At 44.3% G+C, this 121,913-nt stretch overlaps 6 protein-coding genes across 13 annotated transcripts in view; 3 read left to right on the top strand and 3 right to left on the bottom strand.

Moving 5' to 3' along the window:
- The first annotated feature begins 1,729 nt into the window (after positions 1-1,729).
- Positions 1,730-6,911, top strand: prdm1b (PR domain containing 1b, with ZNF domain). The gene is made up of 5 exons (XM_035428521.1): positions 1,730-1,931; positions 2,153-2,408; positions 4,688-5,595; positions 5,712-5,840; positions 6,258-6,911. The coding sequence occupies exons 1-5, from the start codon at positions 1,923-1,925 to the stop codon at positions 6,780-6,782; spliced, it is 1,827 nt and encodes a 608-aa protein (XP_035284412.1). The 5' UTR covers positions 1,730-1,922; the 3' UTR covers positions 6,783-6,911.
- Positions 6,912-32,538: 25,627 nt separating this feature from the next.
- LOC118234632 (uncharacterized PE-PGRS family protein PE_PGRS24-like) lies at positions 32,539-35,097 on the bottom strand. 5 transcript variants are annotated; one of them, XM_035431311.1, is made up of 4 exons: positions 33,765-35,097; positions 33,471-33,725; positions 32,908-33,431; positions 32,816-32,877 (listed from the first exon to the last, which is right to left on the bottom strand). In XM_035431311.1, the coding sequence occupies exons 1-3, from the start codon at positions 34,138-34,140 to the stop codon at positions 33,112-33,114; spliced, it is 951 nt and encodes a 316-aa protein (XP_035287202.1). In that variant the 5' UTR covers positions 34,141-35,097; the 3' UTR covers positions 32,816-32,877; positions 32,908-33,111. The 5 variants fall into 5 exon arrangements, with proteins under 5 accessions (XP_035287201.1, XP_035287202.1, XP_035287198.1 ...); XM_035431310.1 differs by lacking the exon at positions 32,816-32,877 and adding an exon at positions 32,539-32,588 and having other exon boundaries at positions 32,910-33,725; XM_035431307.1 differs by having other exon boundaries at positions 32,908-33,725.
- Positions 35,098-35,225: 128 nt separating this feature from the next.
- Positions 35,226-67,275, top strand: crybg2 (crystallin beta-gamma domain containing 2). Its single transcript, XM_035429361.1, has 20 exons — positions 35,226-35,363; positions 44,237-45,953; positions 51,245-51,292; positions 52,653-52,771; positions 55,613-55,793; positions 58,466-58,605; positions 59,063-59,189; positions 59,713-59,748; positions 60,149-60,288; positions 60,650-60,776; positions 60,870-61,024; positions 61,705-61,831; positions 62,412-62,444; positions 62,718-62,830; positions 63,260-63,389; positions 63,732-63,871; positions 64,080-64,203; positions 64,354-64,512; positions 65,386-65,545; positions 66,104-67,275. Exons 1-20 carry the CDS (start codon positions 35,245-35,247, stop codon positions 66,190-66,192), a joined length of 3,984 nt encoding a protein of 1,327 aa, XP_035285252.1. The 5' UTR covers positions 35,226-35,244; the 3' UTR covers positions 66,193-67,275.
- Positions 67,276-82,796: 15,521 nt separating this feature from the next.
- LOC118234433 (leucine-rich repeat extensin-like protein 5) lies at positions 82,797-87,674 on the bottom strand. Its single transcript, XM_035430955.1, has 2 exons — positions 87,562-87,674; positions 82,797-85,120 (listed from the first exon to the last, which is right to left on the bottom strand). The coding sequence occupies exons 1-2, from the start codon at positions 87,616-87,618 to the stop codon at positions 84,581-84,583; spliced, it is 597 nt and encodes a 198-aa protein (XP_035286846.1). The 5' UTR covers positions 87,619-87,674; the 3' UTR covers positions 82,797-84,580.
- A 16,970-nt stretch (positions 87,675-104,644) lies between these two features.
- zgc:114119 (uncharacterized protein LOC619273 homolog) lies at positions 104,645-109,764 on the top strand. The gene is made up of 5 exons (XM_035428420.1): positions 104,645-104,757; positions 105,670-105,897; positions 106,377-106,535; positions 107,761-107,850; positions 108,801-109,764. The coding sequence occupies exons 2-5, from the start codon at positions 105,676-105,678 to the stop codon at positions 108,894-108,896; spliced, it is 567 nt and encodes a 188-aa protein (XP_035284311.1). The 5' UTR covers positions 104,645-104,757; positions 105,670-105,675; the 3' UTR covers positions 108,897-109,764.
- A 703-nt stretch (positions 109,765-110,467) lies between these two features.
- Positions 110,468-121,913, bottom strand: part of ext1c (exostoses (multiple) 1c) — a 47,855-nt gene continuing 36,409 nt past the window's right edge. For all 4 annotated transcript variants that reach the window (XM_035428738.1, XM_035428737.1, XM_035428736.1 and 1 more), the window contains exons 3-12: positions 117,481-117,574; positions 116,002-116,109; positions 115,601-115,720; positions 115,052-115,184; positions 114,535-114,653; positions 114,266-114,361; positions 113,226-113,312; positions 112,545-112,705; positions 112,016-112,187; positions 110,468-111,396 (exon numbers count right to left, since the gene is read on the bottom strand). In XM_035428738.1, the coding sequence (XP_035284629.1) occupies positions 111,211-111,396; positions 112,016-112,187; positions 112,545-112,705; positions 113,226-113,312; positions 114,266-114,361; positions 114,535-114,653; positions 115,052-115,184; positions 115,601-115,720; positions 116,002-116,109; positions 117,481-117,574 (1,276 nt within the window). In that variant the 3' untranslated portion in view covers positions 110,468-111,210. The remainder of the gene's footprint in view (positions 111,397-112,015; positions 112,188-112,544; positions 112,706-113,225; positions 113,313-114,265; positions 114,362-114,534; positions 114,654-115,051; positions 115,185-115,600; positions 115,721-116,001; positions 116,110-117,480; positions 117,575-121,913) is intronic.

Genomic DNA, 121,913 nt, shown 5'->3' with positions numbered 1-121,913 from the left:
CTCTTTCATTCATTCCCTCTGTATGTTTTCACTTTTCTGTCATTTTATTTAGGATCTGCTCAGTACAGCCACAAAACAAATACCCACCTTGACAAAAATTTCTACAGGTTTTCCTTAAAATATTATTAGGATATGGCTATAGTTACTATGAATACCTTCATTGTGTTTTGTATAATGAAATGGTTAAGTTTCATGATCATAAAACATTTCTCTTGTTTAGTTGACACGTGTGTGTGTGTGTATGCAGGGTGAGGGTGTGAGATTCTTAAGCATATCATTTTGTTTGAAATACGCTCTCTTTCTCTCTCTCGCTCTCTCTCTCTCTCTCTCTTTCTTAGTGGCTCCCTCTAGAGTATTTTTATTGAACCAGTTGAACCAGGAAAAGTCCATCCATTTTCCCTCTCTGCAGTTCTGTCCATGCAACAAGTCAAATAAGGAACTGCCGTAAAATCCGCTGATGTCATACGCACACGCACACGCACGCACACAGGCACACACACACACACACACACACACACACAATACGGGAATTCTCTCATCTGGACTTTGATCAGGGGTAGGGATGTGGTTCACTGAGGTTCCCAGAGAGAAGCAAAACTTGCTTCTGTGCAGAAACAAAAGTTAATCTATTAATTCCTTCCAGTGAACGTTTTAATGGACTTTCTGCACGTCCTCATTCAAGTGTTTGGGATGATTTATCCTTCGAAACTTGTGCACACAACACCGAAAATACATTAGCCTTCTTTTCACACTTTAATTAATATTCTTCACTGGAATTTAAATATGATAGCTACACCTATCATTTTTTATATGTGGATGTCCACAGTAGTGTTTTAAACAAAAATGATAAAGAAGTGTAATTTAGTGGCAGTGTATAAGATGAGGATGGGGAGGAGTATTACACACTCACTCTACATTGTAGGCATGTGGGCTACTGAGCTACAGCACTGAAGTAACCCCCTCAGATGAGCATTGGGTCACCAGGTCATCTTGAGCTTGTTAGAAAAAAATATTCATAGTCTTGATCTCGCTGACATTTCTTCTGATATGTGACGCATACCACAGACTGCTCTTCCGTCCCCAGTATCTCTTCTGTGCTATGCTCATTCATGGTTTCATCCTCTCGTCTTCTTTTTCTTTCTGCGTTTCCTGTAAATCTCATGGCCTCTGAGCTTGTGCTGTTTGGCAACAGCAGATAGGAGTGGCTAGCCGCTGACTCATTAGGATCATATGCTCTTGGTTGTGTCACTCTCCTCCACTGGACAGGTGTTTGCGTGTGTTTTTCCACATACTGATAAAGCACCTGCCCATGTTTTCACAGTATCCGAAAACACCTATACCAACAATTTTTAAGAAAGTACAAAAAAATGTAAAAATGTTAAAAAAAAAAACCAAATGACTCCTATATACTTGGAGGAGGTAGAGTGTGAGGACAGGTTTGTGTGAACCTGTGCGGGTGCGCGTGTGTGTGCGTGTGTCTGTGCGTGTGTGTGTCTGTGTGTGTGTGTGCGCGTACATGCCCAGACTTGACACAGCTGAGTGAAATCCCCTATCATTAGCCCTGAGCAATGAGAGACAGAAAGAGAAAGAGCGAAAATGACTTCCTGTTGTGGCAGCCTGTGAATGAGTACTCATGTTCCGCCCTCCCACCGTGCAGCGCTGGGTGTCATTGTTGATAAAAGAGAGGGAGTGCGGCAATTTCATTTTAGTTACAGACAGACAGGAGCGCTCACAACAGAGACACAGAGCACCGAGACTCACTGAACCGCACGGGAGAGCACAGCACACACACACACACACACACACACACACACACAGCACAGCGAGGACCACAGTGTCTCACGGGACCGCGCAGGTGTGTGGACGGGAACGTGGCGGAACGCACTACGACCCTAAGGGACCCCGGAGAGGAGCGCACGTACATGGCAGAGGTGAAGGCTCATTTCTGTCCTCGCCGCTGCGGCCGCTCGGGACCCCGGGGGAGACCCGTCACACCGGGGCGGCCGGACGCTAACGCCGTAACCGCCTTTCTGTCCGTGCCCCGTCAGCGGCCCCAGGCCCCCTCCGCTCCGCCGGGACCTGACAGGGCCGGCGGCTGCCCTGCAGCTGCTCTCTGCGCTGTCGGCTGACTCACGCTGCTCTCTCTCTCCAGATCTACTGCGGAGGAGAGCTGCACCACTTCGTCGACTGCTATGACGCGCACCGCAGCAACTGGATGCGCTACGTCAGCCCGGCCCGGTCCCCGTCGGACCAGAACCTGGTGGCGTGCCAGAACGGCAACGACGTCTTCTTCTACACGCTGCGGCCCGTGGAGCCGCAGCAGGAGCTGCTGGTGTGGTACAGCGAGGAATACTGTGAGAGGATGCACAGGTCTCCCGGCAACGGCCCACAGCAGCAGCACGTGCCCAGTGAGTCCTCAGCTCCCTCTCTTTCCCACACTCTCTTCACCTGTCCCCCCTCCTGGGCTCTCTCCTCCCATTCTACCTCCTCCCCGTCGCCTTCTTTTACACGTCCTCTCCTCTCAGCTCATCACCCTTATTGCTTCTTCACGATCTCATTTGTCCGGAGTCTAAAAACATCTCCACATGCTTTTGTTCCCGCTATTTCCGCTATTACTCTTTTTCCTCCTCTGTTTCCCTCTCTTCTCTCGGGTCTGGTGACAGTGTAACCTACGATGGATAGACAGCTGCTCTCCTGTGTTGCATTATCTGGTTGTGCCAAGTCTACCAAGCATAGAATACCAAAGCTAAACAATACCAGGGATGCTTCATTTATGAAGAAAGAGAGAAGGGGGAGAAAAGTGATTGATAGTCCAGCCACATCTGCCGAGATTTTGAGGTTGAAGTACTGAAAGTCGGGTGAAACCTGGTTGCCATGGTGAGGACAGTGTGGGGACCTCAGAAGTTGGGGGGGGGGGGGGGGGGGGGTGCATGTTAGGGAACAGAATTGTATTAGAAAATGATACACAAATCATATTTGTTGATACTTAACCTCTTTCTTTCTCTCTCCACTCTCGTTCTCTCTGTCTCTCTCTGTCCTGTACTTTCTTTCACGACTTGCACTTAGTTTCCTGTATGTGTCATTTAGAAATTCACAAAAAAAACCAAACTCATTCTGCTTTGTCACCAAATTCAACAGAGAAAAATATGTTGGTCTATTCTGAGGTCAATGGAAGAGGTGTTCAGAGCTTGTTTTCTCTTTCATTTTAACTGTTCTTGTTTTTTTGTGTATTTAAAATGTAAATCATTATAAAATATATATTAATTGTAACATTTATTCAGACAGTTTTAGGATAGAACTATAGTGATCATAAAATCCTTCATTAGATTATTATAGATTAAATATTTGTGTTTCTCTGGTCCACTGATTATGCATAAACATATAGGCAACGTCATCTATTGGATTCATTGCTGAATATTACTGTAGATTTGGAATAACTCATTACAGTTACTGACCAATTCAAGAAGCAGGAAGGATTCTGATAAAGCAAAATAACGATGAAGTCTGAGTCAGTAAACATTCACTTTTTCGAATGATAATGAATAAATGTGATTCCTTTTGAAATCTTGAGACCGCTACATTTTCCCCATATACATGATCACATATAAGCCTTTCTGTGAAATTTGAATTCCTTATTTTATGCAAACAACAGTCATATTTCTAAAAATAATATACATTAGAAGTCTTTCCGTTGTCGTGATATCTTTAATTTATCCGAACAGTTTTTTATTTGCTGACATGACTTGCGCTTGTGATGTTTGGGGGATCTGTTCCACTGAACCTGCTCGAGCCGCAGCTGTGGTTAGCTTGCCACTTTCCCCTTGTAAGCGCCTGCCATGTGAATCAGCGCGATGTTGTGGTAATTAGCACGCGCTAAAGCGCAGGCTTAGGCTGTAACCCCGAGAGAAGAATTCGGGAAGATGAAAAACACCCTATCATTTCAGTGTGATAGGGCGTGAGTGTGTCAGACGAAGCTCATGCTCGACAGAGAGCATTGGTTTGGTCTTCCTTTTTTCACTTTTCACATCTATACTACCACATCCTGCCAGTACCGATCATGACTTGGCAATGTGTCATCCTGAACACGTCACTATGTGTCACTGCATGGCTGGAGAATCCCTTGAATTTTATTGCACACTTAAACTGCACCTTAAACACAAACATTCACCCAGATCCTATCAGCATTCACTGTGAGAGTCATAGTTCTGACAAGTAAAATAGAAACTGTCCTTTATTTAAAAACTGAAGTCTTTGAGATTATCATAAAGATACAGGCAAACGTGTATGCACCCACATGCACGTATGGATAGGTTTCTGTCTCTCACAAGTCATTAATCTATCACACACATCTGCTGTCATCTCCTCTGGTGAACTTTCTTTGTCAGGGCAGATTAAATCACAGACATTAAAGGCTTCATTGTTATCTGTGTGTGTGTGTGCATGTGTTTGCCTGCGTGTGTGTGTGTGTGTGTGTGTGTTTGCCTGTGTGTGTGTATTTGTGTGTGCGTGTGTCTGTATGCGTATGTATGTATGTGTGTGTGTGTGTGTGTGTGTGTATGTGTGTGCGCATGTATGTGCATGTGTATGAGAAAGAGATTTAATTAACATATAATGCAAACACACACGTTTACATTGATCTGATTGAACTGGTTTTAAAGAACAGGGGTGGTTCTCCTTCTCTCAACAGAACATGTGAGCTCAGACTCTGCAGAGCCCAGCCACAGACAGTACCTACCTCACCAGGCCTGGCACCTGGACCAAGACCAAAGGAGCAAGGAGAAGGGGCGGAGGAAGGAGAAAGTGATGGAGAAGGAGGAGGAGGAGGAGACGATAGATGTGGAGGTTCTAGAGAGGGATACTCCGCCTGACACCCCCGATGATCAAATAATGGACTTTAGCACTAGGCTACACAAAGACCCCCGCTCCACCCCATCGCCCAGCTTGGACTCCAGAGAGCTTACTCCCCAGAAAGACCTCTACAGTCGCCCAGGGGGGCTCCCAGATACCCCCTCGCCCAACAGGGACATTCCCCTACACCTTCAGGGCCTGTATGGCCATGGGGAAGGCATGCTGTCCTACCCCCTTTGCCCCCCCTCCGGACCTCTGCACCCCTCATACCAGTTCCTCCCCGCCTACAGCCACCACTACCATCGCCTGTTCTTGCCCCAGTATTCCCCACCTTTCCAGGGTATGCTGCCCCCTAGAGCCCCCCCAGGATACAGCAGCTACCCGAGCAGAGAGAGTTTGCCCTTCCCTATGGCAGCCCAGCCAGGCTTACTCCCCGCGTCCCTGCCATACACAGCCCTGTCCCAGGGAGGGCTGAAGGAGAGGCCCCAAAACACCTCCCCACCCCAGGGGGCCCCCGCCACCCCCGAACTCTCCCCTCAGCAATCCCCTCAACAGTCTCCCCTCCAGGCCACCTTCGAGTGCGAGGAAGCCATCAACCTCAGCCTGGCCACACCAAAGAAGAGCCCCACACCGCCGCCTGTCCCAGGGCACAAGGCCCTGCCCTACCCCCTGAAGAAACAGAATGGCAAGATCAAGTACGAGTGCAACATCTGTCTTAAAACCTTCGGACAGCTGTCCAACCTCAAGGTGAGTCTGTTTAATATGACACAAATGGATGTGTGTGTGTGTGTATCCTGTGTATGTGTGTGTGTGTGTTGTGTAGGCTATGTGTGTTAAAACTCACGGCTGTTTGCGTGCTGCAGGTACACCTGCGAGTTCACAGTGGAGAGAGACCCTTCCAGTGTGACCTCTGTAAGAAGAGCTTCACCCAGCTGGCCCACCTCCAGAAGCATCACCTGGTCCACACAGGAGAGAAACCGCACGAGTGCCAGGTGAGACCTGAATGTCCATCTGTCTGTCTGTCATGGCCTACTCATGCGTACATACAGCAAACACACACACACGCACACACACACACACACACAAGCATGTGTCATTCATCTATCATCTGCCTTACCCAAGAGTCTCACCCTCTCTCTCACTGTTGGAGGGATTGAGAGCATTTAGTATCAGGTATTTTGTAACATACTGTATCAGGTGTCTGAGGGTTTGACAGTGCAGTCATCTTTATTTTCACAATCAGACCATCACTCAGTGAAATGTAAGAACAGGGGCCTTTCAGACAGGTCCAGCTTATACACAGTCACCCCTGAACCAAGGGCTTGGCTCTGACAAAACTGAAGCTAATGCCAGAAGAGGGACTTGTCAAGTGAGATGAATTGGTAATCTAATCTCTCTCTCTCTCTCAGGTGTGTCATAAGCGTTTCAGCAGCACCAGTAACCTGAAGACTCACCTGCGGCTGCACTCAGGGGAGAGGCCGTATGAGTGCAAGCAGTGCGGCACCCGGTTCACGCAGTACATCCACCTGAAGCTGCACCGGCGCCTGCACATGGAGCGCGAGCGGCCCTACGCCTGCCCGCAGTGCGCCGCCGCCTTCGCCCACCGCTTCTCGCTCAACCTCCACCAGCGCACCTGCTGCCCCGCCTCGCCCCCGCCGGCCGCCGCCGCCCCCGCCGACCTGCGGAGGGCCGCCGGCCTCGTCCAGCGCTTCGACGCCAGCGCCGAGGCCGACGGCCTGCCCGAGAGCGCCGGCCCCGCCCTGGTGGACATGGTCATGCAGCGCTGGGTGGAGGAGGGGGAAGAGGGGGAGGAAGGGGAGGGCATGCCCCTGAAGATGGAGGCTCAAGCCCCAAGCCAGCCCCCCGTCCAGCAGCAACGGGCCAGCGTGTTGCACCTGCACAACCGGCCGCTGGTCAAGACAGAGGAGCGGTAGGGCAGGAGGGGGGCAAGAGAGAGGGAGGTAGACCTGAAACTGCTCTCTGGGTTGCAAAGACTACAGAGGTCAGTCAACAAGAAAGCAATTGCTAAATGAGCTTTTTCACCCATCTTTGTGAAAAAGAAGAAAAAAAAGAAAAGGCAAGAAGAGTGAAACCAAAAAAACCCCTTCCACGGTACCACCCCTCCATTCTCTGAGCTGTTTCCGTGGGCAACAGAGAAAGGGAGAGGCCTGTTGCCTGAACTCTTTTCCACATAGGTTTACAAATGCGTAGTTCAGCCTGTTTTAGTTCACTGATACATTATTTTTGGTGGTGTGAATTTTGCTTTTGCTTCATGTGTGTGTTTGTGTGTGTGCTATTGCCTTCTCAGCACAAGGGAAGAGGTATCAATTCCTCAGTTCCTCTTCCAGGTGTCTGCTGATCGGACAACAGCCTGTCTTTTTTCTCTCTCAGGTGTATCACAGCATTTCCTCAAAACCTCCACTCCCTAGACACAGAGGAGGTTTTATCCCATGTGCTGTGTGTGAGAGAGGGAATGAACTGTGTGAATCTCCGAGTGTGTTTTCTAAAAGGAGAAGGCCTCAGGCATGTTTACATGGGACTGCACAAAGGGATTTTTTGGGGAAACTTCACATTTCTCTCTGTGATGTTCCTATTTCACAAACAGGTAGTTGCTTGGTCATTGATTACTGTATTCATTTTCCTTGGACATTTTAATGTTAAAAGTTTGAAAGAAGACCAAATAAATCAGGGTTGTAGAAACCATGAATTTTAAATTTGAAAAGCACAAGCCAAAAAACGCGAACAAAGTAACAAAGAAACAAGCAAAGGTTTCCACAGCTGAACAGATTCCAGGAGGTACCCTGACATTCCTCAGTCTGACGAGATGACCAAAGCCTCGCTGAGCTCCACTTGTGTGGCCAATACTAGCATCAGTTCATATGGACTATGTCAATGTAATTGTAATGAGTTATGTAGCAGCTAGTGAATGAGTCCTCATCAACAGATAGAAATCAAGGGACTCAGTTTTTTCAGTTGATTTTTGTGCTTTTGTATTTCCTTGTATGTGTGTGTGTCTGTGTGTGTGTGTGTTAGTGGGTATGTAGGTGGTCCTCCAAGATAAAGCTTTGAATCATTTAACCTTTTATGACACATTACTGCATACTGAATCTATGCAAAAACATGAAGTTTAAAGGGATGGGTCTGGACGCACACTCCCCCCATCCCGTCTTTCTCTCGGTAATCTCAGGTAAATTACTCAAATCCAGTTCTTACCAATACCCCACAGCATGAGTTCTTCCCCAGTACCTCATCTTTTGGCTAGAACATCACTTGTATGAATTGATTGATTGCTTTAATATGCGTTGTTGTTGTTGTTAAATTACTTTATTAGCACTGGAAAAGGCAGGAACTATATCCATGTGCACCAAATGTGCTGTTACCAAGCAAAAGCAGAGTTTATTGTCAAACTGTCCAAATTATGGTTGCTGACTACATTGTAATTATTGTGAGTTCATTGGTAGTCTTTGTAAATAATGTGTACAGAATCTTTGTCTGTTTAGTTTATTTTTGTTTCAGGTGATACATGCTGTCAATACTTTATACATGAGAGAATATTTTGATTAAAAAATGGAAGCATAGGTAGCATTATTAAACATATTTCTCTTCTACAAATAGTGTGGGTTTCTGTGTCCAAATCCTAGCAGAATTACACACAAGCAAGGAAACTCCTCCCATATAAATAATATTCTCCAATATAATTAATCCCTTCATACCATACTATGCTATGATAATTTTCCATCAATATGATCCAATTGATTTAATACTGCCAGACTTATTGTGCAACAATGACACCTTTTTATAGGACATTATTTGATCATGAAAAACAGCCTGGGGATCAGTATGAAGGTAAGCTCTCTGCCTTCAAGACTGTGACCATATCTGGTGGTTGCAGAGTGAGTGTTATGTTTTCTGGGTGAGATTTATGGCTTAGTTAGTGTTCTACACAATTAAATATTACATGTTAAATCAATTCTTTCAGAGTACATATGGTCCGTGTTGGAGTTGAAATAAGAGTTGAAAAAACACTGAATTCTACTGAACACATCATTGAAACTGATCTCAGCAGTCTTCCTCCTCATATTTCTTGATAAATTCTCACTAAAAACATAAACATGCCTTCAACTTAATTTCTTAGAAACCTGAGGAACTGAGATTAACCTCAACGAATAAAATGGACTGCAGTAGCCTACGGTTTTATAGTAACATAGGAAATGAAAGCTTTCTCCGTTCCACTTCCGTATTTATACTGTTTAAATATAGAGATAAGGCTGTGTACATCTAAATGTGTTCATTATTCTTTTTAAATTTACTGAATTGCATTATTTGCAGATTTAAGTTGGCCTACCAAATACGTGGTGAAATCGCTACGTTGCCCGTGCGATGTACAGCCGATTAAACTTACCTTTATTCTAATGTTTAACCAATGCTGTTGTTTTGTCAATACATTAAAACTAAAACTATTCTTGTTAGTCTAAACACTTGTAAATATATAGTAAATGTCCAATTTAGCGTCGAGTCCTTTGCAATTGCGAGTTCTGAGCGAATCTGTGCGAGCAGAATTAACGTTCATTATTTAGCAAGTGATACGATTTCGGTTCCTCGTTTTGTCCGAGCAACACAGGTAGGCCTATCAGTGATTTTCACAACTGAGGTAAACTAAAGTATCAGCCAATCTTTCATAGATACATTATATAATCCCTTTGTTTTGCATCTGTCAGGTTGGTAATGGACTGATAAGCGCGTGTCGATGCTACTATGTTTATGATGATCATGTTTTGTCCGCAATAGAAGTGCAAAGGAGTAGCCTATGCATATAAGACACAGGATCAATTAGTAATACGCGAGTAAATGAGTAAATGAAGGAAGATACGTTGCTTCAATTGGATTTCAATGCCGAACCGTGTGCCAAACTATCAACGTACAAGTTCGGAGATGACGTCGACACAGTCTTTCGAATAACGAAACTAAATTACAGCAACCGGAAATGACGGTAGTTACAGTAAGTTTATGCACCATTTCCCTTTCCTTTCAGATTATAGGCGTCTGTTTCCAAGCCTTTACTGTCTATACTGCTGCTTGCTTCCCACAACAGGGCTGAGCAGGCATGGCAGGGAAATCCCGCTCGCCTTCTTCACCAGAACCATAGAGTAAGAGAGGACAGGATGTGCTTCGTCACATAAAGCCACAATAAGTGACAAAATGTATGAGAGGTTAGTCACAGTAACAAAAAGGCTGATGTAGTCACACCTGGATTGATAGACCAACACAGATTGGCTGGCTGACACTCACCAAGTTATACTTCTGTTGATTTAGAATGTGCAATGATGTGAGTTGATGTGAAGTTTAAACTGGAGCCAGCAGTGCGAGTGAGCAGTTGATTGTGTTTGTAGGAGACTGGTTGGGTGTGTGTGTGCATTATGTGTGTCTCTTGGGGCTGGGGGGTGGGTGGCGGACGATGACGAGTGAGTTGGTGTGTGGCTCACAGAGCCTTGTTTCCTGTTTCCTCTCGGACTGCTCTGCTCTTCAGAAGGTGTGTACCCTTCTGTGAAACCCTGCAACAGAGGGGGGCAGACGGGGTGTGTGTGAAAGGGTGCACATACAACCCTACGATCAATACTGTATGTTAAAAAACTCTACACACTAACCACAAAACTTTACACTAAACCAGCAAAAGCAAACAATTCTTGAAAAACTCTTTTAAAAAATTGTGTTTTTGCGTCAATACAGTACACAAACCATCATTTGAATAAGCACACGAAGCACCAACTACGCATTGATAGTATAAATGAAATACACTTGTGGCTTTTGCTTTTTTGTGTAGTAAACACACATACACACAGGTATCCAAATGTGTAAAGTATGGATGTGTATTCCGAACATAACACACTATCAATACAAATAAGGGGAAAAAATTATATATTTTTCCTCAATATGTTCTAACACTCCTCAAACAACAAAAGCGCAGGTGAAGAAAACAAAAACATTTGTGTTAGAAAAAAAGAACAGAAATTTTTTTTGGGTCTGGTCCTCCTCTAGTTCTCACCCCTCTGACTTTCTGTCCAGTATTGGCCTCCATTGTTCTCCAAACCGAATGTTTACCTGTGGCCTATTTTTAGTGCTCAAGCTCTGATTTCTAAGTGAACTCATTATCTAAAAGTGTTTTCACATGTGTCAATTGGCAAAATAGTGTAGCAATGTAGAGACCAATGTTTACAGTTTTGCTAGAAGTGTGTTAATACATTGAAAACTGAGTGTAAAGCAGAGAACGTGCATTCAGTTTGGCACACTTGATAAATGCATTGGCTACAAGTGTTAATGGTTTCAGAGATAGTGCTTCAAGAATCACTGTTAGTGTTTAAGCATTCAGAAAAAACTGTAAATACAGAGCAATAATTGCAGTTTATAAATTTCATAGCATGAATAACACGAGTTTCCTCAGTTTGCCATTGAGTTTGACATAATAATAAAAAAAATAAACTTGTTAGTTTCCTAAAAAGTTTAAGGTCCTGCATGATGTTACATTAAGTATGGTAATATTCATGCTGTTCCTGTGAACATGAATCAACACTGAACTTAATTCCACTTGGTGGAATGGAGCCAACAGTCTGACTCCAATCCATAAACCAGCACGCCAAGCTATCTACCGCGGTGCTGTTCAAGGTATGGACTTCCATGGAATGAAAATGAAAAATAAAACTGCCCTGCGGCTTTTCCGCAGAAAAACGGACACCAGCCATGCAAGATTTACTTGATTGTTTGTCATCTCTCACGTCAAGCATGAGCTATCACTTGTATGCTCCAAACTGAAAAAAATGCAAGATTATAGATCGTTCAGGTGGACATACTTTCTGATCTTGTCTTTGTTGTCTCACTTCCTCCCGGTGGTAGAACGAGCTACCTGCAACTCCTAAACTGACTTTTAGAGATTCTCACAGGTAGAAGATTGTTGCACATGTTGTACCCAAACAATATGTGGGAACCGGCTGGGGGGCATGAGAGGGGTTGAGGTGAGTGCAAGATGCACATAGACCATAAACAAACAAACAAACAAACAGAACATTTTGTACATAATAAAGATGACACTCGTGGCTATCAAATGGAAGCTGTTGCACACTGCAATGTGGCAGGACAAGAAACTGGGCTTGCATCTCAGGGGCTGGAGTTGAGATTCCCAGGTGGCCCACTGTTGCTGTACTCTTGAGTAACGCTCTTAACCTGATTTTCAGGATCAAACCATGCAACTGATTCATTCACCGATCAATTATAATATTTTTAAATGTTTGAATGTTTTAACCTCATCTTTTAATATGATGCAAATCTTTCCTGAGCATGGTCAATAATAGTGAAATGCTACTACTTAAGATGTATTGTTGTGATAATCTCAAGAAACATACAGTATCTGTTTTAATAGCATAGTGCCTGTTTGGAAACTTAAGCCGCGTTTCCACCGCAGGAACTATACCCCGGAACTAGGAACCTTTTGAGGAACTCAGTGCGTTTCCACCGCAGGAACTAGGGTCTAAATTTAGTTCTGGGGGCTTTGTTTTACCCCCCAAAACGTTCCTGCTCGGGGGGTAGTACTTTCCGAAAGTACAGGAACCTTTTGGGTGGAGCTTGCAGCGCTGAACATTTCTGATTGGTCGAGTACTCGTAGCATTTGTGTTGTATTTATTTTCCGCCATTACCCGCCATGTTTGAAAATATGCAGCGGCAAACCAATTTATTTTCATAATAACTTCAAATCAAACTTGTATGTTATGCGGCGCAGTAGCCTACTTTTGGTTATAGCCTGTCAACGTCTTGGAATTATAACGTGTGCTCTTCTGTTCTTTTCTTGCTTTAGTATTCGTTTTATAAAATGCTAAGCATTCGTGCTGGGACAGCATATTACGTAGGCTACCAAAACATTCAAACGGATTAATTCGGTTGCTGAATATTTTCTTCCGGATTTTCTTTGTTAGCCCGTTGTAATTGACTCAAAACGTTTGATACAGTTATGTGAGGTATGCGGTAGTTCTGCATAATTAACATTGGTGATACAGTACAAGCAAACTGGAAATCACCTTCCGCACTTTTTATCCGGGTAAAATAACAGGTTAATTCTAGTAATCTTCCCTTTAGCTTTTTCAGACTGCCGTAATTTTACTCAATTTTACTGCCATTTTTCAATTCCACGAAAAGACCAGGAAGACTATGGACTCATTTATGGTGCATGGTTCGCATCTGGAGGGCACACTTCGCTGCTCGGCTAGCAGTAACTTCGAAGGAAAGCAAACGGTGGCTGTACCACTACTAATTTACATTTTCACGCAAGTCCGAGTTTTCGTTCTATTCTTGTCATTTTGCGATTAGCCTATATGGAATTGACGACGAGAAAGTAATAAAACAGCAAATTGTTTACAACGTGTGCATGTTTTCTGCTGTTAATGAATGTGTTTGAGAGGATATATGAAAATCAATAAATACAAAAGTAACCATATATAGTCATTGTTGGTAACCCGTTGTATATAAGTGGAATAAACCCCTCCGGGCTGTCCCGGTTATTAGAAAATAATGTAGGCTACTTCGGTGGTAGTATGGGGTTACAGAAGAAATCATATGACAGATGGACCGACGACAACGTCAGTGGGCTAATTTGCCTAATCTTCGCGGTACTTTAGACCCCGGTGGAAACGCAGACAACCATTGGCTGAAGGAACCTTTTAGTTCCTGGTAAAGTAGTTCCTGGGACTGAAAGTTCCGGGTAATTTTGGTGGAAACGCGGCTTTAGTGGCAAATGAATCCGGGCTAAACCACAATGAACTTGTGGCAAAAAGATATTTTCAATCACCTCAATACATTAGATAATTTAAAAATATTTGGTCATATTAATACTTATAAAATAGTTTTATCAACTGTGTACGAGCCTGATATAATAGGCAGCATCCAAAAGTTCCAGGTATCCATTCACATGATTCCAGTATGGGTTGTTCCTCTTTAAGCTGGTTTCTAAAGTTACATTAAGTATGGTTTCTAAAGTAAGAGAGGGATTGCCTTTCTCATTGTAAAAAAGTGAATTATTTCAGTGAAATTTTGTTATTTGCTATCACAAAACACATTGTGCAAATTAATTAATTAATTTCACTTTCACACACATATTTCTTGCATTGTCCTGAGAAGCAACATTTCTATCAGAGGGAGACAGTAGTGTACACACACACACACACACACACACACACACACACGCGCACATGCAATGTACACACACGCACACACACACGCACTAGGTCAATGGTAACATGGTGATTCCTAACATTCCACGAATGTCTATGATTCCATTTTAAATGACTATTTTGACATGTATAAGTTTGTGTTCTGAGGTTAGCACCCCCAGAGGCCTCGCAGGGTACAGCAGTGGTGATTTGCCTGTCCTCATGATGGCTCAGCTGGGCTTACTCTCAGGGTTAAGTCAGATGCAGAGTTTCCCTTCCCTTCCCTTCCCTTCCCTTACTTCAAGGTGTGAATCCCCAAAACGCCTGCATGAAATATAGCAGCTGCATTTAGTGATGTCCAGTTCCAATTCACGAAAGGAGAGCGAGCACCAGTCACCCTGCCCTTCGTAGCTTAGTCCCAGGGGGAGAAGAAGAAGGTCCCCAGAACACCTCCCTGTACCTCCTCAATAAGGTGAGTCTTAAAACCTTCAGACAGCTGTCCAGTAAAATTCTCTCTCTCTCTCTATCGCTCTCTCTCTCTCTCTATATGAGTGTGTGTGTGTGTTAAGAAACATTTTAAAAAATGTTCTCTTTACACTCTAAATAATCTCCTACTTTTAAACTTACTAACATATAGAGACAGAGGGATCACTCACACCCTTGACCCACCCAAAATCTGCTTGTTTTCCTGTAGCCTACCCAGTATAACTATGGCTGGAACAATGTGGCATGTATGTGAACTAACAGGTTTACACTACATTTATTGTAAATCGCCCTTTACGGCAACAAATAGCAACACCATGAAGGGGAAATTATTATCACTGAGTCTAGTGTGCCACCTAGTGTCCACATTGCTCAAATACTATATTCCCAGGTATGATTATAACTTTCCCCCTGGACCCTTTAGGATATCCCATTCCACAAACTCACTATACAATTTATGAGCATTATTAGCTGATGCATTACTCAATCGTACATAAAAAAATATTACAAACAGAAAGCTGTGCCCATTGTAGATGTAGTCTCTCAACTGACTATAAATTACTACTAGAAAAGTGTAAGATATGGTCACCAGTGCAGTTAACAGTTCAAAATCAACGGGGGACTGTCACTGTGGCTCTAGGAAAGGTATTTACCAGTTATCTTATTACATCTTATTACATCTAACCTGGGCTATGTGGACATTTCCACTCAACAGTATGCACACAATTTTGCCGCCCTCTGAAAAAAGAAACAAAACAAAGAAAGCCCTACAAAAGCGTGTTGTACAGGTACTATACCTGTTTAAAAACTGAGTAATTGAGTTGAGTGAGAGCACACATTTTTGAACAGCTTTCTCTGCAAAAGAATTCCTCACATTAACTTGAGACATCCTTCAAGTGCTCCAAGACTTCCTATTCAAAATAACAATAATATTAATGATCGTCAGGGACAAGGGGTAAACATTTAAACACCTTTAAACTTACATTGCAAGGGCACAGTGTGAGCTGAAAAGGTTTAGTTGTCCACATAGCCCAGTCTGAGTTTAAAGGACACTTACTTGTTCAAGGTTTTAATGTCAAGATACTAATACTAACGTAGCTTGAGTCAAAGAAGCATTTTTTCCCAGAATCACCATACTTAAGGAAATCTAGATTCTACGGCTAGCTGTTGAATAAGGGCACACACGGTTCCCATAATAATATCCAGAAATGCTGGGATCCTGCAAATGCATATGTGAGCTTTTTGGATCTATGTATGAAGTATTTAAGTGTTAAATTGGTAAGAATAAATGGACTAATGATACCCTTGCTGCACTTTAAGCTAAAACTTGAATTTGAAAAGAAACTACTTGATAGCAGGTCTTGTGCATATTTTACAATAGCAGATTTATTCCAGTCCATTTGTATCTTCCACTGCGCTAAACAGCTACCGCATTGAAGCCTGAACTATGTATTGAATGAAGGCAGAAATGTTAACGATTGAGCTGAAGGGCCTCATCTGTTCATTTTAGAGCTCCTTCAGATGAAATGATTTGAGGACTGCTGCTAGGTTGACATCACCTTTTGAAGAATTAATGAGCTTTTTTAACAAGACTCCACAGGATTCAAATTAATCTTAGTCATAAGCTGTTTTTACATCACAAGCCTCTCTTTCTAGGAAAAAAATAGGAAAAGTCAAAGTAAACCAATTAGCCAAAGCAGCGAACATCCTAACAAAAAAGCATGGTCAAGAAAAATGTACAAACGGATAGAGATACGAAAAATTTCTTTAAAAAATAGGGCACAGATAGGTTTTAATATTGGGGGGCGGGGGGGGGGGGGGGGGGGTACAAAAATGTTGTGGTCTGGTTAGACAGAGTAATTTGATCAAACTGACATTGAATAGATTGGGGCTTAGATGAAAAGACCTGTTTAGGACTTTTCACTTTTAAAACATTTTCATTTCTTTGCATGTAAAAACATCTGGATTTACTACATTTTTGCCATGAATCGGATTCTGAAAGCAGAGGGAAAGGTGTCTCACAGCCATCTGCCTGGAGCTGCCTGCCCAGCGGACTCTGCTGCCTATCAGGTGGCAGTTCCAAAACAGCATTTAACAGGTGACAGGTGACAGGTGACAGATAAGAGTACAAAGCAATAAAGCATTGATCAGTCAGAGATAGGATGATGAAAGAAGCAAAGCTGACACATTTAATCTGACTGTTAATTTGTACTTTTCTCCACTCACTGGAGTTACTAATAATATGTTTACCACATCTCTGGTGTAAAAGAATGTTTCTATACGATCTGTTCATTCATAATACATCTTACCATACAAAGTGACAATGCTTAAGAGACACATCAACAAATCAGTTCATTCAAGTGTGTATTTTGGAATAGAAATACTTCAGTTGACAATGTATATCAGTGCATATTATCATGTAGAAATGTAAAAAAAAACAAAAAAAAACAAAAAAAAAACAATAATTATTCAAATGAAAAAATAAGCCTGGTACATTCAACACAACGCCCATTATATGAGTTAATAAAACATATACCCCTCTTTCAATATATTAGTTAAAAATCACTTATCACTTGTCAGTTATTGCATCTCACTATAGCAAAATATAAGAAATTGTAGGCAAGCCATGTAAGTGATAAATCAAAATGTAATCGGCATCAGGTGTCCGGCGATATAACACCCATTCCATAGTGAACGTAAACTGTTCGCTATTTTGTTTTCAAGATGGAGTGGCTCGCGCAAAGTGCGATGGGCGTGGCTGTCTCACCTGTGCAAGGCTGCACGAGAGAGTGATTCAGGAGTTAACAGCTGTCAGCTCGCTAGCACCCTCACCACGCAGACGTGTCCCATCTTCCTCGAAAGGATCCTGCAAGGAAAGAAAGAAACTCGTATTCAGAATTTGCGAAATATCGATTCAGATTCATTTCATAACTGTCGTTCATCAACCAGCACTGTTGGTGTATTTTTTTTTTTTTTTTGGATTTGTTTTGTTTTGTCTTTTTTTTGGAAAAGGAAGAGGTGTCTCAGGGGCTCTCGATTTTATTGTAAACATGGCGAAAAAGAGTTTTTCTACCAAAAAGAATCTGAAGAGCCTGTTCTCTAAAAGCGAGGCGAACCTCGAAGAGTCTGCAGGAAATGATGCCAGTGGAGGCGACGGAGGGAAAACTTTAAAACTCTTCAAGTGGAAGAAAAAGAAAAAGACGGAACCCGAGGCTGATAAAACCGAGGAGAAAATTGTCAGGTAAATGCCCGAGAAACTACCTGTATGGCAACTGCTGGTAATTTATCGTATTGTCTGACTATTTTGTGCGCGTAAGACTGACTTGAACAGGTGTATATCCAGCTTCTAGCCTTGAAGCATGGCATGGTGCATCTCAATAATAAACCTTTATTAAAGTTATCTCTACAATTCATTCGTTAACATTAGCTGACAGCAGCATATAATTACTCGTATAGTTGTCATTGTGTACCAAATTGCAGTAAGTGGTCCCTCCAAATCTTGAACAGCGGACAGCTCGATACCACACTGACGACCGTTTTTAATGGAGAAATAGTAATGTTGCAACAACAACTTGTAATGTTACATTCATTTATTTCTTTTTTAAAAGAAAAAAATTTGGTGGTGGTGATGAATGGTAGGGGCTATAGTAACTTGCTTGCTGACGTTTATTGCTAGGAATGTATGCATGAGTGATGCCCTAGAAAAACGCGATAACCCGCATTCTCTTTTTTGTCGTCATTCCCATTTTTACAAAACGGGATACCCAGAGGGATAGAGGAATAGTTTTCTTTACAGGAATGACTGGCAGGGGATTTAAAAGAACGAGGAAATAAACTATTATTTGGGGATCAATTAGTCTTTCACTCACAATAGAAAACAAACGCTACTTCATGATCCAAAATCAATAGTATATTTTAAAAAGTACAACATACATACAAAATTTTACAACATACCTAAAATAGTATGCACGCATTTTCAGCACAGTAAACTGTACATGCAAGGTTCAGTTACGAGTGGGCAGTTCTGGTCCTGGAGGGCCTGTTTGTATGCAGGTTTTTGCTTCCAGCAGTTAACCTGGCTGAATGAGCTAATTGGCTGTACACACCAACACAGGTTCACCTGTAGATTAGATCACTGCAAACCATTTCATATAGGGACAGAAGAACAGTCTTTGGCTGTCATTCATGCGCTTTTTGAGAAATGTCAGGTGCCATGAACGTTAGGGCTAATTGGGTAATTAAGGCTGGAGGTTGGCATGAAAACCAGAAACGGATACGGCCCTTGTTGCCCACCTCTGGTGTGGATGTTTTAGTCAGCTGGTCTGCATCACTGCACACAGCAGTATCAGCACAGGATCCTTTGATCCTGTTTTCAGACTCGTACGAAGGACGTAAAGGGCATGCAGTTTGGAGAATTTCCCCATCAGCCAAAGGCCTTTTCCTGTCCTTGAGAACTGAACTGACCGATTTGGTGGAGCTGGTGTTTGGAGGAACAAACTCCTAATTTGAGGGCAGTCCATTCTCATCTTCCACAGCAGGGCTGTCAAACACAGTTCATAAAGTGCTACGGTATGCTGGTTCTGTAATTGCTCTTAATTCCTTAACTAATTAAAAGGTGGTTACATTGAAAAGACGTTACATACGCCATGCATAAATACTAATTTAATGACAGTGTATCATGGGATGTAAATCTGCACTAATTGGAACTTCATGCATGCAACTGATTTGAACAAAAGTTAGCATGCACACCCTGTTGCATGGCCATATTTTACAGTACATCCTGAAAATAAATGTACACCTCTGATTCCAAGAGTTTGGTCTGCAGTGTTTGAGTTTCCTACTCAACTCGTAGGCACACCCCTGCCAGCTAAACGGTATCCTTGTCTCTGCTACATTGCTTTACTCAGCTTTGTTTATTTTATCATTACATCCTTTCCTCATTGCTTTCCCTCGTGCGCACCTGTCCAGTGCTCTCCCACATACTGTGCAGTGGGGTGTTTGCTCAAGCCACGAGGGTGTAGAGTGCAGCTCCTTGTCTATAGGGCCCACCCACAATGTCCCACCAGGACTTTGTACCCATGACCCAAGAGCATTTTACCACCACAGCAACACAGATGCGTGTTTTGGCTTTATTTTATAATTTGCTGAGTAATGTTGGAGGATATGAAGCCCTCTCTCTGGCAGTTGAAGGTGGGGATGCAATCCAACATGCTGAGTGGGAGTAAGTTTGTGTAAAATCTGGGTAAGCAGGAAAATTTGTATTCTGATTGCATCGCTGTGCTTCATGCGGATTTAGCCTAATCTAAACATCGCCTCGGATGCAAATTTCTGCACTTCTACTGGACTCCTCCCACGGTTCTTTTTAGTCTGCAACGGAGTGTGAATCTGTCGCCCATGGCAACGGCATCACCAAAACGGTCTGGTCTGCCATGGTATCTGGGTGGCACCCGAGGATGTGACTTGGATGTGACGTGTCCAAGGGCTAGACCAAGTGAGCGCAGAGGTTATCCTGAAATCAGTCTAGGTGTCTGCTGGATGTGTGTAGTCAAAGACAAAACCAAAGACATGGAACAAGACTTTGGTCAAAATGGCAAGCCTGCAAATGGATCTGCAGCATTTCCCCTGCTACTCCATGTGTAGCCCGTCTCCATACATCTATGTCCAGTCCCCATGCCTTGTCTGAGCACAACAGACATACTGCAGTGTGGGTTGCATGAAGATTCTTACTGAAATAACGTTATACCCTCTACAGTACAAATAATTTGTTCTGCATCTTAGTGTGTGCAGTTTGGAGTTATTTTTCTCTGATATGAAATGAACAGCGCAGAGGTACCATGTGGCCTCTCTCTTTTTGAAAGACTTTGTGTTTGCTCCTGTGAGCACCATGTATCCATCCCATGCTTTCCAAGGTCAGTTACCATGAACACATGCAGCACTGGCATGGCTTTGACTTGCATCATGTGGCCTGTCATTTTTAGACTGCAGCGTTTGTCATCTGTGTTTTTATTGGATCCATAAAGGCAGCTTGTGTAAACCTTGATAAGTATGTTCCTGTGCGTTCTTGGGTAAACAGGCAGAAAAATGACAAAAAAAAAAAAAAACACACGTCAATCATCGATTCTTTGAACACACACACGCAATGTGGGCTGGTGGGACCTTGGCTAGTAATGAACTGGTGTGGATAGATAACAGCCAGTTCAGCACAAGTCTGGGAATGTTAGCGAAACACATTGCAGCCAAATGCCTTTCTCATTGTACTAATATACTAATTAGAACTTAATTCTACAGGTCTTGTAACTGCCACTCTATAGAGGATTATTGCATGCTTGTGTTCGTAAGGACGCAGTGACAGTCTGACACATTTCAGAAGCTGAAAGTCAGACCTCCCCCCTTTCTCTGTCATTATGTATGAGCATTTCATCAACAGGCTTTAATCAGGGGTAAAAACATTGCTTTTCCGGAGTCTGTTGTGTAATGCATCGAGGCTGTGTGTTCACAGAGTCTGTGCCAAACTGCCTCTCAGCTCCCAGATTCTGTTTTTCATTGAATCAGGTCTTGCATAGTCTGTACTTGACTTGGCTGACAGCTGTTTGCTAGGCTGTGTCAGTTCTAGCAGAGCCTGTTCTGTATGGTGTCCAGTCATGCACAGTCATATGTTTAACTCAAGTTTCAGGGGTTTTTTTTCATGTTTTTTGTTTTGTGAGGCTAAAAAAGGCCTCTTACCCTTGCTCCGTTCTGCTCCTCCTGAGAGCAAGCACTGTGAAGGTGCAGCGCCTGTGTAATGACATGCAGTGCTCGTAAAACAGCAGTTGGCACTGGTAGCATCCATGAAGGCGATCGTAAAACAATGACGCCTGTGTGTTTCTGTTCCACCCTCTGGCTTGGTCTTAATCCGTGCTCTGACAGCGAGCACATAGCATATCGGTCTCTTTGGTTTTCAGCAGAACCTGTACAGTCAGTGTTCAGCAGGGCTGCATAGTCAGTGTTCAGTTAATCAATCAATTGGACTTGTTGTATTTGACATACTATTTTTTTTTATTGTAATTCCCAGCACTTAACGTTCCACAGCACTTCATATTACTTGGAAGTCCAAGTTAGTTTTTTGTGGTCATCCAGTACCTGCAGATGTGTTTAGTCCTGCATAACTGTACATGTTGTGGATTGCAACAGCAGTGACAGAAAATCCTCTTTTGTACAAATCTCTTCCCCAGGATTTTGCATCTATTAAAATTCATCCAAGTCAAGTACAGACCACACATGTCAGTAACGGTACTAACACTGTAGTCAAAAAATGGCATGAAGTTGAACCAAGGAACTCATGTCAAGATGTTAATCCAACGGACGATCTTCGGCTAGCTGTCGAGCAAGCGGATATAACCCTGGGCCAGAGCCCACTGTCTCTATACTATTGTATTTACTTATGCCAGAAATACAATGCCGAAGGAGGGCTATAATGGGGAACTTGGCAAGAATTGTTCTAATGTAGCTGTACTAAATTAATACCCAGCTAGATAATTAGCCCTGGACGTTTATCAGACAACCGACAAGGCTGTGAGGAGATGATAATGCTGTAATGCACATGCTATTTTACCATAATTACACGTGATTTATTTCAATGAGAAAGGCTGAAGGTGTAGTGTGCCTGTAGTGTGAACAAAAACCAGAACCTGGGCAGTTTTAACTAGAAAGTACCGGCATCCATTACTGACATGGTATATTAGAATACAAAGCAACTCATCAAACTAGTTTGCAATGCTAGTAGTTTGGGACTGTGATTAAAATTACATTTATTTTGTCTTTTTTGTAATGGAATTCCTCATGGCATTTAAATTAACCAGGTAGACACTGTACATTTTACCATGGTTTGATAGAATCATAAATAAACTGCCATACTTTTATAAAAATAAAATATATGAAAATGCATATACGCTTTCAAAACATATAAATATGGGGAGGAAGAGGCGGAAAAAAGTGTAACAGTGGATAGCCTATGGAACAAATTCATTACAATCTAGCAGTCAAATTTCAATCAACTGAACAAATAGGTCCGGTCCCAAACCCAGCACGTGGCAGCCCGAGCTCCTCAGCTCATCAGAGGTCAGCTCCAGCAGAACACGGCCCACACACATTACTCAAATGTTCTGCATATGTAAGGAACGAGCTCTGTGCGCAGAAGCATGTGTGTTATTCCAGTCTGTATTTCCCTTCCAGGCTACTGAAGTCCCAGTGCTTGTTAATTCCTTTTTACTTATGTGAAGAGTAGGATCTCGCATGCCCTCCAAGGCACCTGTGACCCAACGGCTGCTTATTTGCAGAATAAGGTGCAGCAGCAGCGCCTCGGTCACGTGCAGGTTTATGCTGCAGTCTGACTGGCCGGCGTGGTGAGCTTTCTCATTCAGCGTCCCCACAGACCTGGCTCAGAGCGAGCCCTGAGGTGGGTGTGGAAGCCCAGTGTGACAGCTCTAATTACCGCCAATGAATTGGCCCACGTAAGCTTGAGAGACCTGAGAGATCCACGCGTGACTGAGATTTTCTATCTGTGCACCCGATGGCCTACTGCTTGAGGGGGGAAGCCAGGTGCACTGGATTGAGAGACCCATGCAACCCATCTCCATCTTCCCTGCCCTCTGAGCACCCTTACCCCAGGGGGTAAGAGTTCACTCTCAGAGATTCAAACCTCACAAACAGACCCACCCTTTCACAAACGGTAAATTAGCGCTATGCTAGCACACGCGCAGGTGGAAGCTGCTGGAAGCTCTGAATGACACGCTGCACGAGTGCCCTGCGGTTTGGAGGAGAAGGCACGACAAAGACGCAGTTTAAGTGACACATTGTTGCGGAGGGAGAACCGCTCGACTGGCATTCCTCTCGCGCTTGGCTGTCAGTCAGCGGCCTGCGAGAGGAGGGCGATGTGGTTTCGACAGGCGGGTGCATGGCAGGGCTGAAGGACTCGCGCGCATTTGGATATGGAAAACGTGGTGAGGCGTAGCGGCGGGGTCTGCCAGATCGGGCCCCGCCTGCCCGCCCGCCTGCACGCAAATGCGGCTGCCGCGACGCGTGCGGTGTGACCTCACAGCCGCGGCCCTCCGCTTCGCCCCTCTTATCCCCGCGGGCGGATGGGAGCGGGGCGGCCCGGGACCTGAGGCTCTGACAGGAAGCCGCCCCCCCCGCTCCGGGCCTTTTACGGCTCGCACAGAGAGGCATTGTGCCATTGTTTACATAGATGCAAAGAAACCCATCCACCTTGCAGTCACACACACAACCTCTCCTTGTTTAGCTGGGGTGCTGACAGTACGCTGCAGTGATTGATGGGGCAGAAATTGGGTGTGCCTGGGGGGGAGGGGGTGAGGTGTTGGGGAGAGCGGATGAAGAAAGTTGTTGAACCTGTCTTCTTTCACATCAGTACTCAGCAGCGTTCCTCAGAATGCACAGTAGCTGCTGAGTGACCCCGCTGTATCCATTAGCACAGCCAAGGTTCAGTCCTCGATGGAACGCCGCTGCTCTGGCGTTTATCACGTTTCTGATTTGAGTGGTATTCTAATTTGTCTTAGCAAAGAACAATAAAAGCCCTTATGCTATGCAAGTTTCCCCAAATAAGGGTATTTGCTAAGCAAATAGATAGGTTAATGTGGTCCTATCCGGTGTGATGGAGGGTAAGATGTGAAATTATTTGTAAAGTGTTTGGAGAGTGAGCGCGTGTTGGAGAGGGAATGAGAAGGACTCCACAATGTGACACGCTGTCAGATCTAATGGGAGTCTGTGGAGAACTATTCATTCTCATTTGTGAGTGTCTGTTTGAGATGTGGCCGAAAAATCTGAAAACTGTACCATAGGAGCATAGCAGTATGCAGCCTAATGATGTCTAAGCATGTACTCAGTTTTACATGATGTGAACATCACAGTAATTGTGTACCTGCATATTACTGTGATGTCAAGCATCCTTAAACATGATCTGTCCACAGGAAATGAGCTATCTGCAAAGGTATTCTGAAAATGTTAACCCTTGTGTTCTGTTTACTTACTAGCACCTGTGAAACTGAAAAAAACTATTCCTAACAATAGAAACTATGTTTGGTTAATGCAGCAGATTATTGATATGCATTGTTTGGAACTGACATTCTCAGTTATTCTTAATCTTTGTCTTATTAAATCCAAAAAACCATATAGGCAAAAAATACATAAAGCAAATACAAATGATGAACAACAAATAGAAACACTAAACAAGAACCATATTTATACAGGTGGTTTATGAAATGCATCTCTCAAAAGAGGGTGTTCCTTTTTTCTAAAAGTTTAAACTGGATCAATTCGACCAAACACCCAAACCAAACACGAGGCTTAAATGCGATAGTGTATGATAAATTAATGCGCTGTCTACAGGACCTTTGTGCAGAGGTGATCTGAAAATGTTATGCTGAGGGAGAGGCTTGCTAGCAGCTGCAAAGGAGTGAAGAACCGGTGTCTCTGCGCTCTTCTAGATGAGGTCTCTGTAGTTTCACAAGGATTACCATCAACGGGTCAGGAGTTACCATAACGAGTCACCCATGTGTTACATGGATAAGCTTAAACGCTCCACAGTCTCATACCGTACAAAAGTCAGTGCTCACCTTTGATTCTTTTGGTTTTCTACTGGTCAATTACTGAATGAAATACAGCAAGTAGGTGTACACACCTGAACTACATTTAGGTATGCCTAGCCATGAAAGCCTATGCCGGAACAAGTTAGATAGTTGTCCGTTGGGTTCCTTCGTTGTGCTCAATTTTGGTGTTTTCTTCTCCAGCCAGACTGAATTGGATGGTTCTGGAACTGGTCTGGACAGGGATGGTGTCAGTTCGCCCAAAGGTGGAGGCCGCAAGAAGAAGCTGACCCTTTATGGCACTACTCCAAGGTCAAAGGTCAGTCCATATCCTCCCTATTGCTGTGATGATTAGGCTTGGTGTATTTCAGTATTACTATTATTGAAAAAGGCTTAACACTCACTATACCATGCTGCTACACCATACTTTACACACTATTTATTTTTTATTACGTATTTGTAACTTAATTCTTAATTTTATTCCATTTAGTTTATTTATTGTGTACTTACTGTTCTGTTTTTATACTGTCCTGCATTGTATTGTATTGAGTTGCGCTCGTCATGTCTATTACACTTGCACTGTCTTGTCCATGCACTATGCCTAGTCCTCGGCATACAGCCCCATCCTTGTCTGTATGTCTTGTATATATATTGTATATATTGCACCAAGGACCAGGAGAAACGCAATTTTGTTCCACTGTAAACTGCATTGTATATGGCTGGAATGACAATAAAGCAGACTTGACTTAACTTCTATGAAATATATTTGTTTAGTTGAACCCTGTTAGATCTGTGTTAGACAGTAATGTCCTGTCCCTCTGATAATTGATGATGACGAAGTGACATATTTTTGTTTCAATTTCGTACTCCCATTTCAGAGGTTTTCATGCATAAGATGAGTCTGATGCGCAATTTGAGCTAACTTGAGTTATAGAGAACTGTTTTTGTGAAGTGAGAAAGAGCCAATTCAGAGCCTTCCCTACATACAGCATCAGGAATCACATTTGCTACCTGTAGTTTAAGGAAGGAAACCTGCAGACATATCTGTGGAGTCCCCAAACCTTGCCACAGTAGATTCTTGGAATGGACATCACAGAAGAACTGGCATCAGTGCTGGAAGGTTCTGAGCAGCACCTTTGATTGACAGGTTTTGCAGGTCAGCCAACGTACAAGGTGTCTGTGAGCATTTTGTTCTCACCGGCTGTCTGTGCTGCAGCAGAGGCCTCAGACTCACCTGGTCAAACAGGTGTGTCTCCTCCCTGCCAAAAAGACTCACAGACCATGGTACGATATCTGACCTGAGTATAACACCTGCTGTGCCTCCCCCTTAGGCACAAGTGAAGCTAGCAACCGGGAGCCAGTAGCTAAAATACCATCTGTGTAGCAGAAAACCTGTCTGGGCACTGCTAAACGGGGCTGTCGTTTATGAAAGGAGGGTATGCTTACTAAAATGGTGCAGGATGAGCAGCATGACATGACTCAAAATGTGCTGCGTGCAATATACTGTATGTCAAGGGAATATATTAAAATTTTTAAATGCACCGAGGCTTTAAACCTCTTCTAATGATATCTGCTGGATCATTACAGATTTTATTTATTTATTTATTTCAGATTTTGTGCTTCATATGTGGTGCTTTCATCTGCCATGAGAGCATATAATAGCATTCAGCATCATATAATCTATGTCTGTGGGTGTGTATTTGTGTGTTTGTGTGTGTATGTGTATGTGTGGTATACTGTATACGTCTTTATGTATAATGTGTTTATGTGTGTTTATTGACATTAGCTTAGCTGTCTGGTGTTGCCGCTGTGCATTGTCATTACAATGCGGTGTTTGTTTTGAACAACTCAATCAACTTTATGCATTAATTGGTGTGTCTGTTCCAGTCTAATTGTGTCGAGTGCAAATGTGGATGCATCTCGGATCTTCAGAGCTTAGCGGCTCATCGAGCTGTCCAGCTCGGGTGATTAATTAAGGTCTGCAGAATCGGACCCTGGCCCGGCTTCATGGCCGTGCCAGTGCAGCAGGTTGAGCGGATCCATGAGTGCAGACTACCCCGTCACCCTTAACCAGCCTTTAATCAGCACTCGCTGCCAGTGCTGCTCTAGCAGTGCAGACGCACTGGGACCTTTAGGTAAAAGGAGCCCCATCATTGTTAGGCTTGAAGCGATTGCAATTTTCTTTAGGAAAGGAACTGTAATAAAGAGTACTCTTACTATTTGCATTTCCTGTGTGGTACAATGCATGTGATAGTATGCCTAGGACAGAAGCCCCTTTACAGAATTTTGCCAAAAGCCCTACAAATCATAGCAAAAGACATGACCTGCCTTTACACCTGTCATTAGTGATGCAGTGGAACTCAGCGAACACTGATTACTCATAGGGCTGCTGGGTGAAATTTCTAGGCCCAGGATAAAATAATAGAATTATTTTATTTCCGGGCCCAGGACAATTAATATTTACCACAAGTTGACAGACCACAGAGCCCACCCTCCTCCAGGGCCCTGGCCACCATACCTGGTTGCCCCCCCCCCCCCCATGGTGGGTATGCTCATGAAATCAGCAGCTCTGTACACCTTCCTTCTGTCTGTCTGGCTCTTTCTCCTCCAGGTGCAGCCTCTCCCTCTTCTGCACCCACAGGGCACCGTCCGGATACTCATTCCGGGCCCTGCCCTTGTTCTCACCCGCTCTAGCTGAGTTTTGCTTGGTTCTTTTTGTCATAGGTGTTAAAGTCGCTTGCCCACAGGAGGTGCCGAACGTCTTTTTGGCAGCGTAAACGGACTCGAGTAATCCACCCATTTAGTACATTGCTATGACTAATCACCTCTACTGTCACATTTTATGTCGGAAAGTTAAGTGTGGAAAATTTGCATGAGCACTTTTTCCACACTTTCCCCCAGTCTTTGGAATTTGGTGAGTGGAACGCAGACAGAGACGCGGGAGGGGGTGCAGCGTGCTGCTTGCATATTTCAGAGTGTTTTGGCAGTACGTTACAACAGCAGAGCAATACCAATGATATGAACGCACATGATTTCCTACCTTAGCGTGACTTAGAATATACAGGCCAAAAGTATTAGGCCACCTGTGATTTTAAAAAAAACTTTAGGTAGAGAAAAATTCAGTCAATGTTTTTTTGCGCATTTGTTGAATAACAAACCAAAGTGCAAACTTAAAAAAAAAAAAAAAAAATTCTTCCTACAATAATACAAACGTTTTACTTATAAATTTGTACATTTTATTTGGGAGGTGGGGGTAAGAGGGAGGTGAAGGGGTAGTTGAATTGACTGAAATCTTATCTACCTTATGTTTTTGGCTGGACCGCAACAGCGGGGCCAGCCCTACAAATGCGAATGTCTGTGACTGAGTGAGTGACTGAGTGATGAAGTTACACCATTGGTCGGCCGAGTTATGACGTTACACCATTGGTCGGCCGGTCCAGCCATATACTAGGTTTTAACCTGGTCTTGTTTTTTAAAACCACAGGTAGCCTAATACCATAGGCCCATAATGTAAGTAAAATAGGCAAAAATGTTCCAAGAAATATGACAAAGAAGGAGGAATTAGGTGTAGATGTGTGTTGACAGCTGGACATCTTAAACTGCATTGTATTGCCTCACTGGGAATAGTCTTCTTGCCACAATGTTTACTTGCCCTTGCAGATCTAAACCTAACTCCACCCCTCCACTTCCCTCCAACTCCTCCACCTGCCACTTTGCAAAAAGATTGGAAAGGACTCCCAATAGTTTTTTAAATTGTAATTAAAGCCAAAGGAGGCTATTTAGAGGAAAGTCATGTCTAAGATTATTTTTGTATTTTTTTTTTTTTTTTTTTTACTGTAGATAGAAACAAAAAATGTTTGGTTTGTAACTTTGGTTTGTTATTCAATAAATGTGCTTATATTAACAGAATTCTTCTCTACCTTTTTTTTTTTGATTTATTTTTTATTACCCAGGTGGCCTAATACATTTGGCCTGCACTGTATTACATAAGACACTTACATGCTAGAAACTAATGATAACCACCAAAGGTCTCGACACCTGGAGGAAAACTATTCATCTTGCGTGTGTTGTGTTCCTCCAGTAGCACTTGTGTGCGGCAAAGAGATACTGGCCACTTAGGAAACTAAGAAAAAGCAGAAAAGCAGCCATTGTTTTGCTGTTTTTGTTTCACCTGGTTTTTCTCTTTTTGAGAAAGTGCTCTGCTCCACTCATTGAAGCATGTCTAGACTTGACTTTTTTAGAGACTGAATCTTATCTCTGTGACTGAAGACAGATTACTTTATTAAATCCAGCGTGAAAGATGTGCCTCTGGCTGTTTTGTGCATGTTTCATTAGAATGCATACTTTCACCCTAAAATTCCCTTTGCAAACCCCCTCTTATACGCTTGCTAATTCTGAACCTCCTGTTGAAGCTGGAAATCTTAAACACACCATGCTCAGCTCAGCATGGAGGCCAGTGCCGCATTTGTACACTAGAGGGCACTGCAGGGCAATATTTGCTGAAGAAAGGGGAAATTTAAAACAGGATTTGAATCCCACAGGGAGTTGAATGAAATTTCTCACCATCTGTACTTTCACTGCTCATTTCACCAGTGTCCACAAGAGGGTGCTACACTGCTAGCTGCAAGAGTGAGCATGAAACCTGCCATTCAAAAAAGCACAGGTTTTGTAATCACCGGCATATATGTGCAGTGAATACATAAAATATTAATATTTTTGATTATTATGTGACCCTTTCCACATTTATACTCATTGAAAATATGTTAAATATGTTCCCCTTCAGCTGAATTTGTGTATTTATGTAATGCACAACATGTCAGGCCAATAAAGCAAACTGAAATGAAGAGGTGAGAAATGTGCACAGTCACACCTCAAACACCTCACATTCTTAATTCTTTATCTTCATTTTTCTGGCGCTTTGAAATTGAAAAGGAAATCATTGTTACAATAATATCAGACACGCTGGTTTGTCTGTGTTTTTTTCACCTCTAAAATGGCTGTTTTATTATGTTATGTAGCACCATTGAAACGAAGCAGAATATTGGGAGTGTGACAGAACAGGACAGTTTAACCCCGTCTCATTTTTTTTCTGCACATCCAGCATGAATTAAGTACAAAGAGCAGGGCAGTTCTTGTTTCCTTTATTTCTCAATTAGTTCCATCCTCTGAGTAATTCCAGGGTGCCCCTCCTTGAGTTAGAATCCTGCTAGACTGACTGACGGCCTCCTTTGTGTTCTTAACACATTCCTGACCGAGCAGCTTTCCTTCGAATAGGAAAGATTTACTGAAAAGGAGATCTCTAGTCTACTGGTGGCATGCAATTCATAGAGCAGTTCCTGATAAAAATGTCTGACACACCTTATTCAGTAGATGTGGAAATTATTGCGTGATGTCAAAGACATTTTTTTTTTGGCGTGGGTGATCGTGATGTGTTTACTTGTTTTAATGAAGAATGATGGGAATTTTTGGGAGTGGTCATGTCGTACACGGTGTTCATCTTTGTTTCATAAATAATTTTGAATACAACAGAACTGGCTGATTTATTGGTAAATCAATATATTTGTTAATGGTACATAAACAGGAAAATATTTTCAATGAATTTCCCTTTGGCTACCTTAAAAATGTATGATCTTCTATAGTCTGATGAGTGATTTGAAAACTTCAGTAATGGAGAAATGTTTTGGTGAAGTGAAAATATAGTTGTTGGAACTTGCATTTTAATCATGGTAAGTGAGTGTCTGTTTCTGTTAGTTTATATCAGTTGATGATTGGCGAGAGGGAATTCTACATCTCTTACATTCTCTCTCTTTCACTCTCTCTCTCTCTCTCCCTCTCTCTCTTAGAAAGGGCTTCTCAGCTCCTCTGAGACTGACCTGCGTAAGCCCAAGAAATTTGGCACATTTTCCTTCAGCTGGAAAAAGAAGAGCAAGCAGCATGCTGACAACCCTTCCCACAATGCAACAGTGCCAGATGCCCCACGGGGCCTGGAGGAGGAGGAGGACCTGGAGGGGAGCGTGGAGCACACCATCGACCTGACCGATGACCCAGAGAATGCCACCGAAAGGCGGGTCAGATTTGAGCTCTCCGAACCCAAGCAGCCCGGGCCACAGGTTACCCTCTCTCCACCTTCTGGGCCTCCTGACCAATCAAAGCCGGATGAAGTGGTTACGGTCAGCCCTGATGTCCCGGACGGGGGCGTGACCCAGGATTGGGCCCCCAGTGCCCCAGATGCTGTGTCGCAGACGTCTGGGGTGGCACCGCTGCGTGTGGATGGAGAGGAGGGCCAGGAAGTCCAGGTCAATGGCGCAGACGACCCTGCCCTACTGCCCAGTGCGCATGAGGGAGCGCTGGTCCCTGCTGCCTCCGCTGCCTACGCGGCCCTCACCCGCGCTGTGACCCTGCGTGGCGGTCTGCCCGCGACACCACCAGCTAGCCCCTCTCGCTCTCTCCCCTCAGTGGGTGTGACCCCCGACACCAATTTCCCTCTCCCCGGTACAGATCTCCCTCATGCCGACACCTCCCATCTCAAAAATGAAATCTCAGAAAAGGCCACCCCAATGTCTGCCCTCTCCGAGCCTGGCACTTCTGACACTGACCTGTCCATCCCAAAAACGCAGCTTTCTGACATCCCCATTCCCAACTCTGACCTCTCGGTGGCCGTTGTTAAGGAAACCGACACCTCCCTCCCTAACAGCGACCTCCCAGAAACTATTGGTGCACTCTCCAAAACCTCCCTCCTCAATACTGACCTGTCTGATGCCGTTGCCCTCCCTAATGCTGACACATTTGTCCCCAAAACTGAGGTCTGTGACACCGTCAGTCCTGATGCTGACACCTCCCTCCCTAACACTGACCTCTCTGACTCTACTGCCTCCAACGCTGACACCTCCTCTGCAAAAACTGAGGTCCCTGACACTGATGTTCCTGGCACTGATATTTCTCTCAAAAGTGCTGACGTCTCTGACACTGTTGCCCTCAACAGTAACACCTCCCTCCCTAACAGTACTGACCTCAATGACAATGTGGCTCCTGAAACTGACGTCACTGGCACTGTCTGTCCTGATACTGACACCTCCCTCAAAAATACAGATCTTTCTGACACTATTTCCCCCAGTACAGACTCGTCCCTTACAAACATCATTGGCACTGTTGCCCCCAGCACTACCACCTCCCTCCCGAACACTGATCTTTCTAACACTATTGATCTAATTACTGATACCCCCCTCCCCAACACTGATATGTCAGTCACTTTTGACTCCTCCCTTCCCAAAAATGAAATCTCAAGCATTGCTGCTTCAGACACTGACATCTCAGACACTGACATTCCCAACATTGACCCCATCCCCAACACTGACCTCTCTGACTCTACTGCCCCCAACACTGACACCTACAACCCCTTCATTGACCTCTCTGACACTACTGCCCCAAACACTGACACTTCCATCCCCAAAACAGAACTCTCTGACACTACTGCCCCCAACACTGACACCTCCATCCCCAACACTGACACCTCCTCTCCCAAAACACCTCTTCCAAACACCTCTCTTGCGTATACTGATCTTTCTGATGCCCTTTCCCGTGACATAGATTCCATTCTTCCCAAAACTGAAATCTCAAACACTGCTGCTCTGGATCCTGGCAGTCCCAGCACTGACCTCTCCATTCCCAACACTGACCTCTCTGACACTACTGCTCCCAACACTGACACCTCCATCCCCAACACTGACCTCTCTGACACTACTGCTCCCAACACTGACACCTCCATCCCCAACACTGACCTCTCTGACACTACTGCTCCCAACACTGACACCTCCATCCCCCTCACTGACCTCTCTGACACTACTGCTCCCAACACTGACACCTCCATCCCCATCACTGACCTCTCTGACACTACTGCCCCCAACACTGACACCTCCTCTCCCAATATTGAGGTCCCTGACACTGATGTTCCTGGCACTGATATCTCCCTCAAAAACGCTGAGTTCTCTGAATCTGTTCTATCCAATACTGACTCATCCTCTGCTGAAACACCTCTTCCAAACAGCTCTCTTGCGTATACTGATCTTTCTGATGCCCTTTCCCATGACATAGATTCCATTCTTCCCAAAACTGAAATCTCCAACACTGCTGCTCTGGATCATGGCAGTCCCAACTCTGACCTCTCCGACACTACTGCCCCAAACACTGACACCTCCATCCCCATCACTGACCCCTCTGGCACTACTGACACCTCCATCCCCATCACTGACCTCTCTGACACTTCTTCCCCCAACACTGACACCTCTATCCCCATCACTGACCCCTCTGGCACTACTGCCCCCAACACTGACACCTCCATCCCCATCACTGACCTCTCTGGCACTACTGACACCTCCATCCCCATCACTGACCTCTCTGACACTTCTTCCCCCAACACTGACACCTCTATCCCCATCACTGACCCCTCTGGCACTACTGCCCCCAACACTGACACCTCCATCCCCATCACTGACCTCTCTGACACTTCTTCCCCCAACGCTGACACCTCCATCCCCATCACTGACCTCTCTGACACTACTGGCCCCAAAACTGACACCTCTATCCCCATCACTGACCTCTCTGACACTTCTTCCCCCAACACTGACACCTCCATCCCCATCACTGACCTCTCTGGCACTACTGACACCTCCATCCCCATCACTGACCTCTCTGACACTTCTTCCCCCAACACTGACACCTCTATCCCCATCACTGACCCCTCTGGCACTACTGCCCCCAACACTGACACCTCCATCCCCATCACTGACCTCTCTGACACTTCTTCCCCCAACGCTGACACCTCCATCCCCATCACTGACCTCTTTGACACTACTGCCCCCAACACTGACACCTCTCCCAAAATTGAGGTTCCTGACACCGATGTTCCTGGCACTGATATCTCCCTCAAAAACACTGAGTTCTCCGATGCTCTTGCCCCCAACACTGAGGTCACTGACAATGTCACTGCCTATACAGACACCCCCTTCAGGACAACAGATCTTTCTGCTACAAATTCCCTCCATGCTGACTCCTCCCCTCTCAATACTGACCTCTCTGACACTGTTGCCAGAATAATGGACAGCTCCCTCCTAAACACTGACCTCTCTAACAGTGTTACTCCCGACACTGACATTTGTCCCCTGAACACAGATCTTTCTGACTTGCCAAGCCCTGGTCTGTCTGTCTCTGAGAACCTCAATCCATTTTGTCCAAGTGCCCAAGACTTGGAAGGTTCTCGCCCTGACACCCCTGACCAGGTTGCAACCATTGTTCTCACCATGGGAATTCCTGACACCATCAGTGACAGACAGGAAGCAGGGATGCAGGAAGACGAGATGGATAGAGGTCTAGCAGCAGAAGAGATGGGTAGACTGGGAGGTGGTGGACGGGAGCCATCAGGAGAACCATCTCCAGAACCAGTCAGGAGAGACCCTCAGGAAAATGGGGCTGGTGATATCATGAAGGTGGCTCCTCCCCTTCAGGAAGAAGATCAGGAAGGCCAAGGGAAAACAGATGTGCCTTATCAAGAATGTAAAGATGGAGGACTAATAGAAGAAAAGAGGGAAGAGTTGGAGCAATGGAAAGAGGAAGGACAAAGATGGGAGGAAATGGAAGAGAAGGTGATAGAAAAGGGACCAGCAGGCATACTGAAACTGGATGAGGTGACAGTTGAGGGGCAGGATGGAGAGGAAGTTAAAAAGGCACTGACAGAGGAGGAGGAAGGGGGGAGAGGGGTGCAGGCAGAGGACTTTGAGGTAATGGGGCAGAAGGAATGGGTGAAAGAAGAGATGGAGGAGGTGGAACAGCGTTCCCAGTTGCCTGCCATGGAACCGGACTCACCTGTTCGGCAGGAGTGCATGGCTCAGAAATGTGAGCCAGCCCCTCCTTCACCGACGACTGAAGGGGAGGGGCTTCCACTGAACCGGGGAATGGCAACAGAGAAACAGCCCTGTGTGCTGGTTTCAGAAGAGCAAACGCCAGAAAGGGCAGATTGCTGGGCTACGAACATACACAACTCACAGGGAGAACTCATACTCACTGACACAGGTACAGACAGAGCACACACACTCACTGACACAGGTACAGACAGGGCACACACACTCACTGATCACACAAGTGCAGCACACATGCTAGCTGACTCGGCGACAGAGAGAGCAGACTCCACACACACCTCCACACTCTGTGACACACCTGCAAGAACAGAAGACCCTCTGCCATCCTTGTCCCCTGTAAGCCCAGCTGAAAGGTAAGTGCTTTTGATTTCCCTCATTTACTTTCCTCTATGCCTCTCAGGCTCTTTTCAGGATAGCAGTTTGATAACTTCACTTCAGATGTTCTAGCTACATAGTGCATTATATTTTAGCTACATTTATATCCTTGAGATTGCATTTCTGTTCTATTCTATTCTAGCCTGACTTTTTGAGCTGGGTGGGCATAGTCTACAAGTTAGCAAGTTCAGGAGTAGTTAGAATGGGCTAGTTTTTATCAGGCTATTCTGCTGAAGTGGCACTATTATCACTTACTGCAAGTCTTATTCACTGACCTTGTTGACCCAGAATATCTCTGCACAGCCATTTCCGTCTTATGAACACACAAGGTTGTGACCCTAGCCACCGAGAATGACAATAACGACAACTAGATAATTGTGTAAAACACTGAAAATCTGAAGAATAATTAGCTTAATTAAATTAAGCTTGCCATCCATTAGCATAAGTGACCACACATGGAAAAATGACATAGAATGGTAATAGTATAGTAAGGATTATTTGGTTCCATCTTCAGACAGTTTTACAACAGCATTCCTGCAATACAATGGGCATTACTAATCAGGAGTTATTAAAGTGATTCATAGGTCATGACTAAGATGGAGTACGCAAAATAGTTTGCATGTAATTCTGTTAATTAACAGAAAGGGTTTACCGTCATTCTCAGCCTGACTAGGCATCGGCTGTCAAGGCTGATAGAGCAGACTCATGCATGGCTCACATGACAGGGATATGCTTCCGAAGCCAGAAGCGATGGATCGCTCCCTGGAGAGGGCTCTCACCTAAATATCTCTCACCTAAATATCTATGTCCAAACTCACATTGTTCATGGACACAATAACGCACCATTTTCTAATTTGTCCTACTTTCCCCTCCCACTTGTGCTTCACATCTTATTTTCCTGACATTCAATATAGCTCTCAAAACACCTGGCACAGTTCTTCACATGCCACTATGCGTACAAACAATTCCACTTACAGCTGATATGCCTCAAAGGAATGAGAGATGACATACAAACGTCTCTCACCATTGCAAAGAATATAACGGTGAAGCTGTTCAGCTGTTTATGATGACTGAAACAGTTTGGTCTCACTGTCCGGGTTGTGACTGGGAATGAGGCGACTGTTGGCCCAGGTGGATTTGGGTTAATGTGTGTCGTAGTAACTCAGAATGCAGTTGGAATAACAGTGTGAGCACCGTCCTAGAGTATGAGTGCATGTTTCTGCATTCCTTTGCCTTTGAATGGGACAGACAGTTGTGCAGAGACAGGGTGAGGGAAGTGGAACTGCAGGTTTCAGGTAGATTTGCAGGTTGAGGATCTTTCATCACTAAGTGATCTTGCACCATTAAGCCAGACTTGCCATTCTGCTGATGTCTTAATTCCAAAAAATTCCAAGGTGTTGGTTGCATGATGTGGCATTCTGTGCAGTGAGCAATACTTCAAACTGGCATGCGGCAGGTTGGAATTCAAGGTGTGACATTTAAGAAAGATACTGACTCTTCAGCAAAATTGCTTCAGTTAACCTTTATGGAGCTGGAATGCACAGGAAGTATATTACATTTATTACTTTATTATATCTTAGGCCACAGTCCCAGATAACCTGACACATGGGCTTAGAGCAGGGGTGTCCAATCTCATCCGAAAAAAGCCAGTGTGGGTGCAAATTTTTGTTAAAGCCCGGCACTGATACACCTCATTCTTCTTATTGATGCCTTGATTGAAGAGACTGCGATTAGTTAATCAGTAGAATCAGGTGTCGTAGTGCTGGGCTAAAGGAAAGCCCTGCTCCCACACTGGCTTTTTTCACATAAGATTAGACACCCCCTGGCTTACGGAATGTGCTGCATCACCTGAAGAGGAATGTGGCCGGAGCACAGCTCTCAGTGTGTCCACTGATCTTGCTTCCGCAGTTAAAGAAAGAAAACTGCTGACACAGAGTTAGATCCCATCTGCTCCCATATCTGAAAACGGATTTAAAAGAAAAAATAATTTAATGCAAATTTCTTACATTCCCAATGAATAATCTCAAAATGAGAAAATAAGAAAATATTGTTTTGTGGTGTGAGCTGGTTCTTTCTATTCAGCAGAAGTGAGACAGAAGTTAGTATGGCGAATAGTCACACCTGCAGAGTTAGCGGGGCGAATAGTCACACCTGCAGAGCTGGGACAGAACAGCAGAGTTAGCAGGGCGAATAGTCACACCTGCAGAGTTAGCGGGGCGAATAGTCACACCTGCAGAGCTGGGACAGAACAGCAGAGTTAGCAGGGCGAATAGTCACACCTGCAGAGTTAGCAGGGTGAATGGTCACACCTGCAGAGCTGGGACAGAACAGCAGAGTTAGCAGGGTGAATAGCCACACCTGCAGAGTTAGCAAGGTGAATAGCCACACCTGCAGAGTTAGCAGAGTGAATAGTCGCACATGCAGAGGTAGCAGGGTGAATAGTCACACCTGCACAGTTAGCATGGTGAATAGCCACACCTGCAAAGCTGGGACAGAACAGCAGAGTTAGTATGGCGAATAGTCACACCTGCAGAGTTAGCGGGGCGAATAGTCACAACTGCAGAGCTGGGACAGAACAGCAGAGTTAGTATGGCGAATAGTCACACCTGCAGAGTTAGCGGGGCGAATAGTCACACCTGCAGAGCTGGGACAGAACAGCAGAGTTAGCAGGGCGAATAGTCACACCTGCAGAGTTAGCAGGGTGAATAGTCATACCTGCAGAGCTGGGACAGAGCAGCAGAGTTAGCAGGGCGAATAGTCACACCTGCAGAGTTAGCGGGGCGAATAGTCACACCTGCAGAGCTGGGACAGAACAGCAGAGTTAGTATGGCGAATAGCCACACCTGCAGAGTTAGCAGGGTGAATAGTCATACCTGCAGAGCTGGGACAGAGCAGCAGAGTTAGCAGGGTGAATAGCCACACCTGCAGAGTTAGCAGGGCGAATAGTCACAACTGCAGAGTTAGCAGGGCGAATAGTCACACCTGCAGAGCTGGGACAGAACAGCAGAGTTAGCAGGGCGAATAGTCACACCTGCAGAGTTAGCAGGGCGAATAGTCACAACTGCAGAGCCGGGACAGAACAGCAGAGTTAGCAGGGTGCATAGTCACAAGTGCAGAGCTGGGACAGAGCAGCAGAGTTAGCAGGGCGAATAGTCACAACTGCAGAGCTGGGACAGAACAGCAGAGTTAGCAGAGTGCATAGTCACACCTGCAGACAGTCACATGTGCAGAGGTGGGAATCAGAAAATGACATCTCTGCTGTGGGTTGGCAGAATGTGTCAGTGGATATTTAACTGCTCAAACATGCAGACACTCTGAAGACGCGAGGAGAATCTCCTGCATATTACCAACTTTTTCCACATATTTGTAATGCCACACATCATTGAAATGTTCCAGGGAAGCAGTGAGAACATTAGGTGAGTCTATAGTCACAGCTTGTCACAGATAAATGATATGTTGCTTTCATGTTAGATCAGTGTCCTTAAACTGGTTGGAATAGCTCACAGACCGCATTCTGCACATTCTGTTTTGACTATCTCCCCTTTCTTGTTTCTTTGCATTTGTGGTAATGATAAAGATAATCATTTTGACAATATGAAGATAAGTCCTTGTTGAACAAGATGCTATTACAAATCCTGTTTCCAGCTATCGTGTATTTCTATTGGACATTGTATGTATCAGTAACAGGAGTGTGTTTAAGGTGTCACGTGCATAAACTAAGTTTACAGGTATGCTGAGGAACTATTGTTTTAAAACTTCTTTTCCCTATGTCTACAAATTTGTATTACCAAATTATATTTGTAAGCCCACCCCATTGCTGCAGTGTCAACTTAATCCATTAAAACAAAATGCAGATCAGCAGTCACATTCTCCAAATCATGCGTGAGCCTTTTTTCTGCTACATGTACAAGGGGTGCAGGTGAACTGCAGTTGAACTGTAAGTGTCTGTACCCCCATGAATAATTTTGGGGTTCTTTTCTGTTGCACGGAGGCGTCCTCCTGTCCTTGCATGAAAACAGATTATAATAATCTCTTATCAGAAATGTTGTCAGCAAGGAATAGATATACAACGGCATGTATTTAACTCGGTGCAAGCCAAAGCAGGTTTTCTCATTTCCAATGCAGGTTCAACAATAAGTTTCTTGTTAGTTTCCCCTGGGGGATGTGCCATGTTACTTATTAAATAATGCAAATAATTACAAATAATTGCCTTATAATAATAAGTTCACTTGGCTTTCTGACTTCACTGTAGTGTCTATCCAGCGATGGCGTTTTGGCAGTATCTGAAGTATTACAGAATTAGGGGCTCTGGCAAGTAGCCACCACATGAGGGCGGCACTGTCGTTTTCACAGAAGTTTGGACTGCGCTCACGTTTATACCTAGTTTATTCTCCTAGCTCTGAGTCCGTGTTAACTTTAATTTCCCAAGATGTTGCACTTATCCCAGCGGGCCAAAGCTATTTGGCTCACGTTTCATATATTGTCCACTAATACAAGTCCATATTTACTGGAGCATTTTTACAACTAAGTGAGTTTTACAAGTCTAGTGTGCTACCTAGCTGCAGGTTATGTGTTAGGCTCCCCTCCTATAATGGCATACTGTATTAAGGTACAGTATGGAGGCTATTGACAGTGTACAAGCACATTACTATACAGAACATGGAAGAAAAGCCTAGATGCGTGATAGCTGCTTGCAAACAGAAACCCCTTGACTTGATATTTTGATATTTTAGAAATTGTATTTAATCTGTCCTCAGGACTGCTCCATGGTTTTAATATAAAATGCAGCATGAGCCTTCGTAACGGTTGTTTATTTTATAGATGTTGCATAGGTCAGTTGGTGTCTCAGTTTTGTGGTGCTGCTGTCTATGGGCCATGTCTGCCCTGGAAGGAGTTGTGCTGTCAGAGGGAAGGAGTTGTGCTATCAGAGGGAAGTAGTTGTGCTATCAGAGAAAAGGAGTTGTGCTATCAGAGGGAAGGAGTTGTGCTATCAGAGGGAAGGAGTTGTGCTATCAGAGAAAAGGAGTTGTGCTATCAGAGGGAAGGAGTTGTGCTATCAGAGGGAAGGAGTTGTGCTATCAGAGGGAAGGAGTTGTGCTATCAGTGGGAAGAAGTTGTGCTATCAGAGGGAAGAAGTTGTGCTATCAGAGGGAAGGAGTTGTGCTATCAGAGGGAAGGAGTTGTGCTATCAGAGGGAAGAAGTTGTGCTATCAGAGGGAAGGAGTTGTGCTATCAGAGGGAAGGAGTTGTGCTATCAGAGGGAAGGAGTTGTGCTATCAGAGGGAAGGAGTTGTGCTATCAGAGGGAAGGAGTTGTGCTATCAGAGAAAAGGAGTTGTGCTATCAGAGAAAAGGAGTTGTGCTATCAGAGGGAAGGAGTTGTGCTATCAGAGGGAAGGAGTTGTGCTATCAGTGGGAAGGAGTTGTGCTATCAGTGGGAAGAAGTTGTGCTATCAGAGGGAAGAAGTTGTGCTATCAGAGGGAAGGAGTTGTGCTATCAGAGGGAAGGAGTTGTGCTATCAGAGGGAAGGAGTTGTGCTATCAGAGGGAAGGAGTTGTGCTATCAGAGGGAAGGAGTTGTGCTATCAGAGCCTGTTTATGGATCTCACAAGAGTGGGACGGGAATACGGGGAGCAGAGGGATGGTTGCTGAAGATAGGAGGCAGGACAGGCCTAGGTGTGTCTTCCACTGAACCCTTCCCCTGCCTTCTGGCACCATTGAACTAATTGTCCTGACATTTGGATCGTTACATGTTCTGGCAAGGTATCTAAATGTTTAAATGTTTGTGTGCAAGTGTGTGTGTGTGTGTGTGTGTGCATGTGCATGTATGCCTGTTCCAGCACATAGAGATATGGAATGTGTGTTCTTGAGCCCCAGGCTGCAGGCGTGCTGTTTTTCAGTGTGTTACAGTATTATTGTACAGGCAAGGGCTGCACGTTAATGCAGCAGTACACTGTGTACCGCAGTAGGGCTGCAATATTATATATACATACCGGATATAATAACTCTATGTGTAATAAATGTAAGTACACTATCATCTAGGCAAAACAGATGTAATGATTTAGCAGTCTTGTAGTACTGTAAGGCCAGTGCAGATGCATGTACGTGTAGTGTAGTGCACTGACAGAATACCTTAAGTCTTAAACATACTCCTCTGCTGTGAATTCTCCTCAAAGCATTAATTTCCACATACACATGTGCAAATAATGCATAGCACCCTCCCCGCATTCAGTTTTAAAAGACATGAGGCTTCCAGTGATGTTGAATCTGGAAACTGGAGAGAAGTTTATAGGTCATCATGGCGGCCAGCTGACCATCTGATTCCACCTTACCTATCTGTATAATAGTAAAGGGTGAGACTGGCTGTGACTACAATCATTATATTGTATTTCATATTTATGATTGCCCATATGTGATGCTTAGTATTGCAGCAGACATATAAAGACTCAGCTGCCTGTACTCATTTTTCACACATGAAAGGCAGTTACTGAACTGTTTAAACTTTCGGCTAACTACTGGCTACCAGCTAACCGCTCGCCAGGGGTGCTGCACACGGCAGGGCTGCCTGGTGCTCCTCAGGGGTGCTGCACACGGCAGGGCTGCCTGGTGCTCCTCAGGGGTGCTGCATACGGCAGGGCTGCCTGGTGCTCCTCAGGGGTGCTGCATACGGCAGGGCTGCCTGGTGCTCCTCAGGGGTGCTGCATACAGCAGGGCTGCCTGGCGCTCCTCAGGGGTGCTGCATATGGCAGGGCTGCCTGGTGCTCCTCAGGGGTGCTGCATATGGCAGGGCTGCCTGGTGCTCCTCAGGGGTGCTGCACACGGCAGGGCTGCCTGGCGCTCCTCAGGGGTGCTGCATACGGCACGGCTGCCTGGTGCTCCTCAGGGGTGCTGCACACGGCACGGCTGCCTGGTGCTCCTCAGGGGTGCTGCATATGGCAGGGCTGCCTGGTGCTCCTCAGGGGTGCTGCACATGGCAGGGCTGCCTGGCGCTCATCAGGGGTGCTGCATACGGCAGGGCTGCCTGGCGCTCATCAGGGGTGCTGCATACGGCAGGGCTGCCTGGCGCTCCTCAGGGGTGCTCATCAGAATAGCTTCTTGAGTTCCTGGGTGCATTCATGTCATACTTTTGGTGTGAAAGACGGAGGTGAGGAACGGCGTGTTTGTTCTGCAGTAGGAGCGAGGTGAAGACTGAGGGAGGGTGTGGAAACGCTCAGGTTCCCTGCGGTGGGCCGTGGGCCAGCTGGACAGGGATGCGCTCGCTAATTGCACCCCCGCACCGCTGTACTTGTGTTGAATCAACCTGTCGTGCATTAATTTTTCACTGCTTCACAGAGGCGAGTTAGCTTTCATCTGATAGGTAATTGGCAGATTACCACTATGGGCTGAATCCCAGAGTGAATCAGTGCTGGGTTTTACTTTATTTGCATGCCTAACATGTGGGAATGTAATAACATTACACGTGTGACCTTTTACGCTTCCTTGACATGTCAGCCCATGCAGTCCTGCAGGGACTGGGGCACAGTCATCACCTGGTTCAAGGAAACCACACCCTCTCCTCCAAAGATAATTTGATAATGCTGCAGCACTATCATGCTGCAAGGTTCATTTGTGTATGTTGCCACAAATGAGTTTTAATTGTATTATCCTCCCAAAGTAAGCAGCCTTTTCTATGCATTTTGTCTTTCATTGCCACTCAGGTTTAGAGGGAAAAGTGTCCTCCTTCATCCTGCTCTGTGTTTGTGGTTTTCCACCCCTCAGGAGTAAATTGTTTATATATTTATAATATAATTGTTTTGCAATACTGCATGTTACTGTGTGGAATCTGTCCTTAGAACATCTCATGAACTATGCTTGCAGCCATCTAGATAGTGCTCTATGAACATTCTTTAGATAGATAAAAATAAACTTTGATAGCAAATTTCTTGTCCTGATGAAAAGGAATCTGAACGGATTTGGCACAGGTCGCCAAGCCAGAGGGCAACACTGAACTTTCTGTGGCATTAAGGTGGATTAAAGGTGTACTTTGAGTCATTTATAATGTGGGTGATTTCATAAAATGGACCATGGTAATATGTTGCCCTTTTGTAGACGCATTTTGTTCTGGGAGGGAAAAGACCAAGCTGTCATTTTCAATTAATCCTGCGGGAACAGTGTGATGCGCACATTGTGTGATAATTATGTGATTAAAAAATACTGTCTGCTTGTGTTTTTCTCTGGGGTTATTCACAGTTAGGCTCAAGTCGTTAACCATTAACAGAACCAGGCAGAGCGCTTTTGTGCAGTGCGCTTTGTAATGGTGCACTGGAACTGGCGTATTCTTTGCCTTTTTCTTTGGCTTTGAGTATAATATTAACATTTAACACAATTAGCAAGACTTTTAACAATACTGCTATACTTCCTAATTTGCTGTTGAAATATTGTAAATTTCGATGTTATGTTAAAGGTATAGTGTAATTCTTTTAAACTAGTACTGTGATAAATGTTTTTCACTTAAAAGAGGGCTTTCACTATTAAATACCCTTTTAATTTAACCAATAAAGCATCGGAGCACTCAGAGGAGAGGTCAGGGGAGGATTTATCCAAAACTTTAAAAAAATTCCAAATGCTAAAATGGCCACTGACATTTCAAAGTCATCTGACACCTTCCTCTTAGTGGGTTACATATTCCAACTCCCTTATTTGTTACTTATAAAGTCCTGTTTAACTGAAATTTTCTGCAACTGCAATGGCAAATACTGTATACTCGGAACACTGAAACAGGTCACAGGCATTTTCAGCATCGCAGAGGTGCAGCACATGGTAAATCATGACTGATTTTTTGCTTGCCGTTTTCCTTGCCTGTCTGTGTGTAGGGTTGGTAGGTTCCTGGATGATCTGTCAGGTCCCTGGGCGGCTGTAGAAGAGTGTCTGAGTCCTGGGATTCGGGAGGATCCGGACACCATGAACTCTGGCTACGGGGTCCTGAGCACCACCCTCAGCCTGAAGCGCAGTCCGGCCCGAGATGTTAAAGAAGACGGGCTGCACCGCTTCCGCAAGTTGTCCCTGGTCAGCAGCTCCGAAGACCCCGGAGAGGACTTCAGTTCCAGCCCTGCAGCAGCGCCTTACGACTATGACCGCGCCCCGGCCGGGACCGAGGGGCGGCGGGAGGTCCTGTCTCGGGAGGACAGACCCGCCCCTGGAGAGGTCACGCCCCGCAGTTCGCCTCAGTTCGGCTCAGAGTCCCTTGGTTCTTTAAACTCGTACTACTCCCCCGCCTTCCTGGACACACAATACCTCTTTTCCCCTGGGACCAACCAGGAAGCAGGTCTGTCCGCGCCGTCCCCGGAAAAGCCTGGTTCCCACAGCAACAGCCACTCATTCAGCGAGAGGAGCGAAGTTCAGTGGAGCTGGGAGCGTGAGCTCGGGGGCTGGGACAGGGCGGAGCCAGCTGCACCTGCAGAGGAGCGAGCGAGGGAGGGAGCGATAAATTCAGGCTCGGACTCGCGCTGGCTGTCAGACCGCAGCCTCTCCCCGACGCAGACGGAGGTTCCTCTCTCGGGACTGTTCAAAGCCACGCGAGTGGATCTGCTTCCCTCCCCCACCTCCCCCGACATCAGCAGCCCCCACGACATGGACAACCTGGTGGACACCCTCAAGAGCATGGAGCCTCCTCAGAGACAGAGAGTATCGCGGCCTCCCCCCTTATCCGCCATCACCTCCCTCCCCCCTATTGTGGAGGACTCACCGGTGCAGGCCCCCAGGGCCCAGAACGGCACGGGCAGCCTGTCCCTGGACCTGGGCCTGAAGAGGAGCTCGCCCAAGGACATGCCCACCCCGCTGGAGATGATGAAGAGGCAGCACGAGGTGGACGGCCCGCGCTCCCTCCCGCTGCGCGCCTCCGCCGACAGCAGCATCGTCTTCCGCAAGAGCAGCCCCGGCGGCGGCCTGTCGCCCGACGGCTCCTCCTCGCCCCAGCTCAACGGCAGCTCCTCTCCGGGGCCCTCCCGGCTGGAAGGCAGCCTGCTCTTCTCCGGCTTCCGGCTGGAGAACGGGAAGCCGCAGGCCGCCCGGCCGCTGGCGCGCGCGTCCTCTCTGCCCGACGCCGGCCCCTCCATGGACAGGATGAGCAGCGCCCCCGGCCAGCACGGGCCGGAGCCTCCCAGCTCCTCCCGCTACGAGCGCTTCTCCTTCCTCATGTCCCCCACCAGCTCGCTGGCCGAGGCGCCCGAGCCTCTCCGCGTCAGCCGCCCGCCGGCCCTTACCCACAGTCCCCTGGGGGAGCTAAGCTTTACCCACAGTCCCCTGGGGGAGCTAGGCTTTACCCACAGTCCCCTTGGGGAGCTAGGCTTTACCCACAGTCCCCTGGGGGAGCTTGGCTTTTCCCACAGTTCCCTGGGGGAGCTTGGTTTGAGCCACAGGCCCTCCAGCCCCCTGGATCTGCTCCATTCGCCCTCTGCAGACCCCCACGGCAAACTGCAGCGCAGCCTCAGTGTGGACTCCCCCCTCGCAAAAATGGGCTCCCAGTTTACCCCCCAGCCAGAACCAGAGAGGCCTGCTGTCATCAAGTACAGGGCCTTCCCCGATGCCTATGTGAGTACCCCGAGGGAGGGGGGGGGGTGTGTGTGTGTGTGTGTGTGTGTGTGAACGAATGCACTGATATCAGTTTGTGTGTGTTCATGCAGTGAGTGCATTTAACCGTTAGCTTCAAGGTCAGTTTTTTATTTTACAGGGATTGTGGGTTTGCTGTCCACCATTATACTGGCTGGTGTGGTATCCCCAATTTCTGTTGACCTTATTGGACTTCAAACTTTCATACAGAAATAAGCAGCATGCTATGTGATCAAAGTCAGGGTGAAAGAATTGAGAATTGAATAGGAGAAATGAAATGGAGGAGGGCAGTGAATGCTTCCTCGTGTTTTCTAGATAATTAGTCTGCACCTGAGTGTTTCGGAAAGTGAACCATATGGCATACTACATCATCACAAAAGAAGAGGTCGAACCATAACGATGTATACTGGCATATCCCAACGGTTCAACATGAAATGTCGAACACAGATTGTTTAGGTTTGAAATTTCAGCCAGAAAACGTTGAGTATTTGTGGTCTGTGAACTTATTTTAATTAGCATCATTATGTTCAAGACCGCAGTAAGGACGTGCAGTAGCAGTACGGGAGCTGGATGGTGTGTTTCTGCAGGCTGGATCTCAGCTGTTAGGCAGCGTGTGTTTACTCAGTGGTGAATTAATATCCTGCAATGCAGGGTGTTGTTCCGTCCCGCTCCTCTGAAGTGAACGCGAGGGGCACGGCTGCCAGCTCATGTCAACAGTGCCAGTGCTCCTGAGCGCCCATCCGTCCTGTCTGTGTGCCGCTTTAGGCAACGGCCCACAGGGTAGCAGTGTGTTCCCCTCCCACCCCCCCCCCCCCCCTCCAGCAAGGGACCCTATTCAGTTTTACCATTTTCATCATTGAGTAATAATGCTTTTTTTAAATCCACTCCACAGTGCATACTGTGTTTTCCAGCAGGTGAGTGTTAAGGTACAGATATAACCTGGAGGGAGGGAAAGATAGCAGGTATGTATGTAGGTACCGTGACTGAGCCTGTCACGGTGCATGAGAGAGTTTCCTCCCAGCAGCACGGCAAATAACCTGTCACAACCATGCAAATTAGCCGAGGTGAAGGTCCAGTTCTTCTGCTATCTGAGTTCCAGAGAACTGGACTAGGGAGAGGGAACTGACTCTGTGTAAACATGCCAGCCCGGGCAGATGAGCTGACAGTCGCAGTGCCAGTGTTGTGAAGCTTTTATACAAATACGTGATTAGACTGTTCTTAACTGAACATTCTAATGCTGCTGTAACCATCACTACTGGTAATTGAAAGCAATGGAGTTCTAGAACACTGACATTCACATAAATCTACACATAAACAAGCACAAATATATAACACATACAGACACGCACTTACACATGAACACATACACATACACACTCCCATAAAAACATACACATATGAACAATACACACAACATACACACGCACACACACACGCGCACACACACACACACACACACACACACACACACGTACACTTGCAGCTGCCGTTTAAATTCTTTTAATGTGCAACATTTCAACGTACAGCTGCTTGGAGGATCTAATAAAGCTACTGTGTGGCACGGTGGTTATCATACTGGGCTGCAAACCAGAAGGCTCTGCGTCAAAGTCCCCAGCGGAGGAACTGCTGATGGACCTCTGAGCACGTTATTTAATCAGAATTATCTAGGAAAATACATGTAAATGCATATCATGACTGGGCATATCTGTGAAAGCCAGCCTGGCCTGGAAGAGCAAACAAGCGGCAGTAAAGCGACATGGCGGTGTCCTCTGTAGTATCTGTTGACTCAGTTGGGTCTCAGATCTGGTTTCTGTGCCTCTTTGAAGCTCCCTGTGCTTTTAGCCGTGCCAGACCAGGCCAGGCCAGGCCAGACTGGGACGGCGCTTCTCTCTGAGCTCTTCAGCTCTTCAGCTCTTCCCAGCGCTGTGGTTCCCCGTGTCTGGGACGCTGAAAGGCTATGGTCTGCTGGGAGTTGCCGGGCGGGGGGAGTGTTTATCGCCCGTCCCGCTCCTGGCTCTTACAGCCCCCTCCTGCCCCGCGCTGCTGGAGCACAATGCACCACAAAGCGCGCCGGCTAGAGTTTCAGGGGAATTCTCACGGAAAACGGAGCGCAGAACCGCGGCCACTGCAGACTTAAAGCCCGCCGCAGGGGCTTCTGGGAGTCTCCCCTTCCATTGTGCGTGGAGCCGAAGTGTCGTTTGATCGGACTCGGTTATTGTTCAGCTACATTGTGCAAGAGAGTGTGTTCTTAGGAAGTAAGAGCGTGCGGGGAGAACAACGGCTGGAATGTTATGGTGATTATGATCATTATCACTATTATTATTATTGGTGGTACTAGTTTTGCATTTGCACCCTCCCACCTCTTGTTGTGGTTTGTGTCACCCTCTGCTATGTGTCAGGTCCTGCATGGCGACACCGCACCCTTTCTTATGCATCAGTCCCGTGTCTCTCCTCTGACAGCGTGTTGATGGAAGCGTGTCATCGCGGGAGGGCGGAGAGATTAAACAATTAAGCTGCCTCAGTCTCATTCAGCGCTTGCATGTCTGAGCACAGCCTCCCATTTCTGCTGAAAACCATCCACACCCCTCGCCCCGGGGAACACAGAATGTCCCAGGGCATTCTGTGCTCCATGCAAATGGGCTTGGGGGTCGTGGGGGGGGGGGCGCGCAGGTACATACCACACTAGGAATAATCAGCGGGCCGCAGAATCATCTTATTGGCATAATCTAAATCTTTGCACGTGATGTCCTGTAAGACATTCCGACAGTTAATGTTGCTGACAGCACAGGGAGAAAAGCTGTGGCATTACTGTCACATTTACAACTGTGACGATGGCTGTGATGTCACGGTTATGAGGACGGCTGTAATGGTGAGCCAAAGTCATTGGTTTCTGCCAGCCCCCTCACTGACAGAGCTCAACTGTCAGAAGCAGCTGTGTGTGGATTAGAGTGATGATGTCACCTGTGTCACAGTGGACTGTGTGATCCAGGGAGGACAGCAGCCACCAGAGTCTCTTCACCATGTGAGGGTCACCTTCCTGTGTGTGTGTGTGTGTGTGTGTGTGTGTGTTTGTGTGTGTTTGTGTGTGCATGCATGCATGTGCGTGTACGTGTGCATTTGTGTGTGTGCTTGTGTGTGTGTGCGTGTGTGTGTTTTTGTGTGTGTGCGTGCGTGTGTGTGTGTGTTGTGTGTGTGTTGTGTGTGTGTTGTGTGTGTTTGTGCGTTTGTGTGTGCATGCATGCATGTGCCTGTACGTGTGCATTTGTGTGTGTGTGTGTGTGTGTTTTTGTGTGCGTGCGTGTGTGTGTGCGCGTTTGAGTGTCTGCTTGTGTCTGCTTGTGTGCATGCATGTGTGTGTGTTTTTGTGTGCGTGCGTGTGTGTGTGTGTGTGTGTGTGCTTGTGTGTTTTTGTGTGCGTGCGTGTGTGTGTATGTGTGTGTGTGTGTGTGTCTGCTTGTGTCTGCTTGCGTGCATGCATGTGCGTGTGTATGCCGTTGGCTCCTACAAGGGACCTGCTTCCAAAACACACAGTCAGGGAGGTGTTCTTAGAGGGTGAGGTCATCATCTCTCTCAGAAGGAGGAGACGGATGCCAGAATGGTGATCTCTCTTCACAGCGCAAAATCCTCTCCTGTGAGCGGGCAGGGGGCAGATAGCTCTTGGTTGGCGTCACTCTTGGTGAATGTGCACCCTCACTCACTGGCTCACTGTACGCTGGGAGTGGGGGGAGGGTTTAGCCATGGATACTGATCAGGGAGAGCAGGCCGAGCCAGCTCTGAGTGACCCTGTCAGTGCAGGGGGTCAGGGTGACCTCTCTGCTGGAGGTAAACCGAGCTCCGGAAATTCCTCTCATTTTCAGCAGCACAATAGAACACAGACACCGGAGAGGGTGAAGACCCGAGCGGAAAGGAAACACCATGGCAACCGGGCAAAAAACGCATGAGAGCCGTCCCCTTAACCCTCCGCGGCCGAGCATTCTGCTGGCCTGTTTGTGCATTCCCCCCGCGTTCCCTGCCCGGGGGTGCGAGCGCCAGGCCGTGAACCTGGCAACCGGCCGCGCTGCCGTGAACCTGGCAACCGGCCGCGCTGCCTGCCTGTGACGAGCGTGTCACTCTCACGCCTCTGTCACCGCGAGCCATCGGCCAAACCTGTTCTCCAGGACAGGGGAGGAGAGGGCCATGTGAAAATAATGCTACCCTGGCGCCAGAGAGACACTGATATTCCACACGCCTGACAGGGACCCTGTGCTAGTCTGCTAGTCATGTACACCCCCCCCCCCCCTTGCTGAGTGAGCGGGAGGTATTTATTCATTCATACGCTTTGCACTTTCTCATTGCGTTCCATTGTTGGGACACTGTAGCACTCAAGCATTCCCCCCCTAGGCACACTGTGGCCTTCATGTGCTGCTCGCATTCCCCCAGAGGAGGACTGGCACGGCCTTGTGTGTTAATCAGTAACACAGACGCTGGGACCTACATTTCTGCCCTCTTTCGCTCAGTTGTCTTTTGGATTGTTGAGTCCTGAGGAAGCTCACGGGATAATGCCACTACATTCATGCTGTGTGTACCAAGGTGTAGCCTAAACATCTTAATCTTCATTGGCCTGTCCACCTATTACCCCTGTCTGCGTGGCTTGCTGTTCTCCTGCTTGTGTTTGCAGGGTAGCCTGCGAGTTAAGCACCTGTCTCCGTTTGTCTACCTGTACACGGATCCACTGTGCGTGGGTGTTCTGCTGGTTTCAGTCACGTGGTTCTTTGTGTTTCCACCTGTGCATAGACCTGTTGGTCTGTCTCTGCTGCATCCCCTTCTGACATATCGTGTGCAAAGTAAGGCATGAAAAGTATTTGCTGCCCTAGGGATGTACGGCATATTTTCTGCATTGAACTGCAGTTTCAAACATGCTAATTAGTTTAATATGATACCTTCCCTAATGTGTAAGCACACAAATGTCTCACTACATTTTATGAACACACATCTCCTCAGTATGGTTGATTTTATAACATGTATAATTTACCTTTACTCTGAAGTGCCATGTCTGTTAATTTTTTTTACTCTCGGGCAACAGGCAGTAGGACATGCTGACGTGTATCTTTGAATGTGATGGGTATCTGAAAAAGGGTAGATAACAAGTAGATAGAAGTAATAAACCATATGGAGGGAAATACAGATGTATAAGCAGGTGAGGTGAACTGGGAGTCGTGAACCTTCTGTCTACTGTTTGCTGAAGGCTGTCCAGTCTAAGAGGGATCTTTCTCTTTCTCTTTGTCTGTGTGCAGCGCACCAAGGAGAAGGAGCATGGCAAGCTTAACCCACGACCAGGAAAGGTGAGTGAAATTCAGTGAACGTGGATCTGTGTGAGTATGTGCGCATTGCTGTGTGTGTGTGTGTGTGTGTGTGTGTGCACTGCTGTGTGTGTGTGTCTGCAACACCCCTTGCTTGGGCTGATGTGTCCTGAGGCATGAGTGTTGAACATGTCCAGCTCTCCACCCACCTCTGTTCCTTCATGTTTCCTCAAGTCTCAAGGCTGCTCATGGGAAATGAAGTCCAGTGCTTAAAGTCATGGAGTACGTTTGAGCCTTACCTAGACTACGTCTCCCAATCTGTCACGACTGGTAACTGGCTCATAACTGAAACACCCGTGGGGGTCTGGCCCCTTGAAGGTTCCCATACCTGAAACTGCTGCATGTTCAGCTATTACACACCTGCCTTTCCTGTCAGCCTCCAGTTGGTTTATTGAGCTGCAGAGATTTGGGATAAAGGAGCTCACCAAAATTACGCCTTTGGCAATATTGTGTTATGCAATGTTCATTTGTACCCCACTAGATAAAAGACAATATGAAATATAGCCATGGCTGCACTCTAGAAAATGCAGAGAAGTGACAGTTGCCAGGAGCAAGTTAAGTTTCGCAGAACAAGATGGTGCCGCTCCCCCACGTTTGAATGTGTGAACACCCTCCCTTGGTAATAAAATTGTTCATCCTAGACTACACTTTAATTCAGTGCCAAGGGACCAAACCTTCTGCATGCATATCAAAGGAAACATTGGGCTTTAAATAGCTTGAAACGCACATTTTTATCTTTCTACTTCCTTTTGTTTGTTTATTGAATATGCTGTGCAGCGGTAGGCAGTTAGGCTCTATTACCAGCATGATTATGCTTACATGTCATAAAGGGTTATCTTTAATAACGTCAGAGTGATGTATCCACTCTCCTTCCCCAACAGAAACTTATCTGTCTGCTTTCTGTGGGCTTGTTTGAGCATATTCCTCTGTCAGTGGAAATGTACCCGTCTGATATTTGCTCCTGACGATGTTCCGTTTAGTCCTGCAGTTGCTGTGGGAACAGTCTACTGTAGGTGATTTGTGCCCCTGAGGGAATACTTAGTGCCCCTAGATGCACTTTTTGCCTCCAAAGACAGATGATTACAGCCGGGTCAATGTCAGTAGTTTTCTGTTAAATGGAATTGTGTCTTCATCCAAAAGGTTACAGGCACTGCAATTGTATCATGAGCTTGGCCATCCCTTAGTAAATACCCTGGAAAAAAGGGATATGGGAAATTTAAGCAAGTAGCGGTGTGTTACTAATAAAGCCCTCGGTATCTCAGTAAGAGAGAGACACACCAGCACCCCTGGGCCCTTCTGTGGACAGTCTCAGATGCCTAAAGCCATCTCTTACCTTTCACAGATGTTAATTTTTACTGAGCCAGGCCTGAGTGGTGAGAGGATTGAGATACGCAGTGATGTCATCGATGCCACACCCTGGGATCTTCCAGAAACCATCTACATTCGTGTGGTCAGAGGAGGGTAAGTGACCACACACACGTCCCACACCGCCAATCACACGACTCGCCGTCCGGGCCTCACGCTCCTGAACATACGCACACAGACGCGCATGCACACATGAAGTCATACATCCAGCAACACACCAGCTGCACCTCAGACATGCCTGATCAGACACGCACACGGTTAATTATATACCAGGAGTGTGCCTGTTCCTATCTGCTTTATGCTGCTGACTGCTTGTTTCTGTTCCTCCTTGACCTTTAAGATGCATTTTGCGGTGGATTAAATCCGCTTGATCCCATTAATGCAAGGAGGTGCGGCCTCGGCTTTCTGTAGAACCTGTTGGTTGCTCCAGGCTGTCCCAGAGGCCTATAGTCACTGCCACAGACATGGAGAGTAACGCTGATCAATGCACTACAGCTGAAGCAGGAGAACTTCTCCAGTGCACTCAGCAGCTGCTCTTTTACACACTACAACCCACGCAGTACTGCAGGAGAGCTAGCAGCCGTCAGAGGGTGCTAGCAGTGTCTCACTGGGGATGGGTAGCCTGTAGGCATCTGGAGTGTTGGGAGGAAGCAGTTCAGCAGAGACCTATGGAACCCTGGCTGGCTTATCCGCTTGCCAGCAAATTGTGTCCTACTAATGCAGGCTAGCGTGGTTCTCCCAAGGATGGCAGTGTAGTATAATGCTTAGGGAACTTAGGGCTTGTGACGCAAAGGTTGCGGGTTTGATTCCAGACTCTGTGAGGTGCTTAACCTGATTTGCTTCAGTAAAATAGCCAGCTGTATAAATGGCTTGTATGTGAAAATTTAGTCTGTTTGAGTCACTCTAAGAGTGTGTGCCAAAATGGCAAATGTAATATCTTGACTGTGGGGCATAGCCTACAACTGAGCCGCTTGACATTCTATGAGATTTAGGTTTGGCTGATACACTACATACTCCTGACCCCGTGGCATCACCTGCCAGGTTCAGAGGGTTTGAACAGCGTGCCTGTTCGGTGGAAGGGGAACATCACTGTTGAACCCTTGATTGAGGTATTAAGCCCTACAACGCTTTGGCAAATGTCCAACTGTGTAAAAGGAAAAGGTGCAACTTAAATGTAAACTACTATATTTAATCTAGATAAGGGTGCCTGCCAAGGGTGTTTAATCACTTAATGGAGCAATCCGTGCTGATGCAGTTCACTGCAGTATCGTGCCCACTCTGTTGTCTCTGTTGTAGGCCCAGTTTCACACATGCGTGGTGGACAAATCCAGCAGGCACCTGGATATGCATGCTCTGGGCATCTGGCATGGCACACAACCTTTCTCCCCTGTCCTGTGGCTGAGGCTGTGTGTAGCAGATGCATAGCTCAGGATCAGTCTGAACATGCATCTTCTCCTCTGCCCTCCAGAGAGAGAGACAGGGAGAGCGAAAGAGAGAGAGTGGGGATAGAGAGAGCGAGAGAGAGCAAGGGAGAGATGGGGAAAGAGGGGGGAGAGAGCGAGAGAGAGGATAGAGAGAGAAAGGTGCGAGAGGGAGAGAGAAGGCGAGAGAGGGGGAAGAGAGGGAATAGAGAGAGAGTGAGAGAGAGCAAGGGAGAGAGAGGGGGAGAGAGATCCCAAGGCAGAGATGGAATAGTAAATGTGGAGAGGAGACAGAGAGAATTTTGAGGAGTGAGGGAGACTGTAAAAATCTGTTGGTTTGGGGATCAGGTAGCATTCTAGTGCATTTTGTTTTGGAAGCAGGAGGGGTAACACTGCTTGATCTTACATGCTCATGTGCTGAAATGCATTGGAAACTGGATCACCCTCAGCTGTGCCTATATAGCTGCTTAAAAATCTTTTGATGTGTGAAATCTTTTATAACCTTTGAAAGTGGGAGGAAGAGCAGAAGAAAAAAGGGTGTGGGAAGAAAGAGAGTCATTACAGAGCATCATTATCCCTGCTTCTGCTGGCAGGATGAACATCTACAGTGAAGTCAGCACAGACTGTACTGTAGCTCATGAACATGGTGAACATGGTCTCTGAGATGAATAATGCTGTGGCTCGTCTAGCTCACACTACTGCTGCTTTGTCACTGTGGGGCAGTGACATTAGGTAAAATTATGTCAGAAATGGCTATGTCTGCCAAGAAGAATAATTATTACACATTCACATCCCAAAATGTTTAATCCGCCAGATCAACTAATGTTTCAATTTGTTGAATGACAAATAATTTCTTTACAAAGGGTTACATAATGATTTTGTTATAGACTGACAGGTGAAATTTCTGGGGTTCTAACAGCTGAAAGTATGGTCATGTGGTAACTGACGCAAAGCTGTTTGTGAAAAATGAAGAGCTCAATGACAGAGAAAATGGCAAGGACCAAACCTGCATTATGCCAGACTATGTGGAAGTAGAAATTATCTTGGATTTTAAACTCAACAACCTTAACTGATCAAGATGTAAAAAAAAAAAAAATATATATATATATATATTTTTTTTGAATTGGAAAAACAACAGCATACACTGTGAGGACCGAGTGTGAAAACCACTGCTGTGGAATGGGGAGTTTTGCACTAATCTGTGTTTTCTTTTGTCTCTCACCCCATGTCTCCCTATACATTTTCCCCCTCCCTCTCTCCTTTCTTCTCCCTGACCTCCCTCTCCTTCCCCCACCCTCTCTCCTTTCTTCTCCCTGACCTCCCTCTCCTTCCCCTTCCTCTCTCCTTTCTTCTCCTTGACCTCCCTCTCCTTCCCCCTCCCTCTCTCCTTCCTTCTCCTTGACCTCCCTCTCCTTCCCCTCCCTCTCTCCTTCCTTCCCTCTGACCTCTCTCTCCTTCCCCCTCCCTCTCTCCTTCCTTCCCTCTGACCTCTCTCTCCTCCCCTGTCTCTGTGCAGTTGGGTTCTCTATGAAAAGCCTAACTTCAAGGGGGGAAAGGTTGCTTTGGATGAAGGAGACATTGAGCTCACCTCCCCGTTCAGATCACCTGAGGAAGAGCAGAAAAAGGAGGGTGAAGAGGAAGAGAAGTCGCAGCCCAGCAGGAAGTGTGTCTTCGGTTCTCTGCGCAGAGCAGTCCGGGTGAGGGATGAAAGAATGCAATGATTCTGTTGTGATTGTGTTTATCGCTGAAGGCCAGTACTGTGATCGAGTTAAAGGGTAACTACACAGAAAGTAGTGCTTTGCCCTATCATAACGTGATAAAAAATTAATTTTTGTCCCAAATGAAAATAAACACAAATAAATGCTGTATTTATCATTCTTTATGTGAATGTGGACTTTAAAAATGTCAAAAGTTTAAAACCTGGGTGTAGATCCGGTTTTTAGAAGTTCTACATGATAAAACCAGTGACCTGGCACACATTTCAAACCCCAATCTCTCAGAACTGTGGAAATGGCAGATTGAACCCTGCAGTTCTCAGGTCTTGTTATGTTGTTTTTCACTGATGTTGGTGTCTGCTGGTGTGCCGTGTTTGTGGGGGCGCGGGGGGCGGAGTTAGGACGAAAACTGTGCTGTAATCGCGCAGGGATGGGGTGGCCTGGGGTGGTGGAGCGCAATGTGAGGTGTTTTCTTTGGGGTCAGAATCCCTGGAAGTGCCCCTGGGTGTCTGTGCTGAAAACCGGTTATTTGGCTGTGGTAACGCAGCGGGCAGCCTTATTGTCGTTTGTTGTGGTTTCTCGGCTAACCTCGTGTTATCGGTAGGCCATCTTTCAGCCGTCAGAATGCATTGCTTCGCTGCCTATTCTTGCTATGCTAATTGCTTCTTTGTAAAATGCATTCTTCTCATTCATTCGCTAAATTCTTTTCTCGGTCACTCGTTGAACAAATAAAAGAAGAGTCATAAATCATAACACGTTGCCTATCTGTACAGATAAGGGGTGTGAGTCACACCAGCCACGCCAATATTTCCATGATAAGGGTTGGCACGCCTGTGTAGGAGCACTTCCCCATTATTGTGGTCACCAGGGAAGGCTTTCTGTGGTGTCACCCTGCCTGCTAGCATTCCTGATCAAACCACATCTGTAGCCCTCATACAGGTGGGATATTGCTGCAGTTGTGTCCATCAGTGTGAAAATGTGTGCTTTTGAGGCTGGTAGACTACAGTGTGCTTTTTAAAATCCAAATCCATTCTGAAAAGTTTGCTAAAGTTGTAATTTGTTAGATGTTGCCGTGGAATACTTATTTTACAGTAGTGCCCCTTCATGAATTCCAGAACAAGTTCCACAGTGGAAAATTTCAGCTCGTTCTGTCACTCAGTCATGACTTGATCGTTCACAAGCCGTTGTGTCCTTGGCAACCAGTGCAACCTGGATACAGTCTGCGTGCATTATTTACATCATAACTTTAACCTGGAAAGAAGTCAGTGTGTTACATGAATTATGGCATTAACCTGGAAACAGTCTGCGTGCATTATTTACATCATAACTTTAACCTGGAAAGAAGTCAGTGTGTTACATGAATTATGGCATTAACCTGGAAACAGTCTGCCAGTGTCCCGTTCGGCTGCAAATCAGCCCTCCAGTACATTTGTTGTTTGCTGTAGTTAACTATGAAGAATAAGGGAGTGATACAGAGACGATATGGTAGTACCCATTCCAATGCTACTTTTATGAATCTGTAAAATATTCCATTGCACAGATTTTGCAAAATGCAGCAATGCAAGGGCAATTTTCATGAATCACTAGACTTTGTCATTTGTATGCTATCCAAGTCGGTGTCTTACTGTGTGCAATTTCAATTCCATCTTCATTGAACATATTTCTGGGTGTATGCTAACAAACAATAAGAATAGTACTAGTTTCTGAGGATGGTAGACAGTAACGGCACATTCAGTAGTTTTAAGTGGTTCTGGCCAGCCAGCTGTTCATACGTTGGATTGGATGGACTGTAGATTTTGCAGGTTGTAAGTAGTCGTAGTGGGCCTGAATTCACACTACACACACAAAAGTAGGGGAATGTAACTCAGACTTTGCAACATGATAACCTTGTGGATGAAATGTGTTTGTACTGTGCTGTAGTTTCTTGCTATTCAGTATGTATTTCTACTGATAGGAAAGTACATCATGAAATATGCTTTGAAAAGAATTCCCAAAACAGAACTCTTGGAATTGTGCATGTTGTCATGATATAGCGCCATCTAGCGTTTGAGATATGTAAGTGAGAAAATTGAGTTTGAAGGAATGGAAACTTTTTAATCTTGTGGTTTATTTGAGCTGGAGACATAATTAAAAGGTGTTATATAGCATATATACCAAAGCTGTGAGCCCAATTTATCGGATTTCAATATACAAAGTGATTATAATGATAATTATTGATTGTGCATAGGATATGATTGTGCATGGCGATTGTCCATCTATAAAATTACCATTATAGTAATTTGTCTGTACAGCAAATTCCTATACTTATTGCCTCATTTAAATGTTTGCACATTATTATGATTATTATTATTATATATTTTGATGCATATTAAATATGCATTTAAATATATGAAACTATATTGTGTCTAGCACACTAAAGGACCAGGGTTGAGAAACAACTGCACTGGAGTATTAAAATTGGCAGCAAAACCAATGCTGCAGTATTTCTTTTGACATTACTCATGAGAAAATATAGAGTATTGCTAACTTTCAATGCCTTCCTTTGTCTCTCTGTTTCTCTTCTTCTTTCCCAATCTCTCTCACTTCTGCTCCCCCTCACCCTCTTTCACTGTTCTTCCTCTGCCCCCGCCTCTCTGTGTTTCTCACACTGCCAGGATTACAGTGTTCCTGAGATAAGTCTGTTCCCTGAGGAGAATGCGGAGGGGAAGAAGGTGATCTTCAGGGACACCTCAGAGGACGCCAGAATCTTCGGCTTCCCCATCAAAGCCAAGTCCATCATCATCAAAGCTGGGCTGTGAGTGCCACTGAGGGGTGGGGCGGGGGGGGGGGGGGGGGGGGGGGGGGGTGTGAGAGCACACGTGAGAGCGAGGGCATGGGTCTCTGTGTGTGCTCTCCCCAACAGAGGACATTACAGGGAGGCGATGGGCCCGCATCTACTACCGGTTATTCATAATGAGGGAAAAACAAAAAAAAATATGCTCTTTGATAGTCTAATAATTAAACTGAAAAAAATGCCTTCAAAAATGCCTTGCTGTGTGCCCGGGGGCATAGTCATGCTGAAACAGGAAAGGGCCTTCCTCAAACTTTTGGGCTTAGCACAAAATCGTCTAGAATGTGATTGTGTGCTGTAGCATTAAGATTTGCCTTCACTGGAACTAAGGGGCCTAGCCCAAACCATAAAAAACACAGCTGCTACCTGTGTGAAGCTGCTCACCTGTGGGATTGTGGTCCTGTCCGTTTTCTTCCTGCAGGTGGTTGGTGTACGCACACCCGTTTATGGAAGGAGCCCCACGCGTGCTGGAGGTGGGGGGGTACCCGAACCCTGCCTCCTGGGGTGTCACCCAACCTTACGTGGGCTCCCTGCACCCTCTCAAAATTGTGAGTCGCATGTTTGATCCTTAAAGGAAAAACCACAGGGGTCCTACAACATCAGGTGTCTCACCGTAGGGTTCTCATAAAGACTTACTGTGTGCCTTAACCCATCAGCAGTCATTAATGTTCGTTTGAGTGTGTTGGGTTTTCTTTCTTCTTTCTTCATTCATATTAAACTGAATGACAGTATTCCGCAGTATGTGAAATGCCAGCGCAGTTGGCTTGAGCAATGGGTGTGAATTATGCTAAAACATTCACAGTTGTGCTGAAATAACACTGATGTGATGCCTTATGCGTGCGTGGAGAGGGGTAATCTCTCTCTTCTTTTTGCTTGAAAGTGTTTCACCATGTAAATATTTGCCATGCTCCAATATTCATGTAGAATAACGTTGGTATCGAGTTGAGAACAGCTCATTTGGGATAAGTAAGGAACTGATGGCCATATTTCGGCATCCGTGACGTGTTCGTGTGGAATGTGGTGCTTTGTGTTGAGCGCTGCTTCCGGTCACAGCTGTGTGTTTGCTTACAGGGGGAGCCACGAGTGGAGAAACCCAATGAGCCAAAGGTAAGCGCCTCTGACTCTAACAAACGTGGGAATTCTGCAGTTATTACAGCCAGCTAGCTGACTGACACACAAGCTGACAAATGACAAATCATCACACATGACTAAGCCAACTAATGACTTTCACTGAATCGTGAAAACTGTTTGCAATGCTTAGAATGAGTAAAATGGGGATTATGACCTCAGTATGAGTTCAGGTTTGTTGGGTTTGTGTGTGTAGGTGCAAATGTGACATCCTTATAAGCATTGAACTAGCACTGGACTGGTCATTTTGGCGGGTCCTGGCCAGAAATGAACAGGCTCTACTGGTCATGGGAATGAGCCGTTTAAAACAAAAAGGCTATTTTTGTTTGGAAGCATACCTTTGAAATTGTGGTTTTGTTTTCTCATGTGTCCCTCACAGTTGGTGATCTTCGATAAGTCATACTTCTCTGGGAAGTCTCGTGATGTGTACACCCATCTGCGTGACTTCATAACTCGCACTGATATGAAGCAGACTGCTTTCATGCACAACGCAGGCTCCATCAAAGTAACTGGGGGCTGGTGAGTGATGGGGTGCACATTTGTGCTTTTCTGTGTCTGTGCCTTTGTCTGTGTGTATGTCTGCTTGTGTGTCTGTATGAGTGTGTGTGCCTGCATGTATGTTCGTGTGCATTCAGGTGTGCATTCGTGTGTGCGTGCATATGTGCGTGTATGCGTGTGTGCATGCTCATGTGTGCGTGTATGCATGTGTGTGTGCATGCGTGTGTGCGTGCTTGTGTGCATGCGTATGTGCATGCTTGTTTGCCAGTACCCACACTGCTCGGTCCAGTGTTGGGCGGGGAATGGGTGTGTGTGGATGTGTGCGCATGTGTCTCTGTGTGATCCCTTTGTGTGTCTGATCCTCTCTCTGTCTCTGGCTCAGCTGGGTGGGGTTCTCTAAGGAGAACTTCCGGGGGCACCAGTACCTGCTGGAGGAGGGGGACTACCACGACTGGAGAGTGTGGGGAGGGTGTGACTCTGAGCTGCGCTCTGTACGCCTCATCAGAGCGGTGAGTCACACGGGCCGCCCGCTCATTACCAGCGCCGTTACCGCCTGCGGTCTGGGCCCTTCCGTCTGACCTCTGACCTCTGCCCGCCTCCAGGACTTCGCAGAGCCCGTGCTGGTGATGTTCTCCCGGCCTGACGAGGAGGACGAGGACCAGGAGGAGAAGACCTTCGAGGTGACGGAGGCCATCCCGGACGTGGAGCCTTTCAACTTCCCGACCTCCACCCACTCCATCCAAGTGCTGAACGGGGCGTAAGTCGCGGTCCTCAGGGTGCCGTTGGGTCAGTGTGTGCAGGGTTTACCAGTCTGAGAGAGGCGTAGGCACAGGAGGTGAACACCACAGAGCAGGTGAATACTACAGCCCATGAGAAACATGGCACAAGGAAAGTATGGCACTGAATGTTGTCCAGTGATTGTGAACTATGAGTACGAGTTGATTAAAAGACCAGTGTGAGCTTGCAGAGGTGACATCCTTGGGTAAATAAAACACAAATTAGACTTGCAGTTAACAGAAGTGTAGAAAGAGATAATACGGTTACAGGCTGTCTCAGTGACATTAAAAGCCCATAAATGTGAGTAGTTGATTTGGCCAGCCGCAAGCCTGCCGTATTTAAACTGAAATTGGCAATGAGGAAAAGAAAACTCGGCACTCGCTTTTGCAATTGCGTTTATTTATTGTGATTGCATTACTTGAGACAAAACTTAAATGAAATTATGACTTTTTAAATGTCATAATTAATATAAAATCTATTATATAGATGTATTTTATGAAGTATCGTGGCAGTTCCCATAACTGCATTACTTTGGCTCTGTTTAACAGTGTTATTTTTTCATGGCAGTGATGCCAGAACTGACCGGATGTAGCTTTGATATTGTGTAGATATTAGTTATACTAGCTATTAGTTGTATTAAGTATGCTCTCATGTCTTCAGCTGGATTGCCTACTCCCATGTGGATTTCTCCGGTGATCAGTATATCCTAGAGAAAGGTTTCTACAGCAACTGTGGGGACTGGGGAGCCACAGACAATCGGATCTGCTCTATACAGCCCATCCTACCGGTGAGAGCTTTACCAGAAATATTAGACTCGTGTGAAAACTGCCAATAAATGTTGAGGACGCGTACTTTATGTACCCATAGTTCTCCACCAGGGGGAGCCACAGTCAGACACAGTGGTGGCCAGCCTTCCTCCTCAAGGATGTTTCCTGACATCACCCTCAACCATGCCCTTTTACAATGTTTTCTACACTGCATCTTAAGGGTTTTGTGTAGCCTTATACATATTTTTGAGGAGTTACTGTCGCATCTGACAGAAAAGGGTTTGCTCTTCAAAATACGTGTGAAACATAAAGTGGAAGAAGAAAAGAGTTCATTAGCAGTTTACTTTTGAAAAGACAGCAGCACTGCATTTGATGAGTCACATGGGGAAGCCCTCTGTCCCTTCACTGTCCCTGTTCTTATATGGGTAAAGCCTTACTAGCCTTACTGTCTGAATGGCAGGTTTCAGAAAGAGGTTAAATATCCCGGTATAGTCAGGAAAAACAGGGTTAAAGGGTTAGAGGTCACTGCAGCTCTCTGGAGGTCAGGCTGAAGACTGCTCTAGTGAATGACAGCCGCTCTGCATTTCTAATGTCTTTCAGGCCCCCAGTGAAACTCCCACCAGCAGGAGCCAGGTGAGGAGAGAGCTCTCTTAATTCTGTCACTCATTGCCCAAAGGCCACTGACAGGCATCTGCTTCCCCGCCCCCTGCTTCTTCCTTCTCTCTTCCCCTCCGCTCCTCGTTTCTCACTCAGCACACCATACTCTTTAACCGCCCATCTCTCTTTCTTTGTCTGTTACTTAATGTCTCATCTCTCTTAAGGTTTTATACGTGTGTGTGTGTGTTCATAGCGTAGCTTGTGTGAGTGAAGCTACAGGGGATGTGTCTCATGGCTGGTGTCTCTCAGGTGCTGCTGTACTCCGAACCAGACTTCCAGGGCCAGTGCCAGCTGTGCCTGAAGAACGAGGAGTCTCTGCCTGAGAAGTTCCTCACCAAGTCCTGCAGGGTGCTGAGGGGGAGGTGAGTCTCAGAGGCTGCTGCTGGAACAGGGACAGGAGAGACGACGGAGAAACAGGATGTGAGCGAGCTCAGGTGCTCTGTGGGAGAGATGGACCAGAGAGAGGAGGAGAAACAGGATGTGAGAGGAGGAGAGAGCAGGAGAAACAGGATGTGAGCGAGCTCAGGTGCTCTGTGGGAGAGATGGACCGGAGAAAGGAGGAGAAACAGGATGTGAGAGGAGGAGAGAGGAGGAAAAACAGGATGTGAGGGAGCTCCGGGGCTCTGTGGGAGAGATGGACCAGAGGGAGGAGGAGAAACAGGATGTGAGGGAGCTCAGGGGCTCTGTGGGAGAGATGGACCAGAGAGAGGAAGGAGATAAGGAGACTTTAAATTTGTGGTCTAACATGTTTTCTCTCTCTCCCTGTGTGTGTGTGTGTGTGTGCTTTTCAGTTGGGTGGTATATGAGGGGCGTGAGTATTCAGGAGGCCTGTACATCTTGCCAGAGGGGGATTACCCAAATCTCGACAGCATGGGCTGCCCCCCCAGCTGTTCCCTGCGTTCACTCAAGATCATCCCACTGGTAAGAGACTCACAGACACCCCCTGCTGGACACTTAACAACATTACACCGTTTTGCTCTGTTGTCTAAAGAGGGATTCTCTATGTATTGACTGCATCTACATTGTCAAAATCTCTCTTTGTTTTGTATATCTAATAGAACGGAGATAATTATTGAAATACATATTAAAGTATATGTTGTATCACATATATGTTGCCTGAGGGCCACAAATCTCTTTCTTTTGCATCTTTTCTCTCGTTCCCTCTTGTTCTCTTAACCTCTTACTCACTCCCCTCTATATCTCTTTCTCTTGTTTCATTCCTCATCACTCCTTCCTGCACTTCCTCCCTCTCCTCTTCCCCAGATGTTTGCGGTGCCTTCCATCTCTCTCTTTGGGCTGGAGTGTTTTGAAGGTCGTGAGGTCACTCTGGACTCGGAGGTACCGAGCCTTGTGGACGAAGGGTTCAACAACCACGTGCTGTCAATCAGAGTCAACAGCGGCTGGTGAGTCAGGCCTTAGGGAGCCGCTCTGTCTTCCTGGCTGCCTCTGTAGCAGTGCTTTGACACAAAATGGCCTCCTCTTGTAGATGTTTCATCTTTATCCTTTCACCCATTGTCACATGTCTATGCCCTTCTCTTTCTCTCTCTCTGTCTCTCTCTCTCGTATGCTAGTTAAATAAAGGGAGTTGTTCAAATTCTCTCTCACACACAGTTGGGTGGTGTGTGAGCACACTAACTACAGGGGGCGCCAGATCCTGTTGGAGCCCATAGAGATCCCCAACTGGCTGAAGTTCAGTGGACTCTCCACTATTGGCTCCATGCATGCTGTCAGACAGGTTTGTCCCTTACCCTTGGGTTTCAGTACATTGCACTGCATTATACTTATATGGGAATAACGTGACATGCATTTCCTGTGTCTGTGTGTGCGTGTGTGCGTGTGTGCGTGTGTGCGTGTGTGCGTGTGTGCGTGTGTGCACGACCCACAGAAGCGCCACTTCTTCCGCATCAAAAACCAGGAGCGAGGTCACGTCATGTCCATCCAGGGAGGGGTGGAGGAGATGAAGTCGGGTCGAGTTGTGGTGACGGAGCAGGTGGAGGGCATGAGTGATGTCTGGTACTACCAGGACGGTCTCATCAAGAACAAGGTACCATTTACAACATACCCATACTGCACTGGGACTTTATACACAACATACCCATACTGCACTGGGACTTTATACACAACATACCCATACTGCACTGGGACTTTATACACAACATACCCACACTGCACTGGAACTTTATACACAACATGCCCACACTGCACTGGGACTTTATACACAACATACCCACACTGCACTGGGACTTTATACACAACATACCCACACTGCACTGGGACTTTATACACAACATACCAATACTGCTCTGGGACTTTATACACAACATACCCATACTGCACTGGGACTTTATACACAACATACCCACACTGCACTGGGACTTTATACACAACATACCCATACTGCTCTGGGACTTTATACACAACATACCCATACTGCTCTGGGACTTTATACACAACATACCCATACTGCACTGGGACTTTATACACAACATACCCACACTGCACTGGGACTTTATACACAACATACCCATGCTGCTCTGGGGCTTGGCTTTAAACAAAAAGTACCCATACTGCACTGGTGCTTTACACACAACAAACCCATACTGCAATGGGACTTTTCACACAACATGCCCATAAAGCACTGGGTCTTTACACACAACATACCCATAATGCACTGGGTCTTTACACACTACACACCTGTGCACTGGGGCAATATACCTAAGTCTTATATTTATTGTGGTGCTGTTTGAGTTGTTTAAATAGATGAACTCAATAACATTTTTTTGGGTTCCGTCCTAAGTCCAACTCATAAAAAACACATAAAATAAAGAGAGAGAGAGAGACTAGACGGCTCACCGTACTGTGTGAAATGGCTCATTCATCTTCTCCCTCTCCTCCCTCTCCACCCTCACACACGCAGCTGGCCCCCAACATGTGCCTGCAGGTGATGGGGGAGGTGGAGCCGGGGGCCAAGCTGGTGCTGTGGTCTGAGACACGCCAGCCCACCCAGATCTGGACCACCCAGGCCAGCGGGATCATCAGAAGCCTGACCTTCCCAGGCATGGTGTTAGACATCAAGGGTGAGTCCACACAGAGCCCTGTCCCTTTGCTGTGTGTGTGTGTGCATGTCCTTGATTTACATTTCACTTCTGTAGTGCTTTTTCCGCAGTGTCAAAGGTGAGGTGATGTGTGGTGGGAGACTCACCTTGACACCAACAATGTTTGCTCCTCCCCCTTCCCACACACACACACATACACACACACACACACACACACACACACATACACATACATTTGGGTGTGAAATCATGTGTGAGATTTGTTTCTGTCTGCATGTGTCTGGATGATATTGGAAGTGCTGTGCATGTTCATGTATGTGCGTGCATGTCTGACACCTGTTTTCATTAGCATTACAGAATCATTACGAAATAAACTAAATAAAGAAGTCTGAGCTTTGAAATAATGGCTCTTCATTCAGCCGGTCAGCTGGTCATAGAAATGGTCACATTTGTTTGATGTACAGCTCACACAGCTCGGCAATGGACAGCAGTTTTGTTACACCCACTGCAGAAGTAATCCTTGATTGACATGCCCCTCTTTCCCCTACCCGTGCCCCCCTTTCCTCTCTCTGTTTCCAGGAGGGAAGGCCTACGATCGGAACCATGTAATCATTCATGGGGAGAGTGAGGAGAGGCCCAGCCAGCAGTGGAATATTGAGCTTCTGTAGCCCCGTCCCTCTCCTCTCCTGCCCTCACCCTGTCCCCTGACCCTCGGGATAACGTCCCAAACCCTTCAGTGCTTAGATCACGTTGCAGGAGTGCCGGTTTTGACTCGCCACAGATGGGCATCGCCTGTAGGGGGCGCCGCTGAGCCCACCTGCCTTTCCCTTCAGTTGCATAGGTGCACTGTGGGTCATTTTCGAATGGCTCTGCTGGGTTACTGGTGAAACCTTTCTTTGGTTGTATAGAGTCATTCAAGGGCCTCAGTGTTCTGTGGAGCAAGAACTAAATTGTACAAAGACTTTAGAAAATATTCTGTGAGAAGAGAACCCCCTTTCTGCACATCAGAAAAAGCAATGCAGCCTGGAGAGAAGGTAAGAAGGAACAGGACAGCAGATCCAGCCCCAGTCTGGCCTGTGCACCGACTCCAGCTCGTCCTACAGTGGAGCCGCCATCTTGGTTACCCTTTCTGAAGTGACCTACCCATCATGCCCAGAGAGAAAAGCGGGGAGCATCGGCAATCGCTGGCCATTCTCCCATTTCATGCTTGAATACAGTCATTGTGTTATGTGACAGATGGGGAAATTCACTCTGTTGCGCAGAACTGAATGGAGGCACATGTCTTCCGTGCACACATGGACTTGCGCATGTACACATGCAGAGCTGCCAGGCCCTACTGCATGCACAGTGTGTCTCTATTTGCAGAGTTATTATGCTGACTTTATTTGTTTGTGTTACTCTGTTTCTTTTATATTATGGGGTGAAAGCTATTTTTATAAGCATTATATAGTGATCGTATCCAAAGAGTGCCTTGGAGAAGCCACTCAGGGTTAAACGCGAGTCAGTGTTGACTATTGTTACTGTGGTGTTTTATTTAAGTGGTCTTTAAATGGTATGGTAGTATAATTATTCAGTCAGAAGTGTCAAAGTCCATGTTCATGTTTGAGAAAACCAAAATAAAAGAAATCCAGAAATCTTGTCTATAAAATGTCATAAACCTGTCCCAAAGCAATACTTTTTAATGAAAAACTACATTGTGAAAAGATATGTAAGAGGGAGTGGATTTTAAATAAATGAAAGTGAAGTTTACATGTATTGAATGCATTGAGGATGTTAATTTCAGCTGATGTGCTTTATATCAGTGTGATGCATTGTCCCGCATTCAGTGCTGAGGGCACATGTATCAGTGGAGCTGCTGACCTGCCCTCTCCGCTGAGCTCTCCAAAGTGATGTCATCCATGTATGTAATTAATGGCAGGCACCTACAGAACAACAATGCTGAACCGCGAAAGAAAGGAATGGTTATTTTTTACAAGCCCTTTGTGGTCATACATATCAATGACATTTGTGCAGGTGACACGGGATGTTGGAGAGGGTGGCACATTTTTTAGAAATGTGCCAGACTAACAGGAGCTGACATCCTGCTGACGAAAAGCACGGCTGGAGAGAGCAGCGGCACGGAGTGGTTTGAGCGGCTGCTGAGGGGAGTGGGCAGAGCATGATGCTGGGGCAACTCCTCTCTCTGCTCCACTCTCTCCAGCATCGCTTGTATGGGTACAAGCCTCTTTCACCCTCCCTGCTGATGTGATGCATCAGGCACGCCATCTCTCTCTTTCTGATGCTATGTCTGTCCACCGAAGGGATCCAAAAGCCACCAGCAGGCGCTGTTAGCTCTCTGCAGGGGCGAACCTGTAAGAGATGAATGTGCTCTACATTAGTTCACCAACAACATGTTCATTCTCATGACTGCAGCACAGTTATAATTATGATAATTACGATGGTGTAATAATAATAATAATAATAATAATAATAATTCTTCTCCTTCTTCTCCTCCTTTTTCTCCTTCTCCTTCTCCTTCTCCTTCCTTCTCCTCCTTCTCTTCTCCTCCTCCTTGTAGCTGGTTACATTGCACAGAGTACATGAATGTATTGTGCCCCAGTGCTTCATGGAGCTGTTGTCACGGTGAGACACAATACACTGCCTGGCTGGCTCCTTTCATTTTCTGAAAGTTCATTACTTCCATGGCCACCATTGTAGACATTATGGTCAGGCGTTTAGACCAAGCTATGCTCATGTCATGTAAAACATCAAGTAAAACGTATTGTACATTAAATTGCATTCCAGTTGATTTCATTTTTCATATTCAGACCTAGTAGAATGCTTATTGTGAAATATTGAGATGCTCACCCTGGGCAAGTAGACTAATTCAGAGTTTGTGCCTCAGTGAGTTCAGTCTTCGTGGCGCATGCTCTGTGCTGTCCCAGACACCTCTCTCAAATTATCATGTCTTACTGTAACCTCCTTTCCTCCTGGCGTAAAGGCAAAAAGAACAGGTTTTCCTATTTGACTATACTGAATACAGCACGTAGCCATTACATGAATTTAAAATGTTCCTTTTATGCCAAAAAGTCACTGTACTCCCAGCTCTGCTTCCATGTCCAACCACAAGACGAGCAAACAGGACATGGCCTGAGCACGCATCAAACACACTGCATGTCTTTTTTTTGGGCAAGCTAACAGGCAGTCTATCTATCTTCCTTTTGTATATTTCCTTTTGCTTAGAAGGAGGGGTTAGATGAAGCTGGACTCTCACAGTACAGAAAGAGCCTTGACTTGGATTCATGTGACATGGGTTTGAATTCCCTGCCTTGATTTTCCTTACGTGGGAATATTTTATTGTGTATTCATGCTCTGTTGGAGGGCACATTCCCTCGGGTTCAAAGATAGTACAGAAAAGGCTCAGTGATATTTCTGGGTAATTAGCAACCATAAGGGGGTGCTAGTGTCTAACTGACTGCCACAAAAAATAAATCTATCAAGGGGCTTGGTGTTGGGCTGTTATTTGCAGTGTCCATTTGTAGTTACTGCACTTACCGTTTCAGTCTATGCAACAACATTGTTACATTTTGGAGTCAAGGAAGGGAAGGCTATTAAAATTGTAAAAAAAAAAAAAAAAAGAGAGAGAGACATTTAGAAATATATTTTATACATAAGTAATTGCTATATTTTTATATACTTAATGGTAAATTTGTGATTTTGAATTTTTTTCAAATTAAATGGTACTTCATTTTTTATAATCCAGTTAAACTGAAACAGTTTGTGAGCTGGAATGGTTCTTCCCTGGGATGGCATGGATCTCTATCTCTGATATATTATATAGAGCTGTTAAATGTTTGGGAAAAGCTCCTTTTTCCCAGAGGAACCTCATACAGCACTGTGAGACTGTGCTGAACACTCCTCTAACACTGCAGTGTTTAAGTAACCTCCTTTCCTTCTGGCAAGAAAGTACAATAACAGGTTTTTCAGTTTGAATATAGTGATGCCGACATGTTGCCATCATGCAGGTTTGGAACATGCCCTGTCTGCGCTCCTCAGAGAAGACACTGCGCCCCGCCCCGCACCCTGAACCAGATCTGCTTGTGTTACGTTTCTACAATGTTTCCACTTATGTAATGTTTAACAGTCAAATGCTAACAGCACCAGAATAGCAGGTTATCATGACTTAATGAAGTGGTAACCTTTACAAAAAGTTCTCTATTGTAAAAAAACTATATTATTATTATTATTGTTGATGCCAGTATAGTTTCTTATTACCTTGGTGGGTGGCTACAATTGGTACTTGTCCTTTTAGAATGTCCATTTTATCTAAGAAGGAATATCATTACTAGCTCATAACTTCAAAAATATTTTCAGTGTTTTTACTTTTGTGTATAAAAATATGTTTGCTATTTTCACAGAGTACACAAATGTATTGTGTGTCCCAGTGCTTCATGAAATTGTCATCATAGTGAGACACAATACCTTATTATTATTATTATTATTATTATTATTATTATTATTATCATTACTATTATTACTATATTTGATTTGTGTTTCTGAAAGCAGTCCGGTTTGTGTGTGCGGTTGCTGGTTACAGTATGTTATCTTCTGCACTGCTTGGGGCTTGGGGGTGGTACACGGTTACATCGTGAAACTCTCACGTTCTCAGTAACGGCTCTTATTTAATCAGGTGACATGATATCGCCGAATGACGGTGCAAGAGTCAATGCGGCAGAGAGTGCCGGTAAGAGCCCTCTGGAGCGCACCTGTAAGAACAGGTTTCAGCAATCTGATTGCCCTCGTTATTTATTGTTCTACCGGTGAGTGATTTCATTTCCTGGATAAGCCATTATTTTTAGAATTACATTTTTATTGTATTTGACTCTTTTAGAATTTCCTGGTTACTGATAAAAAACCACAGCATTTATGGTATATGTATAACTTTGATAAGGCCAGACTTCCAGCCCACAAAATGTATCTCAGATCACTCAGATATTGATGTCTCAGATTTTTCCTTTTACATATCAGTTACTTAATACCCATAGTAGTACTATGGGTACAGTACAAGCCCTGTGAGTTTCTCATGGTACACAGCCAATATACTTTTTTCACATTGTAAAAAGTCCCCTTGGTAGGCAGAACTGTTATGTATTTCATGTTTTTAGATGGATATAGCATTGCCCTGCTCAATTCTAATGCAATAACAGTATATACTAAGATTTAGTTTGTATTTTACGGTTTCATTTTCTTAGGGCTTTTTATGTATACCGTTCTCCTGTATTTATCATTTGTACTTTGGCTCTGGGAAGGCAGAGTTGATGTGCACTAGTGCTTTAGTGATGTAGCAGCTCTGCGCGCTGCTCTGTGAAGGCCGTTAGCCAAGTGTGTTAGCCAAGTATTGCTGATATTAATCAGGTGAATGCATTTCTGACTCTCCTGCATTTCAATTTGCTGTAGATTAGAATGGAATGGAATGTAATAGCCATCCCTCCCTTCTGATGTGTGCACCCCATCCCCATGTTGCTCAACACTTTCCCTGGCTGTTCCTTCATTTTTAAAATGAAGCTGAGGTGTGGTGCTATGAGTGGGGCTGAAATGTAATCTCTGCAGCTCTGCGCAGTTAGGAGCCCTCCATAAGCGCTAACTGTGATCTCTATCTATACTGTGCTGTACATCACCAGTTTTCTAATGAAATGATGAACTGAAATAAAATCTATATATACCATAGACATTATACAGTATGTACTGTATGGCATATGGGCCTGTGACATGACTTGTAAGTTTAGTGTCCGAATACACCATTTTCTTAAAATAACAATGCAATAATAAACATATGATTTTATGTAACTGTACTTAATCCTTTATTGAACCTTTACCTGTACCTTTAAGCGCTTTTTTTGGCTTGATGCATTCAGGGGCTTTTTTTAAAATGCGAAAATGTCATGCGGAGTAACTTTCCAAAGTCAAACAACAAAGGGTGTTGTTCAGTAGCTCTGTGGTTTTAGGTATGAACATCATATTTGCTCTTGTTCTTTCATGTAGCCATAATCTGTATCTGTGGCCACAGGGGAGGAGTGCATAGCTCTTGTTCAGTGGAAGGGATCATTGATAAAACTGTTTGCCTTTTTGACCGCTCTCGATCTGAATAAGGATGGAATATCTTGGCACTTTTCACATATTTTATTGACTGTATTGAATATTTTTGTTTTATCTTATATCTTATATTTGTTAAGAGTGAGTGAACATACCAAGCTATGAAACCAAAGGTTATCATTCTCTCAATAAAAGTCTGATAAAACAGATTAAGCGTGTTGCTCTTGACATTGTATTTCCTAAGCTTTCATAGCAGTTAACTTTTCCTGTATATTATCCGTGTGTTGATGTTCCAGGCAAGTTATGAATCAAGGTGGGTCCCCAGGAAGCAGTAGCTGTCAACAGTTTCAATGTTGCTGGTTGTCGATGTTGATTTGTGGAGTGTGATCCTTTTTGCTTCTGATGTCTATGATAATTTTTTCTGTTTTCTGTGGGTTTAGGTACAGGTGGTTCTATTAACTCTAGTTTGTAAAGAGTTTAATCTCTGTTTGCATTGGTAGGTACTTCCTGATGAAATTAGTCCAACTATTACTGTATCATCTGAAAATTAGATTATAAAGTGAAGGAGGAACTTGTGAAACATCTGACATTCTTCTTCACTTTCCTTTTCCTAATACAGTATTGTATTAGGAAAAAAAAAATCTGTGAAAATATTGTACAGTAACATATTAAAATGCTTTAATTAATATAAATTCTTATTTTACACATCATGACGACATAGGTGGTAAGGCGATGGCATGTTAAATTTGTTTATACAAGGCACGTCATTTAGCATAACCAAATGATCATTCACTGTGACCGACACTTCTACTTACGCCATGATCTAAATGGTCACACTGACTGACAACAGTCTGTATTATTCTTTGCTTTAGGAAATCTTTAAATCTTTTGCATAATTACAAAATACATAATACTTATGTTTATGCATGTGCTGAGCATAAGACATTCATTCTAACATCAATAGCCATTTATTTAGGAGTAAAATATTTATTGAGGAAGTCAGAATATAGGGAGCTTTGTGTATTTTCCTACTGGATTGGCCTGTCTGCTCCAAAATCCCTGACAGAAAGGCCCCCCTTCCCTTTGTAAACGTAACACTCAATAATGTCCCACAGAAATTCTGATTTAATGTTAAGATACTATTTATTTATATGAATTTTTCAAGAGAAAACCTATTCTGTTTACAGGTTCTCATATTATTTATGTGACCACCACAGTGTACATTAACATTAGTACTAAACTACTAAAATACTACTAAAATACTATGCATTTTTCCCACAATAACAAACAGTGGATTCATGTGTGGGCATGAAAGACATAAATGGATTCATGTGTGGGCATAAAGACATAAATACCAAGTCAATGTTGTAGAATTACACCATTTCATTTTGTGTACACAAGCCATTGTCATATGTTTTAACCAATATATTAAATTCTAAAGTGTTGTTTAATTGATTCGGAAGTACAGAAAGAATATCTGTCTACAGACTGTATCAGGTTGTGCTTATATTTCATATTTTCATACTGATGTTAATCAATTTTATTTACGGATAAGGGCATTTATTTTTTTTCCAAATTACATTTTTGTTTGGTTTATCCCTCTTTGATCCAAGCCAGACCTTACATTACATTACATTACATTACAGGAATTTCACAGATGCTCTTATCCAGAGCGACTTACACAACTTTTACATAGAATTTACATTGCATCCAATTACACAGCTGAATATATACTGAAGCAATACCTTGTTCAAGGGTACAACGGCAGTGCCTTATCTGGGAATCGAACCTGTGACCTTTACGTTACAAGACCTCAATGGAGCAATCACTGCCAAGGTGAAAACAGGAACAGAGCAAGTGCGGAGCTCAGTAGCAGACTTACAGACACCATGACCTTGGAAGTACCACTTGGGGTTGTTGTGGGTGCCAGGGTCGTTGTGCCAGTTGTTTGTACCGTCTTGGTGGTGTTCGCTGTTGTCAGTGATGCAGTGGTGTTTGCTGTTTTTGTCGGTGATGCAGTGGTGTTTGCTGTTGTCGGTGCTGCAGTGGTGTTTGCTGTTGTCGGTGCTGCAGTGGTGCTTGCTGTTGTCGGTGCTGCAGTGGTGCTTGCTGTTGTTGGTGCTGCAGTGGTGCTTGCTGTTGTTTGTGCTGCAGTGGTGTTTGCTGTTGTCGGTGCTGCAGTGGTGTTTGCTGTTGTCGGTGCTGCAGTGGTGCTTGCTGTTGTCGGTGCTGCAATGGTGCTTGTTGCTGTCGGTGATACAGTGGTGCTTGCTGTTGTCGGTGATGGAGTGCTTGCTGTTGGGTTTGTTGGCATGATGGTTGTTCCCTAAATGGAAACAAAAAAAGTCAAATAAGTTTGAACATTGGATTCATAATGTTTGTAATATGGAATGTCCTTCTGTGTGTTACATGAAAAGGATGCATATTTTCTGTCAAGGTTAGGCTGCAGGCTTCATGCTTTTACTCAATCTGAGCTTGCTTGCACAGTTTAACCTATTCTAAAGAGTTTGAGTAAGTATATTCAATATCTGTAAGGCCAAATGCTAAAGCACCAGAACATGGTCATCTGTCTTCATTAAGCCTAGTTACTACACTTAAGTAGCTTAAAAAATCAAAAGCATCTCTGGCACTATAGGACCAGGACTGCCTACCCTATCCGTATGTGGCATTACCTTGACAGGACATATCTATCTTTTTCATTCAACCCACAAAGTCTTCCTATTATTAGACATTTTAGCACATGTCCTTGCCTGCACCATCACATTTAAGGTAATATTTGATCATTTTGCATAATCTAATTCTCTCCATTGCTAACACGCCTTCCTGTGTGATAATCACTGCAGCATGTGTACAGAACCATCACTGACACACCATTCCTGTGTGATAATCACGGCAGCATGTGTACAGAACCATCACTGACACACCATTCCTGTGTGATAATCACTGCAGCATGTGTACAGAATCATCACTGACACACCATTCCTGTGTGATCATCACTGCAGCATGTGTACAGAACCATCACTGACACACCATTCCTGTGATCATCACTGCAGCATGTGTACAGAACCATCACTGACACATCATTCCTGTGATCATCACTGCAGCATGTGTACAGAACCATCACTGACACACCATTCCTATGTGATTATCACTGCAGCATGTGTACAGAACCATCACTGACACACCATTTCTATGTGATCATCACTGCAGCATGTGTACAGAACCATCACTGACACACCATTTCTATGTGATCATCACTGCAGCATGTGTACAGAACCATCCCTGACACACCATTCCTGTGTGATCATCACTGCAGCATGTGTACAGAACCATCACTGACACACCATTCCTGTGTGATAATCACTGCAGCATGCGTACAGAACCATCACTGACACACCATTCCTGTGTGATAATCACTGCAGCATGTGTACAGAACCATCCCTGACACACCATTCCTGTGTGATAATCACTGCAGCATGCGTACAGAACCATCACTGACACACCATTCCTGTGATCATCACTGCAGCATGCGTACAGAACCATCACTGACACACCATTCCTGTGATCATCACTGCTGCATGCATACAGAACCATCACTGACACACCATTCCTGTGATCATCACTGCAGCATGTGTACAGAACCATCACTGACACACCATTCCTGTGATCATCACTGCAGCATGTGTACAGAACCATCACTGACACACCATTCCTGTGTGATCATCACTGCAGCATGTGTACAGAACCATCCCGGACATACAGGAGCATACCTGTGCAGAAAGCAGCAGGGCCAGGGTGATGAGTCCTTGAAAAAGGTGCTTCATGCTGGAAAAGGGGTTTGTGAGGCTGCAGAAGCGGCTGTGGTTACTCTGAGTTTCTCTGAAAAACAAACGTTGGTTGTATGAGTCCATGCGAGCTTATATACTGCTTGTCAAGGTCTTCTGAAAGAGGAGTGACTTTGTCACATGCTATCCTATTCTCTGGAATTTGTCCATCAGAGCCATATACAAGGGGTCATAAAAAAAGCTTTCACGAGGCTGAACACTGCCAGAGTGTTTAATTTGTTAACCGATAACTCCCTCGATTTCCTTTCCATTCTCAAAATGTTCCTTGAAAAAAACCCCTTCAGATCAACAGATGATCTATTAAAAACATTTTTACTTCCTTATTATAACCTTCTTTCCTGTTGTTTACTCTTTCAGTTACTCCCCTTATTCACCATCTTTGGTTAAATTTGGGCGCAATTCAAATGCAGCCCTTGCTGTTAGCCAACTGTATGAAGATTTGACAATTTTTTTAGGTGGAGAGAAATTTGTCATTTTGCTAAATACTTAAGGCATTTGGATTTGAGACAAAAGCTGAATATGAGACAAAGGTACAGACTATAAGCTTTTATTTTATGATATTTACATATGCATATGTGTTACCATTTTACAGAAACAGCTATTTTGTGTCAAGTTCCCCCATTTTCAGCTCTGTAAAAGTACTATAAGTTAATAGATGAACTTAAAAGTAAATTAAAGCAATAAGCAGAACCCTTAAATACAATAACTGCATGAAGTCTAAGACCCACTGACATCACCAGTTGTTTGGTTTCTTCTTTGGAACGACCTTTCCACATCTTCACTGCAGCTGCTTTCAGCTGATCTTTGTTTAGGGGGTTTCTGTCTTCACTGACACTACCTCTTCCATATTTCACAGATGAGGGGCCACTTTGAATCATGAGCTGTTCCTCTCTCCACACCTTCTGTTTTTCATCATTTTGGTAAAGTTTCTATTTTTATTTAATCTCACCTGTCCATTAAACTTTGATCGAAAACTTTTCTGGCTTATCTGTATATTTTTGGAAAATTTTGCAAGGTTTGCAATCTCTATAATTCTGTTCAGGAAGACTTCTGCGTGTGGTGTCTTGTGACATTTTGACCCCTCCCTGCTTGAGACTGCTGGTGATGTCACTGACCATTGTTTTAGGGGTTTTCATCCCGGTTTAATTGCGGTTATCTTTCTTGGCCTACCTGTACGGTATTTGTTTCTGAATCCACCAGTGTTGTTTTTTTTTGTTGTCAAGAATTTCCATACAGCTGTGCTTGATATACCCAGTTTCTGTGCTATATGTGCTATCATTCTTAATTAATTCTTCTTTCCTCTCAGCTTACAGATCAGTTATTCTTCAACCATAGTTAGTCCTTGGTTTTCATGATGGTGTATGCCTTCTAAATCCAAATGCAATTTCCACAGATGAAAACAAAGCCTAAACCAAGACACTTTTAAGTGTGAACTATCCATGCAAAAGGAAACACCTGAGCAAGTTAGCACCTGTTAGTCATTCGTGAACTTCCTCTTTCACAGCTGAAAATGGGGGTACTGAACACAAGCTGTTTCTGTAAAATGGTAAAACATTTATATATGGATACCTTAAGTACAGCACCGGTACAAATTGTGGAAACACTGCATTTATTAACATATTGTGATGATTAATGAAATATTTGTTGCATATTTTGCAAAAATATCCTTTTGGCATAATCAATGTAACATTTAATAAATATAACATCACCATAAAACAAAAATGAAGCAATAATTAGCATTTCTGTTAAACAAGTGATCATTACTCCTTCCAATACTTTATACCTGCATAATTGAGCAGTATAATGTATTTTACTGTTCAAATTCTTGTGACCAGCTTGAGCATGTATTTCTTTGTCCAGTATTTTTCTGCATCATATTATTCATTTTTTTGACTCATAAACTTTATTTCAAATTACTGGTGGTCACATATTGTTATCCTCTGTGGTCAAGAAGATACCACAGCAAAATTTCAAATACATTGTGCTGACAAAAATGGCTTGAAGAAACAACAGCAGAAGAAAGGCCACAGGAGCTTTAAGAGTACTACATTTCTTTGAGCAATGTTTCCATAATATGTGCCGTATATGTCTACAGAAAAAATAACAAATGTCTCGCTACCATTCTACAAATATAAAATCGTGGAGTTCACAACCTAATAAAAAATCATGTATTGCTTCCAAATATTAAGGAGAAAATAAAGTAGGCAACGTGTAGTGATGAGTTTAATCTTTCAACATAACAAACCTTAACTAGCACTGGTGATTTTGCAGGTGATATAAACACATCTGGGCCACACACCTAGACTTTGACAAGCAATAATCTTTCGAAAAGAAATTCTTTTGTTATCAGCAGAAAGTGTATTGTTCCTCGCTCAGAGTAAGACAGGTTGCTCATGTAAAGCCTTAGCACTGATGTCACACATATTTATAAAGTAATTCAGAAAATCAGAAATGGAAATATAGTGTTTGTTTTATGTTTTCTTTCATGAAATCTTTAAATCTCCTTCAAAAGATCAAAAAGAGCGAGAAGGGAGCGCGGAAAACACCAAGCTAGAAAATATCATTGATGTTTTTCTAAAGATGTTCCTAAAAAAAAAACCCTTCAGCATACTCTTTCGATTACCATCATTGGTCACATTCTGTTATCCAACTGTATTGAGACTTGGAAAAAATTTTTTTTACTTCCTTATACAACTGTAATTTATTTAAAAACAAAAGAGAGAGAAAAATGTACTTCATGTTTGCCTGATTTGTCACCAAAAGTCGCATGTCTCCTGTTTTTACGAGGAACAGGATGGAACACTATAACGGGGGGTGAGGGGCAAACTCCCTGGTGTAGCTAATGCTGAAGAATTCCAGAAAGATGCCTCATGCTTCCTTTATTGGTCGCTGTCATCTAATCTCACACAATGCAATGGAAAGCCTAACCAGAGGCCAAAGTTCCATTTCCCTCCATAAAATGAGCACGATGGGCCATGCAGGGAGCGGTGGAAAGAGTGGTAACTCTTAATTTTGTCTATTTTAACCTGACAAAAGCAACTTTACATCCATCATAACCACAATAATTCTCCACAATTTAGAAAGTCATATTTGAAATTATATGTATATCTTGTGTATTTTGCATATCATGAAGCTGAATATCATCGTTAGATTCAGCTAGCATAACCAAGTCCTAGTATAATCAATAAAATCAGTAATACCATCAAATGTATGATTTGATGATCAGTTATGACAGAGCAGTCCTGAACTAGGCTAGTCTAGACCCTGCAACCTTCTCCCTCAGTTTGGGAGAAAGAGAATAGAACACATTATTTTTCAGTTTGCATGTGACCATCTGAGCTTTGCAGTCCCAACCACAGTTGGTAATGGCATTGTTAGAATTAAATACCATCACAACGGTGAAACAGTGGGATGGGCCACCTGGCATTCAAGCTTGAGCTATTCTGATAATGAAATCAGACATACTCACATATGTTAAAGGGACTGATGCAAAATTTCCAGGAAAAGGGAATGCCTAAAATGGAAAGGGTTTTTAAAAAAATATCTGAGATTTAGTACTGCAAAGGCTGGAGGATGGAGAACATTGTAGAGATGCCAACATACATTTGTTTTCTGGATATCCCTTAACAGGGAATTTTCTAAAAATGAATGTTAATTTGGATGAACTATAGGCGGTCATGTATCAAGCATCACTCTGCAGACTGAGCAAAGTGATTCATATTGCTTTTCTCCTTGTTCACTGATACTGGCAATGTGGCAATATGAACCTGGGAGATACAGGTGTGTCAGGTGGGTCTACCTGTGTGTTATCTACCAGCAGGGCCCAAGAATTGAGTAGCAAAATTAGGCTCTTCATACAGGAAAGAGTTGGAAGAAAAGGTGAGGTGTCCTGAGGAAGATGGAGCTCCTCAGGGATTCAGAATCCCAGAGAGAAGATGGCCGAACTACCCAACACTGCTGTAAGTTGGTCAACTGCAGCAGACACTACCTTTGGTAACTACTTACCTTTTAATTTCCTGGTGGCATGAGAATAGAATATATATAATGAATAGACTGACATCTAAACCTACGCCTACCTTAACTTACTTTGACCCAGTAAGGTTTATTAATATATCCATTTTCTGTATTTAAAACTTCCTTGGTTTTTACTAAAATTGTTATAGCATTACTAAAATTACATGCAAGTGTCATTGGAGTAGTGTGTCCTGCACTATGTGAGGATATTCATAAGGTTCTAGATTTATTGTTTGGATTTTTATCTCATAATGACTGAATTAAATGCATTATCTCATTGTTTCTATTTGTCTCTAATTGTGCTATTTGCTGTTCATTGCTTCAGTCCAGGAGTTTAACATTTCAGTGTATCCTTTGCCTAAGATTATATCATGAGAACAATTAAATTACTAAGCACTTGTTTCGTTGTATGTATGAAGGGAAAGAAATCATACTGCTGTTGGATACCAATGAGAACATTCTATCATTGTAATTTTAACATCTAACTTTCTTAAGATTTTGGTGAACACTTTTGCCAGGGGATAGTTCAGAACACACCAAAAAATACATATTGTTTGCACTCCAAAAAAAAAAAAGAGTTACTTATTCAGTTTTTGTTTGCTTTTATATTTCATAACATGAGAAGAATTAGAAGGCCGACACATCTGTGTACTTCCTGTTGCAAAAAACAAAATTAAAAAAAAAAGAAAGAGAAAAAAGATTTTTTCTTTGTGTGCAAACCATTTATATTTTGTCAATAAAGTTTGAGAGTTGGGTATGAACAAATAACCATTCTTAACTACAGGTCAAGAGAGCACACTGTTCCATTTTTCATGAGTAGTTTAGAACATAAAATAAAGATTTACAAGAAAAAGACGATACAAATTAAATCAACATTGGTGTTACTTATTCATAGAAACTAATTGCTGTTCAAAGTAAATGAGTAACCTTTTCATGTGAGTCAACATCTCAATGCAGATAACTGTAAGTAGTAAATTTAAAAGCAAACATTTTTTGGCTTTTTTCATTTCATAACTTAGAAATAAAGAGATAATAGTTTATTAGTTCAATGAAGAAAGTAAATAATACCATTGGCTGAACCGGACCCCATAATAGTATAATGTGTGTGTGTATGTGTGCTTGCGTGTGTGTGAGCGTGTGCGTGCATGTTCGCATGCGTGTGTGTGTGTGTGTGTGTGTGTGTGTGTGCGTGCGTGTTCGCATGTGTGCGTGTGTGTGCACACACATGGCAATTATTAACAGAAACTATAGCTTGTTTTAAAAATAGTTTTATTGGAGCTGCTAGGTACCTTGGTAAACCATTATTCTAGTGAAGGGGTTCTCAAACTTTTTTCTGATGCAACCCCAAATGACTGTTCACAAATTCACATGACCCCAACACCACAAACACCCAACCTATACACACACCTCACACCTTTTAGCCGTGCTTTGTTATAGGTGGGTTGTTGTGATGTTTGACACATAGTAGCCTTCATTTACATATTCTAATGAGACAAATATTTTAAAAATGTATTTTTTTTCACCATACCAACTGTGAGATATAAACATTTTCTCTGGAGAAAATAATAATAATAATAATAATAATAATAATAATAATAATAATAATAATAATAATAATAATAATAATAATAATAATAAAATGCACAAAAACAATAGGGTTCCAGCAGAGGTTGGACTCTTAATAAAGTCAGCAATCTTTCAAAGTTCACATTGCAGAACATTCCTTTATTTTTAAATGCGGTGAAAACTATAACTAATTTAGAATATCAGAATGCACATACATCAACTTTTTTTATTTAATTGGCTTTATGAGACCAACCAAATGCAGCATAAGTTGATAAAGTAATTGCCTCTAATTAAGCATGGATGATGACTGACAGAGATGTTTATGTCACACTCACGTTCAGCTTGATTACTAACTACCATTGACATGCTGCTGCACTTTTTGATGTTTTACAGAGGCATGTTTTGTTTTGCTGGAAGCAGTGGGAAAAGCCCAAATTAAAAATGAGAGCAGTTATACAACACAAAAAGTAAAATAATTTTTTTTATTCATGATTCAACTAATTAATCATGGTCTTCAATCAAGAGCTGAAGTAAAATCAGGTGTCTTAGTGCTGGGTTAAGACAAACACCTGCACCCACATAGGTCCTTTTCGGGTAAGATTGAACACCCCTGCTATCATTTTTACTGCAATGATACTTAGTCCTGGTCCTGGAGAGGCACAGAGTCTGCTGATTTTAGTTTTTTCCTTAAGGTCAGCGATCGATTCAGACCCAAGAAACCAGGGGTCCTGAGTTATCTGTGTAATCAGCTGCTTTAACTGATCAGCTGCTGTGCTACTCAAGTGCTGAGTAACGATGAAAGCCAGCAGACCCTGTGGCTCTCCAGGACCAGGAGCGAGGACCACTGGCTCAAAGACATGGTTTTTGCCGCATTTAAACTTCCATCCATGTTCACTTTCCTTCCAGAGTATGTGATGGCACACCTGAACCACCATTTTGTAATCCATTTTCCTGTGATTTAAACCGTCCAGTTATCCGACACAATCTCAAACCCTTTCACAAGGTGACATTGACTCCAGGTCTATAAAGCAAGTGACATGGATGCCAGGAAAGTATGAATACGGACATTTCATTGGCAGTTAATGAACCTGAAGTGTAATAAGCAGGGTCCTCAAAAATGATTTACTCCCTTAATGGTGCAGTATGTAAGTTTGGAGAAATGAGTGAGAGAGAGCTGGACTTTGAAAAAAAAAAAAAAAAACATTCCACCCCCTCCAGCCCCTCTCCTTAGCTATCCCCCCAAAAAACACCCCCTTCCTTAAAATATTGTTAAAGTAATTTCTTTCCCAAAAATAAAATAACTGGAACAGTACTAATCCCCCCCCCCCCTACACACACACAGACACAGACACATGCACACAGTGAAGCAGATGGTTTATGAGGCAACAAAAAATCCAAGGGCCACAAAGGTTCTCCGTTCTGCAGTGAGGTGCTGCATGCAGTTCACCACTGACTGACCCATCAGTACCCACTGATCACCTATCCTTGGCCTGGGTGTGCCACAGATGTGTGAGAGAGTGTGTCGGTACTTTACAGGTGGAATGATGAGTAAGTGCTATATCAGTGGTGGGTAATTCTTGTGTGAAGATGTGACAGCAGTGCACTGCGCCTTTGTGTGACAGTTGTGTTAAAGGTTCCTGAAAGGAAACAGGAACAAGTTCATACAGGTGTGTGACTATGCGTGATGTTTTTAAAAGTGTATATGTGCAGCAGGTGTGTGGCAGTGTACAATGGATGTAAAACAGAAGTATAACACGTGTGTTCTTGGTGTTCTTTTATTGAACAAACATCAACATCAGCACACTGTATATATATTCTTTCACTTACATTGCATGGTAATAACTTGGGGCATAGTTGTGATAAGCTGTATACAGATGTGTTGTAAAGAGAATGAAATCAGACAGACATACAGAAGAGGAGCTCAGTAGCATTAGTAGCATCCTTCTGTGAGGTGTGTTATTGTTCTGTCTGTGCAGCATGTCATAGTTTAGTCTGTGGGGTCTGTCACAGTTCTGTCTGTGGGGCGTGTGTCACAGTTCTGTCTGTGGGGCGTCTCACAGTTCTGTCTGTGGGGCGTGTGTCACAGTTCTGTCTGTGGGGTGTGTGTCACAGTTCTGTCTGTGGGGCGTGTCACAGTTCTGTCTGTGGGGTGTGTGTCACAGTTCTGTCTGTGGGGCGTGTCACAGTTCTGTCTGTGGGGCGTCTCACAGTTCTGTCTGTGAGGCATGTGTCAGTTTTCTCTGTGAGGCATGTGTCACAGTTCTGTCTGTGAGGCGTGTGTCACAGTTCTGTCTGTGAGGTGAGTTAAAGTTCCGTCTGTGGGGGCGTGTCATAGTTCTGTCTATGGGGCGTGTCACAGTTCCATCTGTGGGGCGTGTCACAGTTCCGTCTGTGGGGCGTGTGTCAGTTCTGTCTGTGGGGCGTGTGTCAGTTTTCTCTGTGAGACGTGTCACAGTTCCGTCGGTGAGGTGAGTTAAAGTTCCGTCTGTGGGGCGTGTCAGAGTTCAGTCTGTGTGCATGACTCTCAGTTACAGCACTGCCATTATGCCCTTGAGAAATAAAAGTGAATTGCTTCTGTTAAAATTTAGCTATATAAACTGACAAAATGTAAAATAAAAAATTTGTAATAGGAGTTGCTAACATGCACTGTCAAATAACTCATATATTTACAGCACTAGATTTACTGGTATCTTTACTAAAAGTGAGGGGGGAGGGGGGTGCCCCCCAGTACTACATTCTGATGCATTCACACAAAAAGCGCCCCCTGCAGTAGTGGCAGAGTTTCCCTGATGTGGAAAGACTGATTCGCATCAGAGGGAGAAATGTGGCTCTGCGGACCAGTGAAGGCCTTGGGATCTCTCACTGTAAAACTGGGGGGTGGGGGGAGGTGCGGAAGTGCCAGGAGTGGTGCCCTCTCTCTAGAGCAGGGTGTTGAATGGAATGCAGAATGGCCAGTGTTTTGCCGCCTGAAGCCAGCATTGGGGAAACTACTCAGAAAGCGTAGCTCTACAAACTACTACTAACTTCATACTGAAAGTAGTTGAACAACAGCAAAGCTACCTAAAGAAAAATGTAGCTTGTGAAATTACCTTTAGCCAGAAAATGTAGTTCAAACTACTTTGCCAAAAAATTGTAAAAAAATTTTTTTTATCATAATCATGTTCCCCAGATATGATGTGCATGTGAGTAGTGCCTTCTTTTTGCACAAGGGGGGAACCACTATACAGCTCAGTTGGGAGGACCAGCAATGTGTGCAATTGGTACTTGACCATTGGTGACTACAGTGGAGCAGATCAGGATTAGACAGAAGAGAGAGAGGAGGTGGAATTTGGTCAAAGGGGTTTGGGAAAAAATATTTTTGGATCAAAAGTAGTTGTTAGCTCCTGTAGTTAAATACACCTCAAAATGACAAAAAACGTAATTAACTACTACAACCGCTACACAATTTTGAATGTAGTTGAACTACCAGCGCAAACTGCTGCAAAATGTAATTAAACTAAAGGTTTAACTACCTGTAGTTAAACTACTCCCCAACACTGCCTGTGGCCTAAACTCTTTCTCAGAGCACGAGGGAGAGAATCAGGGTAGAAAACAGGAGTTCCAGGAGAGCGGTGAAGGAGCCCAGCCGGGTGGCACCAGCAGCTTCTGTGGTCGGTTCCACTGGGACAGTGGTCTGCGGGACAGGAGTAGGGGGGGCCTCGGTGCTGTTGGCCTGCTGCGGTTGAACTTCAGGAGTAGCCGTCGTCTCATTGGATGGAGGGCTGCCGATTTCGGAGGGGGCTGTGACTGCAGTCACAGTTGGCACCTCATTGGACAAGGGGCTGCTGTCCTCGGGGATGATTAGGACTTCAGGAGCAGCTGTCGTCTGATTGGATGAAGGGCCGCTGTCGGTGGGGATGACCAGGACCTCAGGAGCAGCTGTTGTCTGATTGGACGAAGGGCTCTCTTGGTCGGTGTCTACCAGGATTTCGGGCTCAGGGGAAGTATCGGTAGGGGTCACGGCATTCTGTGAGGATGTGTCAGAGGCGTTCTCTGCTGCTGTGGTGGCGTCGTTTTCACTCTCAGCCTGCTCTGGAGTTTCAGTCGTCTCTGCACTTCTCTGTAGAGGAAGAAGAGGTGCCCTCTTACTGTGGCATTCACTGTCATATTCTTAGCATGAAGCAGTGCTATATACTTGTTATATATAAATTAATATAATACACACACACACACATACATATATATATATATATATAAATAACATTTTCAGAGGTGGTATGAGTGAACCATGCATAAAAATTTTAATTTGACATGGAATCCATATGTGTTACCCCACCCATATACATACATACACATATGCCTATATGGCATCAAAGGGTAGACTGAAAAACCTTTGCATTACTGCAGGCATTTCGGTGCCGCTGACTTTGCATATGAGGAATTTTGCATGTCCAAGGCAGAGTTCATTAAGTGTTATATAAGTGTTCTCTGTCTGATCTTATCTGTTCTATTGTTCTACCATGTCCGTATTTTGGCTGAGTCACTTTACACAAAACCTCATGACAAATAATCCTGTTCTACTATTAAATTTGTTTTCAAACTCAGTACAAAGGCATTCGAGCATTTCCATTGTAACCCTGTCACAAAACAGCTTATATATGTGAGATAAAGAAAAGAAAAGAAATTAATTGACCAAATCAAAATGGACTTTGAGTGTGCATGACCGCTCAAAGGCAAGGCATTACTGACAAAGGAGTATTATACTTTAGTAGTGTCTCACAGTGTCTTCTGAAAGAAGTAGGTCACGGGCGGTAGCCTGTTCCAGCCCTTTGCTACATGGTTCAGTGTTATTAGATGTGACCAAGGAAGTGTTTGTGTTTTGTGAGGCTACCCCTCTTTCATGGGATGAGAGCTGTCTTTATCCAGACAGGCAATCCCCACATTTATTGACATAAGTCAGTGACTAACTAGCTAGTTAACTAAAGATGGGATGCCTGAGGCGGGAAACACTCTCTCTCTGCTGTAGGTGCTAACAGACTCCACAGCCCTGCCCCACCCCTCCCCCCCCCCCCCCCCCACCCCGCTCCAGTGAGAAGCAACATGACATGACCACCATACCCCACTATTGTGTCAGTATGCCAAAATGTGTGCAAGTATGCACCAGTTTACCTTAGTGTGCCCCAGTAAGCAACTATATGCATTAGAATGCAGACGTATGCTGCAGTATACCACAGTGTATGGTCATATGCACAAATGTGTTCTAATATACCACAGAATAGTATCTCCAAGTGTGGACCAACCCACTACAGCTCACACCAGTACTCACAAGTGTGTGAAAGTATGTACCATTATACCACAGTATATGCACATATTCACATGTATGCGCCAGCATACCACAGTATACTTCAATGTGTACCACAGTATGTTCCAGTATGACTCAGTATACACTAGTATGCACAATGGCTCAGTTTACCACAGCACATGCAAGTATTCAGAAGTATGCCCAGGTATGCATCAGTATCCCACAGTATGTTCCAGCCGTAGAATACGGCTATACACACCAGTATGCTATAGTATGTACCTGCGTGCCACACCCAGCAGCACTACACACTTGCTGCTGCAGTATACACCAGTATATAATAAATAAATGTGACAATGAGCATACAATATTTTAAAGTAGTCTATCTTTTCACGTCACATAGGTATTTGTTATCATATCAAACTAATCTTAGTTACTTTTAAATAGAGAGCAAGTGAAATAATATACATTCATTTTTTGTGAATTCCTGAATACAGTTGTTATTTTAGCCACTTATACAGTTCTTTAATTCACTCAAAACTGTGCTACAAGCAAATTGTGAGAGGACAATTACAACCATTTAATCATACCACCCAATGGAACATTACAAGCCCTTCAATATTTAACACACCAAAAAGGTAGCCGTTAATCAAATGAGAAGCACTTTTCACCATGTGGTACAATTCAAATGTTTCAACTCGCCTGAGGGATGCCTGCTATGGAACTGGATCCGTTATTTGTTTATCATTTTAATAGCCACCTGATGGTAGAGGTTTTCCATTCTTTTTATATCCTACTCAGACAAGGCAGTTCATTTTTGTCTCCTGTAGGGGACATGAGTCTCTGGTCCTAATCTCAAGAACCATTTATTCTACTATGCTGAAACCTAAACTACAAAGGACATTCAATAAAAATAAAATAAATAATATTTTTGAAAATATTTCCATGCAACATGTTTTTTTGTCATCCATGACACTTAAAAACAGTTACTTTTTTTTCTGCTGGGTCTACTATCTTGTGTTCCATTTGCACTTTATATTTCTATACAATAAGGTTACATGCTATCCACTTATACAGATGGTAACTATGTTTTCTGCTGAATCTAAACCCTTCTGGTCACAAGCTCAGTGCCAAAACCGCTGTTGTGCTCTCCCACCCCAGTGTCCAGTTTGATAATAAAAGCCCATCTTAGAGGCCCTTCTAGTTTGTATTTATTTATGTGTGGTGTTTGGGGGTAATAAAGGGTGTAATATGGCACCTACCCCAGAGGTGACTGCAAGCAGCAAAAGCAGGTAAACGGGTAGAGCATAGTTCCTCATTGTTTCTGTATGGATCTCAGGGGCTCCCAAATTCTGTGCTGTTTGCAGCTGGGTGACCTCCTATCGTGCTTTTATAGTGTGCATGCCCACACACGCACACACACACACATGTGCAATGAGCAGAAATGTCGAAGCACCAATCAGGGGGTTTGACGGGAGTCAGTATCTCCACCTGCTCTGTAGAACTGGTGGAGTGAAATAACAGGTATTGAAATGTGCCTGATATGTAAAAAGCAGGCAAATTTACAGCTGCGAATGTCACGCCAGCAGCCAACAAGAAAGCAGGGACTCCAGTGACGATCAGCCACTCCAGTGGAATACGTGGGACTCTGGCAGCATTGGGAAGCAGGCAGAACTATGCAAAAGCCCCACAGAACAGTTTTGTGAAAAACTCTCAGAACCCAGAGAGCGCAACCGACCAGGTGGAAGAATCTTGTCTTGCCCCGAGCCTTCACTGTAACAATATAGAAATATACAGTGAACTCCATAATGTTCGCTATCAAAACATGTTTTTTTCTTGATTTGGCTCTGTACGCCACAGTTTTAGATTTGTAGTTGAATTCACATGGGTTGGGGTTGGGGTTAGGGTTAGGGTTAGGGTTAGGGCGTAGAATATTACAATGGCTCCCCCCATCACAGTACATAGACTGCGTGGTTGGTCGGGGGTTAGGGTTAGGGTTAGGGTGCAGATTCTCTATAGAGTTTCTCTATACATTTTGGTACCACATGTTTCTGATTAGTCAGGTGTGTTCAGTTGCTTCCTTGGTGCAGGTTTAAGAAAGTTTTCAATATCTAGGCTATTGCCTTTGGAGCCTGTTATTGTCATTTGTCAACATGAGGACCAGGGTTGTGCCATTGGAAGTCAAGAAAGCCTTTATTAGGCTGAGAAATAAGTAAAAAGCAGTCAGAGACATAGCCCAAACCTTAGCCTTACAAAAATCAACTGTTTGGAACATCATTAAGAAGAAAGAGAGCACAGGCGAGCTCAGTAGTCGCAAAGGGCCTGGTAGGTCAAGAAAGACCTTGACAGTTGATGACCGAAAAATTCTCACTATAATGAAGAAAAACCACCAAACATCTGTCCAACAGATCAGAAACAATCTTCAGGAGGCAGACATGGATATGTCAGTGACTACTGACTGTAGAAGACTTCAAAAACAGAACTACAGAGGCTAACCTGTAAGATTCAAGCCTCTAGTTAACCACAAAAAAAGGATGGCCAGGTTACAGTTTGTTGAGAAGTATTCATTCATTTTGCATGTGCTAAAAGGTTTTGCATGTGCTAAAGGTCTTATTAAATCAGGCCCCAAGATTCCCCTGTATCAGAGTGATGGCAAGAGCAAAGTGTGAAGGCCAAAAGAAATTGCTCAATATCCAAGGCACGCTACCCCCCCCCCCCCCCCCCCCCCGCACATTGTTTATTTATTTATTTATTATTATTATTATTATTATTATTATTATTATTATTATTATTATTATTATTATTATTGTTATTATTATTATTATTATTATTATTGTTATTATTATTATTATTATTATTATTATTATTAGTCTTTGCACATACAAACAAATGAATTGCAACCAGGGTCAATATACTCAAGTACTGGTCAAATATACCACATGAAGATGATTTGTGAATCTAGTAAAGTAACATTGTGATTGGGGAAGTAACTGGATCCAATTTACGTTGAGTGGTTTAACACAGTCATGACTATTGTCGCTGATCAGAGATAAAATCGCATATTCACTTATTCACTCGTGTAATTATTTCAGGTCTTTTGACAGCATTTTCCTCATGACAACGTTATGGTAACAAATTCTTTATTGAAATTGGTGGCAACCAGCAAACAGATTTAAAGATAGCTAAATTGTCAATTAATTTACCACTTTTTGATTTTGGATGACATCACAATGCTTTTATGACAGTCTCAAGACTTCAGCTGCTAATTTTTAACTGTACCAATAGCAGAACATCAAATCCAACCCGGTTAGGGTTAGGGTTAGGGTTAGGGTTAGGGTTAGGGTTAGGGTTAGGGTTAGGGTTAGGGTTAGGGTTAGGGTTAGGGTTAGGGTTAGGGTTAGGGTTAGGGTTAGGGTTAGGGTTAGGGTTAGGGTTAGGGTTAGGGTTAGGGTTAGGGTTAGGGTTAGGGTTAGGGTTAGGGTTAGGGTTAGGGTTAGGGTTAGGGTTAGGGTTAGGGTTAGGGTTAGGGTTAGGGTTAGGGTTAGGGTTAGGGTTAGGGTTAGGGTTAGGGTTAGGGTTAGGGTTAGGGTTAGGGTTAGGGTTAGGGTTAGGGTTAGGGTTAGGGTTAGGGTTAGGGTTAGGGTTAGGGTTAGGGTTAGGGTTAGGGTTAGGGTTAGGGTTAGGGTTAGGGTTAGGGTTAGGGTTAGGGTTAGGGTTAGGGTTAGGGTTAGGGTTAGGGTTAGGGTTAGGGTTAGGGTTAGGGTTAGGGTTAGGGTTAGGGTTAGGGTTAGGGTTAGGGTTAGGGTTAGGGTTAGGGTTAGGGTTAGGGTTAGGGTTAGGGTTAGGGTTAGGGTTAGGGTTAGGGTTAGGGTTAGGGTTAGGGTTAGGGTTAGGGTTAGGGTTAGGGTTAGGGTTAGGGTTAGGGTTAGGGTTAGGGTTAGGGTTAGGGTTAGGGTTAGGGTTAGGGTTAGGGTTAGGGTTAGGGTTAGGGTTAGGTTAGGGTTAGGGTTAGGGTTAGGGTTAGGGTTAGGGTTAGGGTTAGGGTTAGGGTTAGGGTTAGGGTTAGGGTTAGGGTTAGGGTTAGGGTTAGGGTTAGGGTTAGGGTTAGGGTTAGGGTTAGGGTTAGGGTTAGGGTTAGGGTTAGGGTTAGGGTTAGGGTTAGGGTTAGGGTTAGGGTTAGGGTTAGGGTTAGGGTTAGGGTACTAGTTAGGGTTAGGGTTAGGGTTAGGGTACTAGTTAGGGTTAGGGTTAGGGTTACTGTACTAGTTAGGGTTAGGGTTAGGGTTAGGGTTACTGTACTAGTTAGGGTTAGGGTTAGGGTTACTGTACTAGTTAGGGTTAGGGTTAGGGTTAGGGTTAGGGTTAGGGTTAGGGTTACTGTACTGGTTAGGGTTAGGGTTAGGGTTAGGGTTAGGGTTGGGGTTGGGGTTGGGGTTGGGGTTGGGGTTGGGGTTGGGGTTGGGGTTGGGGTTGGGGTTGGGGTTGGGGTTGGGGTTAGGGTTAGGGTTAGGGTTAGGGTTAGGGTTGGGGTTGGGGTTGGGGTTGGGGTTAGGGTTAGGGTGTAGAATATTACAATGGCTCCCCCCATCACAGTACATAGACTGCGTGGTTGGTCGGGGGTTAGGGTTAGGGTTAGGGTTAGGGTTTTAGTGGTTTTAGTGCCCAGGTTACAGTTTGTTGAGAAGTACATTAAAGAGCCTGCAGATTTCTGGGGAAAGGTATTGTGGACAGATGAGAACAAGAGCTAGATTTACTAAGACCTTTAGCATGAGCAAAACCTTTTAGCATGTGCAAAACCAATAACATGACCAATGATTGGTCATGGTATTCGTTTTGCACCAAGCACTGGTTGTGTCATTCATTTTGCATGTGCTAAAAGGTTTTGCATGTGCTAAAGGTTTTATTAAATCAGGCCCCAAGATTCCCCTGTATCAGAGTGATGGCAAGAGCAAAGTGTGAAGGCCAAAAGAAATTGCTCAATATCCAAGGCACGCTACCCCCCCCCCCCCCCGCACATTGTTTATTTATTATTATTATTATTATTATTATTATTATTATTATTATTATTATTAGTCTTTGCACATACAAACAAATGAATTGCAACCAGGGTCAATATACTCAAGTACTGGTCAAATATACCACATGAAGATGATTTGTGAATCTAGTAAAGTAAGCTTGTGATTGGGGAAGTAACTGGATCCAATTTACGTTGAGTGGTTTAACACAGTCATGACTATTGTCGCTGATCAGAGATAAAATCGCAAATTCACTTATTCACTCGTGTAATTATTTCAGGTCTTTTGACAGCATTTTCCTCATGACAAAGTTATGGTAACAAATTCTTTATTGAAATTGGTGGCAACCAGCAAACAGATTTAAAGATAGCTAAACTGTCGATTAATTGACCACTTTTTGATTTTGAATGACATCACAATGCTTTTATGACAGTCTCAAGACTTCAGCTGCTAATTTTTAACTGTACCAATAGCAGAACATCAAATTCAACCCACTTCTTTTATGATGTGCAAATATTGATTGTGAAACTACCAAACTTGCTCCAGGTTTACCTAAGCCAACCTGAGAGAGGTCATGTGATAACCTGTCACTTCTCTTTCTTTTGTCCCACGTGTCAATCAGACAGAGAGAGAGAGCTGGTAGTTAATGAGCCTCTCTTTTGTCCTCTGCAGCTGAACAGAAGTCACAGTTTCAAATCACCAAAAGCAAACCTCGTGAGCAGCCTCAAAATGGGTTTCCAGTAAAATGTCAGGTGTCAGAGGTCACCAGAATGGATGTTTCATAAAAACCAGATGGTCAACTCTTACATGCCTTCCGTCCCCTGCGCTTGTACTGTAGGAGATTGTGATGGGTCACGGGATGTTTTGATGCTGTCTCTGTTGCTATGCTATCTGTGTGTGCCTTAAGATTACAGTAAGAACTTCACAATAAAAAGCACTGTGATGCCATCCAAAATACATGATATGTCTCTTTGTCGTTTAGCTATCATTTGTTATGGGCAATGGTGTGTGAGTACCATCTAAAATAGTGGTATGGATCTGTGATTTTATCTTTAGTAGAGACAATGATGAGTGCGTTATCATGGTTCTCTATCTGAATGGGAGTTCCATATCTGAAAGGCTTTTGCTGGAAAGGTTTTGTGAAAAAAATGTAGTCTTTTAAAATGTGAGAGGCAAGTAAAGTGTTAAAATGTCAAAAACACAAATATTACAATAAATAATCTTCTGCCAACCAAAATAAGAGAAAAACATGCTTGAAATGCATACAATATTGCACATTTTCCTAAAGGCCCCCAGCAATGGATTGACCACCAATATTAGAAGTGCACACTCTCTGTCTCCTGTAAAATTAAATGCAATAGTTTGTTGCACAGTATGTTATTGTACATACGGCCATCTACTAATCAAAATGGCTATTATAATAATGACATTTCTAGTTAATGTCACGAAGTTAATAACTGGACCAGCACTATGGAGGTTCTTGTCCATCCTTCTTGTAAAGGGAGCAGAGGGACCTGGAATTAATTTAGGATCGTGACATCATCGTAAATGAACTTCGTTCTATCCTCTATCCATACAAATGACAACATCTCTAAATATACATAAATAGACATAATTTCCAGCAAGTGGAAATCTGACAATATTTTGCCAGGTGAAGCTGGTGATTACAGCAGTGCCACCATTATTTAGAAACAGTTCCCTCATAGATGAGAAAAATGTAAATACTTTTGTTTTTCTCTGTGGATGGGAAGGAAAGGGAAGAGGGGAGAAAGCAGTGGAGTTCAGGTTAAAAAAGAAAAAAGAATAGATGATTGAAGAGGAGGGGAGGTAAAGAGCTTAGTACAAAGGAGAGAAAAGGGTCTGTTGGAGGATTGAGGATTAAAAGGAGTAAAATATGTTTAATTTTCTGAATCCAGCAGTTTTAACCAGTTAACACCCTCATTTGACATCCGGCACTCTGAATACCGAACACAAGTGCATCAACAGTTAAAACCCCTCACTTTTCCAACATGTAAAATACATTCAGTCAATTTAATTTGATAATTATTTTCTAAGATATCGATAATTCATTAAATCACCAAATTTATTGATCGGCTGTGTTGGATCAGCCTTTATCAAAATATACAACTCATAACCAGATTAAGAGATTTATTAAGTTACAAGTATGCAATATCTAATTTAAAAACGAAGGTTGACTGCCTTAAAAAACAATCAACACTGTTACATAGACAAGTAACAGCCACAGAAGAAATTAGTGAAAGAGATTACCAGACCACAGCTTGTTTCTCCCCAAAATAGTGCACTGAAAATCAAGATCAAGGTCCAAAAACCAAAAGACAGTTGAATATCACAAAAAGCCAGAAATGAAAATGTAAAAATTCTAGATAAGCTGTAAGACCAAAATTCAGATTTTGGATGCACCAAACACTACACCAGGCCCAGATGCAAGGTTCAGATTCCTCAGATGGCAACAGCAGATATCAACCCTGTGAATCTCCTCCTGCTTCTTTAAGTTGTTATTAAAGAGAGGGGGTGGGGGGGGGGGGGGGGGGGGGGGGGTATGGGGGGAAAAGAGGGGGGCCAGTGGCTGCACTGATTGGATGAGGCGTGAAGTGTTGGGGTGTGGGAGCAGAGTAAGACAGGGATGGTCTAATCTTAAAACTAGCAAATTTATGTATTCATGTGGTTTTATTAAGTTATTTTGATGGAAGCAGGGCTAAGCACTATGATAGTATAATCAAAACATTCATTGTCTTATGGTCTAATGAGACCAAACATGAATATGTTAGGAAGTCATCCAGCTCAGCTATGGAATTTATCTTTTTCTTAAATTGTGAATTCTTTTTTTTAAATGTAAGTTTACTCCTGCTTCTTACGGCCGAGGTGATATTTTATTGACAAATAATTGGCCAGCTGTAATCTCCACCTTCAAGCAAAAAAATAATTTCCATGTAACAAAATCAAATTGTGCCACATTTGTTTCTGCATGAAACTGGAATCAAAACTGCAGCGTAGATTTCAGCTACCAGACCTCAGCGACCATTATCTATATATACATTAAGATCAATGATTTCAATTAAATGTCAAAGATTGCATTCAAACTTAACCATAAATGTACATGATCTTTGTGTGTCTGTAGCCACGCCGGGTCTCTGACCCCTAATATAATACAGACTATTCAAGTAATAAAGCAATAAACCATTGAAAGGCGCAAAAATCATTCAGGACATGTAGGTTTCTGAGTCGTGAGAAGAGGCAGAAAAAAAGACACACATTCCTATGATCACACAATCGAAGGTGCTAATCTAAAAACTAGATATCCGACGTGTCTGAGCTTTGGTCTTTGTTGCTTGCAGTGGAAGAACTTTAATGGAAAGGTGGCAAAGTCAAGGAAGTGCCATCCCCTTGTTTTATTAATAGGCTGTACCTGTAAAAGGCATCGGGCACTCAGCAGGACAAAAGCAGCCCTGTGCAGGGAAGACTTATCAGGCATACGGACTTCCCGGTTCAGGGCAACTTTGGCACAGAGATAAGACAAGCTCTGCATCGATGTGTTGTTCTGGTGGCTACCACTTGTTCCTAGGCCGAGTTAAGTTTATTTCAAAAGCATATTTAAAATGCCTACCATCGACCAAGGTTCTGTACAATTAATAAATTCATAAGTAAATTTTGGTACCACATGTTTCTGATTAGTCAGGTGTGTTCAGTTGCTTCCTTGGTGCAGGTTTAAGAAAGTTTTCAATATCTAGGCTATTGCCTTTGGAGCCTGTTATTGTCATTTGTCAACATGAGGACCAGGGTTGTGCCATTGGAAGTCAAGAAAGCCTTTATTAGGCTGAGAAATAAGTAAAAAGCAGTCAGAGACATAGCCCAAACCTTAGCCTTACAAAAATCAACTGTTTGGAACATCATTAAGAAGAAAGAGAGCACAGGCGAGCTCAGTAGTCGCAAAGGGCCTGGTAGGTCAAGAAAGACCTTGACAGTTGATGACCGAAAAATTCTCACTATAATGAAGAAAAACCACCAAACATCTGTCCAACAGATCAGAAACAATCTTCAGGAGGCAGACATGGATATGTCAGTGACTACTGACTGTAGAAGACTTCAAAAACAGAACTACAGAGGCTAACCTGTAAGATTCAAGCCTCTAGTTAACCACAAAAAAAGGATGGCCAGGTTACAGTTTGTTGAGAAGTATTCATTCATTTTGCATGTGCTAAAAGGTTTTGCATGTGCTAAAGGTCTTATTAAATCAGGCCCCAAGATTCCCCTGTATCAGAGTGATGGCAAGAGCAAAGTGTGAAGGCCAAAAGAAATTGCTCAATATCCAAGGCACGCTACCCCCCCCCCCCCCCCCCCCGCACATTGTTTATTTATTTATTTATTATTATTATTATTATTATTATTATTATTATTATTATTATTATTATTATTATTATTATTATTGTTATTATTATTATTATTATTATTATTGTTATTATTATTATTATTATTATTATTATTATTAGTCTTTGCACATACAAACAAATGAATTGCAACCAGGGTCAATATACTCAAGTACTGGTCAAATATACCACATGAAGATGATTTGTGAATCTAGTAAAGTAACATTGTGATTGGGGAAGTAACTGGATCCAATTTACGTTGAGTGGTTTAACACAGTCATGACTATTGTCGCTGATCAGAGATAAAATCGCATATTCACTTATTCACTCGTGTAATTATTTCAGGTCTTTTGACAGCATTTTCCTCATGACAACGTTATGGTAACAAATTCTTTATTGAAATTGGTGGCAACCAGCAAACAGATTTAAAGATAGCTAAATTGTCAATTAATTTACCACTTTTTGATTTTGGATGACATCACAATGCTTTTATGACAGTCTCAAGACTTCAGCTGCTAATTTTTAACTGTACCAATAGCAGAACATCAAATCCAACCCGGTTAGGGTTAGGGTTAGGGTTAGGGTTAGGGTTAGGGTTAGGGTTAGGGTTAGGGTTAGGGTTAGGGTTAGGGTTAGGGTTAGGGTTAGGGTTAGGGTTAGGGTTAGGGTTAGGGTTAGGGTTAGGGTTAGGGTTAGGGTTAGGGTTAGGGTTAGGGTTAGGGTTAGGGTTAGGGTTAGGGTTAGGGTTAGGGTTAGGGTTAGGGTTAGGGTTAGGGTTAGGGTTAGGGTTAGGGTTAGGGTTAGGGTTAGGGTTAGGGTTAGGGTTAGGGTTAGGGTTAGGGTTAGGGTTAGGGTTAGGGTTAGGGTTAGGGTTAGGGTTAGGGTTAGGGTTAGGGTTAGGGTTAGGGTTAGGGTTAGGGTTAGGGTTAGGGTTAGGGTTAGGGTTAGGGTTAGGGTTAGGGTTAGGGTTAGGGTTAGGGTTAGGGTTAGGGTTAGGGTTAGGGTTAGGGTTAGGGTTAGGGTTAGGGTTAGGGTTAGGGTTAGGGTTAGGGTTAGGGTTAGGGTTAGGGTTAGGGTTAGGGTTAGGGTTAGGGTTAGGGTTAGGGTTAGGGTTAGGGTTAGGGTTAGGGTTAGGGTTAGGGTTAGGGTTAGGGTTAGGGTTAGGGTTAGGGTTAGGGTTAGGGTTAGGGTTAGGGTTAGGGTTAGGGTTAGGGTTAGGGTTAGGGTTAGGGTTAGGGTTAGGGTTAGGGTTAGGGTTAGGGTTAGGGTTAGGGTTAGGGTTAGGGTTAGGGTTAGGGTTAGGGTTAGGGTTAGGGTTAGGGTTAGGGTTAGGGTTAGGGTTAGGGTTAGGGTTAGGGTTAGGGTTAGGGTTAGGGTTAGGGTTAGGGTTAGGGTTAGGGTTAGGGTTAGGGTTAGGGTTAGTGTTAGGGTTAGGGTTAGGGTTAGGGTTAGGGTTAGGGTTAGGGTTAGGGTTAGGGTTAGGGTTAGGGTTAGGGTTAGGGTTAGGGTTAGGGTTAGGGTACTAGTTAGGGTTAGGGTTAGGGTTAGGGTACTAGTTAGGGTTAGGGTTAGGGTTACTGTACTAGTTAGGGTTAGGGTTAGGGTTAGGGTTACTGTACTAGTTAGGGTTAGGGTTAGGGTTACTGTACTAGTTAGGGTTAGGGTTAGGGTTAGGGTTAGGGTTAGGGTTAGGGTTACTGTACTGGTTAGGGTTAGGGTTAGGGTTGGGGTTGGGGTTGGGGTTGGGGTTGGGGTTGGGGTTGGGGTTGGGGTTGGGGTTGGGGTTGGGGTTGGGGTTGGGGTTGGGGTTGGGGTTAGGGTTAGGGTTAGGGTTAGGGTTAGGGTTGGGGTTGGGGTTGGGGTTGGGGTTAGGGTTAGGGTGTAGAATATTACAATGGCTCCCCCCATCACAGTACATAGACTGCGTGGTTGGTCGGGGGTTAGGGTTAGGGTTAGGGTTAGGGTTTTAGTGGTTTTAGTGCCCAGGTTACAGTTTGTTGAGAAGTACATTAAAGAGCCTGCAGATTTCTGGGGAAAGGTATTGTGGACAGATGAGAACAAGAGCTAGATTTACTAAGACCTTTAGCATGAGCAAAACCTTTTAGCATGTGCAAAACCAATAACATGACCAATGATTGGTCATGGTATTCGTTTTGCACCAAGCACTGGTTGTGTCATTCATTTTGCATGTGCTAAAAGGTTTTGCATGTGCTAAAGGTTTTATTAAATCAGGCCCCAAGATTCCCCTGTATCAGAGTGATGGCAAGAGCAAAGTGTGAAGGCCAAAAGAAATTGCTCAATATCCAAGGCACGCTACCCCCCCCCCCCCCCCGCACATTGTTTATTTATTATTATTATTATTATTATTATTATTATTATTATTATTATTATTATTAGTCTTTGCACATACAAACAAATGAATTGCAACCAGGGTCAATATACTCAAGTACTGGTCAAATATACCACATGAAGATGATTTGTGAATCTAGTAAAGTAAGCTTGTGATTGGGGAAGTAACTGGATCCAATTTACGTTGAGTGGTTTAACACAGTCATGACTATTGTCGCTGATCAGAGATAAAATCGCAAATTCACTTATTCACTCGTGTAATTATTTCAGGTCTTTTGACAGCATTTTCCTCATGACAAAGTTATGGTAACAAATTCTTTATTGAAATTGGTGGCAACCAGCAAACAGATTTAAAGATAGCTAAACTGTCGATTAATTGACCACTTTTTGATTTTGAATGACATCACAATGCTTTTATGACAGTCTCAAGACTTCAGCTGCTAATTTTTAACTGTACCAATAGCAGAACATCAAATTCAACCCACTTCTTTTATGATGTGCAAATATTGATTGTGAAACTACCAAACTTGCTCCAGGTTTACCTAAGCCAACCTGAGAGAGGTCATGTGATAACCTGTCACTTCTCTTTCTTTTGTCCCACGTGTCAATCAGACAGAGAGAGAGAGCTGGTAGTTAATGAGCCTCTCTTTTGTCCTCTGCAGCTGAACAGAAGTCACAGTTTCAAATCACCAAAAGCAAACCTCGTGAGCAGCCTCAAAATGGGTTTCCAGTAAAATGTCAGGTGTCAGAGGTCACCAGAATGGATGTTTCATAAAAACCAGATGGTCAACTCTTACATGCCTTCCGTCCCCTGCGCTTGTACTGTAGGAGATTGTGATGGGTCACGGGATGTTTTGATGCTGTCTCTGTTGCTATGCTATCTGTGTGTGCCTTAAGATTACAGTAAGAACTTCACAATAAAAAGCACTGTGATGCCATCCAAAATACATGATATGTCTCTTTGTCGTTTAGCTATCATTTGTTATGGGCAATGGTGTGTGAGTACCATCTAAAATAGTGGTATGGATCTGTGATTTTATCTTTAGTAGAGACAATGATGAGTGCGTTATCATGGTTCTCTATCTGAATGGGAGTTCCATATCTGAAAGGCTTTTGCTGGAAAGGTTTTGTGAAAAAAATGTAGTCTTTTAAAATGTGAGAGGCAAGTAAAGTGTTAAAATGTCAAAAACACAAATATTACAATAAATAATCTTCTGCCAACCAAAATAAGAGAAAAACATGCTTGAAATGCATACAATATTGCACATTTTCCTAAAGGCCCCCAGCAATGGATTGACCACCAATATTAGAAGTGCACACTCTCTGTCTCCTGTAAAATTAAATGCAATAGTTTGTTGCACAGTATGTTATTGTACATACGGCCATCTACTAATCAAAATGGCTATTATAATAATGACATTTCTAGTTAATGTCACGAAGTTAATAACTGGACCAGCACTATGGAGGTTCTTGTCCATCCTTCTTGTAAAGGGAGCAGAGGGACCTGGAATTAATTTAGGATCGTGACATCATCGTAAATGAACTTCGTTCTATCCTCTATCCATACAAATGACAACATCTCTAAATATACATAAATAGACATAATTTCCAGCAAGTGGAAATCTGACAATATTTTGCCAGGTGAAGCTGGTGATTACAGCAGTGCCACCATTATTTAGAAACAGTTCCCTCATAGATGAGAAAAATGTAAATACTTTTGTTTTTCTCTGTGGATGGGAAGGAAAGGGAAGAGGGGAGAAAGCAGTGGAGTTCAGGTTAAAAAAGAAAAAAGAATAGATGATTGAAGAGGAGGGGAGGTAAAGAGCTTAGTACAAAGGAGAGAAAAGGGTCTGTTGGAGGATTGAGGATTAAAAGGAGTAAAATATGTTTAATTTTCTGAATCCAGCAGTTTTAACCAGTTAACACCCTCATTTGACATCCGGCACTCTGAATACCGAACACAAGTGCATCAACAGTTAAAACCCCTCACTTTTCCAACATGTAAAATACATTCAGTCAATTTAATTTGATAATTATTTTCTAAGATATCGATAATTCATTAAATCACCAAATTTATTGATCGGCTGTGTTGGATCAGCCTTTATCAAAATATACAACTCATAACCAGATTAAGAGATTTATTAAGTTACAAGTATGCAATATCTAATTTAAAAACGAAGGTTGACTGCCTTAAAAAACAATCAACACTGTTACATAGACAAGTAACAGCCACAGAAGAAATTAGTGAAAGAGATTACCAGACCACAGCTTGTTTCTCCCCAAAATAGTGCACTGAAAATCAAGATCAAGGTCCAAAAACCAAAAGACAGTTGAATATCACAAAAAGCCAGAAATGAAAATGTAAAAATTCTAGATAAGCTGTAAGACCAAAATTCAGATTTTGGATGCACCAAACACTACACCAGGCCCAGATGCAAGGTTCAGATTCCTCAGATGGCAACAGCAGATATCAACCCTGTGAATCTCCTCCTGCTTCTTTAAGTTGTTATTAAAGAGAGGGGGTGGGGGGGGGGGGGGGGGGGTGGGGGGGGTATGGGGGGAAAAGAGGGGGGCCAGTGGCTGCACTGATTGGATGAGGCGTGAAGTGTTGGGGTGTGGGAGCAGAGTAAGACAGGGATGGTCTAATCTTAAAACTAGCAAATTTATGTATTCATGTGGTTTTATTAAGTTATTTTGATGGAAGCAGGGCTAAGCACTATGATAGTATAATCAAAACATTCATTGTCTTATGGTCTAATGAGACCAAACATGAATATGTTAGGAAGTCATCCAGCTCAGCTATGGAATTTATCTTTTTCTTAAATTGTGAATTCTTTTTTTTAAATGTAAGTTTACTCCTGCTTCTTACGGCCGAGGTGATATTTTATTGACAAATAATTGGCCAGCTGTAATCTCCACCTTCAAGCAAAAAAATAATTTCCATGTAACAAAATCAAATTGTGCCACATTTGTTTCTGCATGAAACTGGAATCAAAACTGCAGCGTAGATTTCAGCTACCAGACCTCAGCGACCATTATCTATATATACATTAAGATCAATGATTTCAATTAAATGTCAAAGATTGCATTCAAACTTAACCATAAATGTACATGATCTTTGTGTGTCTGTAGCCACGCCGGGTCTCTGACCCCTAATATAATACAGACTATTCAAGTAATAAAGCAATAAACCATTGAAAGGCGCAAAAATCATTCAGGACATGTAGGTTTCTGAGTCGTGAGAAGAGGCAGAAAAAAAGACACACATTCCTATGATCACACAATCGAAGGTGCTAATCTAAAAACTAGATATCCGACGTGTCTGAGCTTTGGTCTTTGTTGCTTGCAGTGGAAGAACTTTAATGGAAAGGTGGCAAAGTCAAGGAAGTGCCATCCCCTTGTTTTATTAATAGGCTGTACCTGTAAAAGGCATCGGGCACTCAGCAGGACAAAAGCAGCCCTGTGCAGGGAAGACTTATCAGGCATACGGACTTCCCGGTTCAGGGCAACTTTGGCACAGAGATAAGACAAGCTCTGCATCGATGTGTTGTTCTGGTGGCTACCACTTGTTCCTAGGCCGAGTTAAGTTTATTTCAAAAGCATATTTAAAATGCCTACCATCGACCAAGGTTCTGTACAATTAATAAATTCATAAGTGCGAAAAACAGAGGATTACATTTTAAAACAAAAAGCAAAAACAAGGCAATAATGCACAAGAACAAGGACAGACCTTATGTGGAATTAAGTACAAGGGAAAAAGCAAGCTGAGCGAGTGACATTGCATGGATGACCAAATTAAGTCAAAGTGGATTTGTCGTTCTTGGCTCTTCTGTCAACGTCTAGTGGACTTCCACATCTGCCAGTCTTGACTGAGACTACTAAAATATTGTTAAATGTCAGACAATGTCTTCTAACTCACCCTAAATCACAACAAAGAGTGAAGTGTATGGAGGTACACAGGCAACGTCTGGATGCGGCGTCTTATAAACTTTCATTCTGGCTACTTGGGAGACGTCCCACAGACAACACGGTGACATTCCACGAGCGTTGAATGGATGCGATTCTGCTCAGGGGTAGATGTGTTAATGGAGGATGTAGGTCTAATGAAATGAGGCAATCTGTTCTCAGGGCGACCACAGCAACTGAGACCGGGGAACAAAAAGCAACTGGGTGGAGGACCTCAGTGACCTGGGCATAGAATAGGGGTGAAGAAGAACAGAAATATAGGAAGGGGAAAAACCATTAAGAACTTTAAAAACAAACAACAAACTCTTAAATCTATTCGAAAACTAACCAAACTAACTAAAACTAGAGAAACAAGAATATGAGCAAAGTGGTCTCTCTTTGTACCTGTAAAAAGCCTTGCAGCGGCATTTTGTGCTAGCTGCAGGTGGCCAAAAGATGACTGACTGAGGCCTTGGTACAGGGAATTGCATAATCGAGGGGAGATGAAATGAAGGCATGGCTGACCATTTCCATGTTGTGAAATGACAAGTGCGGCTTGGCTATGGCTCAGAGTAGGAAGAAAAGAGTGGCAGAATCACAAGTGACACCAGGGCATGGAATTTGACGTAGCAGGACAGCGGCCCTAGGTCATTACAGAGAGAGAGAGTCAGGCAGGCCAAATAAGATTACCTCAGTATTGCTTTCATTTTACTGGAGGACGTTTTTAGCCATCCATTATTCAATATCAGGAAGACAATCATACAGGTTCTTAGGGGAACTTGTCATTCGATTAATAATGGGAGGCTTTGGGAGTGGGAGTGTCATTAGTGAAACAGTGGAAATATTATATTTCTCAACAAATGGTAGCATGTAGTGGCAGGTAGGACACTGCCGTTGTACCCTTGAGCAAGGTACTTAACCTGCATTGCTTCAGTATATACCCAGCTGTATAAATGCAATGTAAATGCTATGTAAAAGCTTGTGTAAGTCGCTCTGGATAAGAGCGTCTGCTAAATGCCTGTAGTGTAATGTAATGTCATGTACAGGGAGAAAAGAATACAGCCAAAAAATAGCCACTGGGGGACCCCACGAGGAATGAGCGCAGAGGAGGATGAGAAGCCATTGATATTGACAGCAGGTTCTGTTCTTTAGGTAGAGGACAAACCACTTAAGGGCAGTGCCTTGAATTTAAAATGTTCACCTTTCCTGTTGTGTGTGTGTGTGCGTACATGCATGCGTGCGTGCGTGCTTGTGTATTTGTGTGTGTGCGTGTGTGAGCATGTGTAACTGTGTGTGTGTGCAATTTGCTCTCATTTATTTATTTTTTATACATTATGTCTCAGGACTGCCTTTGCAAAACAGACTGAATGTAATGGAACTGAATTACTGAAACTACTGAAATTACTGAAACAGCTACAGCTATGGTGTATAGGGCTTAAAATATATGTTTTCAATAATAGGGCTGTGTTCCAATTTTCCCATTTTTATGGTTTAATGTGCATCCACTAGAGAATTTAAGATATAAGCAGGAATTGAAGAAACATAAAACATCGTATTAGCCAGCAGACATGCTGTTGTAATCAGCCAGGCTCCAGTGCCGATATTGGCAATATCAGTCAGATTCCAGGGCATATTCCAAGGATATCAGAGAGGCCCAGAGCCAATGCAGTACTCAATGGATCCTGCATTATTTATTATATAAGCTGATACCATTGCTGGTGGGTAGTTCCAGACAGCAGAGACTGTACGACTGCTAAGAAACAAAATTCCCCGGTTGACCTTATTATGCTGTCTCTATGGGCTTACTTTCTCTGTACTTTCTATGTGTGTGTGTGTGTGTGTGTGTGTGTGTGTGTGTGTGTGTGTGTGCGTGCGTGTTACCTGTGTGAAGGTGTGTGTGGTGACAATCCATACATACTCACGATCCATACCAGGTGTGATGAGATAAAGTGCCCTGCCACGAAAAATCTGCCATGTTTAGATTCGATGGAAAAATGAAAAAAACAAACAAAAAAAACCACACAGGGATTAAGTTACATTAAATAATTTAGGAATAATTGGGTAGCACTGCTCAAGAATAAAGCTTGTCTAATTTTTTATTAGCCTACAAAGCCAATATTGTTTGTTGTAACCTGGCCTCATTCTGCTATTAATATTTTTAATTAGCATGCTTAGATTTAGCAAGTTTTAATGAGACCAGTCGGCACCCTGAGCCGACCAGAGGAGGATGGGTTTCCCCCTTGAGCCTGGTTCCTTCCAAGGTTTCTTCCCATCTGCCACAGGGAGTTTTTCCTTGCCACTGTTAGGCTTGCTCCTGTTGGGGTTTAGGCCAGGGTTGTCTGTAAAGCGTATTGTGACAACGGCTGTAAAATACGCTATACAAATAAAATTTAATTGAATGAGACTTACAGGTGCTTTGTATGCGTGTATTGTACTGTAGATTTTCAGTTTAAGTGACATGTTTTCCTCCCCGTTAACTTGCTTCACTGCGTCTGTAACGAATAGTGTACAACAGTACATCGCGACGTGAACAGCGCTCGAGCATTGCATTTACGGATTGCTGTTGTGTACCATGAATTATGTGAATGATAGTTCACTCTAGTGGATAAATAAAAGACCTGCAGCAAGAGAAAGGCATTTCTTGGTATGGGGCAGGAAGTTGCGTCAAAAACCGCCGGTCTGTCATCACGTGTGTAAACGTCTGAAATGGGATTCAATCAGCTACAGAGCTAGCTAAAGATTAAAGAAAATCAGCGCTGCACTGGTAAATTTTTAAGTGATTTATTTGGTTTTAATCAAACAGTGTTTAAAAAATGAGTATATATTTCGTACGCAGTACGTAGCTGAACTATTTTATTTCCTACACGTCGGGGTAGACTACTGAGCTTTGCGCTTTTTAACTTTAGCTTTGTTGCAAAGTGAAATCCATTCATTGATATTTTGTGTTGAACGATACGCGCGGGACTGGCGAATAGAGTTGAATAGTCTACTTAGCTACTAAAGTATATCGCTGTATAACACATGGATGTTGCTGGCAAACCGGTGTCAACAACCATGTTCTCTGTTGACTAGTTAACTCGGACAATTGCGAATTTACTGTTGCTAAATAGATGTTAGTACTGGCTGCTGTGATAGCGCTGTACCATTTCTTGTTTGGTAACATTATTAACATAGAACTGTGTTCTGTGGGTGTTTGCTAGTGAGTAAGCTAGCTAGTTGTGTGTTTTGGGAGGTTTGCGGTCCGTGCACATAGCAAGTTCGCGTACGAACGAAAGCTCGTGTTTGTTTTATTCATGTTGAAGTCGTGATCTTAAAAAAAACACCAAAAAAAAAAAATGTCGTTCACCTTCTGATAGACTCATATCACATACCGACATGAGCTAAACCAATTTCCTAGGCTGAGCGACTTAATAAGAAACAAGCACAAAACAAATTACTGCAATGTTATGTGAAAACTCTATATAAAATTACATGCTGAAGAAAATGTTGAAAAGCCTTTAGGAAGACTGCACGTATTCTCAAAGGAATTGCCACAGTGCATCTAATGCATTTAAGATATATGCAACGTAAAGACTTTTGCCGAAGGTGGCTGCTCCAGGAAACGGCGGCAATGCCTTTGAAAACTAGTACAATCAACATTTCATTACTGCAACCTATGCTCCACTGTCCTCCACAGATCCCCATGGCAACTCCCTTACCCCCAAAAGGCCCTGGTCTTACCAGCATGCCCCCCCAGCAGCAAGCCCATGGTCCCCCAGGTCCAGGCCCCTCTCAGCCTCCCATGCCCCCTCAGGGGGCTCTGCGGGAGATCTCGCCTGTCTTTCTGTGTCGCATCGGCCAGGAGACCGTGCAGGACATCGTCACGCGCACCATGGAGATCTTCCAGTTCACACGTGGAACCCAGGTACACTGCAAACAGGCAGAAGCTGGATATGGACAACGTGTCGATACATTTATTTATACAAGGATGCCATGAAATGATGATAGTGTGTTTCGTGAGTTGTGCATTTTAAGCATGGGATTACTTTTGTTAGTAAAGGCTTTGTAACTATGCCTGCAAGAGCATAGGTGTAAGGCAGGTGTAAATTATGAGGTTCATTCATAAGGAGTGATGTGTGTTATATGTAACCTCTATGACTCTCACCATCTTTGCCTCTTGCTGCCTCTTCTGTCATGTCCTTTCTTTGTGAATGCCATTTGTCTGTCAGTCACACAACTTTCTGCCTCTCCCTCTATCTTCCCTCTCTCTTCACTCCCTCACCTTGAGTTATTTATTTATTTATGTATGTCTTGCCCTGCTGTATAAGCTCAGGTGATAAATCAGGGACTTGCAGCCTCTTTGTAAAAGAGGCTCATTGGACACTGTGGTTCTCCTTTTCCCAGCTGCCCAACGGGGTGACGCAGAGCCAGGCGGTGTACCAGGACCGCTTTGGAAAGCTGCAGGAGCACCTGCGCCAGCTAGCCCTGCTGTTCCGCAAGCTCCGCCTCCTGTATGAGCGCTGCGTGGAGATGACAGGTGACCTGCAGGAGGGACCCGCGCAGGTGCGTCCCCTCCTCCACCTGTCTGAGCCCTGTTACCTGTGGTACCTGTCCTGTGTGTTTGTACTGCGTCTGAACCCTGTCGCTGCAAATATGTCTCTCTGTTTGTCAGACTTGTCACTGTCTGTGTCCATCATATATTCTTGCTGTCTCTCTTTCCATCTGTCAGTCTATGTCTGTCAGTCTGTGACCACTGGATTCTGTGTTGCATGTTTAACTTTGATTTTCCTAGCTGAGTGTCTAACTAGAAAGGGGCACACGTTCATAGTCTATGGACAGGAAAATGGTGCCTCAGGCACCAGAAAAAAAGGGAGTAGTCCTGCATGTTAGCTTAAACCTTCATGCAAACACTTAACAACCTATAAGGAAGTGATATAAGGTTCATTACTCAAATAGTACTTGAGTACTGAGCTTTTGCTTTATGGAATAACGCAATTGTGTAATGAATGTTGGTCCATCTGCGCAATGGCCATATTTGAAGAGTAAGACCAATAACGCGAACACGTTCCAGCCAAATGCCTTATCCCAAAGACTTGGACCGTTGGCCTGCTTGCTTGCCCATTCTCAGGCCTCAGAGGTTCATCATCGCTCGGTCCTGTCCTTAAAATGCCTGCTTGGTGTTAGCACCATGCTTCTACTGAAAAGATAACTGCTAGCATCCACGTTTTGATGACTACCTGTGATAACTCCACCTTTAAACCACGGCCGTGCCCCTTTTACCACAACCTGCTGGAGGAACCCGAGGACAAAGGTCCTCATGCTTACTCCGGAGGAACCTGAGTAAGCATGGGCTCAAAGAGCCAAGAAGGTGCACCTGAACAGGCTCTATATTTCACATGTTTGTGCCTGAAAATACAATGTGTGCTAACTGGAAAAATACTTCAGCAGCACATCCATTAACTGGGATGTATTAGTGCTCTCCTAAATTTTTAACGTAGCACACAAGCTCCTTGAAATGTTAGCACAGAGCCCTGTCGAAAGGCTTCTGAAACCAGGAAGTGGCTGTGGGAAACGGAGACGCATTGGCCCTCGCTCGCCCGGCTGCAAAGAGCTTCACAGCCAAGCAGCTGTGCCGAGATCTGGGCGTAGCAGCTGAAGGTCAGAGCTTAGTTCAGGATTGCGTGTCTGCCTATGAAATGCACACTGCTGTTTGGTATGCGAGAGAGGGAGAGGGGCAGGTTCCTTTCTGGTCATGTGTGCACGCATGCATTGGATTCCTCTCCTCCAGTTGGTGCCCTACATCGGAGAGGGTGCGGCCCCAGTCCCAGTGGAGCCCTGCAACCTGGCTGTGAGTCAGGAGAGGCAGGAGGTTCTGGAGGTGAGTGGGGAGACCGCACTGCTTATCTGCATACCTGTGCAAATTAAGTGAATCACTGGCTGCTGTTGTTATTTTTTTCATTTGATGAGTTTGTGTGTCCAACATTTGTTCTTATGTTTTTCTAAAACCCTATAAATCTCTCAAAAAAAAAAAAAGCAGTTCTGGTTTGTTTTCATACTCCGGGCATTAATTTCCAGTGATTTCGGTACAGTTTTCCTTCAGGTGGGTGGATTATGGCTTATTGCATCACCCCAATGTAGCATAAAATTAATGTGTCAAATCAAAACACAGGAAATGGAAGAATCTTATCTTACATACTGTAAGTAGACTAACCTAATTCACAAAAGGAACCAATCATAATTTTAAAAGATGAAGGTGGATAAACGGGGAGGGAGGAGGTGCCTAGAATAATAAAGAGCAAGAGCAAAAGAATCAGGTGTGACGGGGAATGCATGAACACACCTGGACGAGGATGGTTTGGAAATTATGCAAATGAACTTGTGTGGAGTTTAACTTACACTCCACACAAGTTCATTTGCAAAATTTCCAAACCATCCTCGTCCAGGTGTGTTCATGTATTCCCCCGTCACATCTGATTTTAATTTGCAGCCATTTTTGTTTACGACATGGTAAACAAAAATGGCTGCAAATTAAAATCCAATTGTATGTTTATATAAGGATGCATATATCCTGGTAGCCTTATGTATACATATATATATAAATTGCAAGCCATTTTATTATTATTATTATTATTAATAATAATAATAATAATAATAATAATAATAATAATAAATTAGGATAACTTTTTTTTTTAATAGTCAACTCTGTATATTATTTTGTGCTAAAGAAAGCGCTAATGCTAACCCACTCAGCCCCCTCTCTCTGTATGTCATTATGAAAAGTACGTTATTGGTCTGATTGGAATGTGTGTCGAAATGTGACCTCCACAGAAAGTGAGGGAGAAGAACCAGGAGATGAAGATTCTGATGGACCAGATGCGGAACCTTCTGTGGGACGTCAACGCTATGCTGACCCTCAGGAAGTGACACACACACTTGCACAAACATCCGCACGCATACACAAACACACGTGCACATACTCAAGGCAAACCTGTTTACACACTATATCGCACAACAGGACACACGGCAACGTACACTGTCGGCAACAAGTGCAAGTTGGGTTTCAGTTCTGGACATGGAATGGATGGGTCCTGACTCGGTCCCACCCGCTTTGCCTCTAGGTGCTCACAGTCATTTTGTATTCAATGGGCTTGTTTGTATTTTTTTTTTTGTTCATATTTTATTTTTTTACACTTTTTTGTGTCTTTGTTCTCTTGCTAATGTGATAGTGTGTTTGTGACCTTATTTAAAAGTTCAGACACTCACCCTCAGGTAGGTGAATGGGTGGAGGAAATCCCATCTTTCTCGGTCAGTAAGACTCGGCGTTTGGCCTCCGGCACTGAAACGTTACCCGCCGGCACTGATCCAGGATCAGCTCAGCCGACCGGAACGGAACTCCAGTGCGTCGTGCCCAAAAAAGATGAGACTGACTCCCGGCGCTCGGTGCTTGGAGGCAGCACCTCTCCTCAGAAGAGCCAGTGCAGCCGTAGGCTCAGTCACACCGGGTGCACAAGCACAAACTCTGCCTCACCTTTGCCACCATGTAGAACCAGAGGCTGAATAAAACCAGACTTCCACCGCCTTGGCAGCTATATTCTCAGGTGTGGCCCGGGGGGAGTGGCCCTGGGCAGCACACCTGTTTTCTTTCAGGGTGCTTCCTAGATTTGATGAGTCTGTGGGTGGGAGGGGGCTCACCCTGCTCAGAATAAACTCTGGACTTGAGCAAAACTGATCATGTGATATCTTTATGTATGTTATTTTTGTATTATTTTTTTACAGAATAAAGTAAATCACCTCTTGCTGGTCAGTGTATTTGAGAAAATTGTAATATTGGCTCCACACTTGAGCTGGATTTGTCTGTCTGGACCACAGACCATGTTTGGATTGCAATGTATTCTGGGTATCTTTGGGTCGTGTGGTTATCAAATATTTTCAGCACTTCATGGGAGGAGGAAAGGCACGTTTTCCCACGAACACAGCGAGCAGGTTTGCTTATGACATGGTGTGATGCATACGGGTTCTAGGATTGATGTAACGGGGGTGTCTGAACTGAGGGGGCTTTCACGCTGGGCTCATTTGGAGAGTTTTTAAACCTCATTTAGTTTTGCCCTTTAAATTCAGGGAATTGTATAGATTCTAAAGATTAAAAGATTTTGCAAAACCGAGAGGATGCTAAAACAAGGCTCTATGAAGCCAAGCAGTGGATGAATGCACAAAATACTGGTGTGAGGTGATTGCTTTAGTGGCTATTTTTACCACATGCTCAACTGTGCCTTAATAGGATGCCTCGCTCAGCAGCCCCTTTGATGTCAGTTTTGGCCACCTCCCTCATAAGAGGGCTTCCTATTTCACTTGTATACCCAACATCACATGTAGCCATGGCTGCATGCATAACCTATATAATATTCCGTATCACATTTTTTGGTTTTACAGCTCGCTTAAAATCTGTGCCGAAAGCATATTTAAACGTTGCTGAAGCAGATTCACATGACTTTGAGTGCATTTAAGAAATCATTTTATTGTTCCTGCTGTTACAATATGAGGTGAAATGAGACGATGGCTGCAACTTTTTCCAGTTTCGGCCCTCAGCAGCAGTGTGGCTATGGGCCCGGGGAAAGTCCTCCATTGTGGTTCTGGTGACTGAAACGCAGCGGGTTTTCCATGCTGCGTTCCAGGCAAAGAGTGTTCACCTGGGTCCCAACACTGACGGGGAGCAGAAGCAAGAAGGGGGTGTACTTACTGCTCAGTCTCAATCTCAGCACCCCCAGGTCCACAGCTGGTCTCCAGGACAACAGCATGGTTCCTGAGGTGGTGCTTGTGTGTTCGTGTGTGCTCCGGTCCGAGCTGCAGCCCCCCTCTCCTGCAGCCAGACAGCTGTACGTCTGTGTTACTGTCTACGGAGATGCAATAACGGCAAGTGGACAGTACCATTACGGGTTGGCTGCATGCAGCTGATAGATGCTCTCCTCACTTTTGGCAGCAGCAGAGGTCCAGTGTCCATTTTTGGCCCACATGTAACTCGTTCATAGAGCTGTCCAATCAGGAAGGAGACTCCTCCCAGTCTTCCTCCTCCATTCCCATCTCCCTTTAGGCACTCTCGGGGTGAGGGGTGGGGGAGGGTGGGGAGGTGCGGGGATCGGTCCTGCTGCCTCGTCTCGCACGCCTGTGCCGGACTCTCCTGCAGGGTTTGTCCGTTTGTCTGTCCATCCGTACCACGGCCCTGGCTGTTTGTACTTTGGTCTCAGGCACGCTCCAGGTCTTTGTATTTCTTGCGCAGGACAGACACCTGGTCCTTGAAGAGCAAGGGGTCAAGGCGGAACTGGGAATGAACCAGCGGCATGTAGCCGAACCAGCTGGCGAAGGCGTTCACACACTCCTGCCTCTGGGTAAAGTGCTCCGGGTTTGACCAGGGGGCGCCCTTTACTCCCTGAGAACAGACAAGGAAGTGCCATCAGAGCAGGGCTACTCCATTCCGGGCCTGGAGGGCTAGTCTGCATGCTGGTTTTTGTTGTAACCAATAATCTTATTTTTTGTTTTCTGACAGCTCTAAATCTGCGCTGATTCTGCTTCCGTACTGGAGCACAGAGAAATCTTTGGGATACACCTGTAGTACACCTGCAGTCTGCCGCTGTAGTTAGTCCTTGTACAAATGTCAGATGAATATATGACTGATCTAATTAACTAACTGCAGAACCAACACAAAATCCTGAAACAGATCTGCCATTGTTGCGTACCCTTGAATTAGAGGGAACACAAGGCTATCTTCCTGATATTTTCACTTATTTTACATCAGTGCAGAGGGGGGAAATCCAGGTTCAGAAAGTAAAAGTCCTCCCCAGTGTTTAGTTCCAATCACCTGTATTTGCTCATTAGCACAATTCTTAAGCCAGGAAGTAGAATTCAGCTGGCTGAGTTCCTGGGTGGGAGAAACACATGGCAGGCAGTTTCTGACCTCTGGACTCTCCTCCCCAGCACTAGTGTTCTTATCAGGTGTGGACAGGTGTGATCTAGCCTACAGTCTGTAAACAGACGTGATATAGTCTTACCTGTAGGTTGGGCAATTCTTTGTACTGTTTTCTCTGGGCCACTTTGATTGGTGGCAGGTGAGTAACGGACGACACCAAGAAGTTCATCAGGATGTCCTCACAGTTGGAGGTGCGATCCACCAGGGCACGGAGCGAAGGGGGCAGGTACTGGGAGAAGAGGTGATGATAATACCTAATGGAAATGAAACCGGTGAGGGGAGTAGCCAAGAGAGGGAACAGGTGGTGGTGAATGGGATCAGTGTGTCTGTGGCTGCGGTTCAGGGCCAGTTTGCAATGGAAAACTGAGAATGGAGTGTGTGTTCGTGTTGGGAATGGAGTGTGCGTTTGTGTTGGGAATGGTGTGTGCGTTTGTGTTGGGAATGGAGCGTGTGTGTGTGTGTTGGGAATGGAGTGTGCGTTTGTGTTGGGAATGGAGTGTGAGTTAGTGCTGGGAATGGAGTGTGTGTTTGTGTTGGGAAAGGAGTGTGTGTTAGTGTTGGGAAAGGAGTGTGCGTTAGTGCTGGGAATGGAGTGTGTGTTTGTGCTTCACCTGTGGTAGAAGGCAGCTCCAGTCAGGACGATGGAGTACTCATTAGTCCACTTGGAGGTGTACCCCCAGACCTGCTTCACGGGGTCCCAGAAGTGGCTCCGGGGTGGGTACCCCACAATTCGCTCAGGAAAGCTGCGCCAGACCAGGAAGGCAAAGTTCACCTGAAGGAGAAAGGGGGACAGGTCAGAGACCTTTATTAACGCGATGGATAACTCAAACACTCTGCCAGCTTAGACTGACACTTTATATTTCACTAAAACATCTCATCACTATGAAAGCTATAGCAGAATGAACTGCTTCCCAGCTGTGTTTGTTCAGAAGGAACATGTGACGACATGGGTTGGTACCGACCTCCAGCATGATATTTGAGAGTTTTTAGCTTGACTAGTTTTAAAAAAAAGTTTTTTTAAAGAAACTGCAAACATCGTTCAGGACTGCGGTGTTTGCTGTTTGGTCTCAGGCCAAAAGTCCTCTTACAAGCTCGTTCAGGGGCATCAGTATTTTGTGTGTGGCTGCGATGTTTATGTGCATGATTTCAGCGTTTATGGTGGAGCTGGTTCGGTACTACATCCAGATTTGGTGTTCAAGGCAACGCTGGTTCAGCACACTTTGTAATTCAGTGCTCTGAAGCAGCGGTGCAGACTTAGTCATTTCAGTGTTTATGATGAAACTGGTCCAGACCTCACTAGTCAGCAGAACTGTGTCCTCATCCAGGCTAAGCACTCCCTCGGTTTCTATGGCAACATGGGGCAGGAAGCGGCTGGTGGTCTGACAGACAGATGGATATAGAAACAGATGAAGGGGGGAAAAGAAGTAAACAAACAAGGGTTTAATCATTGTAATCAATAATGTTTACATTTTTAATTTAGCAAAGCTTGCACTGCTTTGTTTTTAATTACACACAATCTGTTCTGTTAAGCTGGATATTTCCTTCAATTCGTTTCAGTTCATTTGTGTTTGTACGGCACTTTTTACAGACACTCACAAAGAGGCTTTAGAGAAAAACAGAAAAGAAAAAATTGGGCAAGACTGAGCCTGAACTTTCAAAAAGCCAGCAAGTGAGGCAAAAAAAAAAAAACACCCCAGTGGGAAGTAATTTACTGTATTAATTCAGGCTACACACCTTGCTGAAGGTTACTAATTGTCATTAGTGTCATTCTCAGATGGAAAGCCCACAGAAAAAGCCTGGCTTACTAAGCATGGCCTGCGGTTTGCAGTTTGCAAACAGAAAAGGGCCAGAAAATGCAGTCATTTTGGTGATCTGTACTTTACTATAAATCATGGAAGATCGAATAAGCTAGTGAGAAATCAAGGGAAGTTTTGCAGACTACAAATATCCAGCTGCATTTGATAGCAATAACTTCTGACAGTCTCACAGTTTGCCAATGTACAACAGTAGCCATTTTCTTTAGCAGTTTTCCTGCTATCGTGGTAATTGAAAACTTTTTAGCTGTAATTTGGCATGGCACATTATCTTTAGTTTACATTCCAGTTTTACATTCCAGTCCCTTTTCTTGTGTGTCAGACTTTAGATTGCCGATGTATTCGTTCTGAATTAGCCGCCCCTTAATAAACTCAGTGATATTAAATTGTTTACAGGGGGATCGACAGAGCTTCCCCTGCAGTGTAGGCAGGCTTACCACCATCACAGTGCTTTTACTGTTTTGCCGAGCTATTTTATCCTAAGTACTGGGCAGGGGGTGTTATGATTGCACACCCACCTTCCTCCTCCCGTCCGTCACGGTCAGAGGCACTGGCATGGGCGGCCACTTGCTCTTAGGGGGAGGCGGCTTCTCGCTGTTCCACAGGATGATAATCTGGGAGGGGCAGACGGCACCATCAACAGATCGCATGCGCATACACGCAGCGGTTTGCGTACACACACTCGCACCACCTCGTGAAGCAGTGAGCGCGCACACACAGCTGCGGTATCGCCGATTACTCTCGAAGACACACAAGCACGCACTCATGTCTGACGGAAAGGCGGTACCTGTGAGCAGTACTTGGACTTGGACACAACCTGTAGGAGCTTCATGATTGGCTGAGACTGGGAGACCAATGGAGAGACAGCATGGATGACTGCAGTGAACTCTTGGCCAGGACTGATCCCTACAGGAGAAAAGGTGTCGACATCAAGGAGAGATGGGAGATTAACAACGTAAAGAGAGAGGAAGAAATGACAGGAGATGCATACAAACAAGCAAGTCAATTTATAGGGACTAACTAGGCACAGCCAGAGTTCAGGAACAGAAATGGGAAAATTAGGTAAAGATTTATATAAATATATATTAGGTATAAGATTTATAATTTATAGGTCCTCACATAGGAATCAGTTGGAGATGGCTGAGTGTGCCTCTTGTTTACAGCATGCACTGTGTATTATGTAGTGTATATCCTTGTGGCTACTTTAGTATGGTGTGATATTGCCATTGATGGCAGCTTAGCGCCTCAGGATGGTGAAAGTGAAATCTGTAACGACTCCAACTGTGGGCTCCGCCCAGCCCTACCTAGGCTCAGGTAGTAGAAGGGGAAGTGTGCCAAGTGGGTGGAGTACTCCGGCAGTACCAGCAGGCCACCTGGCAGAGCGTTCCACATGAGCTTGTTCCGGGACACATGCGAGAACACCCGGTCTTTAATGATCTGAGAGAGAGGAGGAAGACTACTTAACAAGCCGAACACGTGAGACGTACAACAAAAAGCAAAAAACAGACCGATCATTGACATATCCTTGTCACCCTCCATTGTCTGTGCCTGCAAGTAAATTTGCAATTCTATATTCTTGCCAGCAGGTGGCACTGTGGTATTTGACATGGGTCCAGAAGGTGGTAGTTGGCATAATGTGCCCATAATGTGTAGTTAAATAGATGGGAGGTTCAGAAGCCACTCAGTCCTGTTTTAAACACTCTCTTCCTGGCATCCACATGAAAGCACTTCCCCACAGAGCAAAAGAGCTTTACCCACAATCCCCTCTGGCTCCCCAGGTAAAACTCAATACTCATTTATAGCTAGTTTACACGCCTGAGCAGGGCGACTGTGAACCCCCCACTGATGCACACCTCCAGCGTGGTGAGCACAATCTTGTCGACGGAGGAGAAGTAAGCGTCCCACAGCATTTGTGTGCGCTGCCTCAAAGCCAGAACTCTCTCGTTGTCCACTGCCCGCACCGTGGATGGGACCTGAGAGGGTGGGGGGAAGAGAAGTCAGGCAACCCGCAAACTGTACATACCACCAGCCCCCCCCCCCCCCCCCCCCCCACAGTGCTGTGCTCCATAATATGGTGGGCAACTAAGGGGAGTGAGGATTCCTCTTGCCCTGCTGACCACAGTCACTTCCCTGAGAGAACCAGAAATTCACCACACAACAATCACCCACATACACCTTTGTTCTGGTCCCTAGTCTAGCCCATCTACTGAACAAAGGCCCGGCCACTCCTCATCCCCGTGTGCGCGCGCGTTACCTGCAGCAGCAGCCTCTCGTCTCCCTCGATGACAGCCTGGCTCCACTGGATAACATCAGAGAAGGGCAGCTCCCAGCCGTTACTTAGCAACACTGGGATACAGGCCGCCTGGGGAGCACAGAGACAAACGAACGGACAGACAGACAGAGGGATGAAAAGAGGACATTTTGCTGAGCAGTTGTGCCACACAATCTTTATTCTATGCGTGCGCGCATGAGAGTGAGTGTGTGTGTGTGTGTGTGTGTGTGTGGCTGAATAAAGAAGAAAGTCTCCATCCTCCCGCAGTACCTGCCTTTGTGTCTCAGTCTCAGGAGCCCAGAGGAAGCCATGCTTCTGCAGTTACAGTGAGCTTATTATTAGATTAGTCAGGCACATGACCAGCGCCTCCCACCAAAATAAATCTGTTTTATTTCCACATATTTTATTCCCATGCGTTTATGCGTGTTTTGATCGCGGGCCAGGGCAGACACACTAAGAAGGTCGCAGAAGGACAGCGAGACATGGCCTACAGTTCAGAGACGAAGCCTGGGGCTCGCCTGGCCGGCCCTCCCACAGAGGGTGATGCTAAGGTGGACTGACTGACACTGCATGGGCCTATCAGCATCGATGGGCGTGCAAAGATGCTGATTATTCTGTGGGGCGGAAGAAGAGGAGAGGGGTCTGAGGATGGAGGGGGTCAGTGGAAAGTTGGCGGGAAGTTTCCGCTACGCCGGTAATTGCCAGTTCTTTTGTGGGATTTGGCAGCTGTGAAAGAAAAAAAGATCTGCGAAAACTTAGAATGGCCTGAATAGAGCAGTAAGTGTGAAAGAGGAGAAGACAGAGGCAGAGAGAGAGGGCGAGCGGGAGAGAGTGCAATGGCGTTGCTGAAAGAGAGGGTCTGCTGCCAAAACCACCGTTTCATGGATTTGTTCTTTCAGCACAGTTCTGGGCACCTTGTGTGCACTTCCAGGACATAATAAAACATGCCGGACAGGCAGCATAACCGTGGGATACTGTGTGCGTTTGCATGCTTGTGTGTGTGTGTGTGTGTGTGTGGCCATGTACATGATGTCCCTGTTAACCATAGTCTAACCCCCCCAAAGATGGAACATTTGTTTTTCTGGCTCTACTGTCTGTGTGGTTCTGCTGCAGAGTTACAGTTCCGGCCTGGTCTGTAAGGAATAGAGAGGAGGCGGCCATGGTTTGGACTGGGCCCAGAGTATGGGCCTCTCGCCGTTCCCTGAGCACTGACCCGTCCCTGGGTTAACAGACCCAGGTTATACCCACACATCCACACACTGGAGCTATACGGGAAGGAAACTTTAAACAGGAGCCGTTCAGCTCCGGTTCCACACGAGTGCCAGTTGCGGCGGTTTTAGCAGCGCTGCCCCCTCCCAGGACGTGTCGGGAGGGTGTGGCCCAGGCAGGGGGCAGCTGAGCGGGGGGGAGCGAGGGGGAGCGAGGGCGAGCGAGGGGGAGCGAGGGCGAGCGAGGGCTCACCTGCAGGGACTCCAGGAAGCGGAAGGAGCCCAGGCGCCGCCCCCGAGGAACGAGGCAGAAGGTGGAGTTGTGGAGCAGCTCCTGATAGTCATACCTGACAGGGAGCAAGAGGGAGAGGAACACGCAGAGGAGGTGAGGAAGGAGGAAGATGAGGGGAAGAAGAGGAACAGAGAGGGAGGGGGGGGGTGAAGTTATAGACCAGTTAGAATTTGAAATGAACATTCATAAATAAACTTTATTCCCTTTCATATCAACCACATCCCATCAGCAATAAGAACAATAAAGAAGCATCATGAGACACAATCACCACATGATTGAGAGAGAGAGAGAGAGAGAGAGAGACCATAGGAGAGTTACTTAGTCCAGGGTGAGTCAGAGTGCTAATGCATAAGTGAAATTTCTGGAGACTCCATGAGCTCTTGCTCTGGGCCTGATGCTCTGACCTCTAACCGCTACGTCTGTCTCCTGAGCGTCTCCGATAGCGTGTTGTTGTCCCCAGCAATGCCCCCATTTTCCCACCGATAAAACTGCATGAAATCTCTCCCCTTCGCCCTGGTGACTGTATTTCAGGAGAAGTAAGATGGCTGCACAAAGGGGATCATAACCAGTCCTCATCTGCGGCAGAGTGCAGTGAGATTTAGATTGTATAACGTGAAATACACTCTTTCCCTCAGGCTGAAGTTGGTTAATGGAAATACAATTCAAATATTTTCAACATGGTATATGCTAAAAACAATTCTAAATATTTTGGTCATTGCCATTTTTAAAATAAGTATGCTGTTTGTTGAAGATACAAATTTTGCATGTCAATAAGTTTGTATAAATGTCAGTAAAATTGAACAATTTGTATCACAGACAGGCCATATTGCAAAGAATCTGAGCCTTAATGCTATATATATACTTTTTTTCTACCAAAACTGCTACAACATCTGTTTTTGCAGTTGCAGTTGTGTTCTTTGGATCCTGATTGGCTGTCACTGAGCCCGGTTCTGTTGAGGTCCAGCTCAATCCAGCTCAAACTGCATGCATGGCTGAGACCAGTAGGCCAGTATTAGAAACGGTTTAATGTGCCGTGTTTCCTTCTGAACCGTGTTCAGTGAGGGCTCATTTTTAACCGTCTACCGTGAGCGCACACATATGAAAGAGCGTAAACATTTGGCATGAAAAGCGCCTCTATCTTATGCTGGCGCATTCTGTGTTTATTCACTTGAAGAGCGTTAGCATAAATATCACCCCCCCTCCGCTCCCCTCTCCCCAAAGGTCTCCAAGGTCCTCACCCCAATGCCGCCCTTCTCTGAAGCAAAGATGCATCGCTCACTTTTTCTCCATTAATTTTCCTTCTTTCATTTCAGACATGAGGCTTTGATCCTTCAGAAAGGCTTTGATATGGGAGGGAAGTTGAGTTGAAATCTTGAGCCTTCCCCCTAAGGTTTTCGCATGAGGCGTGTTTATAGAGCTGCTAAGCTCCTGCAAGTACCCCAACTGCTCCCCCCACCCACCCCCACCCCCACCCCCCCTCCACTCCTACCGGAAAGAACCCTGTAAATCTCACTCACAGTCTTCAGCTTAATGCCGCCCTCCAGAACTTCTGGAGGATGTTTGGGAGAACAAATCAGCGATTCAGAATATAAAGACTGCATTGTTAGAGGTGCTGTAGAGTTACCTCCTGCTTTTCGCATACGTGTGTGTGTGTGTGTGTGTGTGTGTGTGTGCGCGCGTTTATGTGTTCGCACATAAATAGTCACAGCATGGGGCAAGAGCAGCAGTTTTGTGACCTAGTTCTTCTCCACGCTGTGAGTTTTGAATTGTTCAGCTTTTGCGGGAGGAATTCAGATTAGCGCTGGACGCAGAGCGCAGCCTGAGCCGCGGCACATGACAGGGCAGTGGCAGCAGGCAGCGACGGCGCGTTGGTCTTACTGCTGATCTGTCAGGGAGAATGCCCAATGGGGACCCCCTGACCTGCTTCTGCAACTGTCTGTGCTGGAGTACCAGGAGCCACTAGGAAATGTGTGCGCTTATGTGTGCATGTGTATAATACTGTGTTGAATGTGCCTGAACATAATTTAGTGATGTCTCTTGTGTGTGTGCTCTTATCTGACGCAGTGTATGTTACAGATGGCTCACAGAGTCACTTCCAATCCCCTTCCTCCTTAAAAGCTATTTAAATATTGAAGGTGATATGTGGAGAAATTCTTAAATTCAGGAAGAACAGACCTAATACAGCCATGGTGATGAAGGGAGTGGCCATTCTGCACCCCACCCCCCCCCCCCCCCCCCCCCCGCCTCCCCCCTGCTCCAGGCTCACCAAAGCCCTTCATTGGCTCATTTTTAATGCGACTCTGAGTCTCTGAAAACTTCCTCTAGCCTCTGAATCGCTACCTGCTCCCCTAATGTGTTTGCCTTGGGAGCAGACATTAAACATTAAAAATGGATGCATTAGTGTCACGCTAATGAGAGTCAAACATGTCCCAGAGAAAAGCGTGCAGGAATGGAGAATGTTTGAGTGACAGTTGCTCATCCCCAGTAGATCCCCTATTGTCATCTGCGGAGTAAAGGTCAGATATCTATCACACTCCACAGCCAATGCTCTGGAGCTGACTGTTGGCATGGAGACGCAGTGGGAGTTGAGGATGTAGACACTTTCCCTCTCTGTCTGTCTGCCTTGCTCTCTCCCTCTCTCACACTCACACACACACGTGCACACACACAAAGATAGAAGGCATTTATCCACACCACTCATCTCATCAACTACTGGATCTCATTAATATCATGCTGTTGAGTGACAGCATACACTTATCAGCCAGACCAGTAAGAGCATAATCACTTCTGACCACTGCATGTTCCCTTCACACCCAGTAATCCCCTTTTAATCCTTTACTATAATTACCAGATATATCCTGACCCCAGCAATACAGTTGAGCTGCACTCTAACACCAACAATACTTGCTATATATGCTCCCTCCCCAAAAAACACTGTTCAGCTATGCTCCATTATATTAATATACTGCCCAGAAGTCCTCTGCAATACTAACAAGGTATACTCCAGTTCCAATAATGCTACTCAGATAAGCGTGAATCTCGAAAATACTGCCAACACACTCATCTCCCACAACAAAACTATTCACATACACTGTAGTGACTATTAAAAAAACAAAGTCCAATAATTAGCCACTGTCCTCTAACTCAGCTTTGGAAAAAACGATTTACTTCAACCCCGATCATAATTCCTGCATGTATTCTAATCCCAAGAATCCCGCCCACAAATGTTCCAAGATATTGCGCTGCAGTTGGCTCTAGGCAGGTGACCCAATCGGGACAGACTACTAGCATGCATACAGGTATGATGTCAGCTGTTCCTGCAGCCTACGGGTCAGGATCCTTCTGTGTGTGGCACAGCGAACCACGAAAAAGAGAGAGTGGGACAGACAAGGGGGTAAAAGGGTAGTTCAAGTTTCAATCTCCAGAGGACTGAATGGTCTCGGGATTATCTTTCATTGAACGAGAGAGAGAGAGAGAGAGAGAGAGAGGGAGGAGACTGGCCCTGAATGAAGGCTGGTGCCAGTGATGTCTTATTATAGCAGTAACAAGATCCCTCATCTGCAGCCCCTCAATCTTCCCCACTCTCTCTCTCTCCTCTTATTCTCTATGTCCCTCTCTCTCACCCACAGCCCTCCCCACGTCTAATCTCTGCCCCCAAATACACAATCCCGCAAAGATGCTTGTGTGTGTGTGTGTGTGTGTGTACTAAATGCAAGTAGGTGAGAACACGAGGGCATGTCTTTATCCTTAGCTATGTGCGTGTGATCACGCATGTTTGATGCGAGTGCATTCGTGCACTGCACAACCACGCGCAGTTCTGCCTGCGCACATGCGTGTGCGAGATAGTGTCACTCTTTGTGTCAGTGACTGTGTGTGGATGCACAGATGTTAATCTCACTGTGTGTTAGTGCGTTAGAGAGGGGGACCTCCTGACGGGTGTAGCAGACAGACAGATATGCATCTCTCACTCCCTTTCTCTTTCTCTCTCTCTCTCCCCCTCTCCCCCCTTCTCTGGCCTCCATCCCAGATTCCTGACAGACCTTTGCACTGTAATTCATTTCCCACTCATCCCTGCTGCATCTCTGCTGCCACAGGGACGGCAGGCAGGGACAGCATTAGGGCTCTCTGGCCTTCGCTCACTGCTGGTCAGACGACATCATTGGTTCTCAGTCACGCGTGTCATGCGCACTGTATTACAGTACAGGAGCAGATGGAGCAGATGTGCAGTCTGTTTAAATAGCCCCAGTCTGAGCCTGGCTCCCAACTGCTGACTCCACGCAGGAAACCGTTCTCTAAATTCAGCTCTTTCCTGATGTTTGTCCTGGATTTGGTACAGAGTATGCACACACACACACACACACACACACACACATAATTCACCTTTCCCAGTAATT

This window comes from Anguilla anguilla, chromosome 8 (genome assembly GCF_013347855.1).
Source record: "Anguilla anguilla isolate fAngAng1 chromosome 8, fAngAng1.pri, whole genome shotgun sequence".
Lineage (NCBI taxonomy): Eukaryota > Metazoa > Chordata > Actinopteri > Anguilliformes > Anguillidae > Anguilla > Anguilla anguilla.
This window is presented reverse-complemented; position numbering and strand designations above follow the sequence as displayed.

Excerpts from the sequence above, each read along its gene's own strand:
- prdm1b (XM_035428521.1), top strand. Across the intron at positions 5,596-5,711 it reads GACAGCTGTCCAACCTCAAG|GTACACCTGCGAGTTCACAG; the intron begins GTGAGTCTGTTT and ends TGCGTGCTGCAG. Across the intron at positions 5,841-6,257 it reads AGAAACCGCACGAGTGCCAG|GTGTGTCATAAGCGTTTCAG; the intron begins GTGAGACCTGAA and ends TCTCTCTCTCAG.
- LOC118234632 (XM_035431310.1), bottom strand. The coding sequence starts at position 34,140 with ATGGAGGGAATTTGTAGCAGAAAGATCTGTTGTCCTGAAGGGGGTGTC. Across the intron at positions 33,726-33,764 it reads GGTCAGTGATGGGGATGGAG|GTGTCAGTGTTGGGGGAAGA; the intron begins GTGTCAGTAGTG and ends ATGGGGATGGAG.
- crybg2 (XM_035429361.1), top strand. The coding sequence starts at position 35,245 with ATGCTAGCTGACTCGGCGACAGAGAGAGCAGACTCCACACACACCTCC. Across the intron at positions 35,364-44,236 it reads CCTGTAAGCCCAGCTGAAAG|GGTTGGTAGGTTCCTGGATG; the intron begins GTAAGTGCTTTT and ends GTCTGTGTGTAG. Across the intron at positions 55,794-58,465 it reads CTCTGCGCAGAGCAGTCCGG|GATTACAGTGTTCCTGAGAT; the intron begins GTGAGGGATGAA and ends TCACACTGCCAG.
- LOC118234433 (XM_035430955.1), bottom strand. The coding sequence starts at position 87,618 with ATGAGGAACTATGCTCTACCCGTTTACCTGCTTTTGCTGCTTGCAGTC. Across the intron at positions 85,121-87,561 it reads TGCTTGCAGTCACCTCTGGG|AGAAGTGCAGAGACGACTGA; the intron begins GTAGGTGCCATA and ends CTTCCTCTACAG.
- zgc:114119 (XM_035428420.1), top strand. The coding sequence starts at position 105,676 with ATGGCAACTCCCTTACCCCCAAAAGGCCCTGGTCTTACCAGCATGCCC. Across the intron at positions 105,898-106,376 it reads AGTTCACACGTGGAACCCAG|CTGCCCAACGGGGTGACGCA; the intron begins GTACACTGCAAA and ends TCCTTTTCCCAG. Across the intron at positions 106,536-107,760 it reads TGCAGGAGGGACCCGCGCAG|TTGGTGCCCTACATCGGAGA; the intron begins GTGCGTCCCCTC and ends CCTCTCCTCCAG.